Source organism: Mus caroli, unplaced genomic scaffold (genome assembly GCF_978045245.1).
Source record: "Mus caroli unplaced genomic scaffold, Mus_caroli_1 scaffold_9, whole genome shotgun sequence".
NCBI classification, from domain to species: Eukaryota; Metazoa; Chordata; class Mammalia; order Rodentia; family Muridae; genus Mus; species Mus caroli.
This window is the reverse complement of record NW_028227264.1, coordinates 43,413,517-43,557,695: the sequence shown is the minus strand read 5'-3', so window position 1 is coordinate 43,557,695 and position 144,179 is coordinate 43,413,517. Positions and strand designations below refer to the sequence as shown.

At 44.7% G+C, this 144,179-nt stretch overlaps 1 protein-coding gene across 1 annotated transcript; it reads right to left on the bottom strand.

Moving 5' to 3' along the window:
* Positions 1 to 26,597: 26,597 nt before the first annotated feature.
* Positions 26,598 to 124,293, bottom strand: Prep (prolyl endopeptidase). Its single transcript, XM_021174398.3, has 15 exons — positions 124,042 to 124,293; positions 119,269 to 119,343; positions 100,300 to 100,433; positions 98,606 to 98,736; positions 96,248 to 96,457; positions 94,036 to 94,157; positions 83,180 to 83,285; positions 73,586 to 73,777; positions 67,881 to 68,078; positions 62,100 to 62,203; positions 37,410 to 37,546; positions 35,032 to 35,126; positions 32,386 to 32,517; positions 29,883 to 30,039; positions 26,598 to 27,355 (listed from the first exon to the last, which is right to left on the bottom strand). Exons 1-15 carry the CDS (start codon positions 124,084 to 124,086, stop codon positions 27,061 to 27,063), a joined length of 2,133 nt encoding a protein of 710 aa, XP_021030057.1. The 5' UTR covers positions 124,087 to 124,293; the 3' UTR covers positions 26,598 to 27,060.
* Positions 124,294 to 144,179: the final 19,886 nt, after the last annotated feature.

Genomic DNA, 144,179 nt, shown 5'->3' with positions numbered 1-144,179 from the left:
CTAGGATGTAGTTTTTCTTTGACAGTCAAATCTTGTTATTTCCTGCCCCAAGGAATGGACCCCAAACCCTGATGGTAGAGGCAAATATTTCCCAGAGTCTTGTGTCATCAGGATTTTTCCATCCATGCTCAGTACCCTGCTCTGTGAGGCATGCTGAATGAACACACAGAAACACACTCCAAAGAACTTGCACAACTGCTCGGTGCACGTTCTAACCACTGCTGCTTTTCCTTCTGTTAAAGTCCAAATTCCCCTTCTTGTTTGGAAGGAGAGAAGTGTCTTACTATGTTGCCCCAGCTGGTCAAACTCACCACTCTCCTGCCTCAACTTTCTGAATGTCAAAGTCACAGACATGTGCCCCTGGTTCCCAAGTTACACTTTTGTGTTAGAATATTTTTTTCCCATTTTAATCAACGTGTGTGTGTGTTTGGCGAGATTTATCACTGACTTAGCTTCTATATGTTCATGTTCAATGAAATCTCATTTCTTTACCTTTTATGGATTTGCACTTTGCTTTAGTGGCACTTGATGCAAACTCTCTGAGTTATCAGGCCCCCAGCATACCAACTTCTATGTTTGCATAGAAACATGATGCCAAGAATTAGCAACCCTTTCCCTGCAGGCTCTGCTGAGCCTTGCGTTCCTGGCTCCCTGATTATTCTTTTCTAGCTATTAGGCTGAACAATATTTTCTTAAGAGTATAATTCCTACTGTCAGATTATGATAGGATGAAGTAAGTAGCATGGAATTCTTTGGCTATAACCCAGGCTTAGAGCTGTACCCTTTCTCTGATAGAGTCTTGCCAGCTCCCAGCACATGATGTGAAATAAGGGACCTGCAAGTGATTACTTAAAGGCATCTCTTGGAATTTTCAACATTCTAGCAGCACTTTTCCAATGAAGGTTAGCATTGCTCTGCCTCAACTGTTTGATTTCCCCCCCAATATGTTGATAACATCCTTTCTTTGCCCATTTTTAGCTCCCTTGCCTCCCTTTCCCCCAGCACAGCTCTGTTAAATGCACATATTGCTGGTCTGATGTCTATGCAAAAGCAGCATTATCTCCCACTTACCTGGTCTCCAGAGCTCATGCCCCCCACCCACACCCCAAGGCTGTGTTTCAGAACACTATGTAAGTGTGGCAGATTGCTACACTGGCTTCCTCTTCCATCTGACTTCTAGCAAAGATTGGTGTAGAGCCCTATCATATGAGAGACTGGCCAGGACATCAGTCGCCTTGACGTGAACAGGAGCTACTGGGTTTGAGTTGTGATGACTTGATATAATGCAGCTTTATTAGTAATCTCCTGGGCAACTCAGTTCCATGGAATTTCCATCTATGCAGAATACAAAAGGAGTCAAGGCACTTGTAGAACATGACTTAGTAACATTGGCATGAAATCATATGTGAGAAGAGACTCTTGAGTTCGCTGATATCACATATGGCACATTTCTACTGTCCCAGGTTCTGATTACTTACAGCTAATTATGTGGTTGGTTATCTCCTTGTCTGTGCCACATAGGATTGTGCTTTCCTGGGTTAGAAGCAGGGAGAGGCTCTGCTTTACTAATGTCCTGATGTCTACAGCACTTCAACCTGGAAGGAATTGAATAAGATGTCTGAATAATTGCATATTAATATAACTGTGGTTGAAAATGAGAACATTTTAGGAATGGCAAATACCTGTTAGGATAACAGAAGAGCTTTCTGTGTTTCTGAGGGGTTTGAAAAACCTGTTCTGAGCAAGGCAATGGTGGCACCTGCCTTTAATCCCAGCATTTGAGAGGCTGGTATCTCTGAGTTCGAGGTCAGCCTGGTCTACTGAGTGAGTTCCAGTCAGAGCTACACAGAAGAGACTGTCTCAAAACAAAACAAAACAAAACAAAACAAAACACAAACACAAAAAGAGGGAAGAAAATCTGTTCTAGAAGATCTTATACCAAGGAATGCATTATGTTTTTTAAATAGTACTGAAAAAAAATGAAAAGTTGATTCTTAGGGAAAAAAATAAGTTGACAAACCTTTAGACATATTGAAAAAGAAAGAGGGGATCAAAATTAATCACATTAGAGCTGAAAGGGACACGTTACAATGGACACTGAGGAAATTCAGAGAATCACAGAGCATATTTTAAATTTTTATATTTCACAAAAGTTGAAGAATGAATTCACTTTTAGATATAAATGTTTTAATAAATCTAAATCAAAATGAAATAATTTTTAAAAGAGTAATGGTATTTAATGAGATAGAAGTAGTAACTAAATATCTTCCAACTAACAAAGTTTAGAGATGGATTTAGTGCATAGTTCTTTAAGACTTTCAAAGAACTAATACCAACACTCTTCAAATAAGTTCACAAAATAGAAAATGAAGGAAACCTTCCAAGTTATTTTTATAAAGCTACTACTACCCTGATATCAAAACCAGACAATGATCCCCACCCCCCAAAAAAGACCCCAGGCATAATGATGCAAGCCTTTGATACCAGCATTTGTGAGGCAGAGGCAGGGGGATGTCTGTTAGTTCAAGGACAGCATAATCTACATAGAGACTTCTAGCACTGACAAGGTTATGTAGACAGACAACACTGGCAAGAAGAAGAAGAAGAAGAAGAAGAAGAAGAAGAAGAAGAAGAAGAAGAAGAAGAAGAAGAAGAAGAAGAAGAAGAAGAAGAAGAAGAAGAAGAAGAAGAGGAAGGGGAAGGGGAAGGGGAAGGGGAAGGGGAAGGGGAAGGGGAAGGGGAAGGGGAAGGGGAAGGGGAAGGGGAAGGGGAAGGGGAAGGGGAAGGGGAAGGGGAAGGGGAAGGGGAAGGGGAAGGGGAAGGGGAAGGGGAAGGGGAAGGGGAAGGGGAAGGGGAAGGGGAAGGGGAAGGGGAAGGGGAAGGGGAAGGGGAAAGGGAAGGAGAGGAAGAAGAGGAAGAAGAGGAGGAGGAAGAGGAGGAAGGGGAGGAAGAGGAGGAAGAAGAGGAAGAGGAGGAAGAGGAAGAGGGGGAAGAGGGAGAAGAGGAGGAGGAGGAAGAGGAAGAGGAGGAAGAGGAGGAGGAGGAGGAGGAGGAGGAGGAGGAAGAATTGTTAGCTGATAGGAGAGGGAGAGACAGATTTCTCTGAGCTACCCCTGGCAAGTCATCAACTCTCCACTGGAAGACCACACATTCAAGAATATTTAGGCAGCACAAACTGGTCTTAAAGGATTGATTAAAACACAAGTTGGGTGGATAGGGAAGGGGCTTGGAAAGCATTGAATGAAACATATTATATGGAACTCTAAAAGAACTAATAACGTAATTTTAAAAGTGAAAGAAAAGTATAGTCCAATATCTCTGAAAATGGAGGTAAAAATTCTTATTAAATACATGCATATCCAGTTCAAGTGCATGTCTATAAAATGATCCAGTATGATCAAGCAAGCTTCTTCCCAGATATAGAGAGATGATTCAATATATGTAAATCAATAAATGTAATCCACTACAAATGCAGACTAAAGATAGAAAGTGTATAATCATTTCATAAAATGAAGAAAAGGCTTTGACAGAAATCCAACATCCCTTCACCATCAAAATTCTAGAGAATCTAGGAATGCAGAGTGTGTATTTCAACATAATAAAGGTTAAACACAAGCGCCCACAGCTAATATTTTGCTAAATAGAGAAAAACTCAAAGCAATTCCACTAAAATTAGGAGCAAAGCCAGGCTGTCCACTCTCTCCATCCTAGGACTAAAAGTCCTAGCTAGAGCAAAAAGGCAAGTGGAGGAGATAAAGGGGAAACAGCTAGGAAAGGAAGAATTCTAAGCACCCTTATTTACAGCTTATGTGATTCTATACATTAAGGATCCTAAAGACTCGACCAAGATCACCTGCATCTGATAAACACAAGCACACACAAAAATCTATAGCCTTCCTAAATTCAAATGACAAACATACTAACAAATCAAGGAAACAATGCTTATTCAAAATATCCTTTAAAACATCTTGGAATAAACATAACCAAGGAAGTGAAAGACTGTACAATGAAAATAGTAAGACACACACACACAAACCCACAAAACAACAGCAGCAAAAGTAAAAGAGGTATCAGAAGACAGAAAGACCTCCCACATATATGATTAGAGGATTACCATTGTGAAAGTGACCCTATGTGGTAGCTTGAATATGTTAACCCATGGGAAGTGGCACTATTAAGAGGTGTGGCCTTGTTGGAGGAAGTGTGTCACTGTGAAGGCAGGCTTTGAGGGCTGCTAGTCTCAAGCTCTGTCCAGTGAAGGAAAGATCCCCCTCCTGGCTACCTGCAGAAGACAGTCTCCTTTTGGCTGTCCTCAGATCAAGATGTAGAACTCTTGGCTCCTCCAGTGCCATGTTTGCTTGCATGCTGCCATGATGATAACTGACTGAACCTCTGAAACTGTAAGCCAGTCCCAATTAAATGTTTTCTTTTTATAAGAGTTGTCTTGGGCATGGTTTCACTTTATGGCAATAGAACCCTACAAAAAGCAATTTACAGATTTAATCACCATCAAAATTCAAGCCCAAATTTTCACACAAATTGAAAAAAAAAAAAAAAACCTTCCAACTTTATATAGAAATACAAAGAACCCAGGATAGCTAAAACAATCCTGAACAATGAACAAAACTCTTAGAGGTATCACCATTTCAGATTTCAAGTTATAACCAAAAGAATAGTAATGAACACAGCAAGGTACAGGCATTAAAAATAGATCTATTAATCAGTGGAAAAGAACTGAGAACCCACATATAAGCCCATACTCCTATGGCCAACTGATTATGACAAAGAAGCCAACAGCATCCAAGAGAGGAGGGTGTAGGAAATGCTTTCTCTTAACACTTAAACTGGATCTGGGATCCAGGCTAAATCTGGAGATTTGGAATGTGCTTGGGGGGCAGGGGTGTCAGGCACCTGACTGGGGCCTGGTATAAAACATGAGTTTACAGAGTCAGTTTTCTTTAAGCGTGTAGCCCTTAGTGGCTTGATCATGTGCTAGTTAAAGGCCACATATCCAAGAGTATATGGACAGCACCAAATGTACTTTATGGGTTATAAAAAAGCTGACTACACAAAATGGGGAGGCTGTGTGGGACATGGGTCTGGTAGTGCGAAGTCCAAAAGGACCTGTAAGCTTAAATTTTTCTCAACCCTAATTTTAATAATGGTTATTAAATGTTTTAACCTCTTTTCTAGCCCATCACCCACCAAAGGTAGTGGGTAGGGAGGTTATTAGGATGCAGGGGAAGTGGATCTGTCTAGAAATTGCTCTTTGGAGAAAATTCAATCTGCACTGTCAGGAAATTAGCAGTTCAGTTCACAGAAATCAGCAGGCAGCCCGATCCATTTGCCAACACTTCACGAATATACTAGGAATCTAGTTCAGTAGTGTTGGGATAGCAAACACCAATCAGCAGTGGTGGCACAACCTGGAAGAAACAGCCAGGTGTCTACTGAATCAGCATGAGTCAGCAGGAGTGACCAGGACCACCACCAGGGTCACCAGGAAAAGTTCTCAGCTGTGCCTCTCTCAGTGAAGATGTGAGGTCAACAAAGTGTTGCGAAGCTAGCTATGAAAGCCAGCATCATGTGTCCTCCCATGTGTCTTGCTTTAGCATGTGGGTCTATCTTAGCAAAACTCCACACAAGTCTGTATCACTCTGCCAATCGGCCTGGGTCCACAGAAGCAGCAAGAAGCCACCAGAACACCACCAGAAGTTTTGTTGGTATGTTTCTCTCTATGGAGTCATAACAAATAGAGCTCAACAATGCAATGTAAGGCAAACCAATACATGTCATTAGCAAAGAATCCTTTCATGTGCTTGCTTTAGCAAACATCCCTTCACTTGGGTCTGCTTCAGGAAAACACCCCTTCATGTGTTTGTTCCAGCAAAACACCATCCAACACAACTGACTTTCCAAAGAAAACATGTTTTCACTTCAAGCACCACACAGAGACCACCACTCACATATGCAATTGGCAAGAGCCCTTTTATTTCGTGTGCTGCAGATGGCCCTCAGTTAGGTCCTCGATTCTCAGGAATACTTGGGGTTCCCGTTACAGGTGAGCAAGGAGTTGGTGTGGATGGGTGACAAACAGACACGGACACAAGGGAGTGTGTATCTGAATGTCATTTCTCAAATTAAGCATCAGAGATTTAATACAGAAGAAAATAGGGAAGTTATGTGACACATCAGCCAAGGTGGAATGAGATTACCGGATGCTTAATGACTCTTACACAAAACAGAGGAATGCAAACATAAAGACTGGCAGGAACTGGGCAATAAAACAACTGGGACAAAGTCAGCTCTATTTAAGGTCAGCTATATTCTTAGAAGCTAGGTGTGAGGTATTTACACTCCCAGGGCAAGGACTTTCACGCCCAAGTCATGGTTCTAATTAGGGAGTTCCACTCTAGCTAACTTCTCATGAATAATGCAATACTCTAGTTCCTCCTCAAACCACAGCCTGATCTTCTTCCTAAACCATTGTAAATTCCTGTATATGGGAATGATTGTGAGTGGGAGGGGGGGACTTTCTACTAATAAGTAATGTAGTCTGCCATACATAACCATAATAAGAATTCTAAACTTACTTTGCTAAGCTTGCTCTGAGATTTCTAGCTCTATGTAGTAGATAGTAATGCCTGATTTCTTTCACTATCTCTCTTACAATACTAGAGGCAATTCTGAATGTTACTGAATAGGTAACATTCTTACTGAATTCCAAGCTCAGGGTTGGCTCAAGGACTACCTAGGGCATTGGTGAAGGCCAGGAAGCAAAGTTCAATTTTGCTTAGTTATTTGGCAAGTCATTGCTTGGAGGCACCTATAATAAAACAACACTGAAAGAAAGCACACAGATCCATTCGCAAGCACAAATTTGGAGCATTCGTTATGAATGCCACTTGATTGACTTGTGTCCAGGTGATCAGTGGACCACATTCCTGTGTCATGAATATTTAACTACTGAGATACCCAAATCATATAAGACTGTCTAGCAAAAATGGCCCATCCTGGAATAAGATATTTCCCCATCCTTGTGGTTATCTCTAGGCTGTTCTTTGGATGGGGGATTTTATGGACTTGTTCCTGGAATTTATGGTCTGTTTCTGGGGCTGGTGACTTATGACCTAATTTCTGGGACTGATGACTTAGGGAGGTTTTATGGTCAGTTCCTGTAATGGGTGACTTTCTTTTTTAAGTCAGGCCTGGTCCTAAAATGGAGTTTATATTGTCCTCTCAGTAGAAGTAGAAGAGGGAGGGGTCACTGTGATCACAATATATTGTGTAAATTATCAATTCATAAAAACATGATGAATAAAAATTAATATACTTCTAGGTCCAGTTGTCTTAGAACATAAACATGACTTAAAGGCAGTTGTGTAGTAAAACATGCCAGAGTAAGAAAAAAAAATGGCCAGGACTGTGACTGAATCCTGAAGCAGCTGTGACTGAACACAGTGGACAGCTGAAGTGGTGACTGAGAGCTGCTGCCAGTTGGTGGACAGCTGTGTCTGCTGAACCTCAGCCATCACTAGATAAGCCACAGACCCTACTTGACTCTAGAACCAAGAGGATGGAGAGAGACCAGCTTCAGCAGAAAGTTTTATCCGGGGAATCTGTCCACTTGCTTTACCCATGTAACGTCATAGCCCTGTGAGGTAAATAAGCTCTCTGTTCAACGCTAAAAAAGCAGAGGCTCCTGACGTTTATGTAACCCAACCAAGTTCATCCAGGAGTTAGACTCAGGGCTCACGTCGTCTCTCGGTTTTCGATGTTAACTATTGAAGTTTGGTCTGTTGCTGTGTACTGAGATGTTAAACTATACATCCCAGTGTCCAGTTGCCTCAAGACTGGGTGAATTCTCATATATGCCAGCTTTTGTTGTGCAAACCTTCCTCCTCAATTAAAAGCTATTGGTTAAATAAAGATGCCTACAGCCTGTAGCTGGGCAAAGTAGAGGTAGGGGGGCTTTGGTTCCAGAACTTGGGATCTGAACTACAGACCACAAGGAGGAGTGGAGAGGAAGAAAGAAGGTGCCATGGGGGAAGGTAGATCATGAGCTCTGGCCATGAAAGCCAGCCAGTTGGAGCAGGAGAACATGGCAAATGACAGGGAAATAAAATAGCACAGAGAATAGATACATGCCCAGCTCTAGTGCTTTAAGACTTATTATAAATATAAAGGTTTTTGTATCTTTTATTTGGGAACTAAATGATCTAAGGTGAGGTAAAAACCCCCAGTTAATATTTCCTGCAACTGTTCACTCAGAAAAATTTGAGTTTTTCTGCTCCTTTGAGGTTTAAACTTTTTTCTGCTGTCTACTTTTCCATGTCATATTTTATTTTAAAGGGGCCTTGTCATTCTTCCAAGTTCCACACTCCAAACACAATGCAGTGTGACTTGGCTCTGTGGCATAATAACCCCATCAGTCACATTTTAATAAAATGGCACAGTTATCCCCAACAAGAAAATCACATGATGTAAAAGGGGCTACCCCGGGAATCCCTGATTAGATCTCCCAGGCAATTTATCACCTCATTCATTTGGAACTTAGTGGATATACAATTGAGACTCTGACCTCAGAGTATTACATTTTCAAATTCATTATGCTTGGTTCATTTTTCATCTCTTTTCTTTTTCATTTGTCCAGAATCTGTAATGAAGATCTTATTCCCATACTTGTTTTTTTCTTACTAGTTAACAACAATAAAAAATTACTCGTGAGATTTTTTTTTAAGTCTCATTTATGGTTTTTGTCATTATTTAGTTCCCCTGGCTTTTCTTGGAAGTTAAATTTTATTGATTTGTGGGCTTCCTAGTTTTCTTTTTACATGTAAGGAACCTGGAAGTCCTCATTATGTTCTAAACATTTTGCACTAATATCTGAGAAATCAAGACTTCTTAGGTCTATAAGAGAGAGGTGGATATTGAGCTTACTGCCACCCCCAAGGCTGGAGAAACTGGCTGGAAAAATAAGGCAATCATGGTTCACTGAGCAAACTCACACAGAGAGAGGAGCCTCCATAAAAAATGGCCTGAGTTTGGACAAATCACCCTGGAACTGAAGGTTACTGGAGAGTCACTGTGATAGTCCAGAGAGTTAAAAGAGAGAGAATATGGTCATAGGGAATCTTCCAATAATGTAAGACCAGTCACCAAGGGGATTGGCTGACTCTTCAGAGCAAGGATCAGGAGCACCCCTCCTCTGTTTTTGGCAGAAAGGCATTAATTTCACTAATTGACTGGATTTTGAATCACGATGAAGACAAATCTCTCTCTCTCTCTCTCTCTCTCTCTCTCTCTCTCTGTGTGTGTGTGTGTGTGTGTGTGTGTGCGCGTGCATGCGTGCGTGTCTGTGTAGTTCCAGAGAGATTTAACTGAAGATGATAGACTCCTTGAATGTCAGCAACTTTACACTATATGCAGGAATCTACAAGTGAATAAAAAAGGGAGAACGAGAGAAACTAAGGTGAGCTCATCCATTGAGCATTACTTTCTGACCAATGGCAGGTGCCATGTGACCAGCTGCCTCACACTCCTACTGCCTCACTCTCCAGCTAGAATGATTCCTCTCAAACTGTGTGGTAAGATGAACAACTCTCTGATCCTTAAGTTCCTCGTTGTCAGATATTTGTTGTGGCACCGAGAAAAGGAACTAGTAAGGAGGAGAAAGGAAGCCTCTTATGCCAGAGAGCTTTGACCTTAACAAAGCTCATCCTACCTGGCCCTGGGCAAGCAGACAGTGGTCACTCAGTGCTTATCACCCTGCACCCAAAGCACCTGTGTGTGGAGAAAGCTGGGAAGGCCCTGTGCAGCTCATGGTCAGAGATAGCTAGACTCAGTCAACACTGGACCTCACTAAGGGCTGCAGAACATTGTGCATACTCCACCGCCCCATTTATAAAAGACAGCATATTGCATTCCCTTTAACCAACTTATTGTATTCCCTTTTAACCAAAGCACACTGAAGTATAACTGGGAGAGCTACAGCAAGCATCAGAGCCAGACACAACAAGGATGCTGCAATGGTCCGGTTTGAGACGACTATGTGTGCTGAGGGGCTCTAATGAGTAAAGTAGCCATTATATAAAACAACAGATGGGCAGTGTCACAAGAAGAATCCAAACCTAAGAAAAGACCAATAAGAAGTGGCAGGGACCAATACCACTGCATGACACAAAGGGTGCCTTTTGTGGGCTTGTTAAAAGACAGAAGTCGCTGAGGACAGATGTTCTGAGCTTGGGGATATGTGGTTAGAAACTTCAAATACTGAGAAGCGAGGAAAACAAGACTGGTAACAAAAATATACAAAACAAACAAGCTAGCAGAAAGGCCTGTGAAACAAGTGCAGATGGCGTAGCATTCACAACAGAGAAGAAAGAAAAACAGGACAGAAGTGATTAAAACAAAGAATAACTAAGAATCTTCACAAATAAATGTCAGGTATGAAAATTACAAATCTTGGAAGCATAGAGAACAGCAGACAAGTCATGGTTGGACCACACTGAAGATACCCAATCTTGTACGATCTATGAAGGTCAGTTCTGCCTAGTATTTGGATGGGAGAATACCAAGCAAGACAATACTGAATCCATGCCTGCGGGTTAAAAATGAGATTCTGTGTCTGGCCCAGGGCTCGGGCTGCTGGACAAGACAGGATGTGGAAAGTTTGACTGCACACCCCATGCTGCTACTACCATCACTGGCGCCACTGCCAGGTGGGCGTTGGGCTGTGAGGAGCCACAAAACCCCTGCTCCGGGGATGGGGAGGCACAGTCTGAAGTCCTCGCGGAATTGCCAGAATTGGTTCAGCCTGCACGGAGGTAGGAACAGCAGGTTCTAGCTCTTGGACACTGCAGACACCTCTAGATGTTGGGCTGGAGGAGAGTGCTCCAACTGGGTCCCACAAGGAGAGTCCTTGGCTTGGTCAGTGGCAGTTTGGGTTGGCAGAAGCCATGGCTGGGAGTGCAAGGAGGCCTCCAGCAAGAGGTTAGATGCGTGGCTCTTTAGAGGGAGACCTGCCCCATTGCTCCAGCACAGTGGATCTCAATGAGAAGAGACTGTCTATGGTTTTAAGGCAGAGAGAAGGAGAGAGTAGAGAAATAAAGGCCAGCCATGGCCACATGGAGAGAGAGGGGAAGGGAATGGGGAGAGAGGGGAAGCAAGAGGTCAAGAGAGAATCAAGCAGGAAGCAGGAGTAAGAGTAAGAGAGTAAGAGAGTGAGGAGGGGGCAAGCAGCTCCTTTTATAGTGGGCTGGGCCTACCTGGCTGTGGGGGTGGAGTCCAGACAGAGCTTGGGGGCATTGCCCTATGTGACTGATGGCCACAAAATTATGGAGTTGGGGCCTAGTGTCTGGGAGCGTGGCAAACAGGCCTTCCATCCCTTGCAGAGTTATCTGCTGGGTCTCTGGGGTTTAAACCTATCTCAACCAGAAAACAGAATGCCTTTCACGGTCTCACACTTGCCTGGGCAAATCCTTTATAAACCACAGAAAATCAAAGATAAGAGGAAAATAACTTGTAAAAAAAGGATTAAGGCTAAGAATGGATAAGGATAGTAGGCTGGGCCTTATAAGGATAAGGAGCTAACATCAGAAAGCACGCAAGCAAGAGGTGCAAGCACGAGGTGTAAGAGGAGTAAAGACAGCAAACGTCAGGACTGCAGCACTTGGCCACCTCATGTCACCCAGCAAAGGGGAAGGAGAAAAAGGTGCTCAGACAGCTCAAAATTAAGAAATTCTGTTCCCACCTGATCTTTATTTTGCCAACAGAATCCTGCATGGAGCTCTTTAAGCAAAGGAAAAGGATACATCTTAGAAACTTAGATGCACATGAAGGAAAAAAAGCACATTAGAGACGGGGTAAGTGAAGGGAGGTAGACTCTCACTTTGCTTTTGCTTAATTCATCTTCAGAAACGAGAAGCTTACGCTGACTGCTAGCACTAATAGTCACTCAGTTATACTTGCTAATGGATACCATATATGTGTGACATATATGCATATATTACACACACACACACACACATACTTGATTGTATGCATCTGAACTCTGAACTGACAGCAACGACTGAACAAACAGGAGGGAGGAAGTAAGGTTCTTTGGTGGTTACAAGGTGATCCGCTTCCTTTGGGGTAGTATGACGTTTTACAGAAGCTAACTTCTAATGGAGCAAGCATTAAGGAATGGAATAAGTCCAGATGACCTGTGACTTACTATGAAAACTTTTCAACTCTGTGACAGTATGCGTATGAAAATGATTCTTTAATAAATAAAAGACCAAAACCGTTGTGTGAGTGTATGTATGTGCATGCATATGTTACTGTGTGAGCATGCATGTGTGTATGAGTATGTGTATGAGTGTATGTGCATGTGTGAGTGCACATGTGTATGTGTGTATACTTTAGTTCAGTGCTCATAGAGGCTAGCAGGGTTGTCAAATTTCTTAGAGTTGGAGTTATAAGCATCTACTGTTGATGCTGTGAGCCAAACTTTGGTCCTCTGCAAGAGCAGCAAGGGCTTTTCACCACTGGGTTAGCTCTCTAACCACGTGGAACTAATTCTTATTGGTCAGAAACCATTGATTGTCCTTCTGAGCTCCCTAGGTTAGTGGCATGTGGTGTGGTAGTCTCTGGTAATGCTGGGCAGTGACGACAAGCTGCAGCCAGTTCTGTAAGTGCAAATGGAGATGCCTCATACCCCACAGTGTACTGTGTTGCTAATCCACGATGTGAAGAGGTCAGTTGTATTAATTCTTCTTTCAAGTTACAATCTTTTCAGCTTATGAGTGGTTTGCTGGGTCTAACCTCATTCTAGTCAAGGAGATATCTGTGTAACTGGCATGTTAAGAAGGAGGAAATGTAACAATCGAAAACCATGAAAGGAATAAGCAGCGTAGATGACAAAAAGAGGAGCAAGGAATAATCACCAATGAAAAACCAACAGCAGATAGTGGTATCAGTAGATATTAGTAATGCTAATTATGTAAATGCTCTAGCTAAGATACGGTTTGAGTAGGTAAAAAGCCAAGGACTGGGCATTGGGACAATGGCTCATTGGTTAGGTGTACTTGTGCACTTGTTGTTCTGGTAAAGGACCCGAGTTGGGTTCCTAGCTGCCATATCAGGTGTCTCACACCACCTCTAACTCCTGCCTCAGAGGATCTGACACCCTCCTATTGAAAAAAAAAAGGCATAAGCAGCTATGCTGACTTCAGACAGAGCGATTTCAAAACAAGGAAAGTTATCAGGGACAAAAAAAAACTTATCACAGAAGACTAAAGTGATCAGCTTGTCAACACACAGAAACCAATAATTCCAAATAGGGTGATGTCCAATTGTGTGTGGCAAGAGGTAATATAACTATATGGACATATTGAGTAGTCCCCATATGCTCTTATAGCACCTACCAAGACATATCCATTCTAGATCTTACCAGGCATTTCAACAAAGTTAAAACAGCCAATCATGATACCAGCCTTATCAGCAACAGATAAAGGAGAATTCCTTAAAATGTGGAGATTAAATAACACCTGGGTCAAAGACTGCTCATGAAAAAATGGTAAAATATTTTTTAACCAAATGAAAATGCAAATATAGTATATGGAGCTGATATGCAAGAGGGCACTACTTTGAAGGGAAATTTAGAGCATGGGGTACACATATTAAAAAAGAAGAAATAACCCAAACTAGTATTCTACGTTTCCATCTTAGGAAACAAACAAAAAAATACAACAAAAAATTAAATGAAAGTGGAAAAATAATTTCAATATCAATAGAAAATAAAATAAAATCAGAATATAACTGGAGAAAAACCATCCAAAGCTGAATCTGCAGAGGTCAATGAAACTCATAAGACTCTAGCTGGAATAAGTCAGACTCTAAGCCTCTAGGGCAGAGGGCACAAGAGCTACAGATCCCATGGATATTGAAAAGATAATAAAGAAATATTTTGTAACCTAGAGGAAATGGAAGAGTTCTGTGAATGGTATGAACCACCTAAACTCACACAAGAAGAAACCTATAGATCCAGTGTAACCCCAATCAGCCCGTGTCTTCTAATCAAATTGAATAAATAACAAAAAACCTTCCAGAGCAGAAAGCATCAGGTCCAGATAGGTTCACTTCTGAAGTCTATCGAATATTTAAGGAAGTAAATAGATTAAATCTCTACAGTTGCTGAGACAACAGAAACAATACTTTCTAAGTTATACTCTGAGGCTAATATAAAGCACAGAGAACAGGGCTGCAACACTAGCTGTTCTTCCAGGGAACCTGAGCTTGGTTCTCACCTCCCACTTTGGATGGCTCACAATCACCTGTAACTCCAGCTCCCTTCAACACCGTTTTATGTTCTGCCTGCATGGACAGAGCATGTATAAACACATAACATTCACAACCATAAGTGCCGCAGACAGCAATCTTTGTGAATATTGCAAGAAAAAAACTAAAAGCAAATATCTCTCATAAAACTAGATGCAAGACCCAACAAAATGTTAACAAGTAGAATTCAATAATGCAGAAAAAGAACTAAGACTGATTCAACATTAAAAAAACAACAGATCAAAGAAGAAACATAATATGATTATATAAATATATGTAGAAAATAATTTTAAATATACACTATTCATAGTAAAATCTCTGAGAACATTATAACAAGTATAGGCACCTCATCAAAGAATATATACAGATGGCAAAGAGTCGTGTAGAAAGTCCTCCACTTCTATGCCATCAGGAACATACAAATGAAAAGATCAATGAGAGACCACAGTGCACCCATTAGGATGGCCAAATCTACAACAAACATCATCAAATACTGTTGGGCATGAAGGACAGGAACTCTCACTCTGAGCTGGTAGATTGGAAAGTGATCAAATGTGTTGGGGGACTCTGGTTATAATATTTGAACATCTTTATGGATTGCATTATGGTACTTTGGCAGAAGAATATAACGTGCAATCAAGCCAGGATAAGAAATATCTCTGTCTCATCAAACATTAATACATGTTGGGGCCTTGATAACTTTCTAGAAATTTGGAATGTGTTGTACTGTTTAAACCAATTGTTTCCCCACTGTAATATACAACACCAATATCTTCTTTCTCCATCCTTTCTCTATTGTGTCCTCCTCTGTTCCCAGTGACTACTGTTCTATGCTTATTTTACCCAATACGATGATCTCTTAATATTCATCATCATAGCTGCAAATGACAGGACTTCCTTCTTTGAACAGCTAAGTAGTATCCATTGTGTATTGTGATAGTTTGAATATTTTTGGCCTTGGGAGTGACACTATTAGGAGGTGTAGCCTTATTGGAGTAGGTGTGACTTTTTCTGAGGAAGTGTGTCATTGTGGGTATGAGCTTTAAGACCCCCATCCTAGCACCCTGGAATTCATTCTTCTCCTAGCTGCCTTCAGATGTAGATGTAGAACTCTCACCTCCTCCTGTGTCATGCCTGCCTGGATGCTGCCATGCTCCCACCTTGCTGATAATGGATTGAACCTGTGAACTTGTAAGCCAGCCCCAATTAAATGTTATCCTTTACAAGACTTGCCTTGGTCACGGTGTCTGTTCATAGCAGTAAAACCCTAACACATGTATATAAACCACTGTCTACCCATTCATTGACTGACAGGCATCTAGGTTGGTTTCATGGTGATACTGTACCAGTAAATGTGACTGTACAAATATCTTTTCGTAGGCATAATGTTATTGTGTACTGTGTAAAGATTACTACTGTATTATTCAAATGCTGATTTTTGTGTCCCCATATCTGGTTGCAGTCCTTATTCTAAGAATCTCTTGTCTCAATGTTGTTTAAACACTGCTCCATAATTATTCCTTGATTGGTCAATAAAGCTAGCTGTCCAGCCAATAACCATGGGGGCATGGGGACAGGGGAGCAGGGGAGCAGGGCAGCAGGGCAGCAGGGCAGCAGGGGAGCAGGGGAGCAGGGGAGCAGGGCAGCAGGGCAGCAGGGCAGCAGGGGAGAGAGAAAATGTAAGAATTCGCCAAAGTGAGTGAGTCCAGGAGACACTGTGAGTAAGCACCTGGAGCCCAGAGAGCCAGATCAGTACTAAAAGGCAAGTGACGCTGGGATTTTGACTGGTAGATAGCCAGATTAGTTTAAAGCATTACAATAGAATACTGCTCAGTTGTTGTTCCATTAAAGCTTGTTAAATAAATACAATAATCCAGTCTCAGTTATTTGGGAGCTAACTGGGTTACAAGGAAAACTGCAACAAAAACTTAATAAAAAGTCGCTAACATCTTTTATTTTTATTTTTGCTTTTCTTTTTTGTTTGTTGAACTCAATCTGCCTGTCTCTGCCTCCCAAGTGCTGGGAGTAACTACATTCATCACCATACCTGGCTTGCAAATGTGTTTAACATGATGATTTTATCTCTTTGGTATATATACTTAGGAGAATTTATAAAATTTGTGGTTGCTCTGTTTTTGTTTTGAGAATTTGCCATTTGTTTTCCATAATGGCTGCAGGAAGTGATGTTTAAGCCTTTTGCCTTTTGTTTGTTTGTTTGTTTTTGTTTTTGTTTTTTTGAGACAGCGTTTCTCTGTGTAGCCCTGGCTATCCTGGAACTCGCTTTGTAGACCAGGGTGGCCTCGAACTCAGAAATCTGCCTGTCTCTGCGTCCCAAGTGCTGAGATTAAAGGTATGCACCGCCTTTTGCTGTCTAATAATAGGTATTCTATCTGGGATGAGGTTATACTGCTCGTTAGTTTTCATTGGTTTTTCTCTGATTGTTAGCAAGATTAAAAAATTAGAACATACTTGCTGACCATGTGAATGTCTCCTCTCAAGGGTTGTGTGTTCAGACCTCTGAATGAATTTAAACAGTGTGTGTGTGTGTGTGTTTCTAGCGGTCAGGCTTTTGAGTACTTAACACATTCTAGACATTACTCTCCTGTTGGACAGTGCTTTGATAACTTTCCCATTCTTTACACTGCCTGTTAGCATGACTATTTCCTTTCTGATACAGAAACCTCTTAGTTTGAAATGATCCATTTCTTTGTTTTTATTGTCTCCTGTGCTTTTAAGGTTTTCTCTGGGAAAAAAAAAAAAGGATCATTTTCTACGCCAGCCTCTTGAAGTACTGTTATTTTTATGTTTAGGGGCTTTTATCCATTTTTAGTAGATCTAGAACAAATTTTGCTAGCAGCACTGACTGGAAGTAACCTTGGCACCCTCATGAAAAGTCAGTAGGCCGTGTGAACACAGAGTGACTCCCGGGCTCTCTGCTGGGTTCTCTCGGGCCACGTGTCTGTTTTACATGGAGTACTGCATCGTTTCAGATGCTATCGCTCCCTATAGCCCTGCAGTCAGGGACTGTGATGCTTCCGGCCATCTCCCATACTGGGGCTGCTCTGGGTATTTTTGGTCTGTTGTGTTTTAGGATTGCCTTTTCTATTTCTCTGAAGAAAGTCACAGTATTTTAATGGGGATTGCATTGAAAACATAGGTAGCTTTGGAAAGTATAGTCATTTTAACAATATTAATGTTTATCCATGAGTAAGTTCTATTTCCCGATCTTGACGGCTTCTATAGGTTTACCAGTGTCTTGTGATTTTCATACTATAGATCTTTTCCTTCCTTGGAGAAATTTATTAATTTATTTTTACTTTCTTCTAATTTTTTTCTTTAGCAAGTTCATTACTAGTGTATAAATATGCTACTGTTGGGTTTTGTTGTGGTTTGGTTTTGGGGGTGGTGGTTGAGTTTGGAGACAGGCTTGCCTTTGTTCTCCTAGTAGCTAAGATTTCAGGTACATGCCAGCTGTTAATATACCAATTTTCCTTCTGCCACTTTTAATTTCTCAAAAGCTGAGCTACTTTTTGAGAGTATTCAGGTTTTGTGTGTATAATATGAAAAATGGACATGGAAACTTTATGATTTGTTTGTCCTTTGTTTAACTAGTTGCTATTTTCTAAAAGAAGTTTTTACATTTATTTATTTACTTCTCTGTGTGTGTGTGTGCATGTGTACATGATGGCATGTGTGTGCATGCGTGCATGTGTGTGCATGGCATGTAAGTGTGTGTGTGTGCACGTGTACATGATGGCATGTGTGTGTGTGGCAAGTGTGTATGTGTGCATGTGTGTGCATGGCATGTAAGTGTGTGTGTGTGTGTGTGTGTGTGTGTGTGTGTTTAGGTCAGAGGCCAACTTGCAGGATTGATTCTCTTCATCAAGCAGATGGGTTCTTGGGATAAACTCAGATCCTTAGGCTCTGGGGTGTGTGCCTTTATCTGCTGAGCCATTATGCAGCCCATGCTAGTAGTGAGAGCAGCGGAGGTTAATATTGTCTTGTTTCAGATCAGAAAGGTTGTTGTTGTAAGTGTGCATACATATATATGTTGTGCACACATACACACAGGTATGTGTACAGCATTTCCAGGTATGTCCTTCCTGTGGCCAACTCATATAGAAGAATTTTTACTCATAAAGACATACTGAGTCTTGCTGAACGCTTCTTCTGCATCCATTGTGACAAGCCTATGCTTTTTGGCCTTTGTTCTGGTGAAGTGTTAGGTCACATGGTGACTTACCTATGCTGAATCACCATTGCGGCACCGTGTAATCTTTTTGATGTACTGTTGAACTTAGTTTGCTCTGTTGAGAACTTCGGCACCTCTGCTCATCAGAGTCACAAGCCTATCTACAGTTTTTTGTTTGTTTGTTTGTTTTAAGTTTTTCCTGACACTTGGGTAATTTGATCTCTGTTGAAAGAGTTGTACGGTGCGGGCCCCTCCAACTCCTCAAAGAGTCCTGACCCACTGTACACTGTGTATCTTCTGACGTGGTGCCGATATACCAGGGAGACAACACAAAGGACCCGAGGCCAGGGCTTTGGCTGCCTCTTCTGTCTTCACGGGAATCTCCCCTGGGAGATCGGACCTTCCCCTTTAGGCTCGCGGGCAGGCTCACGGGCAGGCGAGTCAGATTTGGCTAAACAACATAGGTTGCACCCCAATTTTCCCTTGAAAACATAAACATACCCTAATTGGCTAAAAAGCTATATATAAGCCTATTTAATAAACAATAAAGTTAGATCTGCACTCTGATGCAGGTCTCCATAGTCTGAATTCCTGCATCTTCGTTCTCCACCCTGCCCCCCTTCCCGGTCCTTGTTCCCACAGTACAGATATCCTCCCATTTGAGTTTTAAAAAATATTTTAAGAAGAACTGATGTTAGTTTTGTTTTTTTTTAATGTTCATAGAATTCATCAGTGAAACCAATGGGTCCTAGACATTTCATTTCTAGGCAGTAGATTTAATTACTGCAGTGATCTCATTACTCTTTGCTTAGATTTTCTACTTCTTCTTGCTTCAAATTTGGTAGTTTGTGTTTAGGAACTTTTCCATTTCCTCTATATTTTTCAGGTTTGGTATAGAATGGTTCCTAGCAGCTACTTATGGTCCTTTGTGTCTGTGGCCTTGGTTGTGAATGCTTCTTCATCTGCCTTTCTTTTTCTTGATTAGGCTAATTAAAAGTTTGTCATTTTTGTTTGTCCTTTCCAACACCTTCTCTCCCCCTACCACATGTGTACATCAATGTGTATGTGTGCACGAACATAGATACACATGTGTGCTTATTTACATTGAGACCAGAGGCCAAACTTGGGGGGTCATTTCTCAGACATCACTCACCTTTAAATGACTTATTTATATTTTAAAATGTATGTGTATGCATGTGAATGCCTGAGAATGTGCAGAGTATGTTGGATTCTTTGGGGCTAGAATTGCATGTGGTTGTGACCTGCCCAGGAACCTGGGCCCTCTGGAAGAAATGTTACACCCTCTCTCCATTCTGATTATCCATATTTTTTGCGACAGAGTCTCTCATTGGCCTAGAGCTCTCCTAGTATGCCAAGCTGCCTGGCCAGTAAGCCCCAAGGATCTTATCTCTGTCTCTTCAGTGCTGGGATTATAAGAGTAAATGCTGAAGATTGACCCTAAGGCTTCCTACATCCTGGACAAGCAGTGAGCTACAACCCCAGCCCAAGCTCCCTTGGAAATGCTGCTAAAGGAGCCCGGTGAAGTGGTGCATGCTTATATAATTCCAGCACTTGGGAACCTGGGGGACTGAAGCAGGACATTACAAGTTCAAGGACATACACAATGTTAACCTGTCTAATGGGGCTGGAGAGATGGCTCAGCAGTTAGGAACACTGGCTGCTCTTCCAGAGGAGCCAGGGTCTAATTCCCATGGCAGCTCACAACTGTTTTTAACTCCTGTTCCAAGGGATTTGACACCCTCATACAGACATACTTGCAGGCAAAACACCAATGTGCATAAATAAATAAATACATAAATAAATTGATATCTAATAAGAAAGCCCTAGGGGTAGAGGCAAAGTTGATGGGTGGAGATTAAGGATCAATGTGCAAAATTACGCTGAGGCTTTTCTAAGCCTGACACAGAAAACCTTACTCCTGCAAGAAAAAGAATGACAAACTTAATAGAAAAAAACCTATTCACTTAGATTTTATAATTTGCTTTTTTTATTTGAAAATATTGAAATGAGTATAAAAGAAAAGCCATGTATCAGTAGATGATCTATATTTCTCTTGAAGCCTTAGGAGTCACTCTGATGCACATAGCCCTGCCTACTGCTCCTGCTCTGAGGACTGAAGCCTAGCAAATAGCTTTGCAGTGATTAGGGTCTTTAAAATAAGACAACAGGAGTCCCTGTCGTGATCTTTGAAAGGATTATACCTGTGGCACTGGGGAATTAAATTTAACAAGCCTTAGGAGTGTTTTGGGGGTTGGTAGCATATTCATGAGTCTTAATGTACCCGTTAGTCCTTTTAAGTTTATTTTTCTTCTAATCTTCTAGAAAAGCACAAAAGGTGTGGGCTGAGGCAGAGGGTGAGGGAGAAGAGGATGCAGACCCTTATCTGTGCTCATGTATAGGAAAATATCCTGTTGTTTTAGTTTGTGATATATCTGGAGTAACTCCTCTGCAGCTGAGGACAGTCACCCACTTGGGGCATTCTGATTAGTGGGAGACAGACATAGCTGCCAGGATAGTCTAACTGCTTACTCATTATCTAACTGCTCTTTGAGAATACTCACAGTTCCTGATTGATCAATGACCATCTGTTGGGTAAGACACTGTGTTAGTTTTTAAATTGATGTTTTCTACTAAAGGCAATGGCCAGAGTTTTACAACAGACCAGCAAGCTGTATAACAAGAAACAGGAATTAGCCTATCTACAGGATTCCCTTCACCCCATTCCATCATTTTCGTCTACCTTCTACAGATAAGCACAAAATAAGGGCTGTCCTTACTTTGCCCTTACAAAAAGGGCAAAGAGCAAACCAGGCTATTGGGGTAGAAGATAAACAAGGTGGAGGATAACTTATTTTATCGGACAACTGACTAAGTCAGCATGAGGGAGATGAGGGTGGAAGGTTCCTGTGCTCTGTACTCATAAAGCAACCTTCCTGTTCTTATAAAAAATACAAACAACATTTACTTTAACACATTGTGAGGATAAAAGGTAGTTTTCTAAAAACTGGGTAGCTTCTGTGGTGCTGTGCAAGGGTCCACTTTCAGTGACACTGCGCATGTAGTATGGCCAGGATATTGGGAATCTGGTTCTATCTCCATCTACTTATGGCTGGTTCAGGCTGCATCCTGGGGCTCTTGACTTGTGCTGCAGCTCGGGACAGACAAAAACATTCCTAGGCAGAGACACCAAGATCAGGCAAGAGTAAGAGGTAGGCCAGCTTTCTTGTATCAGTTTCTTAGCGTCTGTCCTGGAATCCACACTTTACCAGGTCCTCTCTCCCCACACTTCCATTCACTCCTTTACCAAGACAACCATAAGTCAGCTTTATCCAAGTGCGACGGGTGATTCCTTACCAAAAGGAATAGCAAGAAGCAACTCCAAAGCGCAGTGGGTACCAGATACAGAAGTCCTAAGCCTTTATCCTCTTAGAAACCATTAGTCTTAGTTCGCCTCGGATGGATCATGGAATCTCCCACTGCTGTGAGGAAGAGCTGTGGCAGAACTGGCTTTGGGGAGCCATGTGTCCTCTATTCTGTACTCCCTGGAGGAGTTCGCAAGGCTCTTTGGACAATGCCACTTCCTATTTGCATGCCCGGGTGCTGAATTGACTTCTAGTCTTTCCCTGGAACTTATTTATGCTTGATGCTGACCTTGTTTTCAGATAAATTGACCCTAGTTTAGCTTGTTATAGTGACTAAGGGTTCCTCTTGCTAAGTACTAAAGCCTTTAGTACTTAGGAAACAGAAGTTTTCTTTTCCTTGCCAACTCATGTGAAAAATTCCCTAAGTCATTTTCTACCATTAAGATATTAACTTGTTTACAGCTCCAAGGGTTAATTGATACTGAGAACCTCTATAAATGGCCACCCATTTCTACTTGCTCCATAGATAAAATAAGAGCTTGGTCATTTACCCAACCTCAATGGGCCTGCCCTGACGTTTGCTGGAACCCGGCTAAGCATTAAAGTCACTGAGGGGACTAACAGGCTAGCCTGGTCTAAGGAGCAGTCTCAGTGGAGGAAACCAAACAGCTTTGTCCCGGGATGTGAACACTAACGTAAGGACTCCTGTTTAAAATATCCCTCTGCTCTTAGCATACGAGCAATACACAAGCTTTTATCTCAGCTGCTCTGTCACTTGTCTCTCTTGCTTGACATCACAGTACACCAGGCTATTCCTGGATGATATCATCCAGAAAGACTTATTGCTGCTTTTCTCTTTCATCACCAAAGTTTGACATCTTTATCGAGGCACAATTCCCATAGCATGAAAATCACTCCCATGAAGAATTTGATTCAATGATGTCATACATTTACTGGGTGGATCAACCTTCACCTTAATACAGCGTTGGAAATTTCATGACCCAGTAACAACCTTTATCTCTAAACAGTTAACCTCTATCCCTATCCCACCCCAAACACCCACTGAACTGACATTTCATGTAGTGGAATATACTTCCCATGGTTGTTTGAGCCTGGCTTTTTCGATAGCATGTCATGGGGGCTCTTCTACGATTCAGTGTGCCAGTTGATTTACGGGTTTCTGCTGCTCTTAGCCCTGAGCTCCCTTCGTGGCATTAGGATTACCTGCTCTAAGTGGCCTTCTTGCTTGACCCTGACTCCTTTGGGGTCACTTCTCAGTCCCACTCCAGTGGTTTCTCATGGGTTGACTCTACTTTTCAGCCTGTCCCCCAACTCTGCCTTGCTCCCCACACTTCCTTGGGGGCTTGGCTGTTTCCTGCCTCCAGCTCTGCATTCACATCAATGCTGTTTGTCCCAGGGCTTTGCTGTGAAATGTGGTCTCTTTACATTCACTGAAACAGCACTTCTTGTTATCAACTGTTCATCTGTCTGGACTTGTCTCTTCAATGCTCTGAATTCCTGAAACTGTATTTTGTGTACACTGACTTATCAGGAGAGTGAGTACCTTCAACCATTCCAGCTGTTGTAATGAAACACCAAACTGGGTGGCTCCAATTTAGAAATGACAGCTCTGGGGAGGGCTAACTTCCTGGTTGCAGTTTTGCCCAGACCAGGTGGAAGGGATAAGGCTGACTTAAAAATGGCACCAACCCCATTCCTGACTGTCATGGTTTGAATATGCTTGACCCAGGGAGTGGCACTATTTGGAGGTGAGGCCTTGTAGGAATAGGTGTGTCACTGTGGGCTTGGGTTTTACAACCCTCATCCTAACTGCCTGGAAGTCAGTCTTCTCCTAGTGGCCTTCAGATGAAGATATAGAACTCTCAGCATCTCCTGCACCATGCCTGCCTGGATGTTGCCTTGATGATAATGGACTGAACATCTGAACCTGTAAGGCAGGCCCAATTAAATGTTGCCCTTTATAAGACTTGCCTTAATCATGGTGTCTGTTCACAGCAATAAAAACCTAAGACACTGACCTAATCCCCAGAGGCCCCTCCTAATGCTATGACTTTGAGAGCTCAGATTGTAATTCTTAAGTTTTAGGGGGAAATCAGTTGTTCAGATTGTAACTGTCCCCTAAGGGACAGTTAGGGGTTCTGAACTAGGGTTGTGGTTCTGTATACCCCCTAGCTGGGAAATCCTGGGCCTTTGCTAAGTAAGTGGAGTAAGGGTGTGGCACATGCTGCATAGGGCTGCATGAGGACAAACATTCAAACACAGGGTGGTTAATGAAGCGTGGGGCAGGGAAAACACCAGACATTATCCTCCTTGGGAGGATCTATTTGATGAGAGAAGGGTTTTCCATATCTACAAGACCTGGAATACGGCTTTGCTCCATCAGCCCTTGTCCTCATTCCATTTGCCCGAACGTCCTGACAATTTTTTCTTGGCCTCTTTCTAAACACCTCCCTACCCAGCTTTCTTACCTACCATAAGCCAACCCTTGGGTATCTGCACCCTGTTCTGAGTATTGGTTGTGTGGTCTTCCCCAGAAAGTTACCCATGGTTGCTAAAACCCTTACCAAACTGTAGAGAGAGCTTGTTGTCACGGCTGCTTTTCAAACTAGTACCACTATTTCAATGTAGCCGCCTAATGAGTAACTGCAGGATTTCACAATCGTCCATGTATGAACACATTAAATGCCACAAATGTCACTATCTTGCTAAGGCGAAGATGCTCTGAGGGCATGGCATCTAGATCATGTGTATAGCAAGCACCCCCAACCCCCACCCCAACACATGCCAGCAAATGTCACTGGCATTGAGAGACAGGTGAAGGGCAGTGCGGGGACAGAAAGGTAGTGAGGAATGGGGAGACGGCTCTGGGAAGCCCTGCTTCAGTCTTAGGGAGTTCCTAGTTAAAACAGCTCTAGTGTTTATTGACTTCCTGTATATGCATGTTATAGGCCAGAGGACAACTTGCAGGAGTCAGTTCCTTCCGTTTGCCACGTGGGTGCTGGGTGCTGAACTCTACTGGCTTGGTGGCAGGTGCTCTGACCACTGATTAGTGCCCATGTTTAAAACTTAAAACGTGAAGAAGACAATGTTCAATCTGTGACTGCGGATATGAAACAGATATACAGATAAGAAGCTTAGGCTGGGACAGGGAACTGCTCTGTCTCTCATCATGGCCTCCAGTGGGCCCTGGGCTTTGGACACAGGTCTCGCACTGCAGCAGACCCTGCGCGTTACACTCCCACTTTCGCTGTGCAGGAGACCTTAGTGGGAAGGTGGTCAGATTCTGCGTGAGCTGGAGATGCCCTGGGTGGGGACTGCTCAGATATCTCCCTTCAAATGACTTAGGCATGCCAGCAGAGGCTGCCTCTGGCTTCGCGTCGCAAACACACTCCTTGTTCTCGCAGTCATGCTGTCAACAGGCTGTGATGAATGTTGCTGCTTTCAGCCTCAGTGTGACCTGCAGGCTGGTGGCATGTTAGAGTCTGATGGTCAGGGACAGCCCGGTTCCGGAGCAGGAAACACAAACCCCGCCCCAGTGTTGAGCGGTGTTTGGTACGCCTTAGCAGATGTGAAAGAAAATGCTGTATCTAGTCTCAGATCACAATTTGATAAAAATTCAAGGAGCAACAATGGGTAAAAGGCGTATGTGTGTGATCTGGACGCAGTCACCGGGACGATCTGTGTTGCAACTCTGTGTACAGTGAAGGTATTCCTTTTAATCACATCTGATAAAGTAACATATCTTTTTCTTATAAACTAGATATCACCATTCCCAAACCGATAGGTAAAGGAACGGCATGTTGTGAGATGTTAAAACACACCCAGAACATAATTTCTAAAGCCTAGGTTTGAGGAGTTTGTATTGTTCCCTCAAAGATTAGCAGGCTGGGGTAGAGCACATGGAAACATGACTTCCGTACAGTGCGATTGCATTCCTGAGAACGTAACCTGGGAGGGACAAAGCTTGGGAAATGCTGCTGGCCCCAGGTTATAAAGGGAGATTGGGTAAACGCCTCTGTTTGGGCAGTTTACTTGCGTTGTTTCATTTCTACAAATACTCTGTAACCAAGTCAATACACGGGCAAACAGGTGAATAATCTTAATTTTCAAGTCCATAGTTTCTGTGTCTGTATGTGGATTCTGTGCATGGTGTAAGCATGCGTGTGCAGGTTTGCCCATCTGTGCACGTGTACATGGAGACAGGATGTCCCATGCCTTTCTCTGTCTCCACCCACCTTACTGCCTTGAGACACTGTCTCTCAATGAACCAGAAGCTCACCATTTCCGGCTAACTTGGTTGGCCACTGAGTGCTCAGGACCTGCCTACTGCTGCCCCCACTGCAGGGGGTCACAGGCACATGTAGCCTGTGCCCAGCATTTTATACACGTGCTGTTATTCAAACTCAGCAGTCCTCAGGTGTGCAGAGCAAGTTCTCTTGTCCACGAGGCATCCAAACCAGAATCTTATCTTTACCTGGATGGGTAACAGTGGTGAAGGCAAGCAGTCTCCCACAGCTGCATCCATCGAAGCCAGACGAGGTGGAGAGACTCCGCCTCTTTTCAGTGGTACTAAGATTCTACTTGTTGGAAACTAACCTGTTGCATAAAGACTACATTCTTTATTCTGATCGTCATCTGCATTTTGAGGGCTGCCTCTCAAAGGAACCAAAACTAAAGCCTCCCACTCTTAAATAGCATTTATTAGTATTGCAGTGGAGACTCCCTTGAGGTCTCCCATTTATTTAAGGTTATGTGCTATGGTGAGAGAACTTCATTGAGCTATTATATATGGGTATGCCCAACTATGACCTTATTAGATCCCTTACGAATATTCACAACATGTTCACTGCCTTTTAGTTTCTTATACAAACATGCCCCCCTTCCCCCTTTTTAATATATGTGCCTGGAGAGAGTGGGAAAAAAAACAAACAAAAACAAAACCCAAAACATCAAGGGCTTGCTAGAAAGAAGAAGCCTAGAAAAGATAAAATCCCCGTGGCAGTTCTGCTCAGCGGCTTGCTGTCTGTGAGCAGAGGCACAGTGCTCACGTAGGGCAGCGTTCTGCCCAGTGGTTTCTTGGTCAGGATGGTGTGAAAGCCCTTGAGGTTTTCTCTGTTTGGTGGGAGGAACTGGAAATCCCATTTACTGGATCCACTCGATGTTCAGGCACCGTGCTATGAACGCAAACATATCCGAGACTTCTTCTATCACTTTGGCAGTGGGTTTCCCAGCCCCGTGGCCGGCCTTGGTGTCCACATGGATGAGCAGGGGGTTGCTCTGCTTCCGGCTGCGGCCCACGATGTACTGAAGGGTGGCAATGAACTTCAGTGAGTGCAGCGGGACCACGCGGTCGTCATGGTCAGCTGTGAGGAGAAGCATGGACGGGTACTGGATGTCGTCTGCCTCCGGAAGCTTCACATTGTGCAGTGGCGAGTATCTATGAGGCAAAGGGACGTCTATGAGGATGGATACCAAGAGCAGAGGCTACACAGAGGGCCTTCACGGAGGCCAGCGGCCAGCGCCGCCCACCGGCGCGTAGGACCTCACTTCACTACCGAGGACTGGAGCTAACAGTCCAAGGGCCACAGCAGCCTGCACTGCCATCATTTATGCCACCACTGTTGAGGACTACAGGAAACTGGGGAGCTGTGACATTTATTTAGCTCTAACCTTGGAAGGCTGTAAAAAATAGGAAGTCACAGGCCCCTGAAATAACCCAACTGCTTAAGAGTTTAACATTTTGTAGTACCTGCTTAGCTGTTTATCTGCTGAAGGATTTAGAACTTGCCCTGACTGGCACTTCTCTGTCCTTGAACAACTCTCACGCTTGTACCCCAGGCTAAGTGGAGCTGTTCTAGGAATGACTTGCCTATACTCTGGCCTGGCTGCTAATCTGCACAGAGGGGCTTTGTCCAGCCCCTGGACATCAGGCAAATGGAGAGAAAGCAGCAGGAGGCTCATCTGAGGTGGACGGTATGTTGCTTAAGAACTGAATTAGCCTGGCAGTGGTGGCGCACGCCTTTAATCTCAGCACTTGTGAGGCAGAGGCAAGTGGATTTCTGAGTTCGAGGCCAGCCTGGTCTACAGAGTGAGTTCCAGGATAGCCAGGGATATACAGAGAAACCCTGTCTCAAAAAACTGAATGAATGAATAAATAAGTAAATAGATAAATAAATATTAAAAAAAAGAACTGAATTAAAGAGTGGCTGACAACAGTTTAACGAGAGGAACACCTAGGTTCTTTACACTCTGCACGTTATTAATAATGTTTCCATTTCTAAGTTTTGCACTAATGAACATAACAATTTGTTTCAGTAGAGACTTTTCTGAATGAAAGATGGAAACAGTGTGACTCCTGTTCCTTTTATCACCAAAGTAAAAGGAGCTCAAGGCTTGCTTCTTAGCTGTGTGGGGTTCTGGATCTGTCTGACCAACTCCTGTATATTGGTTAGTTCTCTGCACATTGTGAAATAATGTCTGTTAAAATTCAGAGAAATTCTGCAGAAAAAAACCCACTTGACACAATTCCCAGCTTGCTACAGGACCTGACACTCCCAGGATGGCCTTCTCTAGCTGATGTGCAGGACTGAGCTCTAAGCTCATGAAGTAGGAGCAGGTGAATGGATAAAAGGGAGACCCAGTCTTGAACAAGCAACTTCAGAGCACTGAGATCTGAAGTAGGAATGCTATCAATTCTTTTGGGACTTTCCCCCCACTTTCCAGTTCATTTAGGAAGCGTCAGATGCTGGGAGCATTTTGATGACTTTGACATAGAAAGTTCATTAGGTTTCAGAGGTCTTCGTTCCCCAGATGTATATATCTCCAGATAACGAGAATTGTGGCTTCTTTGGACACAGTTATACCAGTGAACATCAGTGAGTAACCATAAGACTCAGAGTTAGCCTTTTTCTCTCTCTGAGATTAAAATTTAGTTCTTTCACAGCCTTTAATTAAGACACTTTTCATGAGGTTCTAACAAGGGAAGTTAGCTATTAAAAAAAAAAAGACAAATTAAAAAGTTGTTTTGAATCAAAATGTATGATTCTCCAAGAAAACTGCAACAGGAAATACGGCTGATAAACAATCTACAACCGTCACACGTGGGACATGAGGAAGGAAAACATCTCACTTATGTCCCGCTATCACCAAAGCTGTTGAGGGCTAGGAAAGAAAGAAGTATACCAACTAACGCACTTAACTTCTAATCTATGTGGGTATACTGAGAACCAAAATGGCTTAGCTCTCTATGTTCTTATTCAAGAAAGCCAATCTTCACTGGGCGGTGGTGGTGCACACCCTGAATCCCAACACTCGGGAGGCAGAGACAGGCAGATTTCTGAGTTCAAGGCCAGCCTGGTCTACAAAGTGAGTTCTAGGACAGCCAGGGCTACACAGAAAAACCCTGTCTCGACAAAACAAAACAAAAAACAAAAAACCTGCCTTCTCTATTGATTCCGTTTTGTATTAATTCCAGGTTGGTAGAATAACACATAATAACCGTAGCAGAGAATAAGACTCCTGTCATTGAGTAAGCAGGAGTCTGCACTGACTCAGCTCGGTTCTCTACTCCAAGTCTCTCCAGGCCAAGTCAAGGTGTACTGTCAGCACTTCTACTGGGGAACTCTGGGAAAGAATTACTCCCAGAATCCAGCTGTGGGCAGAATTCAACCTCATATGGCTGGATGGCTGAGGTCTCCATTTCTTTCTGAGTCAGGGCGGGTTTCAGGTTCTCCATGACCCCTTGCTGTCTGAAAAATCCCTCCACAGCATGACCTAGATTAGTGCTTGACAGGGTGGCCCTTGCCTAGCACCCGTAAGGTCCTGGCTTCAATTCTCAACACTGCAGACAAACAAACCCCAAGGAGCATAGTGGGTTCCACCACATCTGTGACTTTGCTGACTATGGCCACTATCACGAGATCAGACTCTGAATAGCATCTATATAAATATTGAGGGAAACGTACTTGAGAAGCCATTCAAAGTGTTGTTTGCTGTCGGAGCACCCGTAATCAGTGGTCCATGCATGGCCAATGGTAAATTTGTGGAACTTCAACATGTCCATCACTCCAACCTGGGCAATAACACAGCCGAAGAGGTCTGGACGCTGATTTGTGCAAGCAGCTAAAGACGAAGAGAGAAAAAAGGGAAGTTTTTTTATCATTAAACACCGCGATGAACCCAGTCATCTCTAGGATGCTGGATGTTCCACCCATTCTTGGAACAGACAAAGTGGTCAGAGATGATTCAGCCATTAGTGTCCAATGAGACCAAGAGGGGAGAAAATGTGGAGTCTTACCAGGAACATTTATTTATTCCTCAACGTGAGCATCATACCCAACTTGCTTTCACAGGGGAGAGAGATTTGAAGGACTTGTTTGCACCTCAGAACCAGTCCAGAGCAGAAGAGGGGCTGAAATGCGGGTCTAACTGATACTGGCACAGTCTATCCTGTCTTCACAAGTTTTGTTGTTGCTTTAATAAGACAATCTACTGAATACTTGCCAAGCAATATTTCCCAGTAAATAAAACTAAATTTGCTGGGAGAGAGAACTAAATGAGCCGTTATGGGAAGGCAAGACAGTCAAGTCAGTACCACTAAGGCAGGTCAGAGGCTCTGACATGGAGTACAGAGCCGGAGGCCAGGAAACAACAGTCAAGGAGACTGATCGGAAGTACATCAGAGTTGTGTGACTAGGAGTCAGTCAGAGATCTGGACTCTTCCTGTCTCTGGCAAAAACCCTGCAGTTCACACTCTATTCTGCTTTCATCACGTTAATAAATAGCACAGAAGTCTGAGCCATTCCCTTAGAACCCGACTCTCTCAGTTGGGCGTGGGAGGGTTGGGAATGTGCACTGCCTAGAATGAGTGTGCCCGCATCCTGATGCAGCTCTGTGGGCTTCTCAAAGGACTTGGCTTATAAGGCATAAACACAGCACAGTTACTGGGAGAACCAGTAAATTACAACACAGATCTCATGATGTCTGCAATGCCCTTTCCTTCCGAGCCTTGGACTCACTCCTAGTTCTGCCGAACCTCTTGTTCGTAGCTCGGAATACATCAGAATCCAACTACTTATTACTTCTGGGGCCATGCCTTGGTTTGAGCCAGTGAGGCCTCCCAGCTACTCAGGTTCACGGGCCTGACCTTCTGTCCATCTTCACAAGAACTGTCCCGAAGGCTTCTCATCTCCCAGAGTACATTCAACGTCTATCCTGGTTTAGCCTCGGGATACCTGCCTAGTCCTATGAGGACATGAGCCTCCCCTATCACTTGAGGAGCCCATGCTAGTCTGAGGGCCTTGACTAGTGTCTCATTCATCCGACCAGAGATAAGGCTCTGTGAAGGTCCAGACATCTGTTCTGCTGATCTACCTACGCCTCACATCTCTACACATGCCTGGCATTTCGAGATGTCTAGCAAAACTTGCAAGCTACCTAATGTGGATCCTAAGACTCCAACTTGACCCCTGAAAGACCAGGAGGTGTTGTAACATTTGAGTCACCCCTCCGAGCACCACCCTTTCCAAATTTAAACAAATTATTTTGGATGACTATATTTTTATATCCGTGAGCTAGCTAGGCACTTACTTATTTAACATAGCTTGGGATTAGCCCCAGGCCCTCGTGTATCTGGCAGGTACTTTAGTATTAACAGCCTACAAAGCATTTGGCTTTGTGTTCTACTGGGGAGAAGGCTAAGCACAAAAATCCATGTTTTGAGATGCTCGGCATGTCTCAAAGATGAATGACCATCCTTGAACTTCCAAGAATGGTGGACCGAAAACTGTCATTTATACACGTACCAAGGTATAGACCCTCACACCAGTGCATGAGGTCTCAGCCAACAAAACCCAGGCCTGCCGTGCACATCCAAGACTATGGCCGTGCTTCTGAGAGGATAAAGAGTAAAATTTCACTAACCACCAAAGACAGACAGTGCCAGGCTCAAGGCCAGCATCAATATCTTCTGCTTGTATGAACGCAGTGTTCATTAAAAGGCCGACAAAGACAGTATATCCACCACAGGGTGCTCAGCACGTTTCAACTATTTATACCAACTACTCCTTTTGATTCTGTATTACTCCTAAGGCATGGGTTCCTCTTGGGTGCCCCTCTCTATGCCCAGGACCATATCATACACTGCATACTTCTGAACAATGTTCTGTGAGGCTCGAGTCTCACTAGGTCTGAGTGGTACAATCAGGGGGCAGTCAGCTTCAGTCCTGAGGTGGCTGACTGCTGCCAATCTGTGACTTTAGCGTGTAGGGAGTACACTGGTCAGAGAGAGCAGGCTGAGCTTACTCAGTATGATGCAGGTCCAGACATCCTGGTTTTTTGTTTCAGATGTGCGTTCCACTCTCTCTATCTACTACTACCCCCATCTGTGAGCCGCAAAGTTAAAGGGAGTTGTCAGAAAACCCCGGAAGGACTCGGCTAGCGATTGCCTGAATAAGACGCAGGTCTCACCTACTAAGAGGCCGCCGTTGGAGCCTCCGTTGATTGTGAGCCTCTTGGGAGATGTGTAACCTTCCTTGATGAGGTACTCAGCAGCACACTGGAAGTCATCAAAACAGTTCTGTTTGTTGGCCAAGATACCACCTACACAGTGAAAGACAATTAGAGACAATGAGAGACTGCTCCCCCAAAGCAAGTAACAACTACAAGAATTGCGAATGAGGAGAGATTAGGTTTCCACTGCTGACCGATCCCAAGTATGGCTGTTTAAGCCACATTTAAGATGGGTGCGCCTCCATTTCAATATTACGGACGATGGAGAGCTCAGTACCACAACTGGGAACCCACATGGTGAATGTGTATTTTATTAACAAACTGTACAACTTATTAGTTAGACGCCCCCAGAGAGAAAAAGATCGTGTGACATAAAAAGAATCTCTACTTTAAGAAGCTGAATGAGAAATGGACCAACGACTCTTGTGGCCATCAGCCCTCCGAACTCCACCTAGCACAGACCACCGGAAGCTAGTGACACTGGCTGTTCACGCTTCCTGCTATGGAGAACTCAACCTTCCTCTAGGCAGTATTTGAGAGAGAAATGGTCCAGCTATGCTCTGCCACTAATGCAAAAGACACCGGGATCGGCTGTTAGAGGAGCTGCAGCAGGGCTGGGCTGCAGCAGGGCTGAGCGGGAATCCTAACTGTCAAGTGTCACCTGAGCACCATCACCCACCACCTGTATGTAGCCCCTTCCTGTGTATGAAACCAGTGAAGTCACTCAGCGAGAAAGAGTCACAGGGTCTCGGAATCCTGAAAGGGAAGGCCTCAGAGGACAGCTGCCTGCAGTAACTGCCTGTGAATGAACACAGCAGACCCAGATCTAATTAGATAGTCAAGATTAACCACTTGTGCAGAAATTCAATTAAACATGAAGCAGTGTTACTGAAAGAAATTTTTTTTAACATCAAAACAAATGTTATTAAGATTTTAATAAGCAATTACTGGTGAATTAGAACAGCTAGGAATACTTAGCTTCCAGGAACAATAGCATTTGGTGTGTATGCCTATTTTTAAAAGTGCATTGCATTTTAAGCATATGAAGAGAATGGGAATTGGACCCATCAGCATTCTGCACACGAGGCTGGAACTGCAGAAGGTCCCCTCTGCTCCATTTACTAATGCTTTGAAGCATTAAACAACAACAACAACAACAAAAATCCCCAAACTAATTCAGTCTTACGCTCCAGGCGGCTGTTCCCAAGGCTTTGGACAATGGTTGGTCTAATTAATGAGTGGGTGTAGAAAGCAGACCAGGACCAAGGGCAATGTCCCTGATAGACCGTGGGGTCCATTTTCCCAGAGGGTGAATCTGGTCCAGGAGGAGTTAGACTCAGGAACAAGGTCTGTGGTCAGAATATTGTGTATATGAATATATACAAAATTAGACGAGTCAAACAGGCTAGCTCAGTTTGTGAATCTGGGTTGAAATGAAATTTATGCTAAGCATATATACTTTTTTCCCTCTTCAACTATCTCTTTGTACATAACGCATTTAGGGTAACTGAGATCCATCTTCTATCAGGTCAAAAATCACAGTCACTATTACAGTGTTTCAAATATGGTGACAACTGGGTATTTTAGGGGCACTCAGTCCTGCTGTGACGCTCCTGCAGTTTGGGTGACATTAGATTGCCCATGAGTGTGTGCTGGACACCTTGGCCTCTGCAGCACTAGAACCTCCTAGGAACTAAGGAATCTTTTTATAGGCTCACTCTTGTTGCTGAATTGATGTAGAACCCCAGAGCCGTGAGCCTTGCAGAGTGGGGAAGAATTGTCTTTGATGTTCCTGCAGTGAGAGAAGACCCCTGCTGATTGGTGTCTACGACAGACAACCCCTAGCACTGCTGACCACTCCCACTTGGTCATGTGGTAAATGAATGCAGATGGCAGTTTGGGAAGTAGAAGGCTGGAAGGAGAGCTGTGTGTGTTCTGTACCACGAGGCAACGGACCACACAACTGAAGAACAGCTCCAGTCACATGGAAGTCTGGACAAGGGTGTAAGAGGCTCCATACAGAAAGAATGCCTCAAGAGGCCAGGAGACAGATACAGAGAAACAAGAAAAGGCTATAGTATAGAATCTGTGTCTAAAGGCTACTTTCTTAGCCTTCTCAACACAATGCTAGGCAGACAGGCCATCTCCGAATGCTGGGAGCCAGGACGGGTCCACACTGGGAGCAGGAAAGCTATGGGACCGTTCCTTTTTCTTAGCAGAAACTAGCCTGCTTTGACACCTCTTTTGAGACAGCCAGGTAATGCCAAACTGGCAAGCAAGACCATCAGGAGAACTAGATCACAGAAGCCCCCAAAGACTGCCCCCTACAGCAACTCTGTGTTGCTGAAAAAAATCAAAAATTCCACAACGATCTTCTGAGGAATATGTCTGAAAAATTGTGCTTCCTTATCCCAGGCTACAGAGGAAAATAACACGAAAGAGTTGTTTGTGATGGGGGAGCTGTGCATGCAATGTGTCTGAAAGGGCTCTTATTCTGCCGAAAAGCTCTCGCTTCTCTCCACCCAGCTTGTTGGAACAGGACGATCAGCTCGACCCATGCTTCAATCAGGCCAGACTCTTGGCTCTGCAGAGAAAACAGCTCACCTTTATGCCACGTCTCTCCGTATTCACCGCCGCCTCTGATGTTAGCCACCGCAAGGACGCCGCCCATATGTCTCACAAAAATGAGCCTGGACACGCTGAGAAACAGAGATGACAGTTTAATCTTCCAGTGATTGCCTAGCAAGCACCAAGACTCCTCCCTCCATCTCAAGGCAACACTGTATCCTAAGAACACAGCAGGCCGAACTGCATCCAAATAGAAGCCCAGTAATAATTTTTATTATGACTTGACAGAAATGAAAGACGTGTAACTTCTGATTACCATTTGCCTACAAAGCTCATGTACCTCACTGTGCACTCATATGTCATAATGCAGACACAGGGGTAACCAGAGGCCCGCAGGTCACACTAGTCTATCTTTGCAATGACTATCACACGGCAAACGGACTGATGTAGGCCAGGAGGGAGTGGAGCTGGCCTCCTAGTCCCTCTGAGAGTGGACCTGTCAGCAGGCGACTGTGTCTGCACTGATCAACTTGGAAAACACCAAGCTCCTTCTCAACCAAGTGTGCATTTCCACTCCTAAGGAAACAGAGAATAATTATGTAATACACGATTTCAAAGGATGGGAGACCACAAAGAACTGGAGAGGAATAAGCTTTGAGGCTGGAAAGTATGTTCTAGAAATAAAAGACTATTATCCAGAAAAAAAAAATTAAACCTTTTGGAAACCCTGGATTTTATTTTCTTTTCTCTCTGACCTAAGCATGTGTAGTAACATCTTCCTATTGTTAAAGTTACTTTGCTTTGAACACTATTTCTGATGTTCTTCCTTTCCTTAGAGGCGAGGGTCGGATCACTGAGGACATGAAAGCTAGTCAGAAGGAGGTAGACAGCATCAGACTAACCATACCCAATTAGCCAAGATGTCTTAATGATTTGGTCTTCACATATTCATGACCTCTCTTGAAATTATGTCGTCCACTCACTACTGAGAGCAAACAGTCTAGGGATCCTCTTGATTCCTGACCTACGCGTCTAAAAGGAACTTACTGTACAAATGGACAGACTGCTAGCTTTAGACCCGGTAGATCCACTTGGGGATCAATGTGGTCTCATTCCTACTAGGATGAAGGGACCAGGGAAGAGTGTGCCCATCTCATTCTCATTGGCTGGAGCATGTGTCACCATCCCTGCACCTCCACAGCAGGGACTCGCACTCAATGGAAGCTGCGTATAAAGAATGGCAAACAATGCCATAATTTGGCTTGGCTAATAGTCATGGACTGGTTTGAGTTTCTAGATCAACTGTCTCAGATTCAGTGTGGTTTGTGATGGGACCACAGAAATGGCTGAGTTAAGGAGACAGCAGGCCAGAGAAGGGTTCAAACAGTGAAACTGCTTCCTTCCAGCCTCACTTCAGCCTGTGCTCTGGGTAGTGCCACCACGGTGACATTTGACTGGAACCCTCATCACGAAATACTGCTCTATCATGATGCTATACAAGAACTCCCTTGTTCTGCCAACCAAAATAAACAGCCAACTCCTCAGATTGTCCCATCTCAATTAAAGGATTCTAAGGGCATGAGCCATCGCTCAACTTCATTAAATGTAAAGTAATGAGCAGTTTGCAGTTATTGAATGTCCAAAACAATGTTTAGGGCAGCGGGTGGATAGATATGAATTAGTTTGTCCCAGTCACCATCAGTCCACAAATCTCTTCACAGATAGAAAAGATCCAGGGTGAATATGTGGATCAGATTTCAAATGAGCGCTACTCAAAAGTAAGCTTAATGCTGAGGCCTCAACTACAAAATCCTTTTATTAAAAATACTCAAAGCAAATCCTATTTCATACTAGGAATGGGATATTGAGATTACACAAAAACTGACAGGAGTTATTTATACAAATAATAGCAGTGGACGTATAAGCATCTGTTACCTAGAAAATAACCACAGAACAGTTTGAAATGCATGAGGCATTTAGAGTGTTCAGAAAACGTATTTATGACTAAATATTACTACAATGTTATTTTAGGCCACTGCTGAGAAAGTACAATCATTAGCTATGAAAGTATTTCTCTGAAGAGATGCAGAGGGTGGTGATATGCTGCCCACGGAGACAGGACAGGAGAGGCTCCTTAAGACCGAGGGGCATGGGGATAATCTCTAATAACCACGTAGCTGCTACTGTGTAACAGCTGTAGACTCCACAGCTACTTCTCCAACAACCAATCCTGCTGAGGGCATCAAATAATGATAGTAAAATGGGCTTGTAAAGGTTCTGCAGTTCCTAATTAAACATTAAAGTAGTTATCTAAAGTCCTGCCCCTCTCTGAAATGCCACCAAGCGAGAAACATGTGATTTAGCAGATCCCCACTATGCGCAGATCACACCCAGGTCATGTGTCTTGTGCTTACCTGTAGTTGGGTGTAATGGAGATGTTGAAGCCCCCGTAGCCATATAAGAAAGCAGGGTGTGAGCCATCCAGCTTTATGCCTTTTTTATGCACAATAAACATGGGAATCTTGGTGCCATCCTTGCTAGGGTAGAAAATCTACAACAAAGGAAAGCAGAGTCCTAAGTTACGTACAGTGCTACGTGGAAAAGGTGCACAGTTTTAGAAGCGAGAACAAAAAGTTGCCAAATTCTCTATCCAACACACACAGCAGCAGGGTGAAAAATCTAGCACTGCCGCGGGGCTTGCAAGGTGGTGAGGCACGTTTTCATTTCAGAGATGGTTGAGAGCAGAGAACACGGATGTAGGGACTGGGAGAGGAGCCCGAATTCATAACCCATCACTAGCTAGGTGCTCTCAGACAGGTTGTTCATCTTCTTTACCCTCGGTTTTTAATCACCCAATGTACCCACCATGAAGCCACGGAGGAGAACGGGCATGCAGAGCTCTGCTGCTCACTGCCTCATGCTGGGAAGCCAGGCTCTGCCAATCAATTTAATCTAAGGGGACATCTTGTCTTAAAGACAAATTTCCCGTCCAACTTCCTCTCTAAAGGTTAAGACACTCAATATGTCTTCATTCTTCGGCGTTCAACTATCAAAAATTTTTTTAGTGAGAACAAAAAGCATTATCTCAGAGAGCTGCCGAGGGACATCATGGAATCCTATTATTCTTGGCTAAACAAAGCCATTTTCTCAGTGTTGGTAATTAAGGCTCAGAAATCTTTTCTAAATCGGGGACATCTAGGGCAGATTCAGTCAACATTTCCATATCCATTGCTTTTGGGATAGAGGACTGAAAGAAAAGGACGAGGAAGGGAACACTGGACAGCTGCAGTGCAAAGTCAGAGTAAGAGATGAGCTACAAACAGCAGATAAGCAGGCCGCTGTAAATAGCTTCTTTGAGAAAACATGGTATTTTTACTGCATGTGGCACCGGGAAGAGGCCTGGCTCAGCCGGGCTTGAAGCATCCTGCTGACCTTGGTCACAAAGGAGGGCACTGAGCTCCTCTGCTTTTAGATTAGAGTTACACTGCACCAGAGGCTTTTTAGGGCAGGGCTCTGCATCAGAAAGCTGCCCCAAAGCCCTCAGAAGCAAGTGGAGGGAATCAGGGAATCAGGGAGGGGAGAGCAGGCAGAATGGATGGACTTTAGGGACAGGTGGTGTGGGAATGGCTGACTTGGTTGGATTTTTTTCTCCAACTTCACACAGGTTATGGTCATCTGGGAAGAGGAACCTCAACTTAAAAATGCGACCATCAGATTGTAGGCAAGTCTGTAGTGCATTTTCTAGATTAATCACTCTGTGGGAGGGGCCGCTGCTGGTGGTCCAGGATGGTATAAGGAAGGCCTCAGCAAGCCACAAGGAGCAAGCAATTTCAATCCTAAAAACACGCACATTGCTCCTTTTCTACTGATAACAGCCCTGTGAGCATCTTGGAAATTGTCATTAAAAGTAGTCAGGGCTGGAGAGATGGCTCGGTGCTCTTCCAGAGAACCTTAGTTTAATTCCCAGCACCCACAGGGTAGCTTACAATGATCTGTAATTCCATTTCCAGAAGATCTGATAACCAGTTCTGGCCTCTGAGGGCACCAGATATACACATGGTAGAGACATACATGTAAGTAAAATGCCCACAGTACAAACAAGAATACAAACAAACAAACCAAATCAATACAAGAGTATAGGCATTCCCATCCATCATACACTGGCTTCTTTCTGAGGCCACTTTGCTAGGTCAGGAGAAGCCAACAGACTCCTCCTTTCACAAACCTCACTGTGCTCTGCATTGAGTCTGTACCTGTGGTTTCATGTTTCACAGGCACGGAGCCCCTAGCTAGACCTGCAGACTCTGTACATTTCTGAGATGATCGCCTTAGTGACCTCTATCACTTCTAAAGCTCTGAGGACATTTAATCCTCTGTGCTGTCTTTATTGCCAGCTTTCCTTGCCTTTATTTTTCTTGCCCAGTTTGGGACTCCTGGTCAACCCTGTGACTGCCACTAGCTCCTGAAGCCCTTTAACTCTACTCTCAACCTGTTGGCTTCTCTTTGCCCAAGGAGCCAGATCCAGGAAATGCTAGTCACCACAGCACAAATGAGCTATCTAGGCTCTGCCTGCGATGACCCTCCCATTTCCATGTGAATTCCTCATGTCTCTTTTCACGTGTCCTTCCTAAATGTCTCCTTACTCCCACCCCTACCCAAGTGGGTTCTAGAGCAGCTGCTTCTGATTTTTCTACTCTCTTCCAGTCGCACCGCCCTGCACGGGCATTCCCCCTTTCCTTCCGTATCCCATCCACCGTTTCAGAGGCCATCTATCTGAAGTTCTCGAAAGTTCTTCTCCAAGCCCACTCCACCTCTGCTGCCCCATAGCAAGAAAGATCATCGGGTCTTGGCTTCTTGGTTCCCTCCCTCCTCCTCCACTACTGCCCACTTCCAATTACCACTTAGGCTTTGGAATTCTCTCCCTTTCCTGGGCATGTGAATAGATAGACTTAAAGTGTCTCTTATCCCATAAAACAAAACAAAGCCTTCTGTATGACCATGCTTGCTCTTCGAGCTGACTTTCCATCTTTGACTTCCTTCCGACTGACCTATAATCAGAGTTTACCCATCTCCTCCCTCCTGCCTCTTCTGTTCTGACTCTCCCTTTTCAAGAGTCATCAGTGAGGACTTTGTTTTTTTCTTCTCGCTCTTCTATACAATTTCTAGCCATGGCTACACCCTTTCCCACTTTGCCCTAAGCCTGGAAGCATGCCTATACATACAAATCGAGGTCACCTCAAAACATCTCTCCTTTATCTGCATCTATTCTTTCCTGGTGGCCACAGTGGGCATTTTTGGAAATCTTAATGGACAGGAAAACAAAGTGCTTGTATGGATCCATCAGGTGCCCACTTGAGAGGCAGAAAAAGGCCGTCATTCTGGACTAATGGCTTATCACGTAGCTGATAACACCGTTCCCATCTTCCTGCCGGGGCACAGCACAGGCATCATCCAACAGACCCACAAAGAACCTGTGGTGGGTACACCTCTTACTTTAATAGATTATAAGCTCCGTCCACCCAGGAGTCTATGGTGGAAGATGTCAAGTGCTAGATCTCAAGAAAGACTATTTTAGACATGAACCTTCATCAAGTATATTGCAAACAGAAAATACGGACATGGTAATCCAGGGTTAAACAGTAAATTAAGAGAGCCCTTTTTTTTCCCCCTATGAAGTTTAAGTATTTTGGGATCCTGAGGGGCTAGAGATGGTTCTGCTCTTTGTTACTGTTTAAAACAGACAAAAGGGTGGGCCTTCTCTTAAGAAAGGCCCAGAATTCTGACACTGAGCAGGGCAGGCAGCCAAAGGAAACCTCACCTGCCCTAATGCTCTTGTTTTATCTAGGTGCTATATAAAGTACCCTTCTCAATGAGCAGCTACATCTATCTCCTATGAGCAACCCGCTCACCCAGACCCTGGTACTTAAGTACCTAGTATATTTAGGTCTTAGATAGTAGTTAAGCTGTGCAGCTGCCTGGGCTGGTTCATAGTGCCAAGACAAGACAGAGCAGAGAAGCAGTAGGTGTTAGGGATGAAAAGATAGCTGTTCACCAAGATGATGTCCCCTGAAAGAGACCACCTGTCCTTTGAGCAGTGGCTAATGCTTAAGTTCAAAGCCTGCAGTAGGAGCTTACTGTCCTGAGATGGGGTTTCCTAGGGCATTCTCAGTGGAGGACCAGACCCCAGCCATCTAGGCCATTAGAGGACCTGTGTGACTGTCACTTCCACATAAGCTAACGTAGAAATCAAATGAGCTCAGCTGGTGGAAGTAGCCAGGACCAATTACAATGACAAACATGAGGACCAGCCATCCCTGGCGGAAGCAGCCAGTATGCTGCCAAGAACTCTGGTAGAAGATGAGCAGGCATGTTCACACTCAAAAAGTTGGGGAAACAGAGGCTGCCCCAGTTTCTTCTCCCCTATGGTAATTCCAAATCCTGGGACTTTAAAGTGCTGCAGGGGGCTGGAGAGATGGCTCAGCGAGTAACAGCACTGACTGCTCTTCTGAAGGTTCGAAGTTCAAATCCCAGCAACTACATGGTGGCTTACTGTGGCCTCCCTTCCCCCAGCCTGGAACCTGCCTGCTCAAGGGTGGAGCTACCGGCTCATTTGTCCTGCCACGCCCACTGCTGGAACCTGCCTTTGCTGCCTGGAGTCACACACGTGTTCGTCCTGTTACTGGACCCTGAGTTACTTGGCGGGAAGTTGGGTTCCCTCCCCCTTCCTTTATAACTAGTGTCTGGAATTAGTAAAATTGAGTCTTGATCAGAATTTGTTGTCTTGACTCCATTGTTTCTTCCGCCCCGTCTAGTTTCCTCTCTTTTCAGCCTGAACTGCCTTTCTCAGTGAACCGTTCGTGTTGTGGACTGCGGGCGGGCCGCAACAGTTGGCGCCAGAACAGGGACCTGAAGAATGGCAGAGGGATGCTAAGAGAAACGACTGCTGTGTGGAGCTCCACAAGAAAGGAAAGGATCTTCGTATCGGAGGAGCATCGGAGCAACGGACAGGTACACATGCTAGCGCTAGCCTAAAAAATTTCAGTTTTGTAAAGTGTTGCTGAGGATGCGGTAGGATACGAATCAAGTTTGAAGCAGTGCTGACCCAACACTGTTTCTGCTTGGGGTCAGTAGTTCGTTAATCGGAACTAGATACGGAGACAGGCGGTGTGCCGCAGTTTTTTAGAAAACTGCTTAGGTGGAAGAAGGAAGGGAGGCCACATTGTAACAACTCACATCTGTGGCTCTTGGTATCTTTTGGGGAGGGGAGGCAGAGCCTTAAGTATTTTTGGTTTTTAGCTGGAGTCAGATACCAACCTCCTTCAAATCAGGTCAATGTCCACCCAAGTCAAGGTTAAAGGCCCACTCATCTATGGATGAAAAGAATCATTTGATCACCTCTGTTAAGCATTGCCTATTTAAACTTAATTAATAGGGGGGAGAGAGATTGGAGACCTTGCTGTCGTAAGGGCAAGCCCTTCACTGCCTCCCACCCAAAAAATAAAAAAGCCAATTGGCCTTGTACTAGGAGCCAGCCAGTCTTAACCCCTTCTCCCTGTTCCCCTGCCTGTCACCCAAAATTGCAGAGGATTATCAGCTCAGTGTTATTCTAAATCATTTAGTTAAACTCAGCTAGGGTACCAACGCCCTACTTAATGCAAACAGGTAGCTACCTATTCAGCACTAATTAGCATTATAAAGTCAGAGCCTACAGCCCAGCGCTGCTATTCAGTCAGTGCTTTAAAGACAGTCTTAGCCAGATACAGTTTACCATTAGAAAAGTTAGGGAATCCCACGGAAACAAGTTTTTTCTTTAGCCCTAAAAAACTCAGGCAAAACTATTGAACATAGATAATTTTTCTGCCACAGGCCACCCCCTTTTTTTTTTTATTTTTGTTTTGTTATCTAATGGGGGGAAATGTGGCCTCCCTTCCCCCAGCCTGGAACCTGCCTGCTCAAGGGTGGAGCTACCGGCTCATTCGTCCTGCCACGCCCACTGCTGGAACCTGCCTTTGCTGCCTGGAGTCACACACGTGTTCGTCCTGCTACTGGACCCTGAGTTACTTGGCGGGAAGTTGGGTTCCCTCCCCCTTCCTTTATAACTAGTGTCTGGAATTAGTAAAATTGAGTCTTGATCAGAATTTGTTGTCTTGACTCCATTGTTTCTTCCGCCCCGTCTAGTTTCCTCTCTTTTCAGCCTGAACTGCCTTTCTCAGTGAACCGTTCGTGTTGTGGACTGCGGGCGGGCCGCAACAGCTTACAACCATCCATAATGAGATCTGACTCCCTCTTCTGAAATGTCTGATGACAGCTACAGTGTACTCACATATTATAAGTAAATAAATCTTTAGCTTTTTTTTTTCCCCCAATGTGGTTGCTGAATAAATAAATCTTTTTTTTTTTTTTAAAGTGCTTCAGGTATACTAGGTCAGCCCAGTACTTCATCTGTTCATCTGACAAGCAACAAGGTAAAGTCCATGAAAATAGATGGCTGCTAAGCATCAGTGCCTGGTAACAGCCTCTCACCTCTCTGTCCACAGCTTTCTCTATTCCATTACAAAATGTTGCAAATGCCTGGTCAGGTGTGCATTGGGCAAAATCATTTCTCTCCTCTTCAACACAGTGACTGACAGCGTCTAGGGCAGCCATAGGACAAATGTCCCTGTGTTGGGGGTGCTTGCTCTTGTTTGCTCTGTAATCACCATGCTCTTAAAACGCAGAGTCTCTGAAGCCCTTTAAAAGCCATGCTTGCCACAGACACAGTGATCACCATTTTACAGTGAATCTCAGAAAGCCCGTCCCACTCCAGACGGCCAGTGCCACTGTATTGAGGAACAAATTATTTTTTTTGAAAAAAATTGTTTTAAAGATTTATTATGTATATGAGTGCACTGTTGCTGTCTTCAGAAACACCAGAAGAGGGCATAAGATCCCGTTATAGATGGTTGTGAGCCACCATGTGGTTGCTGGGAATTGAACTCAGGACCTCTGGAAGAACAGTCAGTGCTCTTAACTGCTAAGCCATCTCTCCAGCCCGGAGAAACAAATTATTACACAATGGAAATCTCACCAGATATTGCTACACCCTTCTAGTAAAAGTGTCAGTAGTATTTTTAAGACAGATACGATTCATTTCACAGATAAGATAAAAACTGCTGGAGAGAAACTCACGGAGAAGCCGTTCCAACTTCAGTAACTGAACATCTACAACCAATTCAGGTTGAAAGATTAAAAAAAAAAGATTCAATTATTTTTATTTATGTGTGTCTGTGTATGTGCATGTGTATGTAGGTTTTGTGGTGGTCAAAATTATAGAGGAATTTTAATCCACCAACATGGCTGCCCTGGCAAGGGATAACATCTGAAGTCCTAAGTCTGTGTGATCCAGCTGGAATGTGGACATGCTACACACCTTTAATCCCAAATAGTGATATCTAATTGAGAGGCAAAGTGACTTATCAGAAAAGGATTGACAGAATTAGTCAGACATAGGATACGCCCTACTCTGGGGGGTGGGGGAGGAGAGGGAGAGAGGAGGCAGTTTTTTCAAGGAAAAGGCAGATTCTGCCCAGGATCCTGCCATTGCAAAGGGGTTTTAATCAGGTAACATGGCTGCTCTGGAAAAGATCACATCCAAAGACCTGCCCCCAGCGTGCACGGGTGCCCTCTGCTCTTCCATAAGAGGAGAAGGTTTCACCCATCATCCAGGGTTATGAGGCTGGCACCACTTACCATCAATCAGTGTCTGCTAAATGAATAATAGGAGAACTGTACACTGAATAAACATTCTAGTACCAAAACACCCAGGCCAGCTCGTTCCTGGGGCTCAAACCACTTCTGGCCCCTGGCATGGCAGCACAGCCTTCCAACGGGACTCCTACTTTTAGACCCTGAGCTTTCCTGGATTCCTGGATTTACCTCTCAGGCTCCCCTTGTAAATTTTGTTTTTAAATTTTAGTGTGTGTATGTTGGGCAGAAGAGGGAGCTGGAACTCCCTGCCTACCAGGTGCTCTTAACCCCTGAGCCACCTCTCCAGCCCCTAAGCCTCCCTCTAATGTGGTGACTCCCCATCCTCTCCAGAGCCAAGACTCTGCCCTTGCGCTTGTTAATTCTTTCCTAGTTCCAATGCCCTGTCTAGAGAAGCAGCTGTCCCATAAGCCTCAAACCCAATGCCACATCCCTCCACCGAGGAGTTACAACTGAACAAATACTTAGCCATTGTTAGCCGCCGCTCATTATATTGACCCCTCCCCCTGAAATTCAGCTGCAGGCACTGCAATAATACAGATCAGGCAGGTGTATTCTTTGCTTGGTATTTCTAGTAAGCCAGAGAAAGAAACTTCAAATGGTGTACTGACCATTCACTCCGGAGGACCCTGGAGACTGGATCTAGCGACGGTAAATTCCTATGCAAGCTAATCAAACCCAGTGTCTGATGTTTAAAAACAAACACTAGGGGCTGCCAAGATGGCTCAGCAGGTAGAGTGCCTGCTGCCAAGCCTGATGACCCTGGGACCCAAGCTGTGCGGGAGAGTTTATGTCAACTTGACAAAAGCTAAAGTAATCTGAGACAACCCCAACAAGTTGTCCTCTGTCACCCACCAACCCACATCATAGCACAAAATAAAAGCCAACACTAATCTACCCGCCAGTTTTTATGTTTTTCACAAAAGGTTTTCCTTCATTTGTAGTTTTGTTTAAATGTACACTGGCTCATGGTCTAAGCCCCTTGCACTGATTACAGCGTGCCATGTATTAGTTTAAGGACTTGAAGATACCCTCCTTTTAGTCCACAGGAGGTCTATGCTTTGGATCTGCCTGGGGCCACTCTGGCACATGGAGGTAAGTAGCCTCCTAGGTGTGATCTAAAGCCTGGATTCCCGGCTCAGAGAGGAACATTGGGTGAAGAGCAGCCTGAACTACATAGTGAGAGTCTGTCTCAAAGAACAGGAAAGAAAGAAATACAAGAGAGAAGCAAAGAAAACGGGTAAGAAGGTTAACTGGCCCAAGTCACATATCCTGGAAATGATGGGGCTGCGATCTAAGTGGGGTTTTTGACTCTACATTCTTAGCTACTATAAATAAGGGACCAGTCAATCTCTTGGCCCTTCCTTCAGGGGCTGCTCCTGAGACCTATGTCAGAGCCTTTTCTACAGTTGTCTATTTCTTTGTCTCTGATTTTAGGGTGGTACTGAGTCTGTGCTTAGAAACCATTCACTAGATAAATGCATCGATGCATATCCCATGTGGGCCCTGTATTCAATTAAGCAATGTAAGTATTTTAAATGGTCTTTCATTAAAAGTCCACACAAATACAGTAGCCTAGAGTCTGGCCATATAATGCTTTGCAGGCTGGAAATAATAAAATTAGCTCTGGCTGAGGGCTGTAAAGGATTATACAAGCTTTTTAAGGTCACAAATTCCCAGCTTATTACTAATAAAAATTTTTTAACATCTGACATTTTCCTTATGTGTAGCCGTTAACCTATTAATTTAGCGATGCCAGGGCAGAGAGCTTTATGGATCTTGAACTGTTTAACTCTGGTAATTTATTGCAAGAGACTGCACCTGCATCATAAAAGCCCAGCAAGAATACTGAAATTCATTTCAAACCCTCATTACCTCAAAACTATAGCAGAACACTTATTTATTGTATTAGAAAAATAAAGGAATAACCCAAATGCTCTGACTAGAATGTCGATTACAGAACAGAAGGGAACTGTGTGGCTTTAAATTCTTGTGGCTGCTAGTTAAGAGGGTGAACTATTAAAGAGAACAGATGCTAGACAGAAGAGAAGGGAACAGGCTTTGTGCAGTTCATGGCAGAATGGGAGGCATTAAACAAGCCGCCATAAAGAGTGGCCCTGAATGGCTAGCTCTGCCAAGTGTACTAGAGATACAACCCCAGCATAACATCCAATGACCGATACTCTATCTGCATATTCCATATAAACCAAGGGGCAAGCAAACACAACATAGTTTCCCTTGCAGAAAACAAATGGCCAGGATCAGACACACCTACGGCTGCTATGATCTTCTGATCTGAATCTCTTGGATGACATAAACCATCAGCATAGAGCCTCCAGGTGAGCCACAAGAAAGAGGAGTTCATGATGAGAGGCTTCAAGTTAAGGAACAGCCTCAGGAGCCCAGGAGCTCCACTCTGCTCTGCAGTCCCCCACTGAGAAACGTGAGGCAGGCTGCGGTCAATGAGAAGGGACTGTCTGGAGGTGTGGAGGCAGCTGCACGGGCAGTTTCCAGGAGGCAGCTCACCAGCGGGGAGGAGAAAGGGTTGCTGGGAGAGGATAGCAAATCACCAAGTTCAGAATTCCTGCTTGGAGGACACACGGCCAAATCCTCTTGATTGATCGTCTAGAGACGGCTAGTGAAACTGTATCCTTACCCTGAGGATTAGCAGGACGAAAAGATATACTTTTAATCGCACAGCCTTTTCTTTCTTTTTTTTTTTTTTAAATCTGCAGCGGTAACCATCAAGGAAATGAAAAGCCAAAGATGAATAAGGGAATCTCATGGCAGCCTTGAATGGAACATCGGATGCTGTCCTGATGATAGATAAGAATTTCAGGGGGTACGGAAAAGCTGCCTATAAAGCTAGCACACACTGTATAAAACCCCCTCCGAATAAGTTTCATACAGCATCCCTGACAGTTAACACAAAGCCCTGGTACACTGGAAGCAAGCAGTCTTGCCAACCCTGCCTACAGTGCCCCCTCCCTCCTCTGCTCCCAGCATTCAAGGGTTTCACGTGTGGCCAAATGCTCATGGCTAAGTCTGGTGACGGATTGATGCCCCTATCACTGTTCATCAGACCACCACCACCACCCCCACCCCCCTGCCCCAACCTCTTCTCCCTGGCATCTGCTGCGCATGCTTCCCTGGTTCTTCTTCCTTCCCGGTACCTTATTAAACATTGGTGTCCTTTGATACGTTTTCCTCCTCACACACTACTAGAGTTCTGAATGTGACCCTGGGTTCAGTGACCGCTATGCCCACATCAGCTCTCATGTCTGCAGCTCTCTGAGGACCTGGCAGGTAGATGATGCCATTTGGAACCCACACAGGCCCTGATCACTAACGCTAGCTATATTCTTGCTTCTCTGCTGGGCAGGCGGCTCTCTTTGGAGCAACTTCCTACGATGCCCCCATTCCAGAGCAGTCTTCCATGCTCCTCTAGGGGCTCCTCGGGACCTGACAACTCTTCCCCACCCCCATCAAACTGCTAGACATGTTGGTTATTTTCCCCAGTAAATTCCATCTTTCCATGTAGCCTCCGCACGGCCAACACTGTCAGATAAAAGGCACGGTGCTTAAAGGGTCTGTGAGAGAGTTCTCTGGTCCCGCAGCCCCTCGCTGCTCCCCCATTCCTTCTCATTCACTTGAAGAGGGGGCTCTCATGCTGCAACTCCTCATTACTTACATCAGGATGTGTCGCTATAGCTGCAAAAGGGACCCTGAGATAAGTTGTTGGTATTGGCATCCTTCGCATCCCTGCTTGGGGTGACTTTGGGACCTCACTTAGGCTAAATCCACAAAGGAGGGCATTTTACAAGACACACAATGCTAAGAATCATTTTAAAAACGTCCTGTTTTGATTCTCTTAAAGTGAAGCAGCACCTTTCCTGCTTTGGTTATAAAGTATGCCAAAAACAATTTCTAAAGACTAGAGCTTACAACAGCTAATTCTGCAGTACAACTGTGGCAAACGTTTGTTTTTCCTTTTCAGGCTGTTCTGAGTGGACAAGACCGGGAGGTCAAATGTTGCAGAAAGGAACAGCCCAGTGTTTCGAGGCTTCTGGCAATGAGTGTGTTTTCCAGCCCATCACCTGTCATGGCTGCTCTCATTCTGTCGAGCCTTTCTGCATACCCTTCTGTGCTCTGAGCATACAGAGGGGTGTCAGACTGCACTCTACCCGGAAGGAAGAATGTGAAGAATAGCTCACATCCACAGCAATGAAAAAACAATAAAAGCCGGACACAGGAAGGAAGGGCTGCTGTGGCCCACAAGGACATCTGACACTCTGACAAAGGGAGTGAATATGTGGCCAGGCAAGGGTGGTGTGTGCATGGTGTGTGTGTGTAACAAAACAAGGTGGTCAGTATGGCTGCACTCCAATAGACAGGAGGAAGAGTGGCAGGGGATGAAGCAGAGAGAGGACCACAGCCAGGCTGTGGGGGCTGTGCATGCTACTCTAGGCTGGACAACTAGCTGAGGAACATGACTGTAAGGCCAGCTATTGGTTAAGAAGTCACAGTAGCCTAGGAAACAAAGGCAAGCAGTCATCTTCTCTTCCCTCTGAGTGAGCTCAGAATGGGCTAATCTGTCTGTGAGAACCAACCCTGGCAGGGAAGTCAGCTTGCTACAGGGTCACATTAAGGACTCACCTATGCACTGAGAACTCTCAATCCTGTGAGGTTACAAGACACTGCTGCAGTCTACCCATGTTACCCCAGGGCAGAGCCCCCTAGATAGCTAATTCCTCTGACTGACAAAAGAACATATTTAAGGCAGTCTAGGTGTTGAAGATAGTCCTTCTCTTATCCCACACCAAATATACATTAACTGCTCTGAGCCTTGCAGCTGGGGAAACCCAGTGACTGCAGAGGACAGAGAAGTTCCAGGAAGTAGTACTCCCCAAAGGCATGAGGGACAAAGGACATGGGGAAGGATGGGGAGGGCCGGGGAACCAGAGGGACAGAGCTAAAGGCAGGTGAAAACCAAACCTCCTTTGGCTGAGTCTCAGGGTCCCTTTTGCAGGCAAGTACTTTATTTGCAGGGCCTTTGCTTTAACAGTCTGAGCTGTCTGCATCCCATTTTTGCATGGTTAAGTCCTTGTTAGCCCTAAGATTTCCATTTCAGTGCTTCCAAAATGGAGCGTTCCCTCAGCCATTCTTGGTTGCAGGTTTTTACTGTATTCAGAGACTCCTCCTAGTGTGCACTGTGGATGTTTATTTCTGTTTCATAAGGGCAAGGGTGCCTACCCCTCCCCTGGGAATTGTAGGATGCTCTCCTCCATCCTACCTGTGCTCATCAATGCTGACGAATTTCCTGATGGAAGGGCGGAGCATCACTGACAGCTGCCTGTGGGCTGGCCGAAGAAAGAGCAGCGGTAGCCCCAACAATGCCCAGACTACTCTGCCAGTTCTCCTACCTTGGAGGCTTCTGGGCAGGTGTCAGAGCCAGCAGTTCTAAAATAACCAGAGATCATGTCACCCATGATTCAGATCATCTGTGCTCCATCCCAGTCTTTTCGAAATATTTAAACTTTGGAATGGATAGATATGGCTTATGCATATCAGCCATATGCAGAAAAGCTGTACTTGCAGACAGCAAGCATGTGTAAATGATCTTTCCAATTGTATCCCAAACGACTTTCTTGTAAAGAATCAGAATCAAGCACTACTTGAACTAATTATATCCCATTTAAAAACATGCTTGCAAGCACACTCAAATATGCAAATATGCTCCTACACACACACACACACACGCACACACACACACATGCACACACACTTATCTATGTGTGCAGCTGAGGCCGGGTGATGCCGTGTCACCTATGGTTTAACTTAGCAGACCCTGGTAGAGAGTTAACGTGGGCATACTTACCAGCGCAACCTGAGTTTATGAGTCTTTCTTTTGAAACACCAACCAAGGCAAATGAAGAAACTGTTTCTAGGGTGTTGATAAAGCCCCAGTGTTGGGCATCAACTTCTACACGAGGACCTAAAAGCATCATGCCAAGGCATCTGAGCATTTGACTGAGAGCCTGACAAGAGGAGCCGGACCAGCTTCTCAGAACAACTCACCCCAAGTGTTCCTCCAAAGAACTGGGGCAAGACGACGTTCACGGGCACAGAACCTGGCATGCAGTGTGTAACATGCACACTGTATTGCTAAGTGACGACAGCTGGTGCCCTTTGCCTGCCTGTCTTTGGCTCAGGATGACCTCCCAAGGGCAGGAGCCATAGGAGAACATTACAGAGTTTTAGAAAATGGAACAAATCTGAGAATGAGAAGGGAAGTAACCTTCTCATTCAGAGAAGTGAACCTGGACCCTGGCCGGGGATGACTCCTGAGTTCAGCTAGGTGAAGGCAGGCTCCGAGAACTCAGCTCACACTTTACTGTCTGTGAACATCAGAAGTCAAGCCTCTTGGAACAAAATGCCCAGGACCTGGAGTGTCCAGCAGGGACTCACACAGACTTCCATGTGTATAACCAGGACCTGGAGTGTCCAGCAGGAACTCACACAGCCTTCCATGTGTATAACCAGGACAGCACATCTGTGCTGTACTTTTGTCTAACACCAGGCATGAGCTGAAATGAGCGAGACCACCTCTCTAAGCACACAACACTTAACATAATCAAGGGATTACACTTTTGGAAACGGAAAAATTTTCATCCCCTTTCTCAGTCCAATGTCTGATATGCTCGTCCTAGCCCTTCCTCCAGGGAGGCAACGGAATATCCCCAACAGTTGGGATATTTATACTCAACCCTGGTCATCCATCCATCACCATCCACGTAAACCCAGGCAAAGCAGAGAGGAAGGGAGAGAGAGAACCCAGAGAGCAGGTTAGGAGCCCACATTAGGCTCCGTCTCTTCTCTCATTTTACCCTAAAAGACAGCAGAGCAGGAAGGTAAAGCAGGTGTACACATGGCCACTTCAATGTCCCCTACACATGGCCACTGCAATGTCCCCCTGGGACTTACTGACAGAGAAGAGCCAGGGCCACCCCAGCTGCCTCCTGACCAGGCTTCTGGATGAGGAAGACCTTAAGTTCCATCTGTCAGAATTTGTTTCTGTACTGTCCGGGTCCTCTTAATTCTTTACCCCATGTCACTTATTGGAAGGCAGAGCTATGTGGACACACACCAGAGTGGATGTAGGCCTGCATGGTGGAACCAGAGAGAGGGCCACCTGCCTGGATGCTCCCCACACTCACTGTGCAAGGAGCTGAGGCCTTCGCTAGTTTTCATAAGCTGAGCCTATTTCTCTTCATCTTAGCACCAGGAGGGAGGAAACGACAGATAAAGAGGTACACAGAGGCTCAAAGCTGCCACGTGGTGATCAAGATCTACAAACTTACATAAAGAACCACAAGTAAGTGTGAGCGTGCTGTGTGGCTATGGAAATGCAAATGGTAAGCCAGTGAAGACTCTATTAGTATGAGCAGGTGAACATGAAAACACTATGAAAGTATCTGTCACTCAAAATGGTTCATGTCATATATAACGTATTTACAAAATGTAAATTTGTGGGGTTTGACTCCCATTACACGGAGAATACTTCTAATAGTTACAAAGTTCCACGAGAAGTAATGAAGTACGTCTTAGGCCCTGGGCAGAGAGACAGTTTTCGAGGCAAGAGAGAGAATTTAGGAAGTCCAGAGTCCCATTAGTGGGACTGCATTATTTCCCCGCTCTGCATTATCAGAGGTGGAGAAAACAAACCCCAAAGGTGCACTTTGAGCTTGTTGAGAGCTGATGTAGGATTCCCACAGGTCTGCAGTTCCGAGCCCTAGCCTGGGTCTGACATTACGTCTGATAAGCACTTACAAAGAATGGACTTCAGTCTACTCCTCTCATGTGAGAGAGTTCCGTCAGACCACCTCTAAATGCAGGTAAGCAGAAAGCATCTTATCAGCTTATCTTTCCTGTTACACACAATAGCTGAGGCAGTAAAGTTAGATGCTTCTTCATCTTACTGTCAGAGGCGACACGTCCAAGTTGGAGTGGCCTCCTTGCTTCAGTCTATGACAGACAGTGACAAGCACACATGCCGGGGCCAATAGGGAGGGCTGACTTAGTTCCTTCCACGGGTAGGCAGCTTCCTCTCCGCTCAGGCCCCCACTGGGCGCCACCTCCTCTCAGCACAGCCATTCTAGAGACTGAGACCCTCTCCATGTGTGAGCTCTACACGGACACTGACAAACCAAACTCAAACCTAAGAAGCCACAGCTCTGTCCTGAGCGCCAGACCCCAGGACGGGTCATATATACTATGCAGAAAAGAAACCAATGGAGAAAGTCTGAAACCAGGGGCCCAGCATAAGCCTGTAGGCTCATGTGCCGTGCCGCCGTTCCTAACATGAGGCCTCTCCCTGGAGGGATCCTGTTCACATCCTTCACAGCCATGAGGACACTGGCTCCCCCTGCTTCCTCCCTGACCTGGACAACCCTTCAGAACTCACCTCCTGCCTCAAATGTGCCTATATCCTCCAACCACAACCGTATTGCTTTGTAGGAGAAGCACATCCTTGTCAAGTGCTTGTGTCGGGACGAGATGACTCAATTGAAACTGCCTGATACATAGGCACAAGCATCTCAGTTTTCACTTCCAGCATCGTCCTAAAGGCCACGTGTGTCTGTAAGTCCAGCGCTGGGATCGGGTTAGGGCAGCGGACAGTGGATTCGTGAGACACGCCGGCCAGCTAGCCTAGCTGAGAGAGCGCGGTCCAGGTTTAGTGGGAAACCCTGCCTCAAGAGTAAAGTGCCACGTGACTGACAACGAAGGATGTGTCAACCCCCACCCTCCACATGTACATACGTGTACATGCACTCACATGTATACACCCACACAAGCAGGAGCATATATATATACACACACACACAAAGTGCTTTTGTCTTTGTAGTGTGTGTTTGCTAATATCAACGATCCTGATTTCAAAACCAGATTCCACCTTATGGTGAAAGGATGGGAGAGGGTGATTGAAGCAAGGGGAACCGGGAAGCAAGTGGGCGCTGCTGTTGTAATATCTAATGAAACAGACTTCAAACCAAAACTCACTGGAAGAAGTAAAGGACAATTAATCCCAATTAAGGGAACCATTAACCAAGAAGACACTGCCATTCTAAACATATGTGCACCAAACTCTGGAGCACCCAGTTCCACACAAAAGGCACACCCCTGAGATTAAAGGCACAGAGCAAATCCAACTGGGTAGCAGCAGGTGATCTCAATACCCCGCCTTCCCCAACAGAAAGGTCATCTGGACCACATCAGAATCAAACTATTATCCTACATCAAATGGACATCTATGGAATATTCCACTCTCTACTCAGCGGCGTGCCGGAACTTCTCTAAAACAGACCACACTCCGGGACACAAAACAAATCTCAAACTCAGAAAACTTTAGGTAACTCTGTGCGTCCGGTCTGACCACAAGTCAATAAAACTTAAAACGAGAGCAAACACATCTCTAGTAAGTACACAAAATCAGTGTGGATAAACACCTCAGTACTGAAGGATGAGTGGGTCAAAGAAGAAATCAATAGGTTTCAATTTTTCTATGGGTCTTTATTTGTTCCCTTGGCTCTAAGGGTGAGACTTAGGCACCTGGCCACCAGGGGGCATGCAGTGCTCTGGTTTCAAGCAGGTCTGTATCAAGTAAGTACCTAGTTGACTCCTGTTTTATCTTTTGTGGAAAGCTGCTATGCGGTATCCCCCACAACCAGTTCTGTTGTTTTGGGCTGGGCTCATATCTCCCGTATGATTTAAACGACATCTCATACCTCCTTGTAACTCAGCCTCACTCTTTACCCATAACATGCCAGCAGATATGATCTATGCTTCTTTCTAATGCACAGCTCAGCTGGGGTGGGCTAAAGAATAGATATAGCATGGCCAGACCCCAGCAGGCATGAGACATTACGCTATGTGTGGCCATGCAACAGAAGAGGACTGGGCTCCTGTGCTCTCGCCTGTGACCTTCAAGCCATGAACATTTTTGATTCACTTTCCCCAGGTGTTCAGAGCTGTGTCTACACTGAAAGCCATTTTGGCTTTTTTGTTTTTGGTTTGTGAAAGGATGAAGGCTAGCTTCAAACTTAAAAGATCCTCCTGTCTGAGTGCTGAGACCACATCCAGACTGATCCCATCTTTAAAAAACAATTATTAAAATGGTTAGGAACAGACACTAGCGGCAGACACATGACGAACCAATGTTTTCCACTTTGCTACGGAGCAGACAGGATGGCACTGCTTTCCGAGACAGCAAGGTGGAGCTTAAGTGTACCTGCCCCAGCATGAGCAGAGCTCACCACCGACAGCCTTTACACTCCTCAAAGCCACAACTCTCAGGGAAGCAGTAAACCTGCATAAGAGGCTTTATCACACAGAACACCAAATTCAGTAATACATGCAGATATCTGAATTACTAAATATTTCATACACTAAGTAAGGGTGAAGACAGCTACAGCACAAACAACTATCACTGGTGGTGGTGCTAGGTTTAAGTTCAGTTTGACCTGACAGTTGTAGCATCAAATATGAACTATGTATTGTTAAACAATAAACAGACAGATCTAAGCCATTCAGATTAAATCAGTTGCTGTCTGATACACTAACAACTCCGTAAAGTAAGCCTGCAAAACAAAATCCCCACTGTGCTGGGCCATGGCGCCACGTCCCACATCATCCAGGACAACCAACAGGTTTCTTTACCTGGTCCCCTCCCCTTATTCTAAGGCACCAGTGGAAGCCACTGTTCTCCTGGACCCACTGAAACTCATAATCTAATACAGAACCATTTCCTCAGAACAAAGTTCAGAGAAGCCCAGAGAAGTTCAGCCTAGAACATTTCATGACACAGACTTTGTATTTTTATTTTCAATTTTAATGTCATAAACCTTATCATAAAAAACTTACAAATTAATAAACACTACACACCAAAACTAGACAACCCTAAAGTCGATACAAGTTCAATGAACTTTTACCCAGCTAGAACAGGCATTTGGAACAAAAGCCACAGTTTAACATTAGATTTTACACTTTTGGTATTGAATATATTTTTGGTACTTATCCACCACCAAAACCAAACAAAATTGCATGTCGGAACTGGAACTAGAAAGCAATGACCGTATATCCTCTGGTACCTTGTGTCTGTTAGTGCATTCAGTCTCTTCTCGACCTCTTCTACAACCCCTGTTCTCTTTTTCATGCTATACTGCACCCGCATGGAATCTGTTCACATATAGAGACTTACTATGGGCTAGATGAAATACATGAAAGAACACGTGCTTTTTATTGTTTTCTGAGATTATGTGACCCACAGTGCAGATTTTATATGGTTACTCACTGAGGGCTGTCTATGTTCTCAAGGCTACCTTGATACTTTCATACTGTGGGTTATACATTTCCAGGCTGATACAAAGTGATGAGAAAGCACTGGCCACAGAATGGGCACGTAACATGTTTCTCTATCGTACAGAAACAGAGACCCTTACCATCCTTTCGGCTACGTTGTTTTAACACTTCAGATCTGCACAGACAAGAGAAGGGCAGGCCTCTCTGCACAGGGGTATTACACCCTCATCCAGAATGCCAAAGCACTACAGACATCTGTTTATGCAGGACGACATCACTGTACAGGTGAATGCAAATGCAGGGGCAGCCAACTGAGAACAACTCATAGCATTCCAGGTCACTGCCACAGTGAATTCTGAAGCACAGTGAGACCTCAGTGCTCCATGAAAACACTGCCCTTCACCCTTCTCTAAGCCACCTTCAAAACTGTTACATCGTCCAGAAGATGTCCCAACCAGTAAAAAGGACACATGCTCCACTATGTTCATAGCAGCCCTATTTATAATAGCCAGAAGCTGGAAAGAACCCAGATGTCCCTCAACAGAGGAATGGATACAGAAATTATGGTACATTTACACAATGGAGTACTACTCAGCTATTAAAAAGAATGAATTTATGAAATTCCTAGCCAAATGGATGGACCTGGAGGGCATCATCTTGAGTGAAGTAACACAATCACAAAAGAACTCACACAATATGTATTCACTGATAAGTGGATATTAGCCCAAAACTTAGGACACCCAAGATATAAGATACAATTTGCTAAACGCATGAAACTCAAGAAGAATGAAGACCAAAGTGTGGACACTGTGCACCTTCTTAGAATTGGGAACAAAACACCCAGGGAAGGAGTTACAGAGACAAAGTTAGTAGCTGTGATGAAAGGATGGACCATTTAGAGACTGCTGTATCCAGGGATCCATCCCATAATCAGCTTCTAAACGCTGACACCATTGCATACACTAGCAAGATTTTGCTGAAAGGACCCAAATATAGCTGTCTCTTGTGAGATGATGCCGGGGCCTAGCAAACACAGGAGTGGATGTTCACAGTCAGCTATTGGATGTATCACAGGGCTCCCAATGGAGAAGCTAGAGAAAGTAACCAAGGAGCTAAAGGGATCTGCAACCCTATGTTGGAACAACATGATGTACTAACCAGAACCCCGGAGCTCTTGTCTCTAGCGGCATATCTATGGAAAGATGGCCTAGTCGGCCATCAATGGAAAGAGAGGCCCATTGGACTTGCAAACTTTATATGCCCCAATATAGGGGAATGCCAGGGCCAAAAGAATGGGAATGGGTGGGTAGGGAAGTGGGGGGCGCTATGGGGGACTTTTGGGATAGCATTGGAAATGTAATTGAGGAAAATATGTAATAAAAATATTAAAAATTAAAAATAAAAAAAAACTGTTACATCGTGTGTGTGTGTGTGTGTGTGTGTGTGTGTGTGTGTGAGAGAGAGAGAGAGAGAGAGAGAGAGAGAGAGAGAGAGTGACAGAGACAGAGACATGGCAAGGGGGGGTCAGAGAACAGCTTATGGAAATCAGTTCTTTCCTTCCAGCATGTGGGTTCCAGAGACCAAGCTCAGGGTGCCAGGCTTATCAACAAGCACCTTCCCTGGCTGAGTTATCTTGCCACGGCCCCTCCCTGTTTCTAACCAAGGCCTGAGTATACAGACCCAGTGTTACGGAAAAAGATTATCACTAGTACAGCAGACAGCTCACATGGATGCGGGTGGGCCGCACTATGAACTTGGAGCAACACTTCATGGCATCAAAAAGCTTATCCATGCTCAAGAACATGTCCTCGCAACAGCAGAGCCTGTATGCTAGCACCACACATCAGTTATTACTGAGGTCATAGAAACCTAAATGTAAAAACAAAGTCCAAAGCTAACTTAAAAAAGCAGATGCTGGGGGTGATGACAGTGCACACCTTTAACTCCAGCATGAGGCAGAGGTAGGTAGATCTCTGTGAGTTCAAGCAAGGCCAGCCTGGTCTTCAGAGCAAGTCCCAGGACAGCTACGGCGACACAGAGAAACCCACAAAAGAAAACATAACAAAACAAAACAGAAAAGATACCCCACTACTGTGATTCCAAGGCATGTTGGCAAACACAAATGGTCAAGGCTGAGATTGAGGTACACAGCAGACCACTGTGAGGACGGTCACGCTAAGAAAGTGTCCTACTAAGTATAAAGGACAAGAGGCACAGGCAGTGACACCATGGCTGAATGCTTAAAATCCTTACTATTGCCTGCACCTGCTCATAAAATATGGATACAGGGGTTCTTCTAATTTATCTCATCTTTTACACAATGTGAGGCTATTAAGGAAAGAGAATAGTTGGCGTATATTCAGCTCCTGGTCCATTTTCAGGTTTATGGATTTTTTTTTTTCTTTCATTTTAGTCTGAGGGGGAAAAAACCAATCTCTCAGCTGGCTGAACCACAATGAGACTCTGAGAAGCCAGAAAGTGAATTCTGGCTACGCTCCATTTCTTTGTTATGCCCCGTTCAACCACAGCACACAATTCCATCCACTGATGACACGGGCCAGCGGCACCATGAGCACACAGCACGCTGAGGCTCAGCTTCTCACACTGACTGTGAAATTATGGATCTCGCAGCAGTGCAAAAGCAGAAGCACATTCTACATGACAGGAGGTCCTAAACGTCAGTGATTGTAAAACCACTCACTCTCCTCCCCAGTCTCCACCGGTAAGAGGGCTTCTCCCAGCCCCTGGCCAGGAATGTTCCACATACAATGTCATCTTTCTCTGGACCAGGGAAGTAGCATCTTTTCAGATCTTGGTGTGTTTCAATCCTTGGGCTTGCCAACATTTCCCAGAGAATAGTGCCAACATATGGAATGTCTGCATTCAAACAAACAGTCCCTCAGTATCTACTTACTGAGAGTCTAAACTTTCTTTCATTTTTGTTAAAAGAGAAAGACGTGTATTACTGGCAATATGTGTGGGTAAGATTCTCAGGCAGGTTCCCCAATCTGTTTCACGAGATGGCATCGCTAATGTATCTTAGCTTCTCTGGAAAAGACTTGGGCAGACAGGTTCTGATCAACCCGATGTGGTTGTTTTACAGTAAAAAGCAAAGGAGATAATAAATTAACTAGAGATTTAATAAACCCACCTAAAACTAAAATTCTTACACGGATCACAGACGAGGAGAGAGAGAGAGACAATGAGTTCTCCAGGATCTGATTCTGAGACTTGTTCCCCTGTTGCTTTGAACAGTAACTTAAGTCAGCTAATAAGAAAAAGTGTTTCTGTGGTCAGTTTTCCCAGAGCTGCCACCAGGATGGATAAAAGCAACACAGACAGTGTTCTGTGTCTGAGGATAAAACTCAACACCAGGCCCTTCACCTTCCCAGGCAAAATGCACAGGCCTTGTGAAATGCAGACCTCCTCCACAAACACCCCCTCCCCAGTGTGTATGGGATGGCTTAGCCGGCTGTCTCCTTGCCCTTCCCCTCTCCATCTCGTTTGGTCCTTCTGCTGCTGCATCTCCAGGAAGATGGTACCTCTAGGAGGTAGGTCATGAACACTATTAGTTAGTGGTTGCCAACCCTATTGGCCACTCTACACATCTGCATCAACCCTATAGGCTAATCTACACATCTACATGGTCACACATTTTACCTATAGAAGAGAAGTAGTCAGGGAAGTGTATTCAAATCACACCAAGAAAAAACACAAATTCAAGTCATTCCCAGAATCGCTGGAAACAAAATGAGTTTTCCCAGACCTGCTGCCTCGACTTACCACTTTACTATGCACCATGAGGATGCTTTTCACTCTCGCACAAAGCCCTCCCTAGAGCTTTGGGAAGTGACTGTTGGAAACACCGCTGAGAGCCTCATCAAGCCATGCGCACATCTGCGTCCCGTCTCTACTGCATAAATGTAAACCCAGACCCCTGAAAATGGGCCTGAAACAACAGAGCTCCACAGAGTGGTGACAATTAGTATGATGCCTGTGACAGGCACAGAACATTGAGCAGTGTGCTGCCCTCTGCAAGCCAGTGTGCTAGCCCAGGCTTGTCCTTAAGAGTTTACCTATGTAATGCTCTAAGTATCTGACAAGGTCAATGTCAGAGCAGCCTTGAGTCACAGAGCACTGGGGACAGAGACTCTGAGTCTTACAGTGGCACGACCAGGCACACTGTCTCCTGGAAATCTAGCTGCTCTGTTCTTCAGCTTTCCCTGTCCCCTCTCCAAATCCAGCATTTAGAACTGAAAATGAATACATATACCGTCCTCACCGGGGATGCCCAGGAAGGACTAGAAGAAAGTCAAATGTAACAGCTGATAGGAATATACCTTACAGAGCCATGTTATATGCATGCGGGGTGGAAACCCTCCCAGATACCCAACTAGCAATGAAGCTGAGTGTCTAACAATCAAAGTGATGTAGAAAAATCACAAACACTACAGTTATTCCTATTGAACAAGACTGTATTCAATCTATATGTTACTTCACAATACACAGTGGCTTCTAATAACTCCAAAGGGATCCCGAACACTACTTAGAGTTGGAAGCAGTGACAGAAAGGCTGTGTGCCTTGCCCAAGGCCACTCAATATGTACAAGGCAAAGTCACTCCTGTCTGAAAGGGCTTCTGATATAATAAGCCTGGTGCTTCTGACTTTAAACACTACCCACACAGATTATAATCCAGCAGACTTTCTTAAAGGTCCTAACATACTAAATAAATTAGGACATGTATAATGGGCCGTAGTCTGTGGTGCAGCCCTTCAGTCAAAATACTCAGCAGCCAGTATATGAACACATGGGCACAGCTGTTCTCCAATCAACAGAAGACCAGCTTGCTGGCAGTTAACACAGGACACAGATGGTAAACCGCAATCCTATACCCAATCCAGCTCCCACCCGGTTTTGTAAATACATTTCTACTTAGGGTCTATATCTAGCCATCAAGTAACCTAGTTCCAGACAATTGAAGGTAAAGCACCACTCCATCATGTCAGGGAACCACCCTTGGAGGCAGTCAAGTACCCGAATATAAGGTCTACTACACTCTCCTCTTTTATGGTTTTTCAAGACAGAGTTTCTCTGTGTAGTCTCAGCTGTCTTGGACCTCAATTGGTAGACCAAGCTGGCCTCAAGCTCAGAGACAGATCCACCTGCCTCCTCCTGGAGTGCTGGGGTTAAGGGTATGCATGACGACCACCGGACTGGTCTTCTCAATATTCTGGATCCTGATCTGCAGCCTGCGTGATTCAGCCTCCCAGTTGGAGCGCCCCCTCCTCCACACAGCAGTGCTTTCTCCGGAAGCCTCACTAGCATCAGGAAGCTAAATAAGCCAAAAAGGGGCGGGGTGGGGGTGGGTGGAGGTGAGACTTAGCCTGAAAGAATGATCAGGGACCGAGTGCATGTTGTCTTGACAAGTTTTTTTCTTTCTTTCTTTTTTTTTTTAAAGATTTATTTATTATATGTAAGTACACTGTAGCTGTTGTCAACACCCTAGAAGAGGGCATCAGATCTCATTAGGGATGGTTGTGAGCCACCATGTGGTTGCTGGGATTTGAACTCAGGACCTTCAGAAGAGCAGTCAGTGCTCTTAGCCACTGAGCCATCTCTCCAGCCCTTGACAAGTTTTTAGTTTGCCCATTCATTCAGATGTGCCGTGAGCACCAGCTGGCTCAGCAGAAACATACAAACTTCAAACTGAATCGGGAGACACTACACAGAGCAAATCTTGTAAAGACCTGAGCTTGGCAATCACTACTTCACAGAGGCAGACAGACACAGAGAGAACCCAAAGACTGTGAGGGCCATAACTACAGGAACTACTGCAACCTAAGGACCTGGCCCTGTGCCTAGAGACAGCAGGAGCACCAAACATATCTGTCCTCTGTATTACTATGGGTTAGCTCTGCGCCTTTTGACGAAGCGGAATGGGAACAGCATCCCGAACGTCAGATTTCCCGTCTCCCGTCAAAGAGACCATTTCTTCCATACCTGGATTGTCTGGTAATCAGCAGCATCGATTCCCTTCACCGTCACCTCTCGGAAAACCATGGGTTCCAGTTCCTCTTTGGTAAGATCGCAGTGGTAAATGACACCTAGAGGGAAGAAAGCCTCAGGTCACTCTCAAAGTGGAGCACACAGGCCACAAGGGTGCTACACACCACCCGAGGGTAGCAGCCATCAGGGTCCTTGCCCATCACCACTCGGGTGGCTGTGCCAAGCTTCGTGAGGAGAGTCGGATGTGAGCAGTACCCTGGAGAAATGGCAAGTATCCCCATCGGCACCGACTGCTTCCACTCCTACAGCACCATGGTGTTAATATTTACTGTCAACTTGATGCATTTGCAGCAACTTAGGAGCCATGTCCTGGGTGTCTGTGGAGAGATTGCTTGGAGAGGTTTAGTTGAGAAAGGAAGACCTATCCCAAGGGTGGGCAGCACCATGCCACAAACTGTGGCCCTGGACTGTAGGCCGAGAGTATCGGCATTCATTTCTCTATGCTGCCTGGTCTGCCCTAGCATGAGCAAGGCGCTGACCATCAGGCCTTCCTTCCTCACTGTGATGACCAAGGCAACTTAAAGTGTAATCTGGTTCACAATGTCAGAGGGTTAGAGAACATGAAGGCAGAGTGACAGAGCGGCCCAGAGCTCACACCTTGATCTATGACCATGAGACAAAGAGACAGCAGGCAATCCATGGGTTTTTTTGAAGCCTCAAATTCCGCTCCTGTGACTCATATCTTCCAATAAGCTCGCAACTCTTTCCCAAACAGTTCTATGAACGGAGCCAAGTATTCAAATAAATGAGCCTGTGGGGCCATTCTCACTCAAATCACCACAGCCACAGAATGTGGGGCTCGGGCACACAACTGGTAGCCCAAAGAAATCTTTCCACTGCCTTTGCTTTCCTGTCAAGTGGCTTGTCACAGCAATCAGAAAAGTAATTAACACTGATGTCAACAAGGTTTCTCCAAGCCAGGTCACATGGGAACGCTGGCCCTGCCCCTCACTGCCCCTACTCAAGGTCTACAACCAGTCAGGGTCTCTTGACTAATCCCTTTGGGGCTTCTGCTACCTGACTCACACCTAACCATGGACACACATGTAGGCAGCAGTCAGGAACCAAAGGTGAGCCATCACAAGACCTTTCAGAATCACATGTTCAACTCTGTCCCAGTCATTGTGCACAATGCAAAATACTAATATATATGGAATACCAGTTTATGTAATCAATAATAAAAGTTCTAATTCCTGGAATTAGTATATCTCTCTTAATATTTAAGCCAGAGAAACAAGACAAGAGTAGTGCCATGTTGAGGAATGAGCCAGAGAGGCTGGTGTGGAAATGGTACCTCACATACTTTAAGTAGACATTGTCAAGTGTCAGGAAAACTGATCCTGGGATCTCAGTGCTTGCTGGGAAACCAGAAGCCAAATAGGAGTCCCACAGGACTGAGAGAGACGGACTGATCATGGATTAAAACAGCAGCTCTCCGTCCCCTCAACCCTCCCCACCCCTCAATGTAGGCATTTCCCTAGCAACGTGAGAACCAACACTCAGTACATGTATATAACTGCATGAGAGTTAGTGAGGGATTTTGTTGCTGCTGGAATGTACTGTATGAGAGAAGAATAAATAAGAAATAAGATGGAATAAAGAGCAGGCCTGTGCCACATGATCACTGGACTCGCCTTGATGTCGACACAAATAAGGAAGGGTTTAGGAGCCAGAATTAAGAGCTCAGTGAACTCAGGCAAGCCACCAGGGAACGGGAATTAAATTCCTTAATGAAAGACAAAGGAGAGGAGACATTCTACATTCCTGTTTATACACCAAAGCTCAGACACAATTCTAACACAGAATGAAGTAGACAACTGAGACTGGTGGCCATTAAAAAGAGCTTCACGTATGTACTTCCGTCCATTCTCTATAAGGGCCCACAAACGGTTCCACGAGGGAGGAGGGGGGTCAGCTTGATGGTTGCAATGACAAAGGCATTTTATCAATATTCCCTATGCACAGTCAGCTCGGGTAGCCCAGGTTAGCCCATTGCACAGTCTTACTACTATAGTATGAACCACTGTGACCTACTTATACATCATGTCCCACCTGATTTAGGTCACACAGGGACAGGGAAACTGTGCTGGAAGAAAGCATTCTGGATCACAAACAGCAGAAGGCTGTCTAGGAAATGAATTGAAGATTTAAAGTAGAAGTTGATTACAGAAGTCCCTTAAGGTCAAAAGGCGTGTCTGGCCTTAAGTTGTTCCTCAACGGAAGTACTCTCACAGGCAAGGAGACCAGGGGTGTGGGTGGAGAGGGGAGAAGTGAAAGGAAATAAAACTTGAGACCTGTGATTCATGTAATGTATGTCAAATAGCCCAAAGAGTTGTTTGTGAGCTTTGAAACCTGGGGCTGAGAACATAGTAAAACAGGCCAGGACATGCCTGGGCAGGCCCATCGTTACATGTCCTGACTCCCTATCTCCTGCCCTTCTGACAGTCTGTTGATGTTTAAATGGACCAATCATGTGAAACCGCACCAATTCCTCCCCTGGCCCCACCCCTTTTCTATAAAAGTCCCTAGCTTCCAAGCCTTGTGGTCGAAACCACTGTCTCCTGCGAGAGATATGTTTCAACCCGGAGCTCCGCCAATATGGCTCCACCATGTGGTCAACACCTGTCTCCTGCGGGAGATATGTGTCGGCCTGAAGCTCCGTCATTAAACTACCTCGTGTTCTTACATCAAGTTGGTCGTCTGTTCATGATTCTTGGGTGCGCGCCGAACAGGAATTGAGTGGGGGTTTTCCCACTAGGTTCTTTCAGAAGGAGTTAGAGAAGAGAGCGCTCTGGGAAAAGCTAGGGAAGAAGGGCCAGGGGGATCTGTAACCCTGCTCACGCGAAGAGAAGGCAATGGGGTTCTGAAGCTGAGGCAGGGCAGGACTTAAGGCTATAAAAAGAGGACTGGGGGGGGGGGTGATTGAGGGGGAGGGGAAATGACAACACACAAAGCACCCAGGCCAAGGCACTTAAAGGTTTCTCTTCCAAACCACATGTGAAAGGCTTTCTCCTCCCCACCTCCCAGAGCCAGGCCTGGAAGATACTGTCTTGTTCAAGTCTGGCTGAAGCTAACCTCAACCTCTAAGCTTCTACAAGTACAGAATTAATCAGTTCAAATACCAACTGGTTTGTGTCACAGGGAATCATTGTGTCCTGTTCTAGACTGGTCTGGCTGCCAGCTTCTCCCCAAGTGCGGCCTGAAGTGCACAAGTCACAAACGGGCTGGGCTCCAAATGTGTCCTGACCAAGTACCTCCATTGGATAAGGGTCAGCTGGTGCCCTTGCTGGATGTTTCCTGCTCACAGCAGGAAGCTGAGCTCTGCTTATCCTCTGCCTGTGCTACTGACTGCATAGTGAACAGCTGACCTGCAGACAGGCACGGGCAGGACATCTTTGAGCAACGTAACTGTGTTTGGAAGCAGTCCCTGCTTTCTTGAGAGGCAACTATGCGTTCTCTGATGGCTGCTTTGCACGTGGCTTTAGAAGGCCTAAGTCTGGAAACCCCACTTTCTGGCTTTAGGGATCAGATAGCGTTAAGAGAGAAGGGAAGGATGGGGAAAATGAACGAGAGGAGACAGGGAGACAGACAAAGCATCACAGTAACAAATGAAAGCTTCCTCAGAAGCAGCTGGCAGCCCGCGACAAGGAACACTTTTCTTTCCAACCGGCAGAGCCACAGACACAGGCAGTATCTCACCGTTTGGCACAGAACCAACACTTCCCACTAAGACAGTGAGCCCTTTGCCCCAGATAATGATGAGCCTGTTCCTGAAATAAATGGTCACATGGGGTCACTGGAGAGGTTATGGGCCTTTGGGGCCCTGGCTTTTATTAAGAGCTGATGAGTCACCCCCACCCTGTGTTCCTGTGTCCTTCATTCATTTAGAAATATAACATGTTTAGAGTAAATGCCTAGACCGTGAGACCTTGAGAAAGACATTAGGGATGGGTGCCTCCCTCTTCTAACAGCTACCGCTGAGCTCTGGGCTCTGGGCTCTGGGGAGAGGCGGGGTACCTGATGTCCTCTTGGTGCTGGCTCTGGGCAGCTTTCTCTCTGGCTTTTTCTAGCTCCTCTCAGTCCCCTGAAAGGCACTTGGGGAAGTGCCCTTATGCACCCCAGACCTACCCACAATATCACTCTTCAGGTTCTAACAGCCCTGTCAGCAGCCTGTCACAGTGGTAAGGTAAGATGTCATACGGACCCAGAGGGTCAAACAGAACTGCATCCAGATGAGACATCACTGCCCATCCTGTCACATCCCCAGAGGAGGATGGTCACCTACAAACTGACGACCGAGCAGACTCCTGGGCTAAACCACGGCATACATGTGGCTATGATGCTACACAGTGGAGGTGAACCTCTATGCAAACAAGAGGAATATGACCAGCCTTGCAGAAAGTACACAATGATATTATTATATTTTAGGAAAAGTTAACTCATGTCAGGAAATGTAAAATATCATCTTAGAAATATTTCCCTTCCCCAATAGATCCAGGATAACACACATTTTTTTATTTTATTTTATTTATTTTTTATGAGGGTGAGATTCATCTAGGAGGCATTCTGTAGGCTGGATGTGGCTGCTCATGGGGTTTGCTGTTGCTATCTGCACTGTGAATTTTTGTGCAGATCAAGGCCAGGACTAAGACTTACTATGGTGGTTTGCATAACAATGATGACACCCATAGGCCAGAGAAAGTGGCACCATCAAGAGATGCAGGCTTGTTGCAGGTGTGGCTTTCTTTGTTGGAGGAAATACATAACTAGGAAGTGGGCTCTGAGGTCTCAAAAGCTCAAGCCAGTTTACTTCCTAGGGCCTGCCAATAGATGTAGAACTCTCAGTTCCTTCTCCCACATGGTGTCTGCCTGCAGGCTGCCATGTTTCCTGCCATGCAGATACTGGACTAAACCCCTGAACTGTAAACCGGCCCCAATGAAATGTTTTCTTTAATAAAAGTTTTTGTGAAGCCGGGCGTGGTGGCGCACGCCTTTAATCCCAGCACTTAGGAGGCAGAGGCAGGCAGATTTCTGAGTTTGAGGCCAGCCTGGTCTACAAAGTGAGTTCCAGGACAGCCAGAGCTATATAGAGAAACCCTGTCTTGAAAAAACAAAAAACAACAAAAAAAAGTTTTTGTGGTATTGGTGTCTCTTCACAGGAACAAAAAACCTAACTAAGACTTTTGGGGCTGGCGAGATGGCTCAGCGGGTAAGAGCACTGACTGTTCTTCTGAAGGTCCTGAGTTCAAATCCCAGCAACCACATGGTGGCTCACAACCATCCATAATGAGATCGGATGCATCTGAAGTCAGCTACAGTGTACTTATGTATAATAATAAATAAATCTTTGGGCCTGAGCAAGCAGGGTTGACCAGAGCGAGCAGAGGTCCTAAAAATTCAATTCCCAACCACCACATGAAGGCTCACAACCATCTGAACAGCTATAGTGTACTCTCATAATAAAATTAACAAATAAATCTTTTTTTTTTTTTCTTTAAAGACAATTACATTTGATTTGTTGGCACTGAGAACAAGGGCTGTTCCCACCCCCGGCAGAAGAGTTAGTGACATAGCTTTTTATTTCCCTTTGTTCTGAATAACTGTTTTTCTCTAAGGGATTCTGTCTAGAGTATAGCCTGTGTTAGGCACAAACAGAACGTCACACTGTGATTTCCCAGGAGAAATTCCACATCACCACCAGGAAGAAGCCCTCACCTGGAGATAGGAAGGACGTGAACTGGTAGAAGATCTCAGAGTCCTTCTTGCGCCCACTGTACCCCACCACGCTGCCCACATCCAGGGGGAAGGTCTTGAGGAGAGCACCAGTTGTCAGGTCATGAAGCTGCAAGATGTTCTTCACGTCATGGAGGTAGCACAAGACCAGGAAGTTGGACCTGACACAAGCGACCCATTCTGAAACGACAGGGAGAGAAAAATCAGAGCCATGCCCCTCATTTAGCTGGAGAGTGGCTCTAAAGCCCCACTGTGCATGAGGTCATGACTCGTGGAAAATCTCATCTTCAGCACAGTTCCTTAACAAATGTCGGCAGCTGCTATGTCCAGAAAATAAAGTAGCCTCCACCTTGGTGATAGTCAACGAGGAGTATACCACCTTTAGGGACTCACTACAGTACAACAACCAGAGTTCAGTCCTGAGAACTGCAAGTTATATAAAACAATTTTTTTCATAGCGTTTTAGGTAGCAGTCATGGTAACCCTTGGATGCATGAGTTCTGCAGATTGGACACTAGACATGTTGGCTGCAAATATCCCTGTTGTTCTGAGCTGCAGCAGTGTGTTCTAAAGGTCCCTGAGTTGAAGGCTTGGACCTCAGCCCATGGAGCCAATGAGAGATGGTAGAACTTTTCAAAATGGAAGGAAGTTGGTTAGATGGGGGGTCCTGGGAAATGAGAGGCCTCCAGCCCTCCCCTTCCTCTTCCTCTTGTTTTATTTCTGTCTGTCCTGAGGTAAGTTATGATGCCGACTATGGCTCACCATGGGCCCAGAAGCAACAGAGCAAATCACCCATGCATTGGGACCTCTAATACTATGAATAGAATAAACCTTTCCTTTTTTAAAAAAAGTTGATTAGCTCAGGCATTTTGTCACAAAGTAATAAGAAGTAATGAAAATACCTACATGCCTATTTTGTATTTGATACCACGCTATGGGAATATAGCGAGGGGAAAAAAACAAAACAAAATCATAATCCAGGTATACAAGAGGACTGATCATTTCACAAAAATGTAGTCAGCCCTTGGTGCATCGTCTGGGAGAGACAAATAGAGGACTGAGATCACTTCTGCAGACGTACACCCATGAGCACACCCATGAGCAAGCACATAATGGGAAAATGTGGATGTAGGTGCTAGTGGCTGAGGACCCAGAGAAGATGAGAGTCTTAAGTACAGGGGTGTGGGAAAGGGCTGGGAAGGATTTTCAGGAGACAAGCTGTTAGAGTATATGGAGGTTTGATTTCTTTATATGTACTGTAATGATAAATACTGACCCATAAGGCCTGGTTGCTCCCAAGAATAAGAGAATCGCACATATAATGTGACCTTGCTTGCTAATTTACAACTATCACTTAAATAAAGATACCAACAGCCAATAGCTGGGCATAAGAGACATAGGCGAGGTTAAGGTTCTGTGGCTTGGGGTCTGATATGAGACCACAAGGAAGGAGAGGAAGGTAGAAAGAGGAGAAGAAGCCATGTGGTAACAATCTAAAAATCATGGTCATGAAGGCTGGCCTGTTGGAGTTAAGAGCAGCTCAGACGGAACACAGCAAGTAATAACTTGGGGTTATCGATAGAAAAATAGATTCTGGGCTGGAGAGATGGCTCAGTGGTTAAGAGCACTGATGGCTCTTCCAGAGGTCCTGAGTTCAATTCCCAGCAACCACATGGTGGCTCACAACCATCTACAATGGGATGCCCTCTTCTGGTGTGTCTGAAAAAAACCAGCTACAGTGTACTCACATATAATAAATAAATAAATAAATAAATAAATAAATAAATAAATAAATAAATAAATATTTTTCTTAAAAACGGAAAATGGATTCTAATAGCATAGAGGGTATGTGAAGAAATGAAGGCCACAGTGAAGAGAGAGGGAAGGACCCAGCGATGCAAGTGCCGATCAGGAGGGACAGAAAGGAATCCTGTAAAGATGAGGAGATTCACTTTGAAGACTCAGAAAAAAAGCCATTTGGTTTTGGAAGACAGTGATGCTGGTAGTGGTCCTGCCTTGGGGCATTTGGTGAGCTGGGGAGAGGGGGGAGTTTAAGTTAGCCACTGCTGAGAAGGCAGGGGAATGGACAGCAGTATAGAACGATGCTTCTGACATCCTGTATGCCAGACAGGTAAATGCAAAACAGAGGGAGTCTGCGGAAGGCTGGAAGTAAGAATAAACACGGTTATATATGCCAGGAGGAACACTGGGCATGAAGCCCGGCAGGAGAGTACAGCTACAGCTCACAGATTGCCAGGACTTGGTGTAACAGGGTGTCCTAGCTTGGTTTCAGCTGCTGTGATAAACACCAGGACGGAAGGAAAGGTTATCCTTGGCTTGCAGGTTACATACAGTACGTCACTGAAGGAAACCAGGTTTCCTGTCTATAAGCCTTTCTTATATAGAGAGCCCAGACCAGCTAGACATGGACAGCATCACCATAGTGGGCTGGACAAGAAAAATGTCCCATTAATATGCCCATGTGCTACAACCACAGCATGAGTCGTTGGGGAAGGAGGAACTAGAATGGCAGACACAGAAGCCAGCCTGAGTGGGGACAGGCCAGGAGGGATGAAACAGCAGCACAGCGAGCCATGCACCAGACATACTGAAAGGACAAGATTTCCTGGGGTTTCATGATGGGGTTCTTGACACTGCTTATTTTTATGACCCAAGAAGAAACTGGAAACTCACACTCAGAATGTGACTAATTATCCACAAGAGCATCAAGACACTGGCCGCTGTCATCTTGGGTGGCCTTGATTACCACAAACTTTTCCTTAAGCAAAGATACTAAGAATTCATAATATCCACAAGTTAACTTGCTTAGGAGTGGCTCAGCCCAGCAAGCTATCTCAGGTGTTCATGGGACATTCTGTTCTAAAGAGAGAAGGAAGCATGGGTGGACACAGAGTAAATTCCAGCTGTCAGGGAATAATCAAACTGTGTTAACCATGAGTACATCCGAATTATAAACTGGACCAAGTGAGTAAGAAAAGGACAGGAGACTTGTGGAGTATCATGAATGAAAGCTGACTCTGGAGATGCCCTTTGAGTCACCTCTCAATTGTAGGCACAATAGGGCATTCTTCACTGACAGTGTACCACAACAGTGCATTCTGCACTGATGGCGTACAGCAACCTTTGCTTCTTTTAAGAGATGAGTGCAACAATACTGAAGGCCTCCCTTCCCAGTCTAAAGAGCTACAGCTTTTCAGAAGCAAACTGGCACCCTCAACTGACAGCTACTAATTTGGATTGTATATAAATGGCATAGGATGTCACTTATGGTAGAATTCACAGCCTCCCCATTACTTTAAATGGTAGAAGAGAATTCAGATGGCTGGGAACCATTGACAGCATCCTTCTACAAGAATCACCACTCCAACCTAAGCTGTGCCTAAAATCACCAGGGTACCGACACAAAGACATAGGCTTCCACAGTATCCTTCAGACACACCAAGACGTGTCAATACTATAGAGTAGGGCCGAGTGTGGCACCTTGGCAGTGCTCCTGGGGGTACCCACCTCATGGGGACAGTTCTGCCTCAGTGGCTCTCAAAGAGACTCTGAAAGGGTCTTGGCCTGAGGATGTTCAAGGAAATGAAATGCCCCAGGACCTGCTCTATGACTTAGGAGCAAGAGAAGACAGCTTTGAGGAAGACAGGACTGGTGCTGTAAGTCTTCCCACTGTGAAGAGCAGGATGGCTCGCTTTTACCCACTGAAGCCTGGGGTAGACAAAGCGCCACTCTGTCCACAGCTGGAGACATGTCTGCACTGCATGAGGCAGGAATCTGGGAGGCAGGGCCAGCTGCAAACTTAGTGCAAAAGCCTGTACTAAGCTTGGCCCTAGAGTTGTGGATTTTGCTGGGAAGAGCAGGTGGGGCTATCATAAGGCTTATCTGATACTGGTATGAGGGTTGAAGGTAGGGATATTAATACAAGGCGTTGGCGGGGTACAGCCAAATGACCAGGCTGAGAGAAGAAGAAGTAAACTCAAACCATGGAAACTGTAGAAAAGAGACACAGTGAGAAATACCCATGGGAGCCTGTGACCTTGAGATTAGCTCTCTGCTGTCCACTGCTGCAGTATCAGACTTAAATCCCTGCAAAGCACAGTGGGCAGGGAGAAGGAGTTCCTTACAGGTCCTGATGTGAACCCGGATCTACATGGCTGAGTGCATGTGCCTTAGAGTACTGGAGAACACACTGCAGGAGTGTTTAATGCACTGGAGAACACACTATAGGAATGCCTGAATGCACTGGAGAACACACTGCAGGAGTGCCTTAGAGCACTGGAGAACACACTGCAGGAGTGCCTTAGTGCACTGGAGAACACACTGCAGGAGTGTTTAATGCACTGGAGAACACACTGCAGGAGTGCCTTAGAGCACTGGAGAACACACTGCAGGAGTGCCTTAGTGCACTGGAGAACACACTGCAGGAGTGTTTAATGCACTGGAGAACACACTATAGGAATGCCTGAATGCACTGGAGAACACACTGCAGGAGTGCCTTAGAGCACTGGAGAACACACTGCAGGAGTGCCTTAGAGCACTGGAGAACACACTATAGGAATGCCTGAATGCACTGGAGAACACACTGCAGGAGTGCCTTAGTGCACTGGAGAACACACTGCAGGAGTGTTTAATGCACTGGAGAACACACTATAGGAATGCCTGAATGCACTGGAGAACACACTGCAGGAGTGCCTTAGAGCACTGGAGAACACACTGCAGGAGTGCCTTAGAGCACTGGAGAACACACTGCAGGAGTGTTTAATGCACTGGAGAACACACTGCAGGAGTGTTTAATGCACTGGAGAACACACTATAGGAATGCCTGAATGCACTGGAGAACACACTGCAGGAGTGCCTTAGAGCACTGGAGAACACACTGCAGGAGTGCCTTAGAGCACTGGAGAACACACTGCAGGAGTGCCTTAGTGCACTGGAGAACACACTGCAGGAGTGTTTAATGCACTGGAGAACACACTATAGGAATGCCTGAATGCACTGGAGAACACACTGCAGGAATGCCTGAATGCACTGGAGAAAACACTGCAGGAACGCCTGAATGCACTGGAGAACACACTGTAGGAGTGCCTGAATGCACTGGAAAACACACTGCAGGAGTGCTTTCTCTGAGAAGCTGCTAATCTGCCGCCTGGGTGCAATTCCCCACTGCATATGATATATTTCTAAATGGCCTGAGACTTCCTCACTGAACTTAGCACAAAAATTCACTTCTAGCCAGCAAACTCTTCTTTGGACAGAAGGGCTGATTGAATTCCTCTTTTGTGTAAAAACCTAGTAAAAGACTAGTGAGTCTTCTAGATAAATTCAGTTTTCATACAGTCATTTGTAAGTCAGCATATTATTTTTGATAAGATGAGTAGGCGCCTGTGGCAGCTTTCAATTAAAAACAGGGGCAGTCTATTCTCTTTTCTAGCAAGATAGCTGGAAGTTCACCCTCACATCTACAACAGGTAAAAACAAACAGGTAAGGTCATAGAAAAGTTTAAAGCTAAGAGCTGTTACTCCTTTTAATTAGACAGCATACACTGTTTAGGGATGGCCATCCTAATAATTACAAGCCACAAGCTCTGTACAGAGTCAGCAGACCATGGAGGACCGACTTTTCGATGTTCTCATAAGCACAGTTTCCAAGCAGCTGCCTGCCTTACCTAAGACATCTTTCTCGTGCTCCGGAACGAGCACTTTCCACTTGGACTCGTCAGGGTCCGTGAAGTCGATATTGATCAGCCGATAATTGGGAGAATTGCGGTTCGTCTTGAATGTGAACACTGTGCCCTCGTTGGTTACGTAGTCGTATTCTCCTTCAAAGTTGTCTATCAGTTTTACCCACTTCAGGATTCCTGGGAAGAAAGAAAGCACTTCTATCATCTGATCCTGGGAGAAGCGATGTAGGTTTTCACATAGGGAGGCAAGAGGTTCTTTTCTTTCTACGAAGTTCACAGCATAGATGGTACTAGGAGCTCAGCACACAAAAAGGAGCAAGGGCTAATTGTGGGTGGGTGCCAAGGAGCCATTGAAAACCCTCGGTGCTAAAGGGAGACTGAAGGATTTCATCTGCCCTACCATTCCACACACCTGCTAAATCATCTTCTACCTGAGCAGGTCTCATAGTAAAGCCTGTCTTTCCACCTTTCCTGCCACCCTGCAATGCCCCTGCCCCAATCTGGTCTACAGCAGTGGCCCTCAACCAGGGGCAACAGACTCTCCAATTTCAAGCAGCGTTTGGAAGGTCTACAGTGTGTTTTGGTTGCCCTGACTTAGGAGGTGAGGCGTGCTACTGTCATCTAGTGGCAGAGGTCAGAGATGCTACAAAATTGGCAAAGCAGCAGCCTACTCAAAAGTCAGTAGCTAGCTCTAAGTCTCAGAAGCCCTGGCCTATAGCATCAGCTGTCTGCCTGGTTTTCCCATGACCTTTCTTGGTATACTCTATTCCAGGCAGCACAATGTCTTAACATACTGACCTGGTCCATGATGGTGCCTTTGAACCTTCCAGCGCCTTTCCCATTACACTCCGAGTTAAGTTCCCACACCATAAAACAGTCCTTTCTCACCTTCACACATTCAAAATCTTGCCTCCTCTGCTGAGGTGCTAGGCAAGCCACAGGTGGTTCCTCTACCTGGCCCACTCTCCAATAGCCAGCCACTTCTACCAGGCTCACACTCCATGTTCTTCTCAAACTAGAGCTAAGTGCTTATGGGTTTGCTTGCTACTTCACAACATAGCTTGCAGGTATTTTAAAGATACAAATAAAGGCTATACTGAGTGGAGTTACAGCACTCTCCAGTCCTTTATTCCTAAGATCTGGTATACAGTGGTCACCAATAAAACTGTTAACAGCATTTGCTGTCATCCTGTAAATGGTTCTCTGTTGAGTTCCTTTAATGAGTAAAAGCTCACCTGACAACACCTGACGTGCCTGACACACAGGCTCAGTGACTTTCTTGGAAAATGTATACGTGAAAGAACTCTATGACTTTAGAAATTCTCTAAACACCTCCTGCCTTCAATGCCCCAGGATCCTTCTATTTTAATCTGGACAACTCGTTCCTACTCCACTATCTTCTATAAGTACCTGACACTCCCGCCATACTGGCACCCAGAGTATCTTTGCATAATGTGCTGCTGACTTAAAGGTTTCAGGCAAAGTCCACTTCCAACACAGGAGGAGAACCAGTCCTGTGGACAGACATCCCACCTCTCTCTCCTCCACTGGTCAGCCGTGTGATTGATTGGGGATGGCCCAGCTCTCTCCCACTGGTCGGCCGTGTGACTGCGGATGACCTCTTTACCCTCTGCTTAGCCTTATTTTCTCAACCATCAACTAAGAATCATAGGAAACTCGAAAACTATTTATAAAGTGACTGTTGGTCTCTACCCCATAATCAAAATTCAGTGAAACTATTTTTAAAAAATAATTTAAGACCAATAACTAGCAGTAACAATAAAAATCTAATAACTAAAATAAAATAAAAATAATAACTTTAAAAAAAAAAAGCTCCCCTCTCTGTTGGCAATAACCGGTCAGAGAGCAAAGTGAGAGGGGCATCGTTTATAGTGGAGGCAACCTTAGTAAAACACTTAGGGATGTACCTGGCAGGAAATGTGGGATCTAAACAAAGACAAATTAAAAAAACAAAACAAAACAAACCTAAAGATTTTTCTAAGGAAGCATGACAGCCCCAAGTGTGAAAAATCAGTACTTCAGAGAGAACGATGCTGTTGGGAATGGGTTCACTGTACCGTAGTAAGGTTTGCAGGAAATGTGATGTCTCTCTGAGCCTCATCTGGGGAAACACAGCATGGGAAGCAATGCAGCAGCCTACACAGGCGGTGCCCAGTGAACTCTCGGCCTCCCTCTGTGCACCTTTTCTATCTTCCTCAGCATGCACATTTACAGCTGTCACTAAACTGTCACCACAAACATTCCTCTGCAACTCACATCTTTCACAGGACAGTATCCTGGTGAGGTCTGTTCAGCCGTTGGTTATTGTTGACATCTGTCTAAACTTACTGTGCTCAAAGAATGCATCCTTTTTGTTTGTTTGTTTGCTTTTGGATGATTTATTTGCCTTCATTTTATGTGCACTGGTGTTTCACTTGCATGTATGCCTGTGTAAGGGTGTCAGGTTCCCTGGAACTGGAGTCACAAATAGCTGTGAGCTGCCATCTGGGTGCTGAGAATTAAACTGGGGTCCTCAGAAAGAGCAGCCAGTGTTCTTAACAACTGAGCCATCTCTGCAGCCTTCTGGTCTTATTTTAATACTTTTCGATTTATTAAGAATAGCCTTTGACTTAAATGTTCTGTACATAACTGAAGAACACGCTAACTCACCGGGAATGACGTGTCAATCTCGGGGTATTCCCTATGGATACCCTCAAGTCTGTGCACCTGATGGAATTCCGCCATTCACTCCATCGGCCTCAGAAAGACTAGATAATCATGTGTAACTATTGTTAGGCACTTTTAATTTGTTCATGTGCTCCCTAAACTTGGGTCAGACTGCTACCTACAATCTCCAGAATTTCAATGCTTAAATGAAACTCATTGTGGGGGCTTATGATCATGAAGCTTAATCTCTGTAATATGTTTTAAGACATACTCTGCTATTTACTGAGATTGCTGCATCATTCTCACAGCAAAATCTTATCGCAACCATTCTTCACCTCATTAGCTTCCCCGAGCAGCCTTCAGGAGAATGGCGGCTTCATACCTCAGAGAGGTATGAAGAGGTATGGTCTTGTAGAGGTTTGGTCTTCATGTCCAATAACTCATGTTTCTCCCCTTTGTGGTGGGCTGCACCTTACAAACTCCTTTCCACTCTTTCCCACTAAATCTCTCTTAAATATGCTTAATTTCCTCTTATGAGGAGCTGTATTCAGGCTGGCAGTGGCCACGTGCTCGCCTCATAAAAGGGTTAGTCACTTTCTAAGTCTAATGGCTGTTTATAGTCTTAGCTTCTTGTGTACACATCCAAGGTTCTTTTATATATATATATTTTTTAACGGCAGCATTATGATTTAGTTCTTAAAGTGTGTTTAATACCTAGGTAGTTGATGCACACCTTTAATCCCAGCCCTCCTTCTGAGAGTGCAGAGGCAGGCAAATCTCTGAATTCGCAGCTGACTTGGTCCTCAGAGCAAGTTCTAGGACAACCAAGGCTACAGAGAAAAAGAAATCCTAACCCACCTCCCCACTCCCCACCTCCCACCCAAGGTGTGTGTAACCCACTTTGCAGTCTGGTGTACCTACTGACTTGACTCTATCTCTCATGCTGGCAAATGTCTCTGCATGATGTTCTCTGGCTGTGTGATGCTGATATCCTTGTCTGTGAGACCCTTGGGCCTGTAGTGAGGTGGGAAATCTTCCAGAGAAGGTCTGTCTTTCCTTTTGCTTGCCTCTTCTAATATAACCCCAACACAGGCACACTTTAAATTCTTGGTGCATAGGGCTCTAGACCTCTATTGATTCCATTTGGAGGTCAGTGTCTCTCATGGATCAGGGGAAATTCTTTCTTGTCTCTAGCTCCTGCACTAATGCCAAGGTAGAGTGTCCTTAATATACATCTTGGACCTTCCATGACTGGATGTTTCAGCTCCCAACCACTCCTGCATGGACCATGGAGAAGCACACAGGTGTCACCGTCCACCTCCACGCCCAGCAGAATCACTTGGGACACGCCTGTCTCTGTCCCTGGATTTGTGCTTACTTCTGTTCCCTTTCTGCCTAAAGCACAGTGCACTGGGAAAGCCTTATTGTAAGTGTTTGCAGTACTTTGTTTCAACTCAGAATACATAATCAGGCAAACTCCCAGATCAGAGACCTCACAATTACATTTCATGAGGCTAAAACCCTGCCTATGAGGGACAATTACACTGCTCCCCTCAAATGAGTACTCAGTAGGTGATGCACTCTACAGTAACCGTAAGTTGTTCACATAAACAATGCTTCTCACACAGACACACAAGTGTGCACGCATCCCTCATGTCTACGACATTTGTTGACACAAAATCTTGGTCCAGTAAAATGTCAGATTTTTAAAATGTGCCTCTGACTATAAAGCATTTCCTGATGTGAAATATCAGTGGCATTTATAACAATCCCAACACATCCAACACCTCTGAGGATGGATCAGACCCAAGGCATGCAGGAAACTCCTCTGGCTCAGGTGAGCCAGAAGAGAAGCAAGCAAAGTTATGTGAATAACTAGGCTCTGCTCAACTACAAAACCTCAGCTACGCCTATGGGCCCGTCACCACGTTCTGAAAGCTGACTCTAGCTATGAATGCTCACTGTGAGTCTACAGCTCATCAGAATACGGAGCTGTGGCTGAATGTATCAAAACAGCTGTAAAACTTAAAAACATTTTGTATTTAAATTAAATTAACTGTATGATAAAAGACTTGGAATTTAAGAGCAAGCATCACACACAGAATTAACCACCCCGAAGTCTATGCATCTCAATGACCTTCTATGCAGTAAGAACAGCCACATAGCAGCTGTGCAGCTTCACACCGAACTTTACAGTCTTGCTATCAACTGTACCACATGCACTTACCTACCACTAACCTCCAAATCCATGACAGTTAGAACAAAAAATAAGTAGCTTTATATTCTCTTTTTAACTTGTGTCCATTACAGCATCCTCTAATATTTAGCCTTTCTTTTTCTATACTGTCTTTTCTACATCTTATACTGTACCAATATATATCTTTGTTTAAATCTGTACATATATTATTGGCTAGGTTCCCCATGAGGGAGACTATATGTTTTTTTTTCTTTCTAAGATTCTGCGACCTCACCAAATATTATACACTTAATAAAACCCATCCATTTTTCTGCACACTTTGTGCTTGCATTTTTCTTTATAGCTGCATATTATTTCATCTGATAAATACACCATATTTTCATTATCCATTCATTTGTTGCTGTTCATATAGGCTGATTCCAGTTCTTTGCTACAGTTGATGAAAAGGCATCAGTAAACACTGGGTGCAGATAGCACACGGCTGGGGTGCTGAAAGAACAGCTGAGGGGCCAGGGCCGTGCCGGTCAGACATCTCCAAAGGTGGTCTTTGTGCTGCAGCATCCTTTGACAGAAAAATAAGCAATTCGCAAAAAAAGGGAGAAAAGGTCTTTTGGCTGCACCATGGGGGCTCATCCATTTTTGTTAGTTATAAGTGAGAACCCTGTTGATTTAAATGGACAACAGGAAAATAACTTTTTCAAAGGAGACTTAATTCCTTAACCCCTTCAGTTCTGCCCGTTTTGTTTATATGTGCCACTATTCACTCTGAGGCCAACAGAATTCAATTCTCAACCTCTCTGCCATAAAGTTAGTGCTGCTTTCTGTAAAGCTTGCTTCTTGCTGGGGACTAATTTGTTTCCTAACTTCTTATGGTTTTCCTAAAGCAAAGACACAGTTCCATTTCTTGCCTTAGAAATGATTAATGATATTAACTACTACATCTCATAGAAAAACTGCCTCTGCTCCGGAGTGCTAGCATGTACTGTAATTACTGACTGGCTAAGCTGCTCACTTCTTAAGGAAGCCAATTCTGTCGTGTCTTAATAAAGAATTAATTTATTTGAAAAATCCCAACAGTTCTTTCTGCCGTTGAAGGGGAAAGGTTAAAATCAGAGAAAAGGGTTTTAAATTTACCAAAAGGAACATGCTCCCTTAACATAAAAGTAGAAGTTTAACATTTCCTGTCATTTTTAGTCAACATGTATTCTTGACTAATTCACCAACATTTAAGATAAACAGTATACTTAAGTGCCATGGCTGCCCCTTCTCTTAAGTAGGATGACAAAAGTAGGGAGCAGATCCAGAGCTGGAGGGAGGTATTGACCCCTACCAGTTAGACACAGCCCTTAACATCAGCCTGCACAATGGACCCTTCCCACCAGTTCACCACAGAGGTACACGCAGAGAACTCTTCAGATACAACTCTGGATTTGCAGTCAACAAAGTAATAATCAAAACCTGTATTGAGAGTAACTTTAAAAACCAATCAACCAACCAACCAACCAAAAACTCGCCAAGTATGACTATAACCTCCTATTCTATCATCTAAAATCAAAGTGTTGTGATTCCAGAACTTCATCTTTGTCACAGAAAATGACAAAGGAAGCACAGAGCCCTCTGTACACTAGAAACCCTAACCCTGCTCAGTCCCTTCCTGGGCATTTTCGCTATTTTTGTATAATTCCCTGTGAAGCAGGTTATTAATTTTCCATATCTTGAGAGGGAAAAACAACCTTCAAACCAAGCTCCTGAGCTGTAATTAAAATGAGCTATGCAAGTAACTTAACAACCGTTCTTCCCATCTGCCATGTCTCCTTTTTAGAGATGACATCAACTTAGTCAGTAACACACATTGTACGTAGCCCTTAACTGCTGTGGGATCTACAGCTCCGGATCCAACCAGCCAGACTGACTAGATGCTGAAGAAAAAGATGCATCTGTCCCGAACATTAGACTTCACTGGCCCACAGACAACGCAGATCAGCAACCGCTTACACAGTATTTATGCTTCTTAGCTCTTAGTATGTCTAGAAAGGATGTGAAACACACAGACAGAGGTAGGGGGTCCCAAGAGAACACGATGACCATTTATATAACAGACTTGTGGATGCTGTTGTCTGCCAGGAGTCCTGGAATCCATATCACACGGACATCAGGGAACAACTGTTTTGCTTCTTTAAATAGCTGTAATCATATGACTGATTCACAGTGATAACAAACTGCCCCATGCAATTACTTTTGAACCTAAGCTGAGTGGCCCCGTGGGGCAATCCCAACCACTGTGGTTTGTTTCTGTTATCCTCAAATGTAAGGCTAGTGAAGTAGTAAATTATGAAAAGATGGGGCTGGAGAGATGGCTCAGCAGAAAAGCACACAGGCCTTTTACCAGAGAACTCCAGTTTAAATTCCCAGCAACCACATGGTAGCTCACATCTGTCCATAACTCCGGTTCTGGACATCCATCATCCTCTACTGGCACAGACATACGTGTGGGTAAAGCATCCACCGCCCCCCTGCCACACACACATGTATATACAGATAAATCTCAAAATAAATAAATAAATAAAATGAAGAAGATAACAGGCCCTGCACTACCTGGGAACTGGCAGCCGTCTCTGCAGCACACTCACTGGTGATCAGGTTTGCCTCTGGAAGTCTGATGGGAACAATGACCCTCTCTCATTGACCCCCAAACTGACTAGCTCAGTAACCTCATGAAAACTGTTAACTTAGGACAGTGTCATAAGACCCATTATGTGGGGACCCATAGGTTATTGACCTGGCACACTAACTTAGGAGTTTCTGTCAGGGAATTCTGTAGATATGATTAAAGTAAAGCACAGGATATTGATCTGTACAATAGATGAGCCTCGCTCAACAGCTGAAAAGTCAAAGCTTAGAGGTGAGGCTTCACCGGAGAAGAAGAAATTCCACTTAGGAAAACAGCATCAGCCTGCTTGTGCTTCTTGACAACCGGGCCCACAGAGCTCACACTTGCCGGAATGGTGAGTTCACACTCACATTCACATAAGCCGACTCGCCAGCAATAGGATTCTCCTGAAGGATTCACTCTCTTCCCCATCCCCATCTGCGTCTCTCCTACACACATCCACAAGGGAACACTGCTCTGTGGCAGTAAGGTGGAGCTAGCAATCGCAGCTCAGCGTGGGAACATGTGGATGGAACTTCCTTACATATTGGAAGTTAAACAATTCGTGTGTTTTAATTTGTGAGTTTGTATCCTTTTGTAGCATCAGTCTACTTAATAATTCAAAGATTTGAGTTATAAACAGAAGATGCAAACAGCTCTCGCTCTCTCTCTTTTGAGAAGCAACAGGTTATAACTGGGAATTTTAATAAACCAGGGGAAGCCCAAATCCTTTCTACCACCTACAAAGCATGAGTTCAAGCTCAAGGACAGCAACAATGTGGCCAACCTAAAGCTGGCTGGGCTATACAGAGCCTCAGAGAATACCGTATGTCATGGCTTCTCCTTACAGAAGGTGAACAGTGGTGGCTCTAGCTTTAAATAAAACAAATGGCTTTAGTATATATATGCATAGCACTAGAATAAATTACTGAGCATCCTGCTACATGCCTAAATATACTCTGTGATAGCCAGAACGACAGCATGTGCTCCTTATTCAGAAGTTTAAATAATGCAGTACCCAATCAAAAGGAAACATATCTTTGTATCAGAAAGTTAGGTTCTATTAATGAGGCAACTAAATTATAAATATAAATTGTATATTTTGAAGGCCCAAGTGAAGAGTCTCTATTGTACGCTAACTAGTTTGTTAGGTGTCCTCATCTGGATGTCAGCTTATGTGATAGGTTTTCAGAGCTGGAAAAACTTCAATATCGTAAATTTATGGACTGAAAAGCTTTAATGTCTGACGGTAGTACAGCAGGCCACCTTTCAACTGGCCATCAGCCCAAGCTGGCCTCAGACTTACTGATCCACCTGCCTCTGCCCACACAGTGCTGGGGTTAAAGGCCTGTACCACGTGCCTGGTGACTCCCTTCAATTTTTAAGGGGCTGGTTCTGCACTGTCTGTGGTGACATACAAGGCTTCAGAAAGCAAAACCAGACTGCTCCTGTATACACAGCTCAGGAAGGGTCATCATAAGATTACTGGCTAATCTGGTAAATACCCACTTTTATATTAACCACCTGCCTCTAACAGTTTGCATCCTAACAACTATATGACTCTAAACAGCTACAGGGTAACCTAGACTGTAGGTTACCCTAAGCCATCATTAGGTGCTGGGCTTGCCAGAAGTGCCATTATAGTGCTCAGCCTAAGATGGGTGAGGAACCAGCCTGGTAAGGAATGGGGTTCTCTGATTCCTAGGTGGAGGACTTGGGAATGAAGGGAGCACAGAGTGCCCTTCTGTGGGAGAATTAGGTGTACAGGAGACGAAGGCTTTCTCCATGTTCCCCAAGATAATTCAGTACTCCAACTTCTCCCTGGCACAAGAGATCTTACCACAAACAAGAGCAGAAGCACTTACGCCTAACCTACAGGGACATTAAGAGCCAGCTTCATCTCCTTGTCTTTATCTACATGGAATAACACAAAAAGAAAAATCTGTATGAACTGGGCTGATGTGGTAGAAAGGAAGATGGTTTCTTGAGTGGCAACTAGAAGATTGAAACACCACCTTTTGATGGGGCATCCTGGGATAGTTACAGAGGTCTGAAAATGACTTACCGGTGATACCATTGGATTCTTGCTGGAGGTCACAGTACCACAGTCGGTTTACTGGATCACATCCCTCCCAGATGGATAACAAGACGTACCGACCATCGTCAGATAGCTACAAAGAGGCAAAAACAGCATATAAGCCCAAGTCCCAGACCTGTTCTCTTAGCCAACTGTTAGATATGCATTAATTACTGTTTTCATCACTGTGACCACATAGCTGAAAGGAGCACCGTGAAGAAGAAAGGGTTAATTTGCATTTATGGTTTAAGGGGCAACAGTCAACCATGACAAGGAAGGCTTGGCAGCAGGAGCTTGATCACATCTGGGTAGATCAGGAAACAGAGACTGGTGGGAAGCCATGCTGGGCTACAAACCTCGAGGCCCACCCCACAGTAACATACTTCCTCCAGCTACAGCCATTCAAGGGACCTGTTAGAACAGTGCCTCCAGCAGGGGACCAAATGTCCAAGAGGCTTGGGTGGACATTTCATGTCCAACTAAGGGAAAAAGGAAACTTCAAATGCCTTTACTCCAAACTCAGGACCCGAGAACGAAATAACTCTAAAAAACAAAGTACATAGGTATAGATTTGCATCCCATCTTGCCGCTGGTGTGTGTGAACTCTGCTCTGGCAGACAAAAAATGGAAAGCAGGACCCTAGACTGTAGGTTACCCTAAGCCATCATTAGGTGCTGGGCTTGCCAGAGTGCCGTTATAGTGCTCAGCCTACGATGGGTGAGGAACCAGCCTGGGGAGGAACGGGGTTCTCTGACTCCTAGGTGGAGGACTTGGGAATGAAGGGAGCACAGAGTGCCCTTCTGTGGGAGAATTGGGTGTACTGTAGACAAAGGCTTTCTCCATATTCCCCAAGATAATTCTTGATGAGAGAGAGAGACTATGGACATTCTTGTCCATAGTGTGTATTCACTGATCATAGTGGGAAATGATGCATACAATTTCCTCAGGGTGGACCAGAGGTTAAATACCTTTTGCAGGAAGGACTGTCCAGGAAGGGAAGCTCCTTGGCTAAACCCCCAAGGCCCATCTATATACCTCATTAACATGGAGAACTGTGTGTTCTGTGCTGCGAGACCACTGGTCACGTTCTTGTGTGGGGAGTTGTGGTCATGTGTTCCAGGCCAGGAATCTGGTTGGGAGTAGGGAAACTCCTACCATCCACAGGTGGGTGCCATGGTTTCTAAACCCACTGAGCCTTACCAAGTCTCCTGACATGGTCCACGGCCCACACATAGGTATTTAAGAATTATCAGTAAAATAGGATGTGATCATTTCTATTTAAATTTCTCACCTATTATCTAAGCATGTGTAGTTTGATATTTTTAACACTAACACATTTAACCTCTAGGTCTGCCTGTGGTTACCTGTATTTAGAGTCATTATTTTAAAGCAGCAAGGGTTAGCGGACGGGTGCAGATACCAAGTCCAGGGTCACATTTGCAAATGTCTGCCGAGTAGTGCTTCATACATTCCCTTAGTCAAGTCTACCACAAGATCGCAGAGGTAAAAGGCCTCGACTTCTGGGAATCTCAAGTATGAAAAAGCATAGCCACAGGTAGTTAAAAAAAGAAAAAATCATGATAAAAATCTAAAGTAAAGATAAGTGTTATTGTAAGACCTGGTGAGAGCGGCACCAACCCACGCTTATCCTTCTACACCTCATTTTCATGTAATATCTTTTTGATTACTAGCTTTCATTGATCTATATAAGTGTAATCTATATATTTTACCTGCTGGATGCTATACATACAATCTAGGGATTCCACACAACTGAGCCTTCTCCCTACTATTAAATATTTAGATTGTTTCCTTCATACGATAAACGATTCCTTAGGAAAATCCATATCTGTAAGCTAAAGTACTTCCCAGGTGGGAGACCTAAAACGGAAGTAACCAGTCACTGGATATGTACATATTCAACCTTATTAGACAGCTGTTGTGACTTACGTCATTACCTGGCTGCAGTGTATGAGATTCGGTATCTCTACAGTCGTATGATTGTAAACTTTATGTCAACTTGGCTGAGCCACAGTGTTCAGATATCTGGTTAAATAAGCATTAATCAAGATGCTTCTGTCTCTTAAATGAGTGGGCGCAAACATACACACACAAATGCATGCAGACAGACACATAAATGCATGCACACGCATGCAGACAGACAGACATACACACACATACACACACACTGTTGACTCTTTTAATTTTATTTATTTTTTATTAGATATTTTCTTTATATACATTTCAAATGCTATCCTGAAAGTTCCCTATACCCTCCCTCCGCCTTTCTCCCCTACTCACCCACTCCCACTTCTTGGCCCTGGCGTTCCCCTGTACTGGGGTATATAAAGTTTGCAATACCAAGGGGCCTCTCTTCCCAGTGATGGCCAATTAGGCCATCTTCTGCTACATATGCAGCTGGAGATACGAGGTCCGGGGTACTGGTTAGTTCATATTGTTGTTCCACCTATAGGATTGCAGACCCCTTCAGCTCCTTTGGTACTTTCCCTAGCTCCTCCATTGGGGGCCCTGTGTTCCATCTTACAGATGACTGTGAGCATCCACTTCTGTATTTGCCAGGCACTGGCATAGCCTCACACGAGACAGCTATATTAGGGTCACACTGTTGACTCTTGTTCCGTATAAGACCCCTGCTACACTTTCCACCTGTGATCCTTTAATTTGGTCATTTCATAGACATATTCTAAGTATCTATATGTACAAACTCATGTTTTATTTATGTATATTAATGATGTGTCAGTAAAGTCACAGAAAATGTCACACCTGACGAAGGAGACATTCACACGTAAGCATGGAACTATGCCACATATTTACACATCAACAAATGCCACAAATAATAGGAAGAAATCTTAGCAAAGGGGGCAGGACATGTGGTGAAGTTCTGTAGTTTTAAAAATAGCACTGGGGGAGGCCCCTTGGCACAGCTCACTGGCAATGCCTCAGAGCTGTCATTTCATTTGACATTATCTGTGTGTGTGTGTGTTTAATCTGGAGGCTCTTGGTATTTTCTTGTTACTTTCACTTATTTGTAAGTAGATTACTACAGACTTGGCTTTAACAGTGTTCTTGGGATTTGCTGTGCTCCTTGGATCTGTGGTTTGTGTATTTTAACAAAAGTACCTTTTTTTTTTTTTTTTTTTTTTTTTTTTAGCATTTCCCCTCATTTACATTTTAACAACACCCTCATCTCTATCCTGGCATTTCAAACAATGAGCTTCACTTGGTCCTGTATAACGTTTTCTAAAAGCCTTTGTAAAATATTTCTATAATTTTTAAAATCTTTGCTAACTCATTTGCCATTTCTGAATCTATTCCTATGATTAAGGATTTTCCTGGCTCCAGGTCATATTATTGTGCTTCATCGGCCATGTGGTGACTTCTGAATTGGACTCTGTGACTTGGAACGTCGTCAGGACTTTTTCTCTCTAATCTGCCTGTAAAATGTTTTGAATCAATTAATTTTCTGGCAAACCAGCTGGCCCCATTCCCACTTGCTCTCCAGCTTTGCTGTCTCAGGTCTGCAGCCTGACTGCACAAGCCCTCGCTCTCTAGGGACCACTGACTCCCTAGGTGCTGATAAGGCTTTGTGACTTTTGTCATAACACTGTCACCAAGCCTTGTCAAGCTGTTAGTGGTTTATAGCTCCTGGGTGTTGAGCTCAGCCTGAATTAGGGAGCCCCATTCAATGCGCATGCGTCCTGACAGAAGCCACAGAGCGATCCAAAAGTAAATCCCTGTGACTCTTCCCAGAAGTCCCCACCACCACACACACAGGTTCTAGCCCTTCAGTCTCTCTGGATCCTCAGTTTGGTGAGAATAAAATGCTCTTCATAAAATGTTCTTCATCCTTGCACTGGGATCCCTAAGGCACCTCAAAGCACAAGCCTGAGGCAACTGTAGGAATACCCACTCGTGTGTCACCCCAACTAACTGTTAAGGGAATTCTGCAGCTGCTGCTTCAGCTCTTCAGTCAAGTTCTCTAGCCGTGCAGGGCAGGAGCCGAGGCCAGTACAGACCAGTGTGGCCAGAGAAGAATACCCTACTGTCTAGCGAGCCCACTTAAAGAAAATGAGACCTAATTTGGTTTTCAATATCCACTCTGAGATTCTGCAGGGTTTTGTTTTGTTTTTTAAAGATTTATTTATTTATTATATATGAGTACACTATGACTGACTTCAGACACACAAGAAGAGGGCATTGGATCCCATTACAGATGGTTGTGAGGCACTATGTAGTTGCTGGGAATTGAACTTAGGACCTCTGGAAGAACAGTAAGTGCTCTTAACTGCTGAGCCATCTCTCTAGCAATTTTTTTTAAAACCACTGCTATCAAGTCTTTCCTGTATTCTACTCTTGCTTTTCCCTCCTCTCTGTTCTTGTTCTGGAGGGCAAATGTGAGATCTCCAGGCCAAACCTATGTTCTACCAATCAGTTTCAGTCCCAGACCTGTGTGTGAGTGCGTGTCTTGCGTGTCTGTGTATATGTGTGTGTATACATATATACATATAATATACATATACATACATACACACACAAACACACACACACACATATATATATTTTAAAGACAGAATCTCATGAAGCTCAGGCTGGCCTTGAACTCACTATGCCACCACAGATGGCCTTCAGTTCCTTCCTGATCCTTCTGGCTCCACTTACTGAGTGCTAGGATTACAGGTATGTACATCTACACCTCAAAGTCAATTTCTTTATGACCCTTTCTTTTTCACTTCCAACTGATCAGAGTCACACATTTCACTTCTTTTCCGCTTTTAATAAAGAAAGCTGACAAACTAATGCTCGTCATGTTAGCCCCACCTTTTTAGACAGTCCCATATTAAAAGTATCAGTAATCACAACTATAATTTTATTAGATATTATGCAAAGCAGCCTCTTTAACATTAATTAGTTCAGGCTTTTGTTCCCTTGTCCTTTGAAAACAGACAGAAACTGTGCAGCTGCTTCGAGCCAGGCCACATCAATCACAAGTGACAGGCCTTCAGCTGCAGCGCCTCAGTCAATGGAAAAACAGAACAGCAACGTTCGCGCGAGAGCACCAGACCTTGGCGAGCAGCTGCTTCTGGTGCATCCCAAGAGCATCCCAGCACCACCAGACTAACAGCCCCAGCAGGTCACAGTCAGTCTAAGGCAGGGGTCCCAGGGCACACCGCTGTCACAATGACAGTTAAGACAGGCGTCCTCCTCTTGGTGATCATCCCAGAGTTGCATAATTTGCCTAACTGGAAACACCTTTATATTTTCAACGTTCAAGTTGTCAATCTTAAAACTATGTCTACATTATTTTCCTCTGAATGTACAGATTAGAAAAAATACCTTTCTCCACTAAAAATTAATTAGGAACAATAGTTGCTTAGCTTCTTAGACTACTTTAAGGTTATTTTAAAGATGACTTTTAGAGATCACTGTGAAGACAAACATTCTGCTAATAAGGTCTTTCTGACTCTAACAGATAAGCCAGGAGGGTGGGGGTCGGGGAATCAAGACGCAAACAAACAAGAGAGCCAGGGTCTGGACTTTGATGGACAGCCTAAGTCCTCCTCTACAAAGTATTACTGTTTTAAGCAGTATGATAGTAGAGTAGCCTCGCTTTCTGGAAGCAATCTGACTAAAAACACTGTGTGCAAAAGAGAAGCAGTAATGCTAGCCTGACCAATTACGAAATATGTAATTCCTAAGTTTCTAGTTTTCATACCCTTTATAAGATTTTAAGTCTTGCAAACTTCCTTAAAGTCATAGTCACTTTTGTCCTTGAATAAAACATTAACACAAGCAAATCCCCAAGAATGACTATAAACGAGACAGTTATGTTCTGACACTAGAGCTACCTACCTTCTTCACGGTATTGGTAGGAATCAAAGTTGAAAGTCACCATTCTTACTACTATAAAGTTTAATATGTCAGTATTCTGATAGCTGTATTCTATGGTGTCCGCTGGCCTACATTTAGAGTGCTGATTTAACCCAACTAGAAAATAACTAAGAGAGAAAAGAAAGCTAGCATCTGGGGCTTGCCTCGGTTCCAGCTACTTGGAAATACTACCAATAAAATGGAGACTGAGTTGTGTGCTGCCTCGCCCCTGGAGTGAGCTACCACAGCGAGGTTCACAAACAAGACCTTCCTGAAAATAAAGCATATTCATTTGCCCAGAGTAGATGAGGGCACTCAGGTGTCACCAAAGGTGGCTGATTTCAGAAGGATCACCCAGCTTCTATTTTCTCTAACAAAGATATGCCACAAACATAGGTACTTAGTGGATCACAGCTAAGGACGAGTTTATTCAACCAAGATTATTGACGGTTACCCAGTGGCTGCCACTGAACTCAATTCTAGATTACACAGAAAACCAGGGCAGGGCTTTGAGAGCTAACACTAAGCTATTTAAGACAGACAGATGCAAACAGTCAATATTGTTGATTGAACATGATGTATGATGGGCAGGGAGGAGCAACTAATGATTAAAGCTCTGAAAAAATGTAGAACCCAGCATGCTTTAGGAAAATATGTCCACAATTCCTAAGGAGGAGTCAGGCTTCTAAAGTCAGCTGCTTAAGACTTCCCATCCTTACAACTGCTTGTGCTAGTGTAGGTATGCGGTCCCATGACCAGGGAACTTGCCTAGTGTATACCCAGGCTATATGCAATGCACTCACTCTCAGCATACATCTCAGGATGGACAGATGCCACCCTCTAGGACTAAAACACTCACCTCTTTCTGTGCTGGATGCTGGAACAGAGAACTAACTGTGTGAGTAGAAGGAGCAGAGAAAGCAGTGACACCTGAGCCTGGAGGCTAACAGAGGCAGGCAAACGGGCTTTAACAGCTTGGAGAGTTCACCACGTACCTCGGAGGCAACCTTTACCAGATTTACTGGACTCCTTTCACAACAGCTTTGAATCATAACAGCATCACTTTGATACTGAGTCTGTTCCCAACACTCAATGAAGGAAAACTTTCAAATGCCAAACTCCATGCACACGGTGAGTTTTCAGATAGGATTCATGGGTGGCAGAAGAGGCAGTGTCAGGCATACAAGCGTATATGACTACATATTTGTGATAGGCATATGTCAGACTAGCCAGCATTCTCAGATAGTACAATAATACAGCCAAGCAAAACACGAATCTATCCAAATGCTATTTGATATACTGACCTACCGGTAAGTTAGAATCAGATACAACAGAACATCCTGAGCAAAAACCAAACCAAACCAAACCAAACTAAACCAAAACGCAATGAAACAAAAACAAAGAAAATAACCCTGTTCAAACTAATTCGGCTCTTGACAAGGGCTGGCATTTATGTCTCTAACCCATGTCTTCTTCCTCTCCTGGGACCCAAGCTTGGTCAGTCAAGAATTCCATTTGTTTTCCTTCCTCCCTTTCTGAGTGATACATGAATCAGGTGAGGAAAGTAGTTAACCAGCCCTCCAACAGCAATATAGGCTGATCATCTCTAGTTTAAAAACCCAAAACCCGAGCTGGCAATCAGCCAGCCTGCCAAGATATGCCCACAGGTGCAAACAGCAGCAAGAATGCCGTGGGGTAACCAACTATTTCTGATTGGCTTTGAGGTCAACTCCTCAGGAGGAAATGTGTACCTGAGATGATGAAGAACCCCAGGCTGGGGAACTCACGGGACCCACACGGGAGCCTACAATGGTTACCTTGATAAATGGACATCATCAAACTGACCTTCGAATCCCTATCTGTAAAACTGCAGATGAGTGCAGCGCTCCAACCTCACGGTTTTTATTTGTTTTTGTGCCGCAGACGGTAGCTAATGCAAAGGGTCACACTTGATCAAAGTCCAGAGTTCAGTGAAGTGTTCAGCCACTGCCGCCCTGAGACCCAGGAGAGGGGGTGGAGAGAGGAGACACTGGAGTTGCTAGAGGACTGGACCTTAAAACAGTGCCTTTTGAACATAACAGGATCACTGCACCCGCGAGCTCTCAGCGGCACAGGAGAGAGCCACCACCCCTGCCTGAGACACTACAGACAGACAACTGACAGCTTCTGAGGGAGGGAAGGTTATTTTTCTCTCAGTGGGATCTCCTAGAAGGTTGACCACACTCTGGGGAATGGTGGGTGCCACATCCATGAGTAGATGGGTAGCACAAATCTGAATCAGTGAGCTATCTAAAACAAAAAACAACAAAAAACAACAAAAAACGAGGCCACGCAGTTGGGAGGGGGTAGAAAAGGTAGAGGAAGATATGGAAGCCATTAACAGGTAAATATGACCAAAATATATATCATGCAATGCATACGATTTTCAAAATTAATTTAAAAAATGTATTTTATTCAAACTTTTTTTATTCAATATTTTGATCATATTCTCTCCTCTCCCCCAAATCCTCCGAGATCCTTCCACCCATGTCACCAATCTACAGCTTCATGCTCCCCCTCCACACATACACATACAAAAGAGAGAGAGAAATGGAGGCAGAAAGACTGCAGGAGCCAGAGGTGGTGGGTGATAGAACATATGAGCTCACACACTGTCACTGGACACGGGTGACACCAGACACAAACAATCTTAACACAAACAAGGGGAAGTCGGCAAAAGTCCCACCTAGAAGCTCTCTGCAACTGATACTTTCTGGGAAAGGGAAAACCAGCTCTCTCCTTTGGGGCATCCATCATTAGGTGCCTCGAATACTGTTCTACTGCTGTGAAGAGACACTATGATCGAGGCAGTTTACAGAAGGAGTATTGAACAGGCCGCCTGCCTACAGCTTCATAAGGTGAGTCCATAACCATCATGGCAGGGAGAATGGAGGCTGTCGGGCAGGCAGGCAGACACTAGAGCAGTAGCTAAGAGCTTACATCAGAGCCACAAGTTCGGCAGAGAGACTACAACTGGACCTGATGTGGACTTTTGAAACCTCAAAGCCCTCTCCCAGTGACAAGCTTCCTCCAACATGGCCACGCCTCCTCCAACATGGCCACGCCTCCTAATCCTTCCCAAACAGTGCCACTAACTGGGGGCCAAACATTTAAATAGATGAGCCACGGAGGCCTCCAGACCAGCACACTGTGTATTCTAACCACACTCCAGGGCAAGCCACATGCCCAGGAGTAGTTGGCCAGCCCAAAACAGACTCCATGTTTTGTGTGTGTGTGTGTGTATGCGAATTTCTCATGTGAATCTATGTGTAACATCTATAATTGTATATATAAGTATGTATTTTTAAATTACTAGCGATTGCAAGCTAATGTATGAAAATATCTTATGGCTTTATGTAATACATATTAAGGTTTAAGATTTAAAAAAAAGACCAAAAAACTTCAAGAATAAGGTGTGACAGAGTTAAGTCCCCAGTGTAGAACTCAGCTAGCTGTCTGAGTCCTTCTCACTGTGAGGAGTTCCACAATCTTTAGTCTGCAGCACCCCCTGCTGGGAAGTTTGAATTCTTAGAGATTTTTGTTTTAAGTTTTTGGTTCACAAATGACTTTAACATATCAAAGTTTCTGGTGGGGGTGGCCCATCTAACCTGAACACAGCAATCCCTCCCCTCCACCCTAACCTTTCACCCACACTACACAGCTGACATTTTTCTGTGACAGCTGTCCTGTGCTTAGACCCCAAAGGCCCAAGACAAAATTTCCCCAGGCACTGCAGTGTGGTATTGCACAGGAGGGACTGTGAACGGGAGGTGGCCTGAGGGCCTTGGAAGGCAGGTGAGAGGGCAGCCTGAGGGATGAAGTGGTCCCCAGAGGTGACTCCCTCTGGGCCAGGAGGCATGGGGAAAGATCCCTGCTGGAAGGTATGGAGGTGTGAACCTCACAAAAATACCCCAAGGCTTGAGAACTAAGGGCATCTTGCTACAGAAGGATTGGCATAGGGAAGCCGATGAGCAGCAGAGACAAACCAAGCCAGCAAATGGCTCTGGATGAGCCCCGCCCTCCCCTTTCTCTAATCCCTCCCTTCACGTTACTGAGAAGCAAGAAGTGTAACCTTCCAGACCTCACCTGACACCCAAATCGTCCAGGACGGGAAAACCACGGCAAGGAAACGAAACGCTGACTAAGAACAACTTAAAAGTACTATATACGAAGACACAGGGGCAAGACCCTGTCACTGTTCTTGCATCCCTCCAACCAGACTGGGAAATAACAATTTAAAATTTAAAATGTTCCTTTCCTGCCCAAGTCCTACTAGCTTTTCAGAAAAGGGGGTGTCTCAGCTCGCTAACAGGTTTCTGGCGGATTCTTACCCACAGTGGGATGTTACATCCCAACTGCCATAAAAACCACCCCGCAAGTTCTCCTTCCGTCAACAACATTCCTGTGCACACAGACAGAAGTGTGGGGTCTTACTGGGAGATCACCTGTGTACCTTCACAGCTAACTCTGGAGACACAGAATACAACACGGCCAACCTATTTCAAGAGCATAGCACTTCGGTAATTATTGTTAAAAACCGCCCCAACCAGTGTATGGATCCTTAGAAAGTGGGAAAAGATGCCGAGTGAGAAAACACGGCATGGATGAAGCTGCAGCACAGAGCGACTCGGTCTCTCCCTCTCACCTGAGGGCGGCGGGAAACATTCTAGAAGACCACGAAACTGATCTCTGGGGTGTTCCTGCTTTCATTATGTCATCATAACCATAAGCAGGTTTTGCTTTAATTAAGACTTTAATGTTGAAATTAACAGTTGAACGATTTACCATCTTCATTCTTAATAATCCATTTGAATAGCAATATTTTAAAATATTTTAAACTTTCATTCTAGTGCTTCTACAATTAGAAATATTTACACACGTATCCATGAGACTTGTCTTTGAGGGCAAGCATACGGTACCTCAGCTCCTCCCATCCATTTAGGCTCATCGGGGAACTCGGCACACAAAATATCTTCTGACTGATCCGTCCCCAAGACGTGGTAGCAGAGCTTTTGGTGGAGATTGGTGGATGTCTCTGTGCCTGAAGAATAGAGCACACCTGCTGAAACGCAGTTGTCGACCTTAAGGAAACCTAACTCTTAGACGATGCTAAGAACACTTCAAATGTTAAGTACATGGGTTGCAGGACGCAAAGAGAAAAGACACAAAGTCAAACGTGTTCCTGAACACCAGCCAGCAAACAAGGAGAGGAATCAAGTTACCATTAGCAGCCTACAAAATGAAAAAAATTCACTATAAACCTAACAAAGTATTACAAGGTCTATAAGGAAAATTGTAAGCATCCCAAAGAAATGAAATAACTAAAAATGGAGGTACCCCATGCCCCTGGAAGGAAGGCTCAGTGCTACCAACATGTTAGCTCCTCTCAACATGACCCCTCGCCACAACCCAGGATCCCAGTATCTTAATTATCTTAATCTGTGGGTAGGGATTGTCCTGATGGCATGGGGGGGGGGGGGGTTTTGGTTGGTTGTTGTTGTTTTGTCATTCTGACACAATCTAGAGTTATCTGGGGAAAGGAACCTCAGATAACTGTATAAATCTGACGATGGCATTTTCCTGATTGCTGACTGTTGTGTGAGGAACAAGCCTACTGTGTGTGCGGTGCCACCCCTGGGTAGGAGGTAGTCCTGGGTATATAAGAAAGCAAACTGAACAAGTCATGAGGAGCAAGCGAGTAAGCAGCATTCCTCCATGGTTTCAGCCTCAGTTTCTGCCTTGAGAACCTGCCCTGACTTCTGTCAGTGATGGAGTGTGACCTGGACACGTGAGACGAATTAACCCTTTCCTCCCCAGATGCTTTTGCTCACTGTCTTTCAGCACAGCAATGGAAAGGAAAATACTCAGAGCAACGAACAACACTGAAGTGAAGAACAAGCTGGATCCTGTCTAACTTCTGTTCCCAGCAGGGATGGCGGTGTCCACCTGTCACCCAGGCACTGAGGAGCCGAGGCAATGGCAGCCAACCTAAAGTTTAGGCAGCTCTACACAGCAAGGCTTTGTTTTAAAATAAAAGTTAAAGCTACAGGAGGGGGTGGGAAACAGAGGATAGTGGGATACCCTAGTACAAATAGAAAAGGGACTAGCTGGAGGGGAGGAAAGGGCGGTGAGCAGTGGGTGGGGGGTGGGGGGTGAGGGTTAGAGGGGAGGGGGCAGTGAGCTGGAGGGAAGAAAGGGCAGAGGATCACAGGCTTTGCAGGATGGTTCTAAGGGTTCCTCACCCTCAGATCTGGCAACTGTGACGCCTGGACTTCACAAATGAAGCTAAGCCCAAGAGCACACAGAATGCACGACATCACAAGCCAGCCTAAGGTAGACTACAGGCTCTGGATGGTTACTGCAGATTAGCTCATTTAACGTTATTAATTAGTCCTCCCTCTGGTGACAACACCAAGGATATGTACTTGCTATCTTTTTTGATTCTTCTGTGAATCTTAAGTTTTTAAATATTTATATTATCTTTAATTAGTTTTTAATTTTTATTTTTTAAATTATTTAAGTTATTTATTTTTTTAAATGCTGGGCATCAGCTGCTTATCAACATAAAGTAATTCACATATATTGTTGACTTCGAAGACTATTATGAAACTAAACTTTATTTTCTCATTGTGAAAATGTACCAAGCTATTGGGGCAATAAATGATATATGGCAAAATGTAAAAATCACTTTATGGTGCTTAAGAACACTCATTTTTTTAGGAACACTGGTAGGAAGCACAGTAAAAACTGCTTATGCCAATCACAAAGCCCTCCATTAGGTCTGCGAGGCTTTTACACACTGCACCAAGAAATCAGCAAGATTACAGCTGGGAGACACTGGCCTTCCTAAACCAGTCACAGTCACTAACCAACCTGCAGCCTCAGGGTCACCACTGGTCACCTGTGCTGCATGCGAAAGATGAACACAGCCAGAACACAAAATTGTAAGTGTTATGAGATTAAAAAAAAAAAAAAAGTTTGTAACTGGGTTTATGGACAGCACTGTGTTGCAATGTGAAAAGGTTAGATATGACCAGTGCTGTCATATGCAGCACCGAATCTAGCTTCCCCTTTAATTACAAGACTTCATGATCTTTAATAAAACACAGCTTCACTGCGGCAGTCACGTACCATCGCTCTTCCCGTCCTGCTGCGGGTATGAGTTATAGAACATTCCCTTCCCATCATGCGTCCAGGCCATACAGGTGAATTTGACTCTCTCCAGCACATCCGGAAGCTCTTTGGCACCATCGACCTTCATGAACTTGATCGTCACCCAGTCTGAGCCGCTGGCGCTAAGACCATAGGCAAAGTATTCACCATCTTCACTGAAGGCATAACCTATGGCGCACAGGAAACGGTCACACATGGCCTTTGGATACAACTCTTAATCTTGCCTAAGGTTGTCACTCACACTGTCAAAGCTGCCTGTCATAGCATGGGGACCAAATGTGGCGATGAGGAAATAGGAAGCTGAGAGTGAGTGAAGCCAGGCTCAGCTGAAGTGGAAGGAATTGCCATTAAGATGACAAACCCTCAACCTCCTTAGGCCATACTTTCTGTCTTGATGAAAGGACGCCTTGGATTGTATGTCCATTAAGATGCTTCCATGCTGAAAGTTTTATAACTCACAGAACTCATCTGGGACGCACAGCATATTTTATTTATACTCTAAAGTAAGTACGGGGAAATCTGCCTTTATAGTAGTGACTGGATTATGATACACAGCATATAACAGAATTAAATTAGAGCCATTAAGTAATTTTTGGGAAGGACTCCAAAACTTTTGAGATTACTCTTTACAGCCTCATTCTCAAAGATTAATATCCACACCATGACACCACAGGCCCAGCTAAATACAGGCTGAGGGCTCGCAAGGAAGGTTCACCAAAAGAGACAGAAAGCAGGTCAGATTCCCTGGGGACCCACCAACTCTCCCATCCCTTGGAATTGTCTTGACAAACAGTCATGCTTGGCGTTAGCTTCTGTAGTTACGATATCATGCTATCCTAGTAGCATAAGATGTAGACACCAGTGATGTCCCGGGAAGCATGCTAAATTTTATTGAGGATCTTAAATTTGTAGAAGCTCAATAATTACCATGGGAACTTCAATCAGTAGGAAATTCCTTACATACTAATTAATCACTTGTAAGTCCTACATAATAGCCACAATCATATGTGATTAAATATAGAGATATATAGATATAGATGCAGAAGGAGAGTCTGAGCATGAAAGGAAGAATATTCACCTTTTCCTATATAAGACTCTGAAGTGTTTGCATTATTTCTATGTAAATTGAAACTTTTCAGGGAAAAATGAGATAAAGATTCCTTTGATTAAAAGCACATGTAAGGATCACTTGCCAGGTCTCATGCCACATTCACCTTTGCGGCAATCATCACCATGTTTGAGGACCCACCTAAAAATTCACTGCGCTATACCACTGTGGTGAAGGCATTAGTATGCAGCCTCCTGGATGGGTTGAAAGACAGATTTTACTGAAAACTATATGGACCCTTATATAAGATACATGACCACCACAGAACTATTGCATTAAATTCATTTTAAATCGCAGGTTCAGATTCATAGAAATAATATCCTCTTATCAAGACACCTGGTACCTCACTTCCAATACATATCATCCTTTACACTCTAAGCCTATTTGGGGGTGAAGAGAACCACTAAGTAATAGAGGCATAGCTAGAAATGGCAAGAAAGGCCTGCATAAAGGTCTTTCCACAGATCCAATGAAATGGGGCCCTGTGATTCCCCAATGGAGCAATTAACATCGCCGTTCAATTTCACAGTTCTAGAGAACCAAACCTGCACTATGTGTTAGCATAGAACAGTGGACAATATAGGAGACGCCGTACCTTCATGAGGAAGAGCTGGCATATTAAGCAGAAATTTAACTATGTGACTACTAAACCATAGACTTGAGAATAACTTACCTCTTCCTTACATAGAACAAATCAAGGTTTATCTTCGCTATGGTCTATGGAGGAGAAGACACTGGGAGCAGGCATAATGCAGACATGGAGCAAATGCACTTAGACTCAGGTGCTACAGCAGCATCTTCAGGATCAGGGTACCAAGTGGATTCTATTCCACGAGATTGACTGCTTCTGCTTTCAATTCTAACAGACTGTCAACTGCCTAGATTGTGAAACTCTGATCACCCGCCTACTTATTGCTGGAAGATTCTTTGCATTGCTTAAGTTTCTTGCAAAAGGGTTTCCAGTCAGGTCTCAGAGTTTATGGGAAAGATAACGATACGACAACATCCCAGAAGTTAATTTTGGTCTACTGTGACATATTCTCCAGCCCTGCTCATGCCATCAGAGTGACTATTCCCATGGTCTAAATAGAGTGTACAAAGTTAGCTTTCCTACTATCATGTGTGCATCTGTTCTACAACATGGTCCACACACTGCTTGGGATCTCAAGGCTTCAGAGCTCCCAGGGAGCTGGCTGCGCAGCACCTACCTCGGAGTGCCACTGTACCATCATCCGACAGTGTGTTGGGGTCCAGGAACACTCTGGCCTCCCCCTCTAAGGAGTCTTGCACATATAACACGCGTTGGTTCTGCAAACCTGTATTGTAAAAATAAAAGTACCTGGGGACAGAAATTCCCTGGGTTTAGCTGTGGCATCTTCTATTTGTGAGAAGCATCAAACACACATAGGAGCAAACTTCACACAAGACCACACAGGGGAAGAAACAATGGCTAGGAACCAAGAGACAGCCAGAGGATGAGAGTGGAAATCCCTCAGCTTCCTACAGTAAAAAGGCTTTTGGTATGCAAATAGCTCATTGTAGTTTGGTGTGTGAGGTAGAGACAGACCAATTGGCTAAAAATAACACTGGCAGTCAAAGCAGTGACTGTTTCTTCTAAACGAGGAAGAAAGCAGATTTTCTACTGTAAAATTCTGGTCTGCTTCCAGCACTCTCTGCCAGGTAGGAAGGTCAGCACGCTTCTGCAAAGAGAAGGGTTTGTGCAGGGCCACAAAGTCACTCTGCTCACCAAACAGGACTGGGTTCCAGTTAGACCAATGAAGGCAGGTGCTGGGCAGGGGCACAGAGGGTATCTGTGTGAGGTGGGGAGGGTCCAAGGAACTCCAAGGTTAATGTGTGCATTTACAGAGACTCTTTTATAAAAATAAAAATGAAACAGATGAACAGGAGAGCTAAATTCACAGGCTCTGCTTTGTATCCCATTCTTGAACAGAAAAAAAAATAAATAAAAAGCTCAAATAATAAAATATTTTCAAGTAATACAAGCCAAAGATAATAAATATTACATGGAAACAAATCTTCACTGTTACTTATGAATCACAGGTTCACCAAGTAACCGCAGGTAACGAAGATTTACCGTAATCTAGTTTCACAGGCTGTATCACTGCAAACTTCCTAACTGCCATTTTATGAATATGGTAAGCACTTAGCGGGACAAAAATGATTCTCATGTTCAATCACTTCCTTTTAAAAACTGCTCAGTTCAAATGTGTACTTCATTTGTCTGAGACGAAGTCTCACTATGCACCAGGCTGGCCTAGAACTAAGAAGAGAGCCACTTGTCTCTGTGCTGAGATAAAAGGCGTGCACCACCACACCTCACTTGTCCTTGGTATTTCAAGCATTCAGGAGAGCTGTAGAGGTGGCTCAGTGGGTGAAATGTTTATTGCATTAAGTCCTGAGCTGGAGTCCCCAACACCAGACACAAAAGCTAGGCACCATGGCTGCCATGTCTTACCCCCAGCTCTGGTAAGCTCCAGGTTCTGAGAGCGAGCCTGTCTCAAAAAACAGGGCAGAAGGAAAGTTGTGGCTTGAGCCTTTAATCCCAGCACTCAAGAAGCAGAGGCAGGTGGACATCTTTGAGTTGGAGGCCAGCCTGTGAGTTCTAGGACAGTCAGAGAGCTATGCAGAAAGACCCTGTCTCAATGAAGGGGGGTGTCAGGGAGAGATGATGATAGAGGAAGAAACCTCTGGCTTGTGCACATTCTCTCTCTCTCTCTCTCTCTCTCTCTCTCTCCATTCTCTCTCTCTCTCTCTCTCTCTCTCTCTCTCTCTCTCTCTCTCACACACACACACACACACACACACACACACACTTTTATCTTTTAAAGAAGACATCAAGCTGGAGAGTGGAAAGCAAATGACTACATGCAAGCCCACGTACCGCTTTCCTTTCTTGAAGTGGCAGCTGTACTTGGGGTAGTCGTACAGCTCAGTCATTCTCTCCTTGTATAAACCTCTGATTGGACATTGCTCAAGAAATGGCACTGTAATCTTGTTTTGTGCCTCCACGAAAGCCTGCAGAGAATTAAAAAGGACAAAAGGCAAGTCAAATACAAAATTCCCCACACAAAGCAATACTCTTTAGCACGAATCAGCAAAAGCATAGTTTTGAAAATTGAGTGTGACGGCTCCTGTCTGTAATTCCAAGTCAGGAGGCTGAGGCAGGGGGACCACAGTGACTTCAAAGCTAGCACACACGCATGTGTGTGCTCATCCCACAGCACCTGTGTGGATGGCAGGGGACAATTGGTAGATGTTTCTCTCCTTCCATCACATGGGTCTCAAGGATGGGACTCAGATCATCAGGGTTAACTGAACTATCTCTGCAGCCCAAGCAGATTCATTCTCTCAGGAAGCCACTGTTACATATAAGAAAGCTGCACACTGATGTAGTCTGAAAAGCTATCCAACATTGCACAGCTAGGGAGTGGATCTGGCTTCTGAATCTACATTCCTAGCAAACACACTGTACCACACTATTCAGTCATAGCCCATTCAGTGATACATATTTATAAATCCCCAAGGGGCCAGCTTCAAGCCCCAGGTCAAATGTAGGAGAAACACTTAGGCGTTATTTCAATGACTTTCCTTCCTCATAGTATCTAAAACCTACTGCTATGTCAGCTCCAGCCAAGGACTTCACTAAAATGTGTAACTGAAGTGGCAGGGACTAAGAATGTCAACAATCACATTTTCTTTAATTTAATTTATGTTTATTTTATTTACATTGATGTTTTGCCTGCATGCATGTCTGTATGGAGGTGTCAGAGTGTGGAGTCTCAGACAGTTGTGAGCTGCCATGTGGGTACTGGGAATTGAACCCTGATCCTCCGGAAGAGCATTCAGTGCTGTTAACCGCTGAGCCATCTCTCCAGCCCCACAATCATGGTTTAAAAGGGAGCACAGGAAGGCAGGAGACCTTGGGGATAAGGCAGGAGTAGGACCCCATTCTTACAGCCGGTTGTATCCTGTAATGCAGAGTTACAGGGTTTAGCTACATACACTGATTGTATAGAAGCCTGGGTTTCACTGTGACTTCTTCATACACACACACAGTATACTCTGATCTGGTCACTGTATGCCCTCTCCTTCTCTGGTGAGGTGGTTTAAAACACTGCACAAGTCTTGCCTCTGTAATTCATGTCTGCATGTTGTTAGGAATGAAGCAGGAATAGCGGTACTGGCACCATATTCAGTGGGTCTCATCAGATGCCTACAGACAGATAAGTTGCCAGGGGGGCCAGGAAGTAACTGAGCACACAATGTGCCACATGGCACAACCCAGCATCACCTGCAGTCCACTTCTAGGTGCCACCCAAGCTACCAGGGCCATCCAGGCTCTGCTATGTTAAGCAGACAGAACCCTGGGTTCTCCTCTGGGAACCCACAGCCCTGCTGTGGAGAACCACAATCCCATGCTGGGGGGGAAACAGCGCCAAACTCATTAATGTTTATGACTTTAAAGGAGAAGAATGCCGCAAATGGATAGAGCGATTAGCAAGGTTTATGCAACTCAAGAAACATGACTCAAACAGATAATAAAACTTCAGTTCCTCAAAATAAGACTCTCCACTGTTTATTGCTACAGATGCCATTTAATCCCAAATGTTCAGCTCTGGGCTACAGAATCAAACCCTGCTTCAAAAAAACATGGTTTGCCCTGCAAACCAGGAAGGCCCTTGAACTTTGAGGTATTTATGTGCATAGGTATATATGGGTATACATATTCATATATGTAGATAAGTAGGTGTGCTATGTATGTGTGGATACACATACTACAGTCCATGTGTTGTGCAATAGTTCCACCTTGCAGGGAATCTCTTTAAACAGGAAGGTAAAAATTCTTCAGGAAGTCCCTGAAAATGACAAGATTCATTAGGCTCCTCCCTGCCAGAGTAAGCAGAGCCAAGCATCTTAGAGGAGCCCAGCTGCCAAAACGTAAGGCCAGCCAGGCAATGGAAGTGTACACCTTTAATTCCAGCACTCCAAAGAAGAAGCAGGCAGATCTTTACAGAGCTAATTCCAGGACAGCCAGGGCTCCACACAGAGAAACTCTGTCTCAACAAAACAAAACAAAACAAAACAACTCAAGATAAGCTGAGCTGCAAAGACTCTAAGCCCAGACAAGGACCACTGCCGGGAAGAAGCAGAAACCAGCCAAGGTACTTGGAAGAGCTTTAGACCACTGAGGCACCTGGAAAGGACATGCTCCAACCTAGAGCTGTGTGTAATGAGCTCCAGGTCCCCAACTTTCTGAGCTGTCACCCGTGCTGAGGAGAGCTTTGGTGATGCAGCTGTCTTTGAGATATTTCTGCTCCTGTAACACCAATGAAAGGAACCTTGGTGGTATCCATACTTTGTTGTGAGTTCCCTATCTGGACTAAGTAGCCATGTATGTTGGCTTTGTACAGCCCAGAGGTCAACCCTGGGTGTCTTCCTCAATTGTTCTCCATCTCGCTTTTTTGAGACAGGGTCTCTCACTGAGCTTGGAGCATGCTGTTCAGCTATACTAACTAGCCAGGCAGGCCCAGAGATAATTCTGCTTTTGCCTCCCCAGTGCTGGGACTCCTGGTATGAGCAGCCATGTCTGGCCTTTTTATATAGGTGATGGACACCTGAACTCATGGCTGTGTGGCAAGACTTTATGGCTCCAGTTCCTGGAGTTTTTATATTTTTCAAGGGTTGGAGGCAGAGGGCTAGGGGGACACGGTTCACTGGTAGAGCACTTGTGTTTGCATTTGAGACCCTGGGTGTGATCCCCAGTCCTTCAAGGAAAGACAAAAAGGAAAGGGAGGGGAGGTTTGGGGAAGGAAGAAAGGAAAAGGAGTGAACTGGCGACAGAAAGAGGGCCTCAGGACTGCGATGGCCAGAATAGTGACTATGTGGCCCTGTATAGTTTGCTGACCCCATTTGACCTCACTGAGAGTACGAAGGCAGAAACTCTTTGTTGCTTTTAGATATACAGTCCACACAGTAGCAGCAGTTTAGAGATCAGAGTGTGTTCAAGAGCGTGACCTAACTTTAATATGGAAAAGAACACTATGCTTGCTTCAAAGACAGGGAGACAGAAGCATGTGGTGTTAAAGCCACCTGACAAAGTGACACAGTGACACACAGTGGATACGGAGTGACAGAGAAGGGATAGGTGGCCCGAGTCACCTGTGAGACTGTCCACCATCCATATGGCTTTCTGCAAGGTCTAGCATATACTAGCACACATCTTGCCGTTGTGAAGGCACGGGTCACGTGACTGAGGCAAACTTTTTGCCACCACAGGATACACATTCTACTGGGGACAGATACAAAACAAACCCTAGAGTTGTGCAGTCTGCAGCTCTAAGAATACACAGAGGCAACTCACAAAGCGAGGCTGCTATCAAAGGAGCAGCCACAGAGCTGCTGGCTACTAGCTAGCTTAGTCTGTATAAAACAAGGGCTGAAACTGAAAATGTAGAAAGCTCTACCACGATCTGACACTGCTGTGATGTCCTTCTCATATATTGCAACTAAACCAACGCTGGTTTGGAAATGTACAAACAAGGCAATTGTCACAGAACTCGAAGACAAAGAAGGCATTTACTGACTCAAGTAGCCAGGCATGGAAGAAGGTCTTGGTGAAGGAGAAAAATGTCCTCAGTGGAGGTCTGGAAGCTGGGGAGGGGCCAGGCAATGTAGGGCATAGATGTAGGCAACAGAAGAGCTTGTCAGGTACCAGGAAGACGGTCAGCAGGCTGAGAATGAGCAGGAGATGAGCCACCAACTGCAGATACAGGGCCGGGTGCCCAGGAAGCGAATAAGAAGGTTCACAGGAAATGTTATCATTTTTAAAGCTCACCCTTGGGTAGAGAACACACCATGGTATGCAAAAGTGGAGAAAAAGCCACTCAGGCAACCAAGGCAGTGGCCCAGGTTAGACACAAAGCCAAGCAGAACAGCTGACTCTGAGGAATGGAAGCAGGCATGGCTCGGGAGTGGACACAGAGAATGGGCACAGTGCACATCAGTCTGCAGTGTTGATGGCAATTTTCTGGAGGGTCTTGCCAAGATAATCTAAGAAAGAAAACCTAAGTGGGGCTCCCAGCAAGCTGAGGGTCCCAGCTGGTGCCTGCTTCCACCAGGGGGCGCTTCTTTGTGCACATCCCCGTGTCAGGCTGCAGAGAGTTGAGAGCCGTGGCTGCCCAACAGACAGCTGGGCTCAGTTCTTTAGCTTCTCTGCTTCTCTGACCTGTCCTGCACCCTCGGCCATAAGGACCACAGCAGATGCACCCCACTGTGAAATACTCTGGGTTTCCCCCATATGAAAGTGTCACACAACTGATACCTGAGGCTAGGCAGAATCATGCAACAGGGAATTTTAAGTAAGTCCAGTCTTGTCATCTGTTACATTTGTCACAAAGGCTAGTCCACTAATGTAAGTAGAGTGATGTTTAAAAACTGAAGTCGTCCACATCAAATGCTGAGATACAGAACCGAACAGTGTCCAAATGTTAGCGCTGCCATGCTTCTGCACCAGACCCTTCTTCAAGTCAGGGAAAGCCGTTTCACGGGGGCAGTGAAGGGCTCTGTGAACACTTCCCTGGGATGCCCTTGGCTATCTTAATTACACATACTAGGTGGTACAAATATAATAGTTCTGGCTTCTTGATCTAAAGATAGAACTATTTGGGGGAAGAGAAGCCAGGGGTAAGGATACGGGGAGGAAAACAGTAACTCTACAAGGGCCATAGGGAAGACGTGACTGGGTAAAGGGAGTTCAAATTCTGTGTCTCTCAAGGAGAGTTTAAGTCAGTGAGACAGAGACAGAGACAGAGACAGACACAGCAGGCTGAGTAGAGAACAGGCAGGTGGGCCTCTGAACTAAGCTTAGTCTGCAATAAACACATCGTTCTCCTCAAAGCCAGGACAGTCTCTGCACGCCTTACTTGCTTTGTTATTAGAATATTTAAAAACAGAGCTGAGAGAGGCTAGGGGCAGTGGCACACCTGTAATGACAGTCCATGGGAAGCAGAGATGGGCATCGTACTTTACATCATGAGGCTAGCCTGAGCTACACAGTGAGAAGAGCTGCGTGAGAGGAAGGAGGGGAGTTTGGGTTGCACATGATGGTTCCAGAGCTCTGCCACACACATTGTGACTACAGTTAAATCCACACTGGGCTCATACACCCTCGTTTGTGGTACGGCCTGGGACATGCATTCTTAACACAGCTGAAAAACTAAGAGCATGGCTTCCTGGATAAGAGTGGCTGTGTTCGGGGGCTGAAGAGTCTACTACCGCCCATGCCTTCAAAAGGAGTGTTTCTAGTTGTCACCCACACACCATACTGTCAGACACAAAACAATCAAGACTGATGAGGAAAGAGCCAGGCAGAGACAAACAGCTCTCCATCTCACGTAGACAGAACCTAGAGTGACAAGGAGTAAGACAGAAGTTACCTGGGGTCAGAGGTCAGGGTAGCTGGTGGTGAGATTCTGGGAAATACTAGTCAAAGGAAACAACAGTCAGGAGGGAGAACTTCTGGCGACTGGTCATGATGACAATTCTGTATACCTGAACACTGCTTAGAGCAGATTTTATGAGTTCTCACCACAAAGACAGGAAGTATGTGAGGTCACGTATTACATAGCTTGATGCAGGCATCTCACAATGTTTAAACATGACAATAGAATGACAACTAGAAATGCAAGTGATTTTTACTCGTCAACTAAAAGCACACACACACTTTGGGAGCAGCTGCAGATCCGATTACTGACTGCCTTATGAATACATGTATTCTGCCTTTCTAACATGGGGTATAAATAAAAATGCAGTGCACTAAAATAAGGCATACTCAAAGTCTACGGTTCTCGTATCAGTGAATAAACATGATACCCACAGTGACTCTGTAGCTAATCCACATAACATGATATGTATGCAACAGAGAGATGAATCAGGGGCAGGACACACTACGGAAGAGCAAGGGAAGGAGGGGCCAACTAACTCCAGGGCAGCAAAGTAGGCGCTGCAGTGTGGCCTGCAGGCTGCTGAGTGACCAGGGGGTACAGGGGCAGGTCTTCCACAGGAGGATTAGTCCTGCCTTTCAAACACCACCACCATGTACGGATAATGTTTCTACAGGCCACAGACTAGAGCAATTCCTGCTGTATACAGGAACAAATGGCCGTCCACACCGTCACCTGGACTCGATGAATCAGGGGCCAAAAGAATTTAGAGAAAACAACTGCACGTGCATAGGCTTTTCCCTCCCTTGTCATCAGGCCCTAAACAAGACAACAAATATTTACAGCGTTCTGTCTTAGGCCTTGTTAGTGATCTGAAGTCACCTGGAGACCGGGCATTTGAAGACTCTGGTGTTCCAGAGGTCTTGCTTTCAATCCCCTGCAGACACTCGGTAATTAAGATAATTAGCAAGTAAATCAGCTGCTGGAGGAAGTGGCTGGTGTCCAGCAGAGCCTGGCAGGAAGCTTCAGTCCAGCCAGAGTGCAGAGCTGAGAGTCCAGGAAGCCTTGGGGATGCTTACCTGGATCCCTCTACTCTATCAGAGCCCAGCAGCTCCTCTCCCAAAACAGGGAGATTCACAGGCCAGGAGTGGCAGTGCTCCCTTCCAAGGTCAGAGGACCCAGGACCTGGGGTGGGGTGGGGCAGCCACAGAAGCCCACAAGCAGGGCAAGCCAAACAGTGAGGTGAAGCTGCTTTTCAGGAAACACATCTCAAAACTGAAGCTAGAGGGCCTCTAACCCGAGAAGCCTACCTTGTTCAGCTGTAACAGTGACTGCTGCCATGGCCCTCAACTTCATTAGGTGCCTTCCTTCCCCTCTGGGCCCACAGGCCTCTCACCCCTGGAAGTAGCTGACTGAAGCCAGGCCCCAAAGCCTTTGACCTGCTAACACGACGGCCCCAGAATGGGTACCTGTCTCCTCTCCAGGGCCACCTGCTCTCAGATTAGGAGGCCCATGGTCAGCAGGCCAAGCGGGACCTCATAGGAACTCATTCAAGTCTCCCTCCCAAGTTCTGCTTGTCCCTGAATGAGTGTATCAGCTTGCTTTCCAATCAAGGGAAAGAGAAACCCTTGTTTGACTATAGAGTCAGGTCTTATTCTTAGTACTGTTCACCTACTCAAAGCTAAAATTTTAATTCATTACCTGGCCAAAAAAGTCTGGTAATGAAATTTAAAATTCAACCCTAAATATCTTAACTATTTAAAAAAATGAAACAGAAGACACATCCTCTCTTGAATAACTAATGTATCACTAAGCAAATTTAAAATACAGTAAGTATATTGGAAAGTAAAGGCATGGAGCAAGAAAGATGGCTCCGTGCAGTGACTCCTGAGCAAGCTGGGGGACCTGGGCTAGGAATCAGGGCAGCTGCCTGCAGCAGACTGAGCAAGGGACCGGCTCAAAAGACATGTAACAACTGCAGGCTTCCACATTCCTGTGCATGCAACCTGCCTAGAAGCATCTGTTCATTCATATTCTCTCTCTCTCTCTCTCTCTCTCTCTCTCTCTCTCTCTCTCTCTCTCTCTCTCGCACACACACACACACACACACACACACACACACACAGAGTTCATGAGATGTGGTCAGAAAGAAATAAGAGAGAGACAGAGACAGAGAGAGAAAGAGACAGAGAGACTATTATAAAGTGCATGAGATGTAGACAGAAAAAAAATGTGTATGTGTGTACCTGTGTGTGTGTGTGTGTGTGAGTATATGTGTGGATGTGAAAGTTCGTAAGACTTGGCCAAATTAGGGGGCTGGTGAGATGGCTCAGTGGTTAAGAGCACTGACTGCTCTTCCAAAGGTCCTGAGTTCAAATCCCAGCAACCACACGGTGGCTCACAACCATCTGTAACAAAAATCTGATGCCCTCTTCTGGAGTGTCTGAAGACAGCTACAGTGTACACACATTAAATAAGTAAATAAATAAATAAATCTAAAAAAAAAAGAAAGACTTGGCCAAATTAAAGTTCATGAGATGTGACCAAAAAAAGATTGTGTGTCATGTATGTATATGTGTATATGTATGGGGGGATTATAAATTAAAGTTCATGGGACTTGACCACTGGGCAGTTCTTTTAAAGAATGGCTGACCCCTGCTGGCCAACCAGAATGTCTACTCCTCAGATGCAGGGTGAGTGTGAAATGCACACTGGGGAAAGGAAGGCTCACCCACATGACTCTCACAGGCAGTGGCAGAGCCCACTTGATCTAGTCCACAGTATTTAAATTAAGGGCTGCATGGGGCTGGGCTTGGGACTTAGTACTGTGCCTAAGTAAGGAGGAGAATCTGGTTCAGCTGAGCACTCAGTGCTCACACAAATGGCCGCTGGAAAGCAGAGGTCAATCCTGCCCCATGAGATCTTATCATCTGCAACTGCTCACTCTTACTCAAGGCCTTGGGTCCCAGTGCTGGTGCCTCAGTGCCACCCGCCTTACAGCGACAGCCTCTACACTGTGCAGTCTGCCCTCGACATTCTTCTCTAAGTCCTCCTCATTTTAATGGCAGTTTCCCACCAATTCTTGTCTACAAAGCCAGGCAATAAGATGCTTTCTTGATACCAGAGGTAAACACTGGTCGGCAGACTACCTGGTCTTAGGAGACAGCAGACTGTAAGGAATGTGACGCATAAAAGAAGAAGACCTACCTTTCCCAACCATATAGGAGCCAGCTGGAAACCACGAAAATGGCCTAATGGACAAAGAGCCAGGTTCCCAGGAACACTGTACACAATTACTCCTAGATCAGGCTGATCCCGAACACGAGCGCAAGCACACACACACACACACACACCTGAACTCCCAGAAGTCCACTCTCCTGCAACCTCTTTTCCATGGGTTTCACTGCTAATCAAGAGGACAGTTGTAGGTGCCTACAATTTGCTGAACAAGGTGAGAGTGGTCAGCCAGGACCAGCAGAGACTCACCAGAGCTTATCCCAGAGCTGACTGGGAAGTCTGGAAAACAAATGTCTACACCAGAGATCACCAAGCTGAACTAAACTAGGCCTTCACATTTTCAAAGAAAAAGTAAGACACTTACAAGTAGGCAGTTTTAAAAGCCTAGCTTGTGAGTCAAAGAATTACTTTTCCTGTTTAAAAGAAGAAAGGCATTTGGCCAAAGCTCTAGTCAAACTAAAGGTGCGTAAGGACACGGATATTCAAAACTCGAAGGGACACAGATATACAAGCAGACCGTGTGACCACCAAGTGTGATATCCACCCAGCCCCATTCGAGCATTCTAAAACGCCCTGATAAAATGGCCATTCCCTGAGAAATACGGATGATTCAACATGACAGAAATTCTTGCAAAGGCTCAAAAGTCAAGCCTACCATACAGCCTTGTCCCACGCAGCTCCACAGAGGAGGTCTTCCAAATCATGGATAAGCAGGTAGCCCCTATGCTGTGTAAACTGCCCACCGTAAGTACAATCAATGCTGAGCGTTTGCTAAGTGCTCACTGTGTGTGCCTGGGCTTTTGATGAATGGCTCAAAACCATTTGATCATTTAATTTTCACATCTTTGTGAAGTGGTTTCTTCAAATTACAGGGTAAGAAAATTGAGGCTTAGAAAGGCTCAAAGCATGACCACACAAACTACTAAAATTGTGGAGCTGGAATCCAACCCTGCTTTTACTTCTAAAGTTGTTCATTTAATGATTAGATATTACCACCTGAATAACCAGATTTTAAGCCCTGTAGAGTCCTCTTGAGTTGCTGGAAAGAATGGTGTAGGAAGAAAAGTCTAGAAGAAAGAAGCCAAGGGAGAAGGAAGCCCCTGGATGGGCAACCAGCCTACGGTGAAATGGATGAGAGGAAAGGCCGTCTGGAGGCACCCCTGACTGCCAGAGACTCAGTGATTCAACAGCTCAGATCACCCAGAAGCCCCACAAGGGCTCCAATATTTGGGCTTCCCCAGTGAGAAAAAACAGACCCTGCCCCCACCCCACCCTACTCTCCTACACACTCTAATTTACAAAGATGCTAATATAAAAGGAGGGTTAGGAGAAGCTGAGCCACAGTGCCTGGCGAGGGGCCCTACATAAACCTAAGGTACCATTACCCTCCTCTGACCACATCCTATCAACATACAGGTCAGTCTCCAGGCTTTCTAGATCATAAAAACTAGAGAGGGGAACTGAAGATTTCTACCAAGGCCAGCTGCTCCAGAAGTGGCTCTGGTGACTTCCATGAATGAGTGCTGTTCCCCATAAACACAGCAAAGAAGGGCAGATGGGTTAAGAGCAGCTAAATACAGAAGGAAACAGAAGACAGTCAGTTATCTTTGCATTGAGGTTTTGGTTCTTTCTCCTTGGGTGTGAGGAGTGACGGAGACACCCTACACAACTCCTGCTAGCACTAAGCTGTAGTTGTTATCTGATGTCAGCATCCCACAGAAAACCCGCAGAAGCCTGAGTCAATGGCTACAGGGAAAACAGGAAAAAAATGATGTGCCAATGTCTTCAGCCGTCTTACCAGTGCCTTAGGGGCAGCTTCACTATTGTGGAGCTTTCTTAGATAGTAGCCAAAAAAGACCAGAGTCCAAGCTTCCACTCAAGATGCAAGTCAGCTTCCTTCAAGGCAGCCTCTCTGTAGTGCAAGTCACAAATGCATTCCACTCAGACACACGGCACAGCATATGCAACCTAAGAGCTGATACAGGAGCTGAAGACAGAGCAAGGTGAGGGACAGGAGGAGACGGGTGAGAGCCCAGAGCAGCTTTCATCTACTTCCCTTCCTTTCTAAGGGAGCAGGAATTCCAGGTTGTTTATCCTGCCAGTATGGGAACCAGTGTCCTGAGCCAAGAGGCAAGCACCTGTCCACAGCTTAGCTGACCACGACTGTCTGGGGGCACAGTTACTTGAACAAGAGACAGAGGACAAAATCACTGCAAAAAGCCTTAGCAGTGGTGGGTACAAAGTGAGAGGTCCTCACTGAAGTCTGCCTGCTCCCAAGTGTGGCCTGGGGTCCATCCTTGTAACTGCTCTCAAATATGGAGTGAGAAAAGGACAAAGAAAACCAACAGGCACGGAGTACTTGAAAGGAATCGCTGGGTGCCAGCAACTTCCTCATACTTCTGACAACTCTGCCAGCAAAAGGAATTTGTACCCTAAATACATAATGTCAAGTGTAGACCCAGCTAAAGTATGTTTACAGACGGAACTTAGGCTGCACAATCCCACGGCAGGTAATGAGAGACAGGAGACCTGGAGGCTGCAGTGATATGTGGCAGAATGTTTACCTAAAGCGTTCTCTGTCTCCATTTGATAGGGTGGCATACAGTGTAATTCTCCATCCAGGTCCGGACAGGAGACATTAATGAATGGGTACATTGCATAGGCCAGCTTTGCCAGTGTGGTTCACAATGTAGCAATTAAAAAGGAGGCACCAAACAGCTTTGAGGTGACCACTGGCCCAGTTTAGCTGCCAGGCTTTCAAACACTGAAACTGAGTTTTCAAGTGGGTTGTACCAGAGTAGAGATCGAGGGTAAGAATGTGTCCTTTTGTGAAAAATCAAGAATTCAAAAGAAAAATTTGCTAGGTGTTGCAGGTGAGAATTTAGAGTCTTTAAAGTTGGACACTGATCTGGTTACTAAAAGAGGGGCTGGTCCGCTGGTCCGCTGGTCCGCTGGTCCGCTGGTCCGCTGGTCCGCTGGTCCGCTGTAAGCTGCAGCGCTCATCCACATCTTGCTTTACTCACTGTGGATGCTCAGTGGAGTTTCAGGTACACATTCTCACATGGGTGTCAGGACCTCACAGCTAAAGGATGAGCAACTCTGGCCTCTGTGTGTGTGTGTGTGTGTGTGTGTGTGTGTGTGTGTGTGTGTATGTGTGTATCTGTGTTCACACATGTCTGGGCAAGCCTATGTACGCAGGTGCAAGTGTGTATGTGTATGTAAAGGCTGGCATCAGGTGTATTCCTTGATTGATCTCTATTTCGGCAGGCTCTCTCCCTGAATCCAGCTCACTGATTTACCTGGTCTAGCTAACCATCTTGAGGCAGCTGTTCTCAACCTGTGTGTCCAGACCCCTCTAAAGGTTTCACAGGGGGTCACCTAAGACACCGGAAAACAGATATTTACATTACACCCCCTAGCAGAAGTAAAATGACAGTTGTGAGGTAGCAATGAAAATAATTTTATGGTTGGGGTCAACACAACATGAGGAACTGAACCGGTGAGCCAGGGATTCTCTGCCTTCGGTATACTGAGACGACAGGCAAACTACCATATCCGCTATGCTTTCACGTGAAATTTGGGGTTCTGTGCCCCAGCCCTCACAATTACACAGCAAGTGTGTTACCCCTGAACTGTCACAAAGGAAATGAATGCTAAATTTAATAGCTTCCTTTGGTCACAGAAGTACAAATAAAACCAGGGGCTCAGTTATGCCTTCCAACATCTAGGTCATCTAGCAAATACTCCACTCCACCACACGGAAGCATTTCATAGACTGGATGAACAAGGCAGATATCTCCACTTGTCATGAAGTCTTCCAAGAACACAGTAAACCCAAGCCAGCCTACAGCTTTGAGTACCTGTGTGCCTCAACTCCCCCCGTCAGCACTCATGGCAACCTCACGGTTTAAAGCATCAAATCCACTAGCACTACGCTGCTCTGAAATCCCTCTGAGCAGGCTTCCAGCCCACTGGCTTTGCTGTAACTAACACCACAGGGGCCTGGTGGGACGATGCATTTGAGAGGTCCCTGCTCACCGGGCTCTGGACCACACTAGGAAAAGCTCTTGCTTGAGGTAGACCCAGGCCAGACTAATACAAACAGCAACTCCTCCTACATACATCTAGGTTTAACATTAGACAGCCAAGCTAAAGCCAAAGCAAGCACAGGGGAACCCGAGCTTAGCAGATGCAGGAATGGAGCCTAAGAAAGCAGGTGTTCATCGCCTAACATCCATCCTCCATCGGTCTACCCGGGGCATCATTAATCTCATAGGAACACTGGGTTACTTAAATGTCCTAGACAAGGAAAGGAGAGGCACTGGGGCAAAGGAAGAAGACACGTTATCTCCAGGCCTCTCACCTCCCTGCCAGCAAGTGTAATGGGGCTACCCTTAACAGCTCAGTCAATAGGAGAAAGGGAAGAGAACATTCACAGTGCTCTAAGGGAAGAAAATCTACACTATATTCTCCAAGACAAATGGCAGCTCTATCTTATTTTTTTTAGAAAGGGTAACAACTCACACAATCTTTCCTATTGATTTTTTTTTTCTTTCTTTCTTTCTGGTTCCTGTTAAGAACTCTCTCAGAAACAGAAGGGAAACCGAGATGCTCCTCTCATTTTGCTTGCCAGGAGCAGTTCTCAAGAGGAAAAAAGCCATCAGATACCCGCAAGCTGATTATACACTTGGTTCCTCAAGTGCTCAGCGCCCAGGAGTTTTGATGAAACCAGAGCCTGGCTTGACAGACAATCAGAACGTAAGTGGCTATCCCCTGAAAGGTTTATACACACTTCCTTTCCCTATGCACACACATCTCCTTCGGTAACTCAGTGCCAACTCTAGGAGCCAGTGAGAAAGAAGGGTGCAGGGATAAAGGGTGCGCAGGGTAAAGAGGATGAGATTGTAGATGATGCTTTAATCTAGCCCTGAGGGCTACCAAACCAAGCCCGAGGAATCATGATAAAATCATTACAGTCTGGGAGGGCAATAAAAGGTCTCTGTGGACTCCTACCAGCTCCCTGGAGAACAAATTCAAGTTTATAACTCCTGCAGTGACCCAAGATGCTTCCCAGATGATAAAAGCAAGGGACACAGTCTCCAAAGGCTTGAGAGGCCAGGCAGAGCCAAGCGGAAGAGGAGCCCTTGACCGGATATACAAGCAACCAGAGCCCCCCTGAACGTGGCATTAGATTTCTGGAGACACTGGTCTCTGATCTTGAAGACAGTGGTCTGCAGAAGCTCCTCAAACCCACGGAAAGTTTAAAACAAAACAAGTCAAAAATGCTTTTACTAGGCTGAACTTACCAGATACCACAGTATTAACAACTCGATACACTGGAGAGTCTTGGTGGTTGACTTTGACAGGCCTGTGGCTGGCTAGTTTGGTGCCACAGCTGCTGCTATGGTCAGACAGCCCTATACTCCATCATTAGCTGAGGGACAGCTACACCCACCTGCTGCTGCTGCCATGCGGGGCACAATGTTTCCCTCACCGTAAGGTTAAGTCGTCACCCTGAGCCAAGTTCTGCCTATACACTGAGGAAGGCGAGCTGGGGCAGTTGACAGATGAGAAAGGCAAGCCATCTAGGAATATGGAAGCTTTGCTTGTGGACCAGCATAGAAAGAGTGACTGGAAGCACAGACTGACTACTGGGACAGGACTTTCTCATTTCCAAATCACAGGGCAGGGCTGCAGACCTCTCAGGGAGTCTGAGGCATTTCATGCTGAAGACTGCCCTGGCTGCCTGCGGTCTCATTTACACCAATGAGGTTTCACTGTGCATAAAACCCGTCTACTGTAGCAGAGGCTCAGCAGGTCTTCTGCCAGGGCAGGGACACTCATAGACAAAAACAGGACAGGGTGGCAGAGCTCCCTCCCAAGGCCAGAGGACTCAGGACCTGGGGTAGGGGGTGCGGGGCAGCCGCAGAAGCCCACAAGCAGGGCAAGCCAAACAGTGAGGTGAAGCTGCTTTTCAGGAAACACATCTCAAAACTGAAGCCAGAGGAACGGAATGATGCGATCTCCAAGACAACGTGAGAAGCCTCGTTTTTTTAAAGTGTCTTCTACTTCCTGTCCTCGCTGACACCAACACAAACAAGCAGCACATCAGACGGCATGGAAGCCTCTACCCCAAGAAGCTGAGCTTGTTCAGCTGTAACAGTGACTGCTGCCATGGTCCTCAACTCCATTAGGTGCCTTCCTTCCCCTCTGGGCCCACAGGCCTCTCACCCCTGGAAGTAGCTGACTGAAGCCAGGCCCCAAAGCCTTTGACCTGCTAACACGACAGCCCCAGAGTGGGCACCTGTCTCCTCTCCAGGACCACCAGCTCTCAGACTAGGGGAGGCCCATGGTCAGCAGGCCAAGCGGGGCCTCACAGAAGCCCAGTGAGGTCTCCCTCCCGTGCTCAGCTGCAGACTATGCACTGAGCTGTGTGTGAGCTACAGTCTGCACTGTCTGCTATCAAACAGACACTTGGCATTGACAACATGAGAGCCTGAGTGTAGATCAGCAACACCCCACATAAAAGGCTAGGTGTGCCGCCATGCTTTGTAATCCCAAATCCCAGTGCTAATGAAGCAGAGACACAGGAGGATCCTTGGGGCTTGTTAGCCGAGCAATCTAAGCAACTCAGTAAATATTAGATTCAGCAGGACAGACAGACACAGACAGACACACACAGAGGACTCTGTGCCACTCACCCACCCACCCAAAGGAAGGAAGCATAGTCTACTTGGTTTCCCTTTAAATCTGAAAACAAAAATTTAACCCATTCATGTCCAAGTAAGACACAAGACCGTGTCGGTACCAAGCCCGTTTAGAAAGCAAACCTTTGGAAGGTAGGTATGAAGAGTTGAGACAGACAGCTGGGGTACAGCTACATCTGCTGTCTGAGCAGACTGTAGGGGTGGAAGCCGGCAGGCACAGGCACAGATACATTCCCACAGTCAGCTTCCTCAGAGCTCATACAATCCCAAAGCCTCTATTTTCTCTTAGCCTTTCGATTTTCTTGTTTGTTTTGAGGGAGGGTTCAAAACAGAGTTTCTCTGTATAGTACCTGCTGTCCTAAACTTGATTTATAAAACTAGGCTAACCTTGAACTCAGGACCCCACCTGCCTGCCTGCCCCTGCCTCCTGAGTATGGGGATTAAAAGATGTGCACCACTACTTCCCATCATCAACTCTCTCTCTGTTTTAATCTTGTTAATCAAAACTATTAACAGGTTCCACTCTTGGAAATACACCAGAAGGTGACCTTGGCAAGTTACTTAATTCACACTTCAAAGTTCTCTACTGTAAATTGCAGGAAAAAAACATCTATTTCAGAGTCCAAGAATCCAACCCAATACAGTGGGCAAAGCTCTCAGTAAAATGTCCGATGCACAGTAAGCGTACAATAAATCTAAACCATGAAAATAAAAAGGCATCATTAGCATCCATCAAGGGCCAACATCACTAATTAGCAAAGTTCCACCTGTTAACCAGAAGCTTGGCATCCACTAATAAGTGGTTTATTATCCACAGGACCAGTCATTAGGAACAGAGATACAGCAAAGCAGGCTATCAACAAACGACATGCAGCTGGTCAGGGTGAGATCGCTACTTTACTTGGACAACCAGCATCAGAGGCTGGAGAAACCCAGGATGGACCTGGTGCTTCAGGCAAAGAAACCATCATCACCTTCGCTCGGGGCCGTTTTCCAGAGGATGTGCCGGAAACTCTTAGGAGAAATGCTGAAGTCTGCTGTCACACTCATGCTCAACTGTGAGGGGTTTGTCTTTCTTGAGGGGAAGTGGAAAAAGAACGGAGGATTGCAGACAAGAGCTGCTGATGGAGGAGGGCAGATCCAAGACTAATGGGGAAGGAGGGAAGCTGACAGAACCAGGCTGAAGGAAAAGAGAGATTCCAGCATACAGGACAGGTGAAGCTGGCTCAGGCAAGCCCATTTGTGGGATGCGAGGAAGACGACAGCCAGCCAAGACCTCTGGTTAGAACAGTCTCCTCCAGCCGGGCGTGGTGGCCCACTCCTTTAATCCCAGCACTTGGGAGGCAGAGGCAGGCAGATTTCTGAGTTCGAGGTCAGCCTGGTCTACAAAGTGAGTTCCAGGACAGCCAGGGCTACACAGAGAAACCCTGTCTCGAAAAATCAAAAAAAAAAAAAAAAAAAAAGTCTCCTCCTTTGCCACGTCTCTAGTGGAGTCTACGCCAGTTCCTGCCTTGTTGAAGCAGAGAGATCCCACTTGCAGTAGCTGGGGCTTTCTAGCGAATGTAAGCAGATTTGGAAATCTGAATTCCATTCTCCAGGGAACACAGATTGATGTATGGAGCTGTGGGCCCATGAGACACTAATACAGGATATGGAGATCGTGCTGAAAAATGACCTGGACAGCATGCTCCTTGCCTTTTCTTCTTAATTACAAAAAAGTGTAAGGGGGGCGGGGGGTGGGGGGAGACGTGCTAAGGTTCTAAGACATTCACACTTGTGAAATGGTATTTCTTAACTGGCTTTAGGTTGTTGGGACAGACACGACAACAAAAAGCAGCTTGGGGAGGAAAAGGGTTGTATAAGTCATGACTGTGGGAACCCAGGGCAGGGGCTCAAGCCGGCAACCTGGAGGCAGAATTAAAGCTGAGACCAGGCAGGATGCTGCTTCCCGGCTCGCTCGCTCACTCAACTACCTTTCTTAAACAGTCCAGGTCCACATGCTTAAAGATGGTACCAACCCCCAGGGGCTGAGCCTTCCCACATCAACAGACAAGAAAAACAACCCCCAGACTTGCCCATGGGCCAATCTGATGGAGGCAACTCCCTAGTTGAGGTTCCCTCTTCTTAGGTAACTAGGGTATGTCAAGTCGACAAAGACTAACCAGGACAATGAGCATATTAGAAACAGTCCTTCGTGGTATGTGTGTGTGTGTTCATGTATATGCAGAAGGGTGTGTGCATGTATGCATATGAGTGCATGTGGAAGCCAGAAGTCTACTGATTCGGTTAAACTGGCTGATCAATAAACCCCAGGATCCTGCTGTCCCCACCTCACCAGCACAGGGGGTAGAGTTACACCTAGATTTTTCTGAGTATGGGTGATCTGAACTCAGGTCCTCAAGCTTGTGTGACAAACACTTTACTGATGAGCCGTTTCCCCAGCCCCAGTACATATGTTCTCATGTACAAAGTTGTGTGTGTGTGTGTGTGTTTGTGTGCACGTGAGAGAGAGAGAGAGACAGACAGACTGACTATACCTCAAAGAGGTGAGGAACTTAAGATAAATCAGGTGTGGTAGCAATGCCTTTCATCCTAAGTTTGAGGCCAGTCTAGTCTATAGGGCAAGTTCCAGGCCAGTCAAGGCTACGCAGAGAAACCCTGTCTCAAAAAAACAAACAAACAAACAAACAAACAAACAAAACCAAATACACGCGCATGCATAAACACACACACACACACACACACACACACACACACACACACACGGGGTGGGGTGGGAGAGACAGACAGTAGTCCTTCCCAAGGAAACCCAACCACTTAGCATATATATATATATATATATATATATATATATATATATATATATCTTATATATCTGACAAGTTCCATTGTACAGAGGACCAGCGCCCACAGCATTTGAGCAGAACTTCTCTAAGGAGACTTCAGCTGACCCACTGAACAAACCAAACTTTTATGTTCTTAGGAGTTTTCCCTCTGCCCTGACTTTTAACAAAACAGAACAATCTTCTTATATTTGCAATTTAGATTTTTTCTTTGTTGTGTTAAAACCAGCATTGGATTATCCCAACCAGTTAGGTTAGTGTATGAATAACAAGTAGGATTCCATTTCTTGCTCCATCCCTGGGTGGACTAAGGCGTCATCCCTCGCATCACTGGTCTCTAGTATAATCTGTTTTCTTTCATCCCTTCTAGGATTTCTACTCCAAGTACCCTGTTCGTCAGTGGCAGGACAAGCCACATTTTACTTACACTTACTCTGGGGACTAAATGCGTTTGCTCCTTTTTTTCCTCCCTAAACATCTGACAAAAAGTTGGGGTACCTACAGGTACACACTGTCCCAAGGCAGAAATACAGAGAAACACAGGAAGAAAAACCTGAGGCTACCAACATCTTGAGGTGAATGGGGTCACTAAGGTGGCTTATCCACTCCAAACCAGAATTACCTTTGTCTGCTCGCTGTCTGGGTCTTCAAGCCAAGAATACGGGTCACAAATTTTATGTCCATGATACTCCTGCACCTGCAAAAAGACAAAATGAGGTCTTAAGTAATTAGTACTCACGCTGAATTAAAAAAAATATATATATATATTGTATATATGTGACAGAGAAATGGGAGAGTCCAGACAAAGATACTAATTGGCTCACGGGCAACATCTCTGCCCAAATTCCCACATGAACCAAAGTTGGCAGGTTCTCAAAGGTGTCAAGCCACCCTGCATGAAAAGAATGCTTTAGCTTGGTGGCGAAGAAAGGTAAAAGGTCAGGGTGGGAAAAGGCTCTGATTGTACAGCACAGAACAAAGACAGGCTGCTGGGCTGAAGAAACTCAGAACTGACCTGCTGGGGTTTACACAGAAGGACACAATAGGGTGGGCACACAAGGACACGTCTGGAAGGGAGCTGCCACCACACATGTGCGCTGAGCTTGGGTGATGAAATCAACTCTCTACAGCATGGTAGAGGATCAGTTTTGCTTCGGAGTCAGAAGCTGGCCTACACACCATGGCACATGCTTAAACCACGGCCTCTTTTGTACTGCTGTCGAGATGGTCTTTTTCATTAGCAAGGCAGTGCAAATGCCATCCACTTAGACCACTCTGACCCTTGAAGAAAGGAAACTGTTAGCAGAAAGGACAAGGAGGGTAGAGCCTGGCGTGGGTGGAGCCTGCATGGGCGGACCCTCTGGAGTTCCCAACTAAGAGGCTTCTGAGAGCAGTACAAAGTCCAAGACCTGGTCTCAAAGACCAGGGAAGGGTTGGGAGAAGTAACAAACAGGCTTTCTCTTCCCCACCACTCTCTAAGACCATGCCCGAAGACACACTCTAAAAGTAAAAACCATTACACAGTCTCTCCACGAATAGGGTCAAGATTAATCTGGTTAACTAAACCCCATTATCAGCTTCTCCAGTCTAGTCTGTGAGCAATACCAGCACACTGGGTATGGCTGCTTATATTGGGCTGCAGGAAAGTTACCTCTATCACACACACGGATCTCTAACCTGTGTCCCTGCTTTATGCAGTAATAGCCGGAGGCTAGGGCTAGTCCCCAAGGAGGGCTAACTCCCCTGGGAAAGGCAGCCTCAGCGTCCCCTGCCTAGACCACCTGGCTGTCTGCATTCCTCCCTACCTGGAGCCACCTGAGAGACATAGAGGACACATAGAACAGGCTGAGTGAGCAGGAAAGGGCTTCATTATACAAAGGACAGACCTGAACAAGAGGCCTAAAAACAGACTAAACCAGCTCCTCAAGGGTCTTCATAAAAGCCAATTTTCCACCTTGATCACTCAATTTTGGTTGATCGCCATTCAATCAAAGCATTTTAAGATCTTCTCTTCTCCAACAAGTCTTTCTCATTTGACACCCTGAGTGGATATATAATAGGCTTATAATAAGGGCTTTCTCTTTGCTGTCAATACAGAAATCACAGTTCTGAAGGCCCTCTCAGGCGCTCTGGCCGGCACAGGATTGAGCAACATGGCTGCAGTCATCCACACTGAGAGGCAAGTCTGCAGCCAAGCCAGCCAGGAAGCCGGGAGTCCAGACCACTTTAAAAATGTCCTTAGGCAACCCCCAAGCTGAACTTCTCACAAGGACAAAAGTTAACTGGATTGACAGCTCCACAGCTAGGGGACAGTGTTGCTAGGATGAGTGTTTCTCGAATTTTCGCAACTGTGCTATACAAAAAACGGTGGATTTATATAATTAAAAAAAAAAAAAACTATTGATATTTCCATGTTACAGATTGCAAAACACAAATTCCGAGGTAAGTAAGAACGAAGGTCAGCGGATTTATTATGCACAGGCAGGAGACTGTGAGTTAACATCATGCCACAGATATCGTTCATATTAATTTATCCAACCCTTGCTGTGATATAATGAAAACTAAAGCCAGAAGGAGCTAAAGCAATCAAGATCAAGGAGGGGGTAGGTTAATAAGTAGGGTGCAGCACCACTGTAGCTGACCCCAACGTCACTCTTCTATGTCCTTAGGTATATAGGCTTGATCAAGTGTACCCCAGCAAGTACATGGCCAGGCTCAAACTCAGAGCCCATATTAGATGCCAGACTGACTCCAAAATGGTCCTTAATAGGATGCAAATAGCTCTGTCCTCCCAGATCTGGCAGTAATCTTAGTAATCTCGAAGACACTAACCAAGACAAAATTCGGATTCCCTAGGATGCTCCCACTGTCAATCCAGAGTCACAGCCCACAAGGTCCTCTTCCTAGCCCCCCCCCCCTTATTAGACACTACTTTAGTAGACTCTCATAGCTACACGCCTTGAATAGTTACATATAATTTGTCATGATTTAAGTCTTGGGAAACCACCCTTGCCCTCCCCAGAGGCTGTGAGAGGCCTGATAAGACATGTCTCTGCTTCTTGCTGTTCCTGCGCCTCTCGATGGAGCTCAGACTGGTGCACACCGCAGCAGCCAGGACCCCACAAGCCAGGAGCTCTGTCTCTTCCCAGCTGTCTTCCAGCTTGACCTTCTGTGGATGGCATGGTCATGAGGGTTTTCCTGCATCCCACAAGCCAATTCAATTTTATAGCTATTCTGACTTGCACAACCATGGCTTTATTTTCACCTCAAGAGTCGGGAACGTCCATTCTCCCTTAGCCAGACAACTCCAAGCTCAATTAGAAAATTACTTCCTCTTCCTGACAGAAATTAGCCCATCCTTTTCTGTGTTCTCCTCTCACTCAGCACCCCTTTATGAGGGCTTGAGTGCCCTGCAGGAGGCCTAAATTCCCTGACCCGTTAGATACATAACTATGACATGGAATAGGCGATGGCAGTACATGACATTTTCTGCTCATGAAGACACATGAGCTTCATGCTTAAACACCATATTCAGGGGACGCATATAAACATGGCTGAAAGATGGTCGCCGAGAGACAGAACTACAGAAATCTCCAGCATATACTACAGGGGGCCAACCATCCAAAAGCTACAATCAAGCCAATATGAAGTCAAGCCTACAATCTGGTAGAAGAACCCCTGCCGTAGGAAAATGCCACCAAGGTTGGTTATCAAGTCAACATCAGTACTCAGTAAAGCCAGAGGCTAGACCTGGCTGGTCCTCCTTCACCAAGACCACAGGCTTAGGGGTATCAGGAGACCTTCAGTGAAAAGGAACAGGGCATACTAAATTCTAAACACTCCTTTCACAGATGTGTGTGAACTTTTAGAAAACTTCATAAAATCCCTATTTAACCCTTTCAGGAGCTGTTAAATACTCATAAACTACAAGACTGGTGCAGATTGGAGTAAGGAAAAATTCAGCAAGAGCCAACACTACCTTCACTCAACTCCTGGGTCCAAAAAAGAAAAGAAAATCCTAAGACTATATTTATCAAAACCAAAAAAATGGTAGTTATACACACACACACACACAGGTATAATACATATTATTGGTAACATATATACATATACATATGCTAACCTGAAAACCGAAGAGACACTTAAGACTCAGAGTCGGAACAGTTTCACATCTTTGTACCTGGCCCACTGCAGAGCTCAGCCATCTAGATGACAAGTCAAGGCCTGTCAGCCCTAATAGTCCATGTATAAAAGGGGGCCTCACACATGAACTCACAACAGGTAAGACTTGCCCAATGTCACCCAGGTAGTGAGGGCCACCAACAACAGCATTCAGGTTGTCTGGGAGTTAACCCTTGAAGATGAATTCAATGAGCTAGCAGTTAAACAGACTGAGAACATGGTTCCCGGGTGGTCACCCATTAATGCAGCACAGATGCTTGGACGTTCACTTGAAAAGGAGATGGTCTTTAACACTTGAGACTTTACCTCCATGTGTGATGTGCTGAGTTCAGAGTACATTTTCTGTCATGAACCAGATCAAAGTAAACAGGAAAAAAATAATGGTATTATACAAAAATATTTTTACTTTGATTCTATTTTAAGTAACCCGAGAAACCAGGTTGTGACTACAGGAATCGGGGTCCTAATGTTTGGATTCAATCCACTTAAGTCCCAAACTACTTTTTACACACACACACACACACACACACACACACACACTTACTTCTGAATTTCACTACCTGGGTCTCAAGTTACCTGCAGTTCACCTGCAGCTTAGGTAAACAGTTAACTCCCAGCGGGGAAAACTTTCCTTGCAAAAGGCCTCCCCCTTCTTAACGTCTTAACTTCCTTTCTTAAGCGAACCTGACTGGCTCAGCACACTGTGGGCCCACTGCTCCTTCCCCAACACTGCCTCCTTACTTGCATCCCAGCAGCCAACGCCAGGCACCCGATTCAGGACAGCACAGCCTTAAAGCGCAATGAATGAGCCTCAACTCTAAGGACTTGCAAATTCCAAGTTCTCAAAGTTTGCTTTTGTTTTCAAATCTTACATCATTTTTCCCACGCACACACACCAGCATACACTTGGTGCTACCACCATATTTAAGCCAGACTGCTTCTCCTCTTAGAAGCACAGGGGTACGTTCTGGCTGCCCACTGGCCCCAGACACCCATGCCTGCCCGGGGGGTCTGTCCTTGGGGCCGAGCGGCGTTGACCACGGGCGTGGACACGTGGGCCGAGGCCGCCCGCTGGCTTCAAGCTGGGAGGAGCCCCGCGACCCGGGCGGCTCCGCAAACAAAGGCCGGGGAGCGGCGCGGGGCGAGCGGGGGCTGCGGGAACCGAGCTGCGGGAGGCGCGGGTCGGGGAGCACGGTGAGAGTGGGGTACTCACGGAGGTCTCGTCGCGGTACACGTCGGGGTACTGGAAGGACAGCATGGCCGGAGCCGGGCGCGGGCTGAAGGGGGGAAGTGCGGGCGAGGCTGGGCGCGGACTGCGGCGGAGGGCGGCGTGCGAGCGGGCGAGCGGACAGCTGGCGGGCCGGCGTGCACGGGCGGACTCACGGTGGGGCAGTGCGCCAAGCAGGAAGACGCTGTCTGCAAGGCCGGGAGCCCCTCCCCGGCGGGCGGGCCCAAGCGGCGACAAGAGGAAGCGGAGTCGCCGTGCGGGCGCCAGAACGGGCGCACAGCTCCCTCTGCAGGAGCGCCAGCCGCGCCCGGGCGCACGGAGGAGGACGCTGGCGACGCCGCGCCACGCCACTCGGCGACCGGCCTCCCGCAGCCCCGCGCTACCCCGCCTTCCCTCCTTCGCGCCCAGGAAGGAAAACTTTGCCTCTTCCCTGACCTAGGCCGGCTTTCCCCAACCCGCCCGCCGGTCCGCCCGCCTGCCAGCTAGCCGCTCTGTATATGGAAGAAGAAATGCTTCAAGGTGATCGTGAAGGAAGTACACCTTCCTCTCTTAACCCTTGATGGACACGGACTGCTCGGCCTCCAGGCTGAGGAGAATCTTTGGAGGTGTTGCCAAGAGAATGGATGATCCCTTGTTGGAGATTTACTGACTGATGGGGAGCGAGGTGAGAGAACTTCTGGTAACCTAGGGTCCTTGTCTTACCCTATGGCTCCTCCCTTCTGCTTCGGGTTTTGTATTTTGAGCAACACTGTTCCTGGGTTGGAAAGAGACAAGATACCTGCCTGATCTCAAACCCATGGAGATTGACTGACTACACTTCTCTATCCATGGGCCTCCTTTGTGGACCACCCAGAAGAGGCATTGTAGCCCCAATTCTCAACGTATATAATGTGTCCTTGCCTTCCTACTTGCCGTGGGAAAGATAGGGCCATCAGTAAAAGTCTGTGTTGTAGAATTCTCGCTGTTGGTTTCTAACTATCAAGGCTCATGTTTCAGGCTAGCACTACTGAACCCAGTCGCCAGGGGCTGCCAGGAGGTCTAGCTCCTGCCATCTCTGAGTGCGTCATAAAGATAATCCCAAGGACACTTGACTCAAAATCCCCAGATAAGCTTTGATGCCTCCTTAAATGTTGATTTGAAAACTGTTATTGTCCCAGTTTTACAGTTGAGATAAACTGGAACTTTGTTTTGCTCAGTTTCACAAATTTCTCAGGGGTGGAGAGGAAAAGATAGCCAGGATTCAGTCTCTGAAGGCTAACATTTCATTTCTACCTGTCCGACGTCTTCCCCCCTCAGAAGGCACATAGAGATGTAGTTTGTTTGTAGTTTACAAGGGCATCCTTTTTAGCAAGAGAAACTTGAGTTTGACGACTTATGCTAGAAAGACTGACAAGTGTAGCAGCAGCTTATTATTATTATTATTATCATTATCATTGTCCCTATTGCTGTGATTAAAAAAAAAAAACTTTGACTAAGAAAACAAACACAGGGAGGAAAGGATTTGTTTTTGCTTACAGGTCAACATAACTCATTTGTTCTACAGCCCAAGTCTACCTGCTCATGGATGGTACTTCCTAGAGGGCTAGGCCCTTCCTATATCAAATAGCAATCAAGAAAATGCCCCCGCAGACATGCCCAAGGCAGATCTGCTAGAGGCAACTCTTCCATTATTCCTCCCCCCACCCCCACCCCCGTGGGTGTGTGGAGCTGACAAGCCATGACAATACTCAGGGAGGAATGGAGCCTCTGATTCCATTCACTTTCTCTCCTTAGGGTCAACCATGTGTCCAGCTCCTTGGACCTCGACAGCTGAAAACCTGTACTCCCTGATTCTATACCCTTCATGTTTTCCAGGTTCTAGATCTGTGCTGTCCCTTTAATCCTGTAACAAACTCTATTTAACAGATACAGAAAATCTCAGCTACCTTAAAGTGCCTAAGTCACCCAACACTAAGACAGAACCAAGGTTCCCTTACTTCAGTTGGTCCTAAAGTCCACCACCCTGTTATCAATGAAGCATTTGAACTGTTTTTAGAAATGGAAGTGTTATCTCCAGAATAAAGACCAGAGTGTCTCTGTTACTGAGCGGGTGGGTAGGGGCATGGGAAGCACCTCCAAGACAGCCTTCAGCAGCATCTTTTTTATAGCACTGATTGAACTTTGTACCTAAGAGGCAGGCTAGTGATTTGCTGCTCAGCACCACCTCAAGTTGCTTATTAAAGTATTCCTCCCACCCACACATTGTTGAGCGATATTTTTTTTGCATTGTGCATTCAAATGCTGATTTCTATACCCAGAGATTTTGTTACGGCCGGGGACTTTTGTACCTGTCATTATTGTGAAGCCTCTCCTGACTCAGTGTTTGGTAAAACATTGTCCTCCACCATCTTCTGATTGGACGCAGATAGCTGGGCAGGAGAGGAAAAGGTGGGACTTCCAAGAGGGGGGGGGGTGTCTCAGGTGGGACCCAGGGAGATGCCATTGAAACAATGAAAGAGATGCCAAACACGATGGCAGGTAATGGGCCACATGGCTGGGGAATAGGCCAGAGTTGTAACCTGACTTAGTCAAGGTAGAATAGCTCAGAATCTGTCCAGCTTAGTGCCTGAAGGTCTAAAGGTATCTGTGTCTTTCAAAGCAAGGTCAGACACAGAAAAGCCCATACTTTAACACGTTTTACCCCATGAGGGATGATTGAGGGTGGGGAGGGTACTAAAATCCATCCCACCACTTACAACACTCCAACAAGCCTTGCAACAAATTCACATGTGTTCTTTGTATATCTGAAGACATCAGCTCAGGACCTTGGGGAAATTCCACCCCTCCCCTCCTGGAAAAGAGGTCAGGAAGCACTTAGGGAGGGGCTCCTTACATTGCTCAGAAAGACCACAGTTGGCCACCTGCAGATAAGGGAAGCATTTGCTACCTCATTCCCTAAGGAGCAATCAGTTTAAAAGTCACACTGTTCTGCCCATCATATAGTGCCTAGTTGCTGATGCTCTATTCTGCCCCTGGAAACTGTAAAACTCACTGAACAGGCTGACCGGGATCACCGCCTCTTCTTCAGGTGTGGGACTACACCAGGGCATTAGAACAATAAATTCGTCCTGCTTTTGCTTCGATTCCAGGCTCCACATGTTTCACTCAGAGGGACCCTGGTACCTAAGGCTTGGCAGAGTCGTACATATCTTATTCTGCAAGTTATTGGGAAATGGTTCAAGAAAGAGAAAAATCCTCTTTTTACCACCAATGGGCTCCCTCACTCCCTTTGGGTCTGTATTTTCATTTAAAAAGTCTAAAATAACTTTGGGGTCCAGTGGTTTTATAAAATTAAGGACGCTATTCTAGGGCTGGATAGATGGATAGTGGTTAAGCATTGGCTGTTCTTCCAGAGACGATGAGTTCAGTTCCCAGCAACCACATGGTGGGTCACAACCACCTGTAATGGGATCCCATGCTCTCTTCTGGTGTGTCTGAAGACAGCCACAGTGTACTCATATACATAGAATAAATAATTCTTAAAAAAAAAAGCCATATTCTAAGTGAGAGCTCTATGGGAACTTGCAGAATGTAGGAACCTCATCACTGACTCAGAATAAGTGAATTTCCCTGGAACGCTGCCCATACATCATGGAGTGAGGGAGGTGATCATCTATCCAGTGGAGAGTTCATAGTTTTCTCTGATTTTAGACCTTTCATAGATACTTAAGATGCCAAGTGGAGGCTTGTAGTCCCTAGTCTGACCATTCAACAAACTAGGAACTTGTGACCCAGCCTCAGTTGTCTTTGCGGGATATGAACACTGTGTGGATCTCTAGGTTCTCACCTCGTTCTATCTCTGGCACAAGGTTGAATGCAATCCAGATATAGCAAATATGGGCAGAGGAAGCAGATCCTGACAGATCCTGGAGCTTTACGGTATTTCTAATGATGCCCCAAAAGTGTTTGCACATTAGAAGAGTCTGTTCCTTAGTGTTGTTAGGAAGGAACATGGTTCCACACGTTAAATGAACTTGGTTTTGTTAGGCTGGAACCTCTGCTCCCCTCTGCACACGATGGGAGTATTACCTGCCCAACTCTGCCCCTCTGAGAACCCACACACACACACTCTCCCTGCACAGGGGCACAGGTTTTGACCATATATGGGGATAATACCAGCTTCTAGCAGACACATCATCACTCCTCACCTAAGCTCTATAAAACGTCTTACTTTAGCCCATATATGCAACTCCACTGACTCCTCCTGAGATCATCAAATCCACCTGGAGCTGCCTCCTAATAAACCTGCCTTTATCTACCTTTAATCTGGTCTAATGTGGCCTAAATCTGCAGGACTGAGGGAGAGAGAGCCATTCCAGTTTATCTATAGAGAACAATGATATCTATTCATCTGCTATTTAAAATTAAGATCTGGGAGCCGGAGAGCTGGCTCAGCGGTTAAGAGCACTGACTGCTCTTCCAAAGGTCCTGAGTTCAAATCCCAGCAACCACATGGTGGCTCACAACCATCCGTAATGAGATCTGACTCCCTCTTCTGGTGTGTCTGAAGACAGCTACAGTGTACTTACATATAATAATAAATAAATCTCTTTTAAAAAATAAATAAAATAAAATTAAGATCTGAGAACTTACAACAAATAAGAGAAAAGTATCATTTCAAAATTACTGACTACAAAATTAGAAATTCAGGAGAATAGGAAGGAACAGCAGAAGAAAGAAAATAAGAAAGCTGTAAGAAACCATCACTAGTTCCCTAATGCCAGGAAAGGCCAACAGAAGCACACATGCATACTGCATAAGAAACCATGCAGAAAGTCAAAGGTAGGTGTACTTTACCAAACGGTTCCCCGTATTCACTCAAGAGAGATTGTCCTGCAACCGACTGCATCAGAGTTGTCTATTCGAACTCTGTGACAAAGGGCCATCATTGAAGGAAAGCCTCCACACATGTTTGTAGAAAAACCTAACTTAGAGGCCTTCTGAGATTAAGTCAACCATAATGTAACTCAACCAACAGACAAGCAAGGGATCTCTACTGCCTGTAGGCTTGTAATCATTCAGCAATGTTTTCACTCTTCTAGCCTCTATTGCAAGGAGCTTCAAGCCTGGGAGTTACCTTTCCTAAGTTCCCCTGTTAGCTTGTTTCTTGTCAGATTCTATCAAAAGAAGAAAGTAGATTGGAGGGGAGGAAAGGGAGACACTTTTTTCTTGCAGCTGAGGTCTGCTGAGGACAGAAACCTGCAAATCACTGTACTCTGGTTCACAACAGTCCAGGTGGGTCAATCAGGTGGGGAGTGGGGGACAGGGGTGATGTCCTAGAAGCATCTGCAGCTGACTGAGCAATTTCAAAGGGATGGAAGGGATGGAAGATTGCCAGGCTCTTGCAGAGTCTGAGAATGCAGGCAGCAGCAGTAACGAATGTAATTCTATTCAGTTCTGTTTGAAACATCTAGCATAGTTCCAATTTGTCTTCCTTGACACCCTTTACTATAAATATAAGAAATAAGAAATGACAAAAAGCATATTTAGGGTGTCTGAGGAACTTACATATTAGAAAAATAAAACATAGAACATGAATAGCAAGATAATAAATGTTTCAAGGGAGAAAAAGACTAACGAACAAACAAAAAAACAAAACCAGTACGCTGCAAGGAAGTAAAAAAATGACCAGCTGGATTGGGAAACAAAAATCAAAGTTTTAGAAATCACGAACGCCTTTAATCCCAGCACTCGGGAGGCAGAGGCAGGCGGATTTCTGAGTTCGAGGCCAGCCTGGTCTACAAAGTGAGTTCCAGGACAGCCAGGGCTATACAGAGAAACCCTGTCTCGAAAAATAAAAACAAAAACAAAAACAAAAAAGAAATCAAAAACAAATTGTTAAAGTAAAAAGTTACGGATGGGTTTAATATGTACCTAGAAGTTAAAAAGAGTTTATAAACTGGGAGCAAACTCTATACAACACAGACAAGGAAGCAAGGGGTAGAAAGAAAAGGAGCCATGAAGTATGAGAGTAAAGACAACTATTAAATATCTCTGCAGTTTAAGGGAACACATGGCCTTTAAGGAGATGTGAAATGGCAGGGCAGGTGCTGAGAAAAATATTTGTTACACAGAAGAATTCCTCTTCAGCTGAAGTATGGATCAGAAACCCAACAGGAAAACAGATAAGTTACAAACATGCAATTGTGTAAATGGAAACAGTTAGCAAACACTCAGAGATGAACAACTATATTAAGAGCTTGGAGATTTAGGCACGGTGGTGCAAGCCTTTAATTCAAGCACTTAGGGAGCAGAGGCAAACCAGTCTGGTCTAAGCATTGAGTTCTGTGCCAGCCAGGGCTACCTGGGGACTTTGGGGGCAGGCAGGAGTTTGGGGAGGTAGGGGTAGGAGAGAACTGGGAAATCAGAGATCACTGTCACAATGAAGTTTATGTTCTACCTATTTGGGCGTTAATCCTCAGATTCATAGAGAAGACCCAATTCTGCCATTGTGAGCCAGATTTTTGAAGCAAGTTTCATTAAGTTAAATACTGGCCAGGTAAATGGACTCTGGACAGGTCTGCTCCCTGGAATTCTCAGCTGAGTGGCTCAGAGACACATGTTGAGGGTTTTGTTTTTTGTTTTGTTGTTTGTTTGTTCAATGAACATAGCCATTTGGCTGCCGTATTTTCATCTGTGGCTTTGTTATTTTCTTACAACTACAACTCCTAGCTTTCCAGGAAGTTACCTGGTCCTTGAGCTGGTGGGGCTTACAGGTAAATTTCGGGTCTTACAAAGGACATAGGAAACATGTACCAAATTTTGAAGATGCAAATCTTACATGGAGCTGATGGGAACTCAAATTGCTACAACCACATAAGATAAATGGAAAGTAACATTAAGTGGTACAATCATGAGAACCAAATATACCATCATAGTCAAAGTTTAAATTTCTCAGTGGTTTGGTTTGGTTTGGTTTTTCGAGGCAGAGTTTCTCTGGGTTGTACCTTTACTTTTTTCAAAAGCCTACTTTTAATGGTTCTTAAATGCTTTAACCTCTCGTTTAGCCCACCACCCACTAGAGATAATGGGAAAGAAAGGATATGGGGTAGGGGTTGGGGGAAGGGGTGAGAAGTGAACCTGTTTAGAAAGGTTCTTTGGAGCAACTCCTGTCTGTATTGTCTGGAAATTGGCAGTTCAGCTCACAGGTCAGCAGCAGCAGCTCGATCCACTCGCAAACACTTCACAGATACACCAGCGGTCCAGTTCAGTAGAGTCGGAAGCCCCAGCCTTGGCTCGAGTCAACAGGAGGGACGCCAGGAGAAGTTCTCAGCTGTCCTCTCAGGGAATCAACGATCAGCAAAGATGAGACCCACAAGCATAGTACAGCTAGCTGTGCCAGCAAGCCAAGCTCTGTGTCTGGCACCATCAAGTCCTATTTATACCTCCAAACATCAGGTGTCCTCCACAGGCCTTACCTCAGCAGGTGTCTTCCCTCAGCAAGTGAGTCTGTCTCAGCTGACATCACTTTGCCAATCAGCCCAAGTCCGAGGAAGTGGAAAGAAACTGCAGCAGCATACCGCCAGAAGATTTTTTGGTGTGGTTCTTTCTATGGAGTCCTGACAAATGCAGCTCAATGGAAGGCAGACCAATACAAGCGTATTGTTAGCAAAGAATCCCTCATCATTGCTTTAGCAGAACTTCCTTTCACCTGTGTCTGCTTCAGCTAAACATCACTTCACGTGTTTGCCCCAGCAAAACACCATCCAACCAACTTTCCAAAGAACCCTTAGGTTTCCACTTCACTGGATAGCCCAGGCAGACTTGGAATTTCCTCTGTAGACCTGGCTGGCTTTGAACTCACAGATTCACTTGGCCTCTTGAGTACTGGGATTAAAGACATGTGCTATCACACCTGGCAAATTTCTCATTGTTAAAGAGCAAACAGAGAAGTCAGTCAGTTACAAAAAGAAAGGAAGGAAGAAGAGAAGAAAGAAAACAAGAAGAAAGAATATATGCATACACCCTAGATTAAGGGGCTCAGTAGTTAAGAGCACTGGTCTGTAACCACAATTCCAAGGGATCTGCCCCTTCAGACATGCATGTGGTTAATACACGCACTCACACATATATAGACAAAGCACTCATACATGGTATATCAAATTATGAAAAAAGAAATATGAAAAGTTTAGAAAAAATGATTGATGTCCTATTTACACCTAACAGCTACCAATTGTTTTGAAAAGCAAATAGAATATTATACAAACACCCCTAACATAAACACTTATCAAAGAGACAATGTTTAAGAGTGAATGATGTTGTTTTGAAGCTAAAAATCTCAAAAATGCTTCAAAAACTTAAAGTAACATAATGTTTATTTGGTTCCAGTATGTAATTAAACAGTTTTCTATTATTTGGTGTGTGCATGCTTGGAAGTATGTGTGTGTGTGTGTGTGTGTGCGCGCGCATGTGTGCACCTGCAGATGTCATAGGACAACATGCTAGAATGCCACACCCACTCCAGTGAAGTCTGCATGCTAAGTCCAAAACCTTGGCTACAGTCCTGAGGCAAAAAGTTTCACAGAAACTGGTCTCCTGGAGCCTTGCCATCCCATAGCACGAATGCTCTATATATGTCCTTGCGATAGTTGCTGAAGGGTTAAAAGTGCTTTCCTTCAGTATTGTTTTATTATAGGTGCTCCCAAGGAATGATTTGACAAATAGCTACGTTAGATTAAACATTGCTTCTTGGCCTTCACCTTTGTCCTAGTCATGCCTTGAGCCGACCCTGGGCTTGGAATTTCATAAGAATGTTACTCATTCAGACAAAATGCCTCCAGTGTTGATAGTTAGAAATCAGGCATTGCAGTTTGCTGGATAGGAGCTAGAAAACTCAAGGCTACTTCAAAATAGTAAACTTACAATTCTCATTACAGATATGAATGGCAGCCTACATTACATAATAGTAGAAAGAATGTGGGTTGTGGTTTAAAGGAGGAACTGGAGTATTGTGTTATTCATGAAAGGGTTCGTAGAAAGGAACTTCTCTGGTGCATGTTTTTCACTAGGCCGAGAGGAATAGCATAATTAGATATTTACTAAGGGACCCGTGGTGGTGGGTTTAACAATAGACTAGTATTGCACATGGGTGTATTAGGCCTTCCAACTGTCTCCTGTGAATAGCTGACTTTAGATAGGGCTGATCTTATCTCAGTTGTAAACAATGCCTAGTTCCTGTTACCTTTTATTGTATGCATTTTCTCCATTTTGTATAAAGAGCCATTATGGGCTGGTGAGATGGTTCAGTGGGTAAGAGCACCCGACTGCTCTTCCGAAGGTCCAGAGTTCAAATCCCAGCAACCACATGGTGGCTCACAACCATCCGCAACAAGATCTGGCGCCCTTTTCTGGAGTGTCTGAAGACAGCTACAGTGTACTTACATATAGTAAATAAATCTTTAAAAAAAAAAAGAATTTAAAATAAATAAATAAATAAATAAAGAGCCATTATGCATCTCGATGTACCTTGGCTGATGTATCACCTAACTTCCTTGTTTTTCTTCTGTATTATAAGTCTGATGCTCGTTTTGAGAAATTACATTCAGATATAGGACTCTCTCGGTTGTCACCCTGCCAACTCCTTGCCCACCTGAGTACTGGAACCCTGATTCTCCCTTGGGTTGAAGGACAGACTGAGTCCAGTCCGTGGCATTAGAATCGTTTTTTTTTTTTTTTCTTTCTATAGTCCAAGGTTTGGACTCAGGTCATCAAATATTGGCATGACCTATAGAGGCATCCTGCTGGCTCCAATGGACAGAGTTCTTAATTATAAGAGCCCAACATTTTTAGAAATTAGGAATCAACATGTAAGCACTTGCAAATTTTAAAAGAACAATGAATATTATAAAATATTAAAGCCAAAGAAAAAAATAAAACCCCAAACATGTGATATGTGATTAAGTAAAAACCCAATACAATATGGGCTTACAAATAAACCTAACATGCTTATATTATAAAAGGAGGCTGGATATTAATGAGCAATGGACTCATGTGGGGAAACTTGAAACGAACAATAAATCAACAACAAAAGCAAAAAATCAACACAAAATAATAATGAATCAGAATCAGAATCATGTCTTAGGGAAACTTGATAAAACTCTGGCAAGATGAATTAAACTCTGAGGTTCATAGATTGTGAAAGAACTTTAAATGGAGTTGTCATATAATGGGAAAGATGGTTCTCCAACTAGACATTTTGTGTGGCCAGGTAAAATATCCAGTTGAGCCATTGACCAAAGAAGTCCCAGAGACACCTTCCACACACATCCAATGCTATTACTATTTTACATAATATGGTGGTAAAGTGCTATTGTTGAGAAAAACAAATATGTCATCAACCATGGAGAAATCAAACTGAGGCCCAGCCAGAAGCATCCTCACCTTTACTGACTAATGTGTGTGCTTGTGATGCAGGAAGGTCCTGGGCACACTCCTGGAGGAGAAAGTTAATCATCAATGTTACCCAACTACAAAACCTGCAACCTGCAACACTGATCTGCCTGCGAGAAATACTGGTACAATGGTGGCACAGATGTTATGGGAGTAACCAACCACTTTCTGATTGGATCAGGTGGAAGCCATACTTGATTCTGTTAAAGTGGCCAAGAAACCGAGCAAAACCTACTTCTATTATTATTTCTAAATGAAAGCAATAAAATGACTCCTGATGACATATTGATATACCCATACATAAGAACACCGATCAACCCTCATCAGAGTAGCATCCTATAGGAGATGGTAATTACCACAGACACCCACAACTGGACAATGTGCAGAGAGTGAGAGACGTTGGAGAGCTCAGCCCTATATGGATGCATTTATCAAACCTCTCCCCCTAAATCTCAGGGATCTTCATGGAAGAGGAGGTGGGAAATCGATAAGAGCCAGAGGTAGTGGATGACTCTAAAGATGTGACATCACCTAGACACAGCAGAACTGATATACATATGAACACATACACTGAGACTGGGTGAGTGTGCACAAGATCTGCATGGGTTCAAAACAGACAAAATTCCAGCACAGAAAAGGAACTGTGGACACAACGTTCTACCCTCGTCCAAGAAGGTATTTGCAATTGATACCTGCTAAAACAAACAAACAAACAAACAACAACAACAAATGGAAAACTAGTTTTCTCCAATGGAGTGTCACTGGAATGTCCCTATCAAGCACACTCTAGGGCAGGTCTCATGCCCGGGAGTAATTGACCAACACAAACTGGACTCCAAGGCTTTGTGTGCTTTCTGTTTTGTTTTAGGTTTTTATTTTTTTAATCTTTTTGCTTGTTTTAATTTGTGTTGGTTTTCATTTTTTGTTTTGTTTTGAGAGAGACAGAAAACGAGAAAGAAAATACAGAAAGTTGGTGGGCTGGGAGGCGAGTGGGATCTGTGAAGAAATGGGCATAGGGAAAGGATATGGCCCAACTCTATTGCATAAAAATGTTTAAATAAAAATTATTTTAAGAAATTTAGAAAAAAATTAAACAAACTTTTACTATTTAACTTTACTATTAATTCTTAAAATTCTTAAGTGAAGTTTTCACTATATAAGGTAAATATTCATAGCTAATGAAACTTATGGATATACAGAGTAATATGAGACTACTATAAGTAACTTATGCAAATAGATTTGAAAAGTATAGGACATGGGAAAATTTGTAGTAAAACAATACATTTTGAAAACTGGAATCAAAAGAAAAACTGAATTGACCTATACCATTCAAGAAATTAATGATACAGATTTTTTTCCCTCCAGAAGTATCCATCAAAGGATAGCTCACAGGTCACCAAATAACCCAGGGGCAAGTCAGGTAGTCCAGAGTGTAGTGAAGAAGGAGAGACACTCCAAAGCATGCGTAGGTTCTGAGTACCACTGGATAAAGTCTGAGTAAGCTGCTGCAGGAGAATGGGTGTGGTGGTGCACACCACTGAGGCACTGAGGTGCTGAGGCAGAGGGAACACTTAGATGGTGTGAGACAATCCTGGATTCCATAGCAAGATCCATCCCCCTACACACACACACACACACACACACACAGAGAGAGAGAGAGAGAGAGAGAGAGAGAGAGAGAAACCCACGTGAATAACCATGAAAGAAAAATGAAATTAAATGCTATGTTATACCATATTAACTAAGACATTAGCTAAGATTCACTAAGGCTTAAACATAAAATCTGAAACTGTCAAACGATGACAAGAAAAGACAAAGGAAAAGCTGCTTCCCCCCACACCCCTTCATCATTACCATAGGCAATGGCTTTTTTGATGTGATTCCCATAGCACAGGCAGCACAGGCAGAAGTAGGCAAGTAGAGTCACCTCGAAGGAGAACACATTAACACAATGCAAGAATCAAGTGAGTGAAGAGGAAACCTACAGAGGGGGAGGAGACATTTGCAAGCCACACAATTAATAAAGTGTTCGTATTCAAAGTGCGTAAGGAGTTCAAACAACTCTATATTATGAAAACAAATAGTCTGCTTTTTAACTGGATGATCCACCAGCTGTGGTGGTGCACAGCTGGGATGTCACTGCTCAGGAGGCTGAAGCAAGAGGAAAACATTCTTCTAGCTGTGCATCTAACCAAAGGGATGCACACCTTTGACCCAGCATTTCCAGAGGAAAGCCCTTTCAGTGAAATTTACTGACTTGTTACTCTTGGGCCATTATTTCACCTTTTAGCCTTATTAGCTAAAGAACTAAAATTTGAATCATTCTTTGGTGTCTTACATTCAGAATCTTGTCATAATATTGAGGGAGGGATGCATGCTAAATATAAAGGAATGTCAACTTCTAAACAGGCAAGGAAGAAGTGAAGTTGCCTCTGCTGGCTGCGGATTGCATGAAAATCCTAAAGTCTGACAGTGACCACAGAAACTACTGGAAATGATAAGTGAGTTCTGTAAAATAGCAAACCACAAAATTAAAGAACAGAGCTGGAGGCATTCTACTGCCTGATTTCCAAAGATACTACAAAGCTGTGGTAAGCAGAACATCACATTCCTGGCAAAAAAATAAAAAAATAAAAAATACAGTCAACAGAATGGATACAGAGCCCCGAAGTAAAGGCACGTACCTACTGGCTAATAAATTTTTGACATACCACTAAGAAAGGGTGGTCTTTTAAATAAGTAACATTAAGGGGGGAAGGCTGTTATCCACAAGCAGGAAAGAGGAAATGGGAACTTTATCTCACTCCTCAAACAAACAATAATAACAACAACAACCACAAAATCACTTCAGAACTGATTAAAAATCTTAAATTCAAGGTTTAGCTATAAAAATCATTAGAAAAATCATAGGATGAGAGCTATATTGGGTGGATTTCCAGGGGTATAATTCAAAAGAATAACCAGCAAAGAAAACACAGACAAACAGGATTGGTTCAAACTGGAAATTTTTTGTACAACAAAGGAAACAACATAATGAGAGATAAGTTACAGGTGAAAAGCTCCATTACAATCACATCTTAGATAGAGAGTCAGTGTGGTGGTTTGAATATGCTTGACCCATGGGAAGTACTTCTATTAGGATGTGTGGTTTTGTTGGAGGAAGTGTGTCATGGTGTAGGTTGGCTTTAAGGGTTCCTAGTGCTCAGGCTCCACTCCTTGCAGAAGAGAGGTTCCTCCTAGCTGCCCAAGGATGCCAGTCTTCTGGCTGCCTTCTGATGAAGATGTAGAACTAACTCTTGGCTTCTCCAGTCTTCTCCTGCTTCCTGCCATGGTGATAATGAACTCAGCCTCTGAAACTGTAAGCCAGCCCCAACTAAATGTTTTCCTTTATAAAAGTTGCCTTGGTCATGGTGTTTCTTCATAGCAATGGAAACGCTAAGACGGTCAGTATCCAAGAAATAGAGAGTACCAAATAACTCAATAGAAAAGAAAACAAGAACAAACTGGAAGATAACATGATTTAGCATCAGACCTGAACAAACATTTCTCAAAAGACATGCAACTGGCCCGCAAAGATGAGAAAAAATGCTTAACATCATTGATAGTCATGAACTGCAAATTAAAACCACAGTGAGCTCGCCACCTGATGTGATAGCTTTGATTTAGAAAGAGAGAGAGATAAAGTCCTGGAGAAGTGGCTTAGCCGTGCAGAACACCTGATGTTCTTCAAGGACTCAGATTCAGGTCCCAGCCCCCACATCGTGCCTTACAACCACCAATAGTTCCAGTTCTAAGAAATCCAACCCCAGGCATACACACAGTCACATGCACACATGTAGGACTGGAGGCATACAGAAAAATCACTCATACCTATAAACTAAAAATTAATAAATCTTTAAAAATATATAGGAATGGAGGACAGGAAAGAAGATTTACATACAGTTGATGGGGATCCAAATTAGCACAGCCATTTTGGTTAAGCTTTCCAATTTCCCTTATATCTATTAAAAGTACAGTTAATATATAATCCAGTAATTCCAATCCTGCACATATATCCAGTGGCTATGAAATCAGTATGTCAAAGATATACCTTCATTCTTATGCTCATTGCTATTTTGATATTAAGCAAGATAGAAAGTCAAGCTTTAACTGTTCAGCAATAGCATGGCACTGGCATACACTATTTAATTTTATAAAGAAGGAAATCCAGTCATGTTCCAACATACATAACTCTAGAGGACATTGTATGGACTGCAACAAGCCACGCTCAGAAAAATACATACACTACTATCCAGCTTACAAGGAAAAGCTCCAACAGGCAATCCAAGTAAAACAAAGTAGAGAGCTGGGTACCAGAGACCAGGGGGCTGAGGGACTTGTGGAGATAGTTTCCTATGCAGAATTTGGGTTGGCTAGGAAGAAATATAAAAAGGAGAAAAATGACCAACTTCATACAACAGAGGGAAACCCCGAAGCCCCTCTGAGGCACTGGTATCCCTCAGGCTCAGGGCAGGAATGCAGGCAGGCAGGCAGGCAGGCTCTGAACCCTTCCAATCTTCAAGGCACCAAAGCCAGGGTATTTATTTTAGAAATAGAGGCAGGAGGAATGAGGGCTTGTATTGTTCCTGATTTGTGTCATCAAGCACAGTATGGCCTCACACAGCTGGTGGTGTTCATACGCAGATCTTATGGTTTATTTAAGAGGTGAGGCACGAGTGACACCCTGGTGTGGAAACACGCAGGCCAAAGCACCAGTAGTCATGCCGACTACAGCGTAAAGGCAAGGCAGAACAGTCCACTGATTGTGAATGGAAATGCTCATTTAATCGCTCCTGGAGCGGTCCCAGAACCCAGCCGGCACTTCTCTCCATTTTCTGGAAGAGGCTTCTAGGTGTATGGAGTTGTGTTTGTACCTTTAGGTTTTGTGATCCTCCTGTAGATTCTGATTGCTCACTTGCTTAAGGGACAACAATCTTGGCTGTCCCCAGGACTCTCTATAGCTCATACTGAACAATCTGGATTTAAAGATAACACAGGAGGGTGCAGAGTCGGCTGACACCTGCCAGCTACCCACAACACCTGCCACAGGATCATAAGACCTCTGGTGAGTGGAACACAGCTTCTGCTCCAATCCAATCACGTGGGACCTGAGACTGCATTAACTAAGGAAGCAGATAACCCGACCTGATCAGGGGCACAAGTCCCTTCCGGTCCACTCCAGCACCGGGGTTCCTTGTGCGCTGAGTTTCTGGACACCCCCAAGGTCCTCACAGGACTCTCCACGGGATCTTAAGACCTCTGGTGAGTGGAACACAACTTCTGCCAGGAGGCTGGTTCGAACACCAGATATCTGGGCACCTTCCCTGCAAGAGGAGAGCTTGCCTGTAGAGAGTACTCTGACCACTGAAACTAAGGATAGAGCTAGTCTCCCAGGTCTGCTGATAGAGGCTAACATAATCACCTGAGAAACAAGCTCTAACCAGAGACAACTATAACAACTAGTTCCAGAGAACACCAGATGGCGAAATGCAAACGTAAGAATCCTACTAACAGAATCAAGACCACTCACCATCATCAGAACACAAAATTCCCAACCCACCTAGTCCTGAGCACCCCAACACAACCGAAAAGTTAAACTCGGATTTAAAAGCATATCTCATGATGATGGTAGAGGACATCAAGAAGGACTTTAATAACTCACTTAAAGAAATACAGGAGAACACTGCTAAAGAGTTACAAGTCCTTAAAGAAAAACAGGAAAACACATCCAAACAGGTGATGGAAATGAACAAAACCATACTAGACCTAAAAAGGGAAGTAGACACAATAAAGAAAACCCAAAGTGAGGCAATGCTGGAGATAGAAACCCTAGGAAAGAAATCTGGAACCATAGATGAGAGCATCAGCAACAGAATACAAGAGATGGAAGAGAGAATCTCAGGTGCAGAAGATTCCATAGAGAACATCGGAACAACAATCAAAGAGAATACAAAAAGCAAAAGGATCCTAACTCAAAACATCCAGGAAATACAGGACACAATGAGAAGACCAAACCTACGGATAATAGGAGTTGATGAGAATGAAGATTTTCAACTTAAAGGGCCAACAAATATCTTCAACAAAATAATAGAAGAAAACTTCCCAAACCTAAAGAAAGAGATGCCCATGATCATACAAGAAGCCTACAGAACTCCAAATAGACTGGACCAGAAAAGAAATTCCTCCTGACACATAATAATCAGAACAACAAATGCACTAAATAAAGATAGAATATTAAAAGCAGTAAGGGAGAAAGGCCAAGTAACATATAAAGGCAGGTCTATCAGAATTACACCAGACTTTTCACCAGAGACTATGAAAGCCAGAAGAGCCTGGACAGATGTTATACAGACACTAAGAGAACATAAATGCCAGCCCAGGCTACTATACCCGACCAAACTCTCAATTACCATAGATGGAGAAACCAAAGTATTCCACGACAAAACCAAATTCACACATTATCTTTCCATGAATCCAGCCCTTCAAAGGATAATAACAGAAAAAAACCAATACCCTAGAAAAAGCAAGAAAGTAATCCCTCAACAAACCAAAAAGAACACAGCCACAAGAACAGAATGCCAACTCTAACAACAAAAATAAAAGGAAGCAACAATTACTTTTCCTTAATATCTCTTAATATCAATGGACTCAATTCCCCAATAAAAAGACATAGACTAACAGACTGGCTACACAAACAGGACCCAACATTCTGCTGCTTACAGGAAACCCATCTCAGGGAAAAAGACAGACACTACCTCAGAGTGAAAGGCTGGAAAACAATTTTCCAAGTAAATGGTCTGAAGAAACATTCTAATATCGAATAAAATCGACTTCCAACCCAAAGTTATCAAAAAGACAAGGAGGGACACTTCATACTCATCAAAGGTAAAATCCTCCAAGAGGAACTCTCAATTCTGAATATCTGTGCTCCAAATGCAAGGGCAGCAACATTCATTAAAGACACTTTAGTAAAGCTCAAAGCACACATTGCACCTCACACAATAATAGTGGGAGACTTCAACACACCACTTTCATCAATGGACAGATCCTGGAAACAGAAACTAAACAGGAACACAGTGAAACTAACAGAAGTTATGAAACAAATGGACTTAACAGATATCTACAGAACATTTTATCCTAAAACAAAAGGATATACCTTCTTCTCAGCACCTCACGGGACCTTCTCCAAAATTGACCATATAATTGGTCACAAAACAGGCCTCAACAGATACAAAAATATTGAAATTGTCCCATGCATCCTATCAGACCACCATGGACTAAGGCTGATCTTCAATAACAACATAAATAATGGAAAGCCAACATTCACGAGGAAACTGAACAACACTCTTCTCAATGATACCTTGGTCAAGGAAGGAATAAAGAAAGAAATTAAAGACTTTTTAGAGTTTAATGAAAATGAAGCCACAACATACCCAAACCTATGGGACACAATGAAAGCATTTCTAAGAGGGAAACTCATAGCTCTGAGTGCCTCCAAAAAGAGACTAGAGAGAGCACACACTAGCAGCTTGACAACACATTTAAAAGCTCTAGAAAAAAAAGGAAGAAAATTCACCCAAGAGGAGTAGACGGCAGGAAATAATCAAACTCAGGGGTGAGATCAACCAAGTGGAAACAAGAAGAACTATTCAAAGAATTAACCAAACGAGGAGTTGGGTCTTTGAGAAAATCAACAAGAAAGATAAACCCTTAGCTAGATTCACTAGAGGGCACAGGGACAACATCCTAGTTAACAAAATCAGAAATGAAAAGGGAGACATAACAACAGATCCTGAAGAAATCCAAACCACCATCAGATCCTTCTACAAAAGGCTATACTCAAGAAAACTTGAAAACCTAGACAAAATGGACAAATTTCCAGACAGATACCAGGTACGAAAGTTAAATCAGGATCAAGTTAACGATCTAAACAGTCCCATATCCCCTAAAGAAATAGAAGCAGTCATTAATAGTCTCCCAGCCAAGAAAAAGCCCAGGACCAGATGGGTTTAGTGCAGAGTTCTACCAGACCTTCAAAGAAGATCTAATTCCAGTTCTGCACAAACTATTCCACAAAATAGAAGTAGAGGGAACTCTACCCAACTCATTCTATGAAGCCACAATTACTCTGATACCTAAACCACAGAAAGATCCAACAAAAATAGAGAACTTCAGACCAATTTCCCTTATGAATATAGATAATAAAATTCTCGCTAACCAAATCCAAGAACACATTAAAGCAATCATCCATCCTGACCAGGTAGGTTTTATTCCAGGGATGCAGGGGTGGTTTCATATACGGAAATCCATCAACATAATCCATTATATAAGCAAATTCAAAGACAAAAACCACATGATCATCTCGTTAGATGCGGAAAAAGCATTCGACAAGATCCAACACCCATTCATGATAAAAGTCTTGGAAAGATCAGGAATTCAAGGCCCATACCTAAACATGATAAAAGCAATCTACAGCAAACCAGTAGCCAACATCAAAGTAAATGGTGAGAAGCTGGAAGAAATCCCACTAAAATCAGAGACTAGACAAGGCTGCCCACTTTCTCCCTACCTATTCAACATAGTACTTGAAGTCCTAGCCAGAGCAATTCGACAACAAAAGGAGATCAAGAGGATACAAATTGGAAAAGATGAAGTCAAAATATCACTTTTTGCAGATGATATGATAGTATATATAAGTGACCCTAAAAATTCCACCAGAGAACACCTAAACCTGATAAACAGCTTCGGTGAAGTAGCTGGATATAAAATTAACTCAAAGAAGTCAATGGCCTTTCTCTACACAAAGAATAAACAGGCTGAGAAAGAAATTAGGGAAACAACACCCTTCTCAATAGTCACAAATAATATAAAATACCTTGGTGTGACTCTAACTAAGGAAGTGAAAGATCTGTATGATAAAAACTTCAAGTCTCTGAAGAAAGAAATTAAAGAAGATCTCAGAAGATGGAAAGATCTCCCATGCTCATGGATTGGCAGGATCAACATTGTAAAAATGGCTATCTTGCCAAAAGCAATCTACAGATTCAATGCAATCCCCATCAAAATTCCAACTCAATTCTTCAACGAATTAGAAAGAGCAATCTCCAAATTCATCTGGAATAACAAAAAACAAGGATAGCAAAAACTCTTCTAAAGGATAAAAGTACCTCTAGTGGAATTACCATGCCTGACCTAAAGCTTTACTACAGAGCAATTGTGATAAAAACTGCATGGTACTGGTATAGTGACAGACAAATAGACCAATGGAATAGAATTGAAGACCCAGAACTGAACCCACATACCTATGGTCACTTGATCTTTGACAAGGGAGCTAAAACCATCCAGTGGAAGAAAGACAGCATTTTCACCAAATGGTGCTGGCACAACTGGTTGTTATGATGTAGAAGAATGCGAATTGATCCATTCCTATCTCCTTGTACTAAAGTCAAATCTAAGTGGGTCAAGGAACTTCACATAAAACCAGAGACACTGAAACTTATAGAGGAGAAAGTGGGGAAAAGCCTTGAAGATATGGGCACAGGGGAAAAATTCTTGAATAGAACAGCAATGGCTTGTGCTGTAAGATCGAGAATTGACAAGTGGGACCTCATGAAAATGCAAAGCTTCTGCAAGGCAAAAGACACCATCAATAAGAC

Bases quoted from the DNA above. Each gene is read 5' to 3' on its own strand.
- Prep (XM_021174398.3), bottom strand. From the start codon at position 124,086: ATGCTGTCCTTCCAGTACCCCGACGTGTACCGCGACGAGACCTCC. The intron at 94,158-96,247 runs GTACGTGACTGC...TCTATTCTTCAG, and splicing joins GCAGGACGGGAAGAGCGATG to GCACAGAGACATCCACCAAT. The intron at 35,127-37,409 runs GTAAGCACAAGA...TCTGTTTCTCAG, and splicing joins TCCATTACACCCAACTACAG to CGTGTCCAGGCTCATTTTTG.